Source organism: Saccostrea cucullata, unplaced genomic scaffold (genome assembly GCF_032062105.1).
Source record: "Saccostrea cucullata isolate Sc308-1 unplaced genomic scaffold, CSIRO_AGI_Scuc_v1 ctg2853, whole genome shotgun sequence".
Classification (NCBI taxonomy): domain Eukaryota; kingdom Metazoa; phylum Mollusca; class Bivalvia; order Ostreida; family Ostreidae; genus Saccostrea; species Saccostrea cuccullata.
The window spans coordinates 1-141,998 of record NW_026918408.1 but is presented as its reverse complement, the minus strand read 5'-3'; the positions used below and the strand labels follow the sequence as shown (position 1 = coordinate 141,998).

The 141,998-nt window shown below is 33.7% G+C and overlaps 9 protein-coding genes and 4 long non-coding RNA genes across 13 annotated transcripts; 10 read left to right on the top strand and 3 right to left on the bottom strand.

Annotated features, from left to right (window-relative positions):
• Positions 1-6,569: 6,569 nt before the first annotated feature.
• LOC134264693 (heat shock 70 kDa protein 12A-like) lies at positions 6,570-12,284 on the top strand. Its single transcript, XM_062746960.1, has 7 exons — positions 6,570-6,660; positions 6,927-6,931; positions 8,014-8,103; positions 9,738-10,040; positions 10,351-10,578; positions 10,692-10,860; positions 11,036-12,284. The coding sequence occupies exons 1-7, from the start codon at positions 6,570-6,572 to the stop codon at positions 12,091-12,093; spliced, it is 1,944 nt and encodes a 647-aa protein (XP_062602944.1). The 3' UTR covers positions 12,094-12,284.
• A 31,392-nt stretch (positions 12,285-43,676) lies between these two features.
• Positions 43,677-50,441, top strand: LOC134264719 (heat shock 70 kDa protein 12A-like). The gene is made up of 5 exons (XM_062746984.1): positions 43,677-46,250; positions 46,791-47,114; positions 47,427-47,654; positions 47,769-47,937; positions 48,114-50,441. The coding sequence occupies exons 2-5, from the start codon at positions 46,863-46,865 to the stop codon at positions 49,172-49,174; spliced, it is 1,710 nt and encodes a 569-aa protein (XP_062602968.1). The 5' UTR covers positions 43,677-46,250; positions 46,791-46,862; the 3' UTR covers positions 49,175-50,441.
• A 6,854-nt stretch (positions 50,442-57,295) lies between these two features.
• On the bottom strand, positions 57,296-58,387 carry LOC134264683 (uncharacterized). The gene has a single exon (XM_062746951.1). It carries the CDS (start codon positions 58,385-58,387, stop codon positions 57,296-57,298), a length of 1,092 nt encoding a protein of 363 aa, XP_062602935.1.
• A 13,778-nt stretch (positions 58,388-72,165) lies between these two features.
• Positions 72,166-74,200, top strand: LOC134264675 (uncharacterized). The gene is made up of 2 exons (XM_062746939.1): positions 72,166-73,015; positions 73,938-74,200. The coding sequence occupies exons 1-2, from the start codon at positions 72,166-72,168 to the stop codon at positions 74,198-74,200; spliced, it is 1,113 nt and encodes a 370-aa protein (XP_062602923.1).
• A 3,638-nt stretch (positions 74,201-77,838) lies between these two features.
• LOC134264666 (uncharacterized) lies at positions 77,839-79,849 on the top strand. The gene is made up of 2 exons (XM_062746931.1): positions 77,839-78,688; positions 79,608-79,849. Exons 1-2 carry the CDS (start codon positions 77,839-77,841, stop codon positions 79,847-79,849), a joined length of 1,092 nt encoding a protein of 363 aa, XP_062602915.1.
• A 3,806-nt stretch (positions 79,850-83,655) lies between these two features.
• Positions 83,656-84,016, top strand: LOC134264639 (uncharacterized). Its single transcript, XR_009991580.1, has 2 exons — positions 83,656-83,704; positions 83,942-84,016. It is a non-coding gene; the product is annotated as an uncharacterized LOC134264639 (long non-coding RNA).
• An 859-nt stretch (positions 84,017-84,875) lies between these two features.
• Positions 84,876-87,235, top strand: LOC134264655 (E3 ubiquitin-protein ligase BRE1A-like). The gene is made up of 2 exons (XM_062746921.1): positions 84,876-85,126; positions 85,597-87,235. Exon 2 carries the CDS (start codon positions 86,459-86,461, stop codon positions 87,233-87,235), a length of 777 nt encoding a protein of 258 aa, XP_062602905.1. The 5' UTR covers positions 84,876-85,126; positions 85,597-86,458.
• Positions 87,236-87,544: 309 nt separating this feature from the next.
• LOC134264647 (uncharacterized) lies at positions 87,545-91,627 on the top strand. Its single transcript, XM_062746917.1, has one exon. The coding sequence runs from the start codon at positions 87,545-87,547 to the stop codon at positions 91,625-91,627; it is 4,083 nt and encodes a 1,360-aa protein (XP_062602901.1).
• A 7,008-nt stretch (positions 91,628-98,635) lies between these two features.
• LOC134264632 (uncharacterized) lies at positions 98,636-98,992 on the top strand. The gene is made up of 2 exons (XR_009991575.1): positions 98,636-98,684; positions 98,918-98,992. It is a non-coding gene; the product is annotated as an uncharacterized LOC134264632 (long non-coding RNA).
• Positions 98,993-103,679: 4,687 nt separating this feature from the next.
• Positions 103,680-104,036, top strand: LOC134264623 (uncharacterized). Its single transcript, XR_009991572.1, has 2 exons — positions 103,680-103,728; positions 103,962-104,036. It is a non-coding gene; the product is annotated as an uncharacterized LOC134264623 (long non-coding RNA).
• A 4,053-nt stretch (positions 104,037-108,089) lies between these two features.
• LOC134264701 (colorectal mutant cancer protein-like) lies at positions 108,090-133,169 on the bottom strand. Its single transcript, XM_062746969.1, has 17 exons — positions 132,884-133,169; positions 130,414-130,540; positions 129,868-129,994; positions 129,214-129,380; positions 120,969-121,082; positions 119,880-120,022; positions 117,536-117,630; positions 116,797-116,972; positions 116,144-116,439; positions 115,269-115,328; positions 114,909-115,023; positions 114,000-114,556; positions 113,393-113,621; positions 112,102-112,251; positions 110,541-110,764; positions 110,057-110,159; positions 108,090-109,420 (listed from the first exon to the last, which is right to left on the bottom strand). Exons 1-17 carry the CDS (start codon positions 133,033-133,035, stop codon positions 109,349-109,351), a joined length of 2,907 nt encoding a protein of 968 aa, XP_062602953.1. The 5' UTR covers positions 133,036-133,169; the 3' UTR covers positions 108,090-109,348.
• Positions 129,846-130,662, top strand: LOC134264711 (uncharacterized). The gene is made up of 2 exons (XR_009991597.1): positions 129,846-129,899; positions 130,318-130,662. It is a non-coding gene; the product is annotated as an uncharacterized LOC134264711 (long non-coding RNA).
• A 1,631-nt stretch (positions 133,170-134,800) lies between the features above and the next one.
• LOC134264613 (neurofilament medium polypeptide-like) lies at positions 134,801-137,746 on the bottom strand. The gene is made up of 3 exons (XM_062746896.1): positions 137,000-137,746; positions 135,789-136,028; positions 134,801-134,980 (listed from the first exon to the last, which is right to left on the bottom strand). Exons 1-3 carry the CDS (start codon positions 137,744-137,746, stop codon positions 134,801-134,803), a joined length of 1,167 nt encoding a protein of 388 aa, XP_062602880.1.
• Between the last annotated feature and the right edge of the window lie 4,252 nt (positions 137,747-141,998).

Sequence of the window (141,998 nt, the reverse complement as noted above, 5' to 3'; positions counted from 1 at the left end):
TTTCTCAGTATACCGTGGGATATATAATTTTTAAAGCGCACATAAAATCAAATTTCCGTGACATTCTTATGTGTATGAAGGAGAAAGGTTTACAGAAAAGTAGAAATTAACACTGCGCACTGAAAAAAAAAATGTTACAAGTAAAGTTCGATTTTCCTCGACAATACATTAAATAGGAAATATACAGTATGCTTGACACAAGAGCCTGTGGAGAAAACAGAGAGAATGCAGATGTATAAAAATTTATTATTTGCATCATTTACAACTAAAATAGACCAAAACATTTATACCGATCCAGGCATCTTTTTTTTCATCATCTGTCCTTAATACATTTAATATATGTTTGTTAATAAGCAAAATACTGATCAATTCCTCATTCTGTCTTCAGAAAAAAAAAGAAATAAAAATTCTATTAGACATCGAGCCGTGGCAGAGTAAAAGAAGGCCTTAAAGATGGGAAACTGTTGGTTTAGAAATAGACAGGAGTTGGTATGTAAATGTTTCAGCTATATCATGTTGTAAGCTTTAGATTTACTATGGAAAGTTAAATGCAAAATTTATCATGCTTACCACTAGTAAATTCAAAATTTAAATGATAGCTATTTCGTCTTATCAAATCTTAGCGAAATGATTATTATAATTTTTTGACATTCAAAAACACATCAATATCTCTGGATATTTTAAGATGGAACATGATGCTTTCACTAGTGTCATAAAGAAATCATAAAACTTATAATTATGGATATAGTTTAATTTGTTATGGTTTTTCCACCCTCACAATCTTAATGGTTCAAAGTACAAAAACTGCATTTATTTTCAACTAAGATAGTTTAAAGGCCGGTGGCACCCGCTGAACCCATCTCCCCTTTCTGGCCATTAGCCCCCAGTTCTCCTTTGGCGCCCTGTGGTCCCACATCACCAACAACCCCTTTAATCCCTTTATCCCCGTCCACTCCTTTGACACCGGTGTCTCCGGGAATACCCTTTGTGCCAGCTACAAATACCATGAACAAGTTTATATTTTTTTCTTCACTTTTTGGGCAGCAAATTCACATTTCTACGGAGTTAAGAATCTCGTAAAGATATTTATTATGTAGACTGATACTGAGCGAAGTAGTTACCTTAATCGTACGATTTTTAATCGTACGGTTTTCTCAGGTAAGGGGAGGAATTTGATTTTGCATGCTTGGAATCCCAAGGTGTTGACTGTCGTGAAGACCGTGGGAACGCTAATCCCTATACACAAACAGTATACACAGGAAGTCCATGAGTATTACCTGTACAGCTTGCTGACCTACTGTTCATCAAAAAATTAGTAGATCTCTACATCGTAAATAAAAATTTCATTAGTAATAATAAATGATAATTGCAAAATTCCTTAATTTCATATTTATATCTTAATATCAAACAAGCAGAAATCTTACCGGTCGACTTTTGTGAAAAAACTACAGTATGTACCTTACATTGTACGTCAGAGCGACTTGAGTTCGTTGTTAAAAAAATAGTAACAATAATAATGAAAACAGGTAAAATACTCATCCTTGCCTTCCCTTTCAAAATCTAAAAAACTATTCATACTTATCGTAATAATAGTAGCAATTAGAGCTTATTATTTTCCTTTATTTTCATCGTAATTTTTTTACGAGTGAAAACAAGATTTCAGTCACCTATGCACTTTTCATGAGAAAAAATATACACATATTGATTTAGTTTATTGAAACACTATGAGATCATTTTGATTTTTCACATGACTTGTTTGTAATACAGATAATTATAATCAATTATAATCAATCTAAATTTAATTGCATCGAAATGGTTTCCTCACTAGCGCGACGGTTAAGTAATAGTTAGATCATATTAAGTAAAATTTTAGTGATTAAGAAGGGGCGGAGGGAGCGAAGCGACCGAGCCCCCTTCTTTATCACTAAAATTTTCTTAATATGATCTAACTTAGAACCTATCGCGCTTTTTCATTGGCTAATAAGTCAGCCCGCGGAGTTACTGCATAGACATAAAATCTTAACAATTAAGTGATCAACTTAATAGGAAATTTAGCAGCTGCTGATTGGAGGAAAAAGCGGGTAAGGTTCTAATTAGCAGTAAGCATCAGAAGACCGAAAGTTAATCTGATCTTGGCCAGACCTTTCAAACAAAGTGAAAGAGATATACACAGGGACTATTAGCCAAATGTCAATCAATTTCAAGTACCCAATGATGGACATTAATTTATTTGATTGACATGGGAATACAGATCAGGTAAATTTGAGGGCGGTGCTTATTAATTCGGGTTTTAAACTTACTAATTAATGTAAAAAAAAGTGTAGGTCGACATATTTCTTAGGATAAGAGACATAAATAAACAGAAGTGTATGTCAACAAAAAATGTACATGTTTGTAAACATTATAAAAATTATGTAAAAACTAGTTCAAATCCATAATTCTGATGCTGAAAGTTCCGAAATACTTGCTACTTCTAAGATACTTTTGAATTGTGAATACCAGGGAAACTATTTTACATAGGAATTAGTATAAAGAAATGCTTGAATGAAGATATCTGAGAAGGAGTTATTGCCCTCTTCAACATTTTAAAAGATTGAATAATTGATTAAAATATTGAAAATAAACATTTTTAATATTCTTTATCTAAACAATCCTTATCATTAACCTATTGAAAAGCATTATGATAAAATAAAAATGTTCTTCTACTTGGCATAAATCTAAATTAATTTTTTTTGTTGCAAAAACCTATGACATCATTGGAGAATGGAAATATCATAAATAAGGTTAAATTTATCGAAAAACGAGTATTTAATTAAATGCTATGTAAATATTTTTTGTCTTAGAGTTCAACTGCAAATCAAACCGGAAATAACTACGATGGTATCAATGTGAGTATGAAAAACCCTACAGAGCTCTTACACACCTACTGATAATGATACCACTGTTCATAGCAATACGAAACACTTGAACATCAGTTTGAACCAATTTCTTCTCAAATGCACCAGAAAAACATGATGTGTTTGTAAAACACTGATGCCCCTGTATGGCAACATAGCGAATGATTCATAAATTCTCAAATGCAATCAAACATGTTGATACCCAAAGTAAGGCCTTCTCACAAGCAATAAACATATGTGAAAAAGTATAAAACACTAGCACCACCTATTAAAAGTTGTGGCCAAAGTAAACATTTTTAAAGGTTGGTCAAACTCCGGAGTCATGGTTGTTGGTATCCAATGAAAGGTCTTGTCACAAGAATAACATATGTAAAGTATGAAAGTGCTAGTTGTGAAGTTCGAAAGTTATTGTCAAGGTTAAAGTTTTAAAAAGGTGGACCATCCTCAAGGTCAAGATCAAAAGATCAAAGTTGTTGGTATCAAATGATTGGTCTTGTCACAAGGATTACATATGTAAAGTAAGAAAAACCGTTCAAAACTTAGTTTGGCCACGGTTAAAGTTTTTCAAAAGTAGGTCAAACTCCAAGGTCAAAAGGTCAAAGTTGTTGGTATTCAATGAAAGGTCTTGTCACATGAATTACATATGTAAAGTATGAAAGTCTTAGCACCAAGCGATAAAACTTGGCCAAAGTGAAATTCGGCATTTTTTTGTGTCAAACTCCAAGTACAAGGTCCAAAGGTCAAATTTAGTGATACCCAAAGAAATGTCTTGTCACAAGAAATATACATGTAAAATATGAGAGCCATAGTCCCAGCCACTCAAAAGTTATTGGCAAGGTTATAGTTTAAAAGAGGACCAACAGACAAACAGTTAGACTAACAGATAAACAGTTTGACAGATAGATGGACGGACAGGGCAAAACTATATACCCGTGAAACTTCGTTTGCGAGGGCATAAAAAGCATTCTCTTAAATCAATAATCACTGAAAAACTTCGTTTACGGGGGCATAATAACGTTAACTTTTTCAAATAATGTGTATTCAATTAAATGCAATGTAAATATTCAATTAAATGCTATGTAAATATTTTTCTGTTTAAGGATTCAACTGCAAAGACTTAAGAAGGACACTTTTTTTCGCAAGTTTTTCTTACAAAGGCGTATCTCATTTCTTCAAATTATACGTGTAATAATGAATAGTTCCTTCAAATATTATTAATTTATCTAGCCTTATTGATGGTAAACCTTAGCAGCAGTAGTACATGAGGCATGTAACCATATATAAATTAGAATTTCAATTAAAGATCATCTTAAAATTAAATGTGACTTTTCTTCATTCATTTGCAATCATTTTCTATTCTTGATTAGAAATAGAATATAGCACGTACCATAATTTGTTTAAATTATCTGGTTTCTCACATTTATTATCACAGTACATAATGATCTACATATACATATAATATCATTACATTGTAAATACAAAATTGCATAAGTTTCTATTTGGCAAACTATTCAAAATATATAGATACATTTTTTTTAGTCATAAATAACATTTTACCATTTATTAAGTTGTTATGATACTTAGAATTAAATGTCAATATCCACCGTATACAACGGGTAACACGGGGGAGTCGCTAAAAAGTATGGGGGGAGTCGTTTTCAACGTATGGGGGAGTAGATTTTCACCGCTTCGAAGTCAGAAGAGATGTGCGTCACGTCTTTTTTCGGTATATGTAAGATGTATTTACAAAAAAAAAAAAAACAAACAAACAAATATGCCACGGAAGATGGCAATAGTTAAGCTTTATTTTGGACATTTGTCCGGCTGTCATATACGTCTAGTTTTCTGAAACACTTCAAAACTATTTGACAGTTTGGATATTTACGTTGATCGGATGGTAAAAACATGCATGATTTGTAAATATACGGCTTGCGTAAGGATTCTCTTAGTTAAAACAGCGAGAGAAAACGTTTATCTTTTAAATGCAACAACTTAAACTTGATTAGACTTTATAAGACATTTTCTCCTCACACAGTAACGGTTACGTAAGGGGGAGTCGTTTATGGGAAAGCACATCACAGGGGGAGTCGCAAAATAAAGTCAAATGCATACTTGATGTTGTTTTCATCTCTTTTATACTGCCAATACCTTTCTATTTTCTCGTAAATATCTATAAATCTGTTTGGTTATTTACTATAAATTTGAGTTACGAAAAGAGATTTTTTCTGTGGCTTTATCAGTTCTAGAAAAAAATCAGCAATATAGATTACATGAACAATTGGATTATATATCATCGAAGCACATGTGCTTGGGGACAGGACCACCTTCCTCAATATGTCATTTTCGTACATGTATATCACAAAAATTCAATCCACGAATTCAGGAACCCAAACTTCCGAAAATGAAAGCCTTTCCATAAAAAAAGAACAATCCGATTTATAATTTGGAAAATTTCTTAATAATATCAAACAATTTTTTTGCAGAATACTTAAATCATAGTAACTGTTATTTGCTAATTTGTGTTGATAAGATTTGGTTGTCAAACTGTTGTTTCCTCCTTTCAACAACCCATGTTTTTTTTGCTTGTCAAAATTCAATTTTTTTAGGTGAGTTGCATGTAATTTTTGTTTGTTATACTTAAAAAAAAATTTTATATAAATTTATCGAAAAAGAATAACCTTTCTACTGCTTTCTTAAGTCAAATAGTCAAATAAATAGCTGTTTGACCGTGGAGCGAGATGTTGGACCTTTCGATGAGATATTGTACCATTTACTGTAGACGTCTTTAATTTCACGTGTCTAAAATTTCACGGGGAATGGTTTGTAAATATTCAGGTACTATGACTGTGTATAGGTAGAATTGCCGTGAAATAATAATCACGATGGTTTAAATTTTGCGGAAAATTCTTAAATCGTGAACATAGTGAAATTAAAAACACCGTTATGTTTTCCACTTCTACAGTATGTCAAAGTGTGGGCTGGGTCAGCTGTCAGAACTTTACGGAATTGACAGTCTTTAAATGCAGTGAGGATTAACAAAAATTTCATCATGATAATATCATAATAAACAGTAAAATGTATAACAAAACATTGATCGAATGTGTTCTCTAGATCTGGCAAAATGTGTTTCGTCGACCCCTCGAACAAAACTATTTGCCTTCAGCCTAACAGTCTCCTGCAAACTGTTTGGTTCTTGGGTCCGACAAAATGCATGTTGTCCTCGAACCCTGTCTATGAATGTATAATACTGGTTGCCTCAAACTGATTCTGGTACAACAACCCGTCATGCTATATGTTCACAAAACTGCGAAAGGGGGAGGGGCAAAGGGGGTATCATATTCTGCGGAATAGCTGGGGCAAGGAAAGGGAGGGTATAATGATAATGAAATGTATACAGAGAACAAATATTTTCGTATTTCCTCTTTTCAAAGTTTGTGATTAATTATTTTTACATTGACACTTTTCATTTTATTTATCATAGACATACATTTCCAGCGTATTAGGTAATATGCAATTCAGTCCCTTCTTCGGTATTCATCCTGTATATTTACCTATGTGTATTAATATCAGATTATCCAAAATATTCTCAATTTGATATACTAATTCGTTTGTGTCTGAAGATTATTTTATCTGAAGTTATTTTATATGATAACTAAATAAAAAAAAATGATTATGAATGTTATCTGTGAACCTAACCGAGAGAATATACCAGTTAAATTTAAGCCCCTTCCCAAAGAAAAAGTCAAGTGGCGCGTGCAGACGCGTCAGAGATTTGCCTTTTTCTAATTAAAAAAATGATTCATATTATCAAGAAATTTTCCAAATTATAAATCGGGTAGTTCTTTTTTATGTAAAGGCTTTCATTGTCGGAAGTTAGGGTTCCTGAATACGTGGATTGAATTTTTGTGATATAGTACGAAAATTACATATTGAGAGGGACGGTCCTCTCCCCAAGGCCCAACCACATGTGCTCCGATGATATATACTCCAATTGTTCATGTAATCTATATTGCTGATTTTTTTTTCTAGAACTGGTAAAGCTACAGAAAAATCTCTTTTCGTAACTTCAAATTATAAAGTAAATAACCAAACATAGATTTATAGATATCTACGAGTAAATAAACATAAGAAATCAGACATTACAGAGCTCACCTCAACGAATGTTGTCTTTAAGTAAGGTAAAGTCACACAATTAACCAACAAAATATGTACATTCCAAAAATGAAAATATTTAAGCAAATTTTGATCTGATACTTTGAAATAGACCTACAAAAAAAATTAAAACTAGTTCTTCTTCATGAAAATGTAATTAAAATCCAGCATCTGTCATTTTGTACTTTTAGAGTTCACAATTCATTTGAATTGCTGTAGCCTGGTCGGTGAGAATCTCTTAGACATCTGCTTTTCTAATCAATAATGCGTATCAAACTTGCAAACTTTAAAAACAAAATTTATCCAATGTTTACCCCTTTATCCCTTTGATATGACTCACTGGATAATTTTTATATCCAACACTTAAGTGCAGTTTCGACGTCACAATGGTTTTCTTGCGTTAGCGTGTTGAAGTAAAATAAGTGGAGTCCTATATGAAAACAGTGTAAAACCTTAGTTGTGAAGTATTAAACATTGGCTAAAAAGAATCTACCATTATTTGTAGTTGGATTTGACTTTTATACAACTCGGTGTGTGTTTTTCTCCCCTTGCCAAGGCTCGGGGATAAAAAACACACAACTCCTTGGATAAAAATCATATCCAACTACAAACCATGGGAGATCCTATATTTATATCATCAAACTATGATCGAAATATGAAGTGTTTTATTTTCTGAAGTTTCATTCCTTCTTTTGGTATAGTATGTACACATGTAAAAGTTACGGATTTCCAATATCTGATTTCGAGACTTCTTTTGAATTCTTTCTTTTTTATATTCAAATGTTGCTTTCTATTAAATTCATAAACATGAACCTATCTTCATTGATAAGTGTTAAGTAAGCATAAAAATAATAAGAATGTCTCAATTATTTCCAAGCAGCCTTCATACAACTATACAGACAAACAAAGACTGACAGTCGGACAGAGGTGGAGATTGACTAATGTTACTTTTCTTCTGCTACAGCGTGAAAATCCCGAAGACAGCCCTCATGTTTATGACGAAATCCAAGATGTACATGACGAAATCCAAGATGTACATGACGAAATCCAAGATGTACATGACGAAATCTAAGATGTACGTGACGAAATCCAAGATGTACATGTAGATGTAAGTTAAGCATGTATAATGAAAAATAATCAACACTTAATCACCGGTTTAAAAATTAAACTTTTTTATACGAATATAAGTACCTTCTACAATAACAAACCTTTGTTCACATAATGTGGCTATCATTATTATTATGTACACAGAGGATCTTACTACATTCACGGAAAAATGAGCAGTCGTTGATGACGAATGAAATAGCATTCAAGGACTAAAACAGGTGTGGAACATCGCAAATAGATGAATCGACTCCATCTTTTTAAAAAATTTCGTTCATTTTGTTCATTCTGTTCCATTATTTTGGATAACGTAATAATATGTCTCTATTTTTTTTTTTTTTTTTGGGGGGGGGGGGGGGGGGTTAACTCCTTCTCGGCTATGTTAAGGAACGATATGGAAAATGTGACCTTTGCACCATTTAAATATGATTGTATTACTTCTTTTTTAAAAAAAATTAACAAAGCAACTGAATACTTGTAGAAAATGTAATATAGCTATCAATGATGGATAGGACTTGGCCGTAGTTATTACCAGTTATATCGCACGCATCAGCTGTTGGTCACGTGAATTGTATAAAAATAGAATTGTTAAGCTGAATCTAGTAAATGGGGATAGTGCAAGGGCATACGCTTGTTTTTCAAGAAAAAAATTAATACACATTAAAAGAAGTTTATTTCCTCTACCCAAAAAGTACTGGGTGCTAGTCAGTGCTGTTTGCGAAGTACTTTAAATTTTTCCGAAAATGCTTAAAATAGCTTAATATTTCCACCTCGCTTAAATTCTGTTGTAAATAAAAATAATGTTATGCAGACCAGGATCAGCTCCCGGCACTTTTCAAATTATACCCTATAAATAAGCAATAAATATTCCAAATTTCAGATCAAACAAAATAGTCTATGCACTTTTGATGTAAATCACGAATACGCTCATCGTTTTTTAAAAAAGCGATATTCTCTACATTCCCTATCCCTGTGCAGCTTCAATGCTACTAAATAAATTCATATTCTATTCACATTGTATTTAATAAATTATTTTCTTGTAGTTTTGATAATTAGGTTTGAAAATTAGCAATTGTATTATATTTATTTAAGCATTCTTGTAATTATTAAACCAGTGAATCTTGTCCTCTGGATCACCTGTGCTGCGTCATTTCAAGGCTGATGACGCCATATTTGAAGAAAGGCTTTCTTCTATTACTCGACTGTATTGCTATCAAGTATTTTACAAGATTTTATAAGATTTTTTAAATAATCGATACAATAAATAAATTCAAGTTGTTATTTACGCATGATCATGTCATCAATTAATTTTTGTGGCTTGTCAAATTTCAATGACGTCACTATTAATCTTCCAATGCGATATACAAGGAATGTGAACTCTGACCTTAACAAAGCTGAGTTAGGAGTTCTGTAACACGGGCACTTGTTACGGGGATAAATATTAAACCCATAGCACAGTGTAACATGCAAGTGTAAGGGTAAAGTTTTTCCACGGATAGATATATTGATATTATAACAATACATAATATAAAAGTTTAACAGGAAGATGATAAAAATATAGACCTTTCTTCTTTTATTTTTCAGACATCACGTGAGAACAGTTTTCTTTTAGTGGCTGCAATAGACTTTGGTACAACATACAGCGGGTATGCGTATGCAATGAAATCGAACAGTTCGAACAATTCAGAACCCTTTAATATCCCAAGGTGGCCTGGCAATGGAACAATATCAAATAGAGTACCTACAGCAGTTTTGTTTGGACCTGATGGATCATTCCTCAGGTTTGGATACGAAGCTAATACATATATGCAAGATAATCCAAATGATGAGGATCTCGAGAAGTTTTATTTTTTCCAAGATTTCAAAATGCTTCTTTATCAAACAAAGGTATGCGTTTAATATTAATCATTGTTTTTATTACAGAGAAGAGTGTAAATGATATTTGTGTGAATTGATTTTTTTAATGTGAATAGAACAAATGATTTAAATTCCAAACAGGCGTAGCTAGCAAAATTTTGCATGGAATAGTTGTCTAATCCTTTTTAATGTAATGTTCACATTTTGAAAAAGCATTTATTAAGATGCTGTCTTTTTAGAAGCATTCACTATGAATTGTATACAATTAATATTTAATTACAAAATCCAGATGTGCAGTCCTTATGTTATTTTTAAATGGAAACTCGGTTTTCTTTTCTAGGACTTATCGCTGAATACTCAAATTCCAGATATAACGGGTCGGAAAACTTTACCAGCTATCGTCGTTTTCTCAAGTGTAATTCAGTTTTTCTCGAATCATCTTATGTCAAACGTGACCCATCATTTTGGATCACCTTTTTTTGAAAAAGAAGAAATATTTTGGGTATTAACTGTGCCAGCCATTTGGAGTCTGAGAGCTAAATGCTTCATGCGAGAGGCGGCTGAAAAGGTATGTTCTGAGTTTTCATGTCACATATTTTTGTTTAATTTTAAATGTGATTTCCTCATGTTGTGAGATGACTTTTGTTTTGTGTGAAGAATGATTCAAAATAAATTCAATAGGCCGGTATACCCACCAATCAACTATCTATTGCACTAGAACCAGAAGCAGCCAGTGTGTTATGTCGCCAAGAAGGAGCCTGTGTTTTATCAAATGACATAACTGGAGAAGGACAGAAAACTCCCCAACCTCTCCCAGACAATTCAACGTATCTCGTTGTAGATATGGGAGGTAATAAAAACTATATTTTATCTAGAAAAAATAGACAAATACTTTAAAATTATGTTCAATAGCGCAGAGAAATAATGATTTTTACAATTTTTCTTCTTTATTTGTTAAAGTTGAAATTAATTTTGTTTATTGTTGGCATTACTGCTCACATTTCATTTTAAAAATTTCTTTATAGGTGGTACAGTTGACATAACTCTTCATCATTTGCTTGAAGGAGGAATTCGGGAATTATACAAAGCCAGCGGCGGAGACTTTGGAGGAAACCAGATCAATAAAAGATATTTGGAATTTCTTGAGAAGTTATTTGGAAAAGATATTTTGGAAGCGGTAAAACAAAAACATCCATCTTGTTGGTTTGATATAATTACTAATTTTGAACGCAAAAAGAGAACCTTTGGAGAACATAATGATCAAGATAGGGTCGTCATCGGTTTTCCCTTTTTATTTGTGGAGGAATACAAGAAATTAAAAGATCATGACTATCAGGAAAGAATAAACCCTCTCTGCTATGGAGAAGACGTTGAAATCAAGAACGATAAATTGTACATAAAAGAGAAAATCTTTAAGTCTTTTTTCGAAGGCTGTCTAGGGAAAATCAAAAAATGTATTGAAACAATTTTAGAACATGGGGACAACACAGATACTATACTGTTTGTTGGTGGTCTTGCAGAATCACCCTATCTTATTAGAATGCTCAGGGAGCATTTTAGTAATTCAAAGGTCCTTGTACCGAAGGACCCATCTCTCGCAGTCTTGAAGGGGGCTGTGTGGTTTGGACGTTACCCAGCAATAATTAAATCACGAATTTGTCAATACACTTATGGCTTCGCCAAACAAAGGCCCTTCATTGATGGTAAAGATGACAAAACAAGGAGAAAAACGTGCTTCGGTAATCGATATTACATAGATGATGTATTTGATAAACATGTTGAAATAGGAGAAATGCTAGAAGTTGGAAAATTTCAACAACCTAAAGATTATCATCCACTTGACAATGACCAAGTGGTAATAATTCTAGAGCTTTATGCATCCACAGAGAAATATCCAAAATATGTCAACGACCCATCTTGCCACTTAGTTGGTGTCATGAAGCTTGACGTGAAGCAGAGAAATCCTGGAGAAGACGGTACAGTATCAGTGCGCCTCAATTTTAGTGGAACAGAACTAGAGATAGAAGCACGTGAAAAGAGAACTGGAAATGTTGCCCGCGAAAAGGTCAATTTCTTAGGATAGTTATCTAAATAATGAAAAACACACATGTATATATTGAAACTAAATAAAAAATAAATAAATAAAGTTCAGGTTTATTTCATACACTAAGCGCTTTCGCCGTTTGGAAATCAGTTTGTCCAAAACATACTCTTTAAGTGGAAGCGATATTTGAGCGATAATTACATTTTCTGCAACAGAGCAAAGGAAAATTTGCAAGAATTTCATACTATTGTCCGTCTACAGAAACGTTTTTACTTAGACAAAACTGTCTCAATCTTTACTAGACGTCGTTATTGAAAGGGCCAAGTCAATACCAACTGCAAATCTCCGGAGATATACTAGACTAGAGACCCAGGCAAACAATAAGGATATCAAACTCTGTAGAACAGTGTTTTCCTATTTTACAACAATCCCAAATTAAAAGGAATTAATTGATCCGAAGAACATAATCTAAAGCCGGCGCCAACCCCCAAATGGGAAGAAACTACTGACAGAGCCAGGTTTTAGTCAAATACAGACAAACATACAATAGCCAAATGTATGGACTCCCTATGTGGAAACTGAGGAGAAGTTTACATTTAAATGCTGTAAATCATATATACCGTTAAATCCATTATACCTGGTATCACGCAAATCTAAAACTTTTTACGCTATACATTGTATGACCTGTACTTCATGCGGGGAAAACTACATTGGACAGACCGGTAACAATCTAGCTGATGGCATTAGAGTCCTTAAACAACAAATACGGGATTCCTCTTTCATGAATATGCCTTGTAATAAACATTGTATTCATGTGCTAATGAAAACTTTTCAATATTTCCATTTATAAAATTTAAGAAGATAACGAGGAATTATACAGGGCGAAGGAAGATTATTTTCTTAAATTATTTAAACTTTAGCTGTAAATTTAAAATGGTGGCTTTAAGAAAACAGTTTCTTTTTTCATTACTACATGTATATACATGTGGTCTATTCTATATCTCTGGCGTCCTATTGACATTAACCTCCAATATATACTCCTGCGGCACTGTTGCGTCACAATAAAGACGTCATGACTATGAAGTTTTATTGTTTTTATAAATTTGATAACATTCAAAAGAGCCAAAACAGCAAAAGCACTATCAAAAGTACTTTTAGTATTGTTCCCTTATACATACCATATATATTCGGAAACTTTTAATTTAGAAAGTAAAAGTAGTCTATTCTTCATTTTATTCATAAAGTGTACTTAGTTTTTTTCTTATCTTTTTTTTTAGTATGGGGCGCTTTGGATAACAGTAGAAAAAAGTCTCTATTTTTTTTATTTCGAAACTTTTAACCTTAACACATATTTTCGAGGGGTCGAATTTTGATGATTTGAGGAAAATATACTGGTTCATTCGGACTTGATCTCGTGGTTTAGGAATTGTTCAGTAGTAAAATTCGTGAAAAATTGCATATCATGATTGACACAAATTCATGGGTCTCTTTATACATCGAAAACCACGAAAATTTAACCCTCACGGTTGTAAGAATTTGTGATTTCACAGTTTAACAAAAATATAGATTATTTATTTACTAACTGCCTGTAAGAACTAACCTGACTGGCTCATTGTAGATGTTCATGTTATACAAAGAGATGTAAAAGAAAACAATAAAGTCACCAGTTACACATAATTTTTTCTCTTGTGTCTTTTTTTACAATGTCTACTATGGCAGCAAATTTCAACCCAAAATCCAGTTTGTTCAGCATCTTATGAGCCCATGCACTAGTTTCTCAAATCTATCATATTGAAGGATGATTTGTTTTATATATGTAAGAAGAATTAACAGCCAGGTCTCCAGGCTTTCTTTTCAGTGTAACTACTTAAGGTGATGGCAGTTGATAACGACAGCTCTTTATTTACTCTATTGTGGATACAAGCACTTCTTGAATTATGCCAACGTAACAATTAAGTCTGTGTAAGTCACACACCAAAAACTCACACAAAACTTAAAACATTCCTTAAATAAACAAGTCACACTCAATGTTTGGCGATAAATTTCTGAAGCAGGTTTTTTCGATTAACATTTTATAGTGTGTGGTAGCAGAGGTTCTCTCTATATAGATAATTCTATTATGTTTAAGTTTTCGTGCGATGTTCCAATTTAATTCCTGTGTCGGAAAATGCAAATTTGAAGCGTTTTTATCATGCTTACGTCTAATCGAACGATGTTCTGTGCAATATTGTGGTAAGCTTCACCCTGCGATATTTATGCTGTTAATAATTACGATGAAAAACTGACATTCAACCGTAAATTAAGCAATATTCGTTGAAAGAATTTGTTTCCCAATTGAGGATTTTATCTTTGAAGCTGCCTTGGAAAATGTAGAAATTATCCCACTCAAATACTATTTCGAAATATAAGAAATGCTTTCAGATCATTTAAACAGTATGAATATTCTGAAATATTTTAGTATATAGTAGGGATGGCAATCGATTACAGAATTGCTAATCGGTTAACCGCAAGACGTTCCGACCGATTAACCGGTTAACCGTATCAAAATACGCATTTTCGTAAAGTACATAACTAATTTTTTCCTATGTAGATCTATTCATATATAAAAGAAGTCTGATAAAGTCTGGATGTTAAATTATTGTATTTATCTTGAAGTTCATTCTTGTTTAAAAAAAACATGTGTTTATATATTTTATTTTAATACAATATAGACTGGGAAAAATTTAATGAAAGCACGCACGAATCATGTCTGAGAAATCACTGATATTTTTCCAACTCAGATTTTACATACGTTTATTCTGCGTTGCCACCATAATTAAAAAGTTTTAAGTCTAAAAAACATCACTTAACTTACAAAGTTTGTTTAGTAATTTATTCTATAGATAACTGCAAAAACAAACATACTAATTTGAAGTTCTCAACGGTGATTTAATCATCATTGAAGAAATACAGGACAGTCAGGGTAACGACATTGTGTTTAAACAGTAATTAATACTTCAAACACAATATAACCAATTACCCTACAATCTCAATCAGGAGGACGATAATTACATCAAGTCAGATTGAATATGTGAAAACGCCGACTTATCAACGTTTATCCAAATTTTTCTTTTTATTTTTCAAAAATGGATTAATTCTGACAAAATTATGTTCAAAAGTATATACATTTTTATTTTTTTCCGACTAACCGATTACAGATTTTCTAACCGATTGCCATCGTTCCGACCGAGTAATCTGTTAATCGGTTATGCCTAGGTCACATTTCCCGGCCGGTAGCCGTAGACCGGTGGTAATCGGTAGTAATCTGTGGTGTTAACGATGCCCCAACATCGGTCCACATCGGCCTATTATTCCTAAAAGTATCAGTCACATTATCCAGCGATGTGCATACGATGGGCAACCAATGAGTTTTATGAGAAAAATGGTGTGGTTGCCGGCCGGACTTACAAAGCTTCAGCGATGCATTGCTAATCATAGAACAATGTTCCAGGATAATCGGCCGATGTATATTACATCGCTCATACATTGGTTAACATCGTTCGTACATCGGTCGACTACGGGCCAATGTTTGGTCGAACATCGACCAATGATCGGTCGTTATCTGTTGAACACCACTCAACCCCCCGATAACCTCAGATTCAATGGATATTGGACGATGCTCGGCCATACATCGGCCGATCCTAGAAAGATGTGTTAATGATGGGTTGCCGATGAGGAGCGATGTGAGGCATCGTTCGAGACATGGCTGAATTTTAACTACGAATTATTTCCTATCGATGACCCCACCGATTCGCAAAAAAGACTCAGTCACCGTCCGATCACTAGTGGTGCCCGGCCGGCAACCACGCCATTTTCATCAAAAAATGCATCGGTTTCTCATCGTATACCCCATCGTTGGATAATGTGACTTATACTTTACAAATTGCCATCCCTAGTATATAGCGTTATCTAAAACATTTTATATTTGTTCGTAAAAATTCGCATTATGGACTCCGTAATGGACCTGTTATCGTGAAGTATCGAAACTCTATACAGACACCCTACATTGCGATACTTGTAAGGCAAATCTTTTGAATACGTCAAGAAATCTAGTGATCAACGGGACCGTTTTAAAATGTTAAGTATATGGTTAATTGGTAAATGTAATATAAAAAACACGAAAAAAAATCATTGACAGGGTTATTTCAGCTCAAGTCCCTGTTTCACCTTCAAATGTCGCTTTTATTTCAAAACTCTACTCATTCATCAGTTTTAGTCATATTTGATTAAAACGTTTCATAAAAGAGGTCACGCTGTTTATCACTTTTTGTATGATGTACCTATGATTATTGCATATTTTGAATGAAATTTCTTCAAAATGATCCTACAGTTTGTGGAAAAGTTATAACTTTTGTTATATTTGTATTGTCAGGTATATAATCCTTTTTTGTTATTTAAAAAGTATTTTAAGTATATATATCGTTGGCTATTTCAACTTGTTCTGTTTCAGTAGTTAAGTTTTGTGTATTAAATCATTGATTAATAAAGATTAGAAAGTTTAATGCATATTCGTGTTTTCGGTCACATTTGGCCTTCGTGCAGCTTCGATTCCTCCATGGTTAAATTTCCAAATGAAGAGAAGCCTGCTTCACAAATCCATTAAATTGAATTTCATTAGAAGCGTCGACTTCGAAGCAAATAGTATTACCTGTAGTATTACAGATGAAAAATCTCTGACCTTTGAGTCAGAAATCAGAATGACACCGTCACATGAGATAGAAGTGAATGATTCTCTGTACAGTCCAGACATGTTCACCTGCTTGAAATATTTAACAAAATCTAGAACAATTGTCGCTTAAACCATTAACACAGTATCAAGTTTCCATGTTACAGAAATTGGTAACAACCATGCTTCAGAGAACAGCTTTTATATTGCACAATGAATATCTAAGTAAAGGCAAAAACAGATCAAGGTATATAACTGATAAAATATCCATCCATATGGTGAAATTAGTCGCACAATTCGGATCCGTTTCTGAAATACTCTATATATCCATGTATTTCTACAGAACTTCTACATATATGAAAGCTATTTCTACTTTGAAAATTGCAAAGGACAAGTTATACAAAATTTGTTTGAGTTACTTCTATAAAAAAGTTGGAGAAACAGTAATGAATTTAACTTCTCTTATAGAAAACGCAGAGATAAATAGATATATCAGAAGGATAGCACTAATACGCGCAGGTGAAATAAGACTTGAAAACGAAATCTGTTATATTAAAGAATTATGGCCAGAACAAATGTATGGAATAAAAAATGCAGAACTCAACCATACATTCCTTTTGGCAATTCCAAACTTTGTTTTGTTACACATGCTCGAGTTCTTGTGCTATACAAACATTGATCCAGTGAACGCACAAACAGCACTACAAGAACTTCAGTCACTAGTTCACCAAGACCACGAAGAACCTCCCTCTGCGATGAGAGGAGACATATCGTGGCAGGTTTTGGGGATCTGTCAACAAATTGCAGGAAACAATCAGGCTGCTTTATACTCGTTCTTGAAATCAATTGCACAAGATTCAGAAAGCAAAATACAAACGGTTACCCTGATGAGGATAAACAGCATCTTGCAAATAATCAATACAGAACGTTTTTGATGATTATAGCATGGTTGTATACATTTGATAACACAAAAAGGTTTATGTAAAAATCCGTTTAGTTACACCAATTAATATACTAAATTGATACACAACAGTCATGACATTTATTAGGAAATATACCATTCAAACTCACTATCAAATTTACTTGTATCAATGTCACACAAATTATAGAGAATTCTTTTTTATAAACATGATAAGTCTGTTGTAAATTGTATAAATTGTGGTGTGAAAGGGAAATCAGAGCCTATATGAATATGACTGTACATATGTTATGTACATTGTATAATGTAGCATGATAACATGTATGCAATTATTGAAGAATTCAATTTTAAATTGTAACATTTCAAATTTAGTTTGCTTCAACTTTTTTACCTCAGTCATATATATTAGTCTTTGCAAGATTAATGTCAATGGAAAGGCAGACTATTCTTGATACATTAAGTAAATTAAATTAAAGCTGACTTTAAAAATAGTTTTCCATAATAAACTAAGATACTTATTTAAAGTAGTCCTTTACAAAAAAAAAAGATCCAGAAGAATTTATTACACTTCATTTTGTTCTGCTGAACTATTCCTTCATATGTAAAAAAAGAACTTTTGCAAGAAGCATTGACATTTAAAATGTATTGTTTACATTGATATTAAAACCTCTGTCATCTACAGAGGTACAGAATTGACATGGAAACATTTCTAGTGGTCATAGGTATGGTGTTGTGGCGGTATTTGTGTAGGGCGGTATTTGAAGATAAGGTGGTTGTTGGATTCTTTATTGCAACCCATTATTTTCGTTTAATTTCGTAAAAGAGGTCCAGTCTTTGTCCTGTTTACAATTTCTTATGTTTACTGGCTTTATGAGATTGATCGATGTTGGCTATCTTACCCTTTAAATAAATAATGGACTCCCCTCTCCTCTTTTAAATTCATTTAAAACTTTAAAAACAAACTGAAAAATATCATTCAATGCATTAATTGCATTAAATTTTAGAATAAAGTCATGATAACTTGTTTTGTTGTATTAATTTGAATTCAGTGCATTAGACTTACTCTTAGTTTCAAACGGTGTCCTTGAAACTAATCACTATGAAGTGAAATTATTTTAAAAAAAAACTGTAAATACACATTTGCCGATCTACATAAAATGAGACTTTAAAAACAAAAACGATGATTTTTCAATGTTTCATATGTTATTCATTTTTCTTAATGCAGATATCTTAAAAAATTAAATAGCTGCTTCATTTTTGTCATGTCGATAAGGTGCCAAACAAAATTTCCAGTCACCAGGAGCATGACATGATTAGCGTAAGTCATTGAGAAGGATTCAGACTTTAAGGATCTGATATGACGTAATCATCTGGTTGAAAAACCACAAAGTAATCTGGGAAGTGGATCAAGCTAAATATTACAAGGGCAATACACAGACATTGATTCTCTCTGAAAGTTTTAAAAGTCATACAAGATACACATTACTAGAGTTACCTACAGTGCAGTTAACCTGTATCAGAGTGAATGACATCCATTATATATCCTGTTGCTGTTGGTCAGACAAATCGCTCTTTTATATCAAAATAAAAACAATCACAGAGCATGGCCCTTGTAGTATTTTCTCTAGTGTGGAACTAGAAATTGAAATGTCCAGACACAGGGCTTTTCCTGCGACTTTTGGTCTCCGTCAGCCTTCTCATTTATAGAAAGATGCCACATGCCTTGGCCCCTGTTTCGTGTTATTGATGATTTACTCAAAGGTGGATGGCATTTTGTTGCAAAAGGGCACATGATAGGACATCATGAATATAAAGAATCTTTCTCAACAGGGGAGCGAAAACTTGCATTGTCCATGAACCACTGTCAGTTTTAACGTATGGCCTGTTTAAATTGTGTTTAAAAGAGGTCCTCAACAATGGTGAATAATTGTGAAAAATTTTCATTCCTAAATGTTTATAGCATAGACATGTTTCAAGTCAGTTTATATCAACCGGAAGTTGGGTCTTAAAAGCCGGAAATTGGGTCTTGTAAACCGGAAGATGTTAAAAAATGCGTACTTTGAGGAAAATCACGAATACACACATTATGAAATTTTAGGTACGATTTGAGCACTTCCTATCAAACCGAAAGTGATTTAAAAAAAAAAAAAACAGAAATAACGAAATATTAAAAATTGCACTTTTAAGTATTTCTTAACTAGAATATTTTGAATATTTTAATTTACAAATATTTCATATATCTTAACATTTTCTTCCATCTCTTTTTAATTGGAACTACATGTCTTCATGTCAAGGTCAGGAATCTGACTCGATCAAGGGCTGATACGGAAAATTAAATCAGTGTATCATGTTTTTTGTTGGGGGGGGGGGGTTAAATACATTTTTGTTTATAACTAAATAAATGTTTCGTTTAAATATTATAAATTCAGATGATATACCAAATCATGTAAACACTGAATATTTTTTTTCTGATTCATAATTCAAATAATCTCACCAAAACATACCTGGTATTGTGTAAATAAATGTACGTGTGAACAGTATTGAAAATATTATTAGTTACATAGTCTTTTAGTGACAGGGTATGGGATGATACCTGGTTAGTAAATTTCATACCTGGCGAACCGGAGCCGAGTCAGGTATGAAATTTTTTAACCAGGTGTCATATCCCATACCCTGTCACTAAATGACTATGTAACAAATTTACCCCACCGATGAAACATTTACGTTTTATCTGTAGTTTATGAAATGGTTTTCTCTGCTAAATGCTTCAACGCGCTTATACTTTGCCTATTAACACGTTTGTGTTTGTGTCGTAATACATCGACCGGGTAAAGATTTACTGACTGGGTATGGATTTACAACTGACCTGGTATAAGTAATCCACCACCTTCACGTGACAGACTTCAACCAATCGTAAGCCAGGATTTCACGGAAAAATCAACAGAGGTGGGGTAAAAGTATTTCCTAACTGAAATCAATAAACACGTGTACTTCCCAAGAAGAATAGAAATTTCACGAAAATTTATTTCCTCAAATTCAGGTATTCCGTGAAATTCCTCATTTCACCTATTCATTTTAAATGTAACCAACCAACATAATCATCCTGCAGACTTGAATATATTGCTATCCTATATCGTTATCATTTCATATCTATCCCGTTTTAGCCTCATTGTGGCGGGGTATTTTTTCACTTTTTCCACAGGTGCTCGTTTCACTTGGTTAGATACAACTACAAACCGCTTTTTAAAAAGAACCGACACCGGGGTTATGTGAACACAGAGGATGAAACTTTATATTTACTCAGCTTTCAGATTGGAAAAGGAAGTAAAATTATTTGGTATGTAAATGTAAAACATCGTTAATGTTTTGAAATATTTATTCTTTTTTAAAGGCCTTATAGCATTGTCGTTTGATTATTTATAAAAATGATTATTAATAAAAATGATTATGGAAGTTCTATATAATTATACAATATAAGCACTAACTAACATTAATGGAAGTTTACTTAGGGTTCCTAAAAAATATATAACTTTTCTCAAGAATTTGTCATTGAAGTCTAGGTACTTAAAAAACGTTCTTCACCAAAAATTAAGGTACCTACCAGGCATACACCACAGGGTCATATTTCATGTTATTTCTTTGAAATCACATGAAAAGAAGTCTGGATACATATATCAAATTTGACATTATTTCAAAGCAGATACCAAGAACATAAAGGATAATTATATAACGATAACGAACAGTATTCAATATCAAAGTCCATAAAACAATACAAAATAGGAGTATAGCAAACATGGATCTCCAAAACATCAGAGGTGGGATCAGGTGCCATGGAGGAGTGAGCATCCCCTGCTGACCGGTCACACCCTCCGTGTGCTCCTTGTCATACAAATTACCGTTTTCTGAAAGACTGCAGGCAATCTAGATACATTTTCTTTGTAACATTTGGACAATTTGAAATCACAAGAATTTACAAAAAAACAAAAAAAACAAAAAAAAAAACAAACAAACAACAGCTTAAAAACTTACAACTTTTCAACTTTATACAATACCATTCCTCACGATAAATTTAAGTCCAGGCTTTTTTTATATCATTGACAGCTGCTTTTTCAATCAAATAGAACTTGTAAAACGTACCTGGTTATTGGTCATTTGCAAATTTATTTTGTTAAAATTCATTCTGATAGTACAAACAAGTACTCTGAAGTTGACATCAAAGATATGCTTGAGTTTCTGATTGACAATATCTATGTGGTTTTGGAGACCAGGTATTCCAACAATCTATTGGAATTTCCATGGGTACCAATTGCGCTCTGTTATTAGCATACCTATCTTTATATTCATATGGAGCAAGATTTGTGCAAAATCTTATGCATGAAAAGAAGAAATAACTTGCTGTGGCCTTCAACTCGACGTTTAGATACATTGACGACGTTTTGTCAATTAACCATGGTAATTTCCATTCCTACGTCGATACGATATATTCTGACACATCTGTATCATACTTAGGTAATTTACTTGAAAAAGACGTTAATGGTAATCTATCAACCAAGCTTTATGATAAACATGATGGCTTTAACTTAAGTTTTCTATCGTCAACTTCCCTTACATGTACTTATGCAGCAATATACCTTCATCACCTGCATACGGAGTGTATATATCGCAGTTGATTCAATACGCAAGAGCATGCTCTACGTATGAACAATCTTTAAAACGAGGTAAATTATTGACAAACAAGTTGATGAAACAAAAATATCAACAGTCTCGTTTAAAGTCGTCATTTCATAGATTCTACGGTCGATACAATGACCTTGTCAGCAAATTCAATTCATCATTGAGACAAATGCTGATTGACGTTTTTCATACTTATTGTCAGTACATTATTTATACTCTGAGTTGACGATATTTCGGTTATTTCCCGATTCTGACAAGGCGCAGACGGCGGGTATGACCGGTCAGCAGGGGATATCACTCCTCCATGGCACCTGGTCCAACCTTTGATGTTTTGGAGGTCCATGTTTGTTCTGCTCCTATTTTGTATTGTTTTATGGACTTTGATATTGAATACTGTTTGTTATATCCTTTATGGAAATAACTCCCATGTTCATGACTGACTTCCTAAATTTTTCATTGTAAATGACAGTTCAAGATATAATTTTTCATCTTATTTACCTATAAATTATGCCCCGAAACAACTTATAAGACCTGGCTAAAGTTATAAAGGATCATTAAAGGAGTTTTTCTGTAGACATCTTTCGTTTACTAGATCTTGCCCTTAAGAACAACAACCTTTCATGTTTCTTCTTTTATACACCCGATATCACGCTGGAATTTCCAGAGGTTCGTATTTTTTTTATTCAAAGATATGCATTACGTATGTCTTTTGAAATAGATCACAGTAAGTTGTTGTTGCCTGTTTAATTTTTTAATGTTTTATTCACTATGCATTCATCCGTAAAATGTTCAACATGAATTCAAATGCTACTGTTTGGGAAAATCATGTGTTTCTTTAAATCTAGCATATGAAAATCATTATATCAACACATATATAAATTATATAATTATGATATCCATCTTTGGGGAATTTTTTTCCCCTTTTTCATTCTTTTCATAATTCCCTTTTCCCCTATCAAATGTTTAAACAATATTAACCCCAGCAATCATGTTTATACAATCGAAAACGTTTGATTTTCATGTGGTCCTCACATGAGTTTATTTTTTCATTGTCGTTTGTTATCTTAAAAAGACATAAATGAAAAAATTATGCATGAAAAGAAGGGTTTTATATTCAATTGTCAAGCACTCAAGTGAAACAAATGTCTTTACCAACGCATCAAAGGGTTTTGCTACAGCACATATAGAATTACAAAATTTAATACTAAAATATAGCTAAGTCATATATATTTTTAGAATTCTACATTGTATGTCGTCTCATAGTAAGTGTTCTTTTACTTAAAAACTGTAATGTGATTCTGAAGCTCTGAAATGCATGTCTTTTGTATCTCTATACTTTGTTCTGATATCAATGTCTCTTGTCGGTGTTTTATCTTCATTTCTAGAACTACGAGAAAAAAAAAATAAGCATCCAAGAGGAATATAATATAAGAGTTGTTCGAAAAGTTCGTGAACTTCTCTCATATCTTTATTTAACGTCTTATGTTATCCAAATATGGGTATGAATATTCAAAAGATAAATTCAAATGATTTAAATTAAAAAAATAAAATATCACGAATTATTTTAAACTTATCTAGATTTTAAAAATGCAAATATCAGATCGCAGAGCATGTGAAAATTCAGTAATTTACAAACAATTCACTAAATATTTTGAAAGTAGCTGCCAAGAAAAGATTTTAAATTGTTCGATACCCTCTGGCGTATTTATAGCCTCTGCGTCATTCGGAAGTCTCGAATAATCTGGAACACCCGTTTTTTGTTTCGTTTGTTTGCAACTTCCGTGATTAAGGAATTAAACGAGCAAAATTGGAGAGAAAATAATTATTTGAAAATATAACATGAATGAAAAGTTTATATAAGAAGGATTTTTATCAGTGCATAAGAAATATCTGGGGAGATAAGGACTCGCTCGGTGTATATAACTTTTAAAAGTAAAAAAAAATCGTATCTGAGGCACTGAAAGGGGTGGCTGTGGTTGCAAGTCTTGATTATTTTTAGTATACTGTGGGATATATCATTTTTAAAGCGTACATAAAATCTTGACGTTCTAATGTGTATGAAGCAGATATCTAGTTTCAAAAAACTAGAAATTAACACTGCGCACTGAAAAAAGAATGTTACGAGCATATTTTGATTTTTCTCGACAATACATTAAATAGAAAATATACAGTATCCTTGACACAAGAGCCTATGGAGAAAACAGAGAGAATGCAGATGTAATTTTTCTATGATATAGAAATTTATTGTTTGCATCATTTACAAATAAAATAGACCCAAAAATATATACCAATCCAGACATCCTTTATTGTATCATCTCTCCCTAATACATTTAGTATATGTTTGTTAATAAGCAAAAAACTGATCAATTATTCATTCTGTTTACAGAAAAAAAGAAATGAAAATTCTGTAATACATCGAGCCGTGACAGAGTAAAGGAAGGCCTTAAAGATGGGAAACTGTTGGTTTAGAAATAGACAGGAGTTGGTATGTATGTTTTAACTAATTCATGTTGTAAACTTTGAATTTACCATGGAAAGTTAAATGCAAAAGAACTATATATGGTATTAGCCATCTGAGGCCCCCATTCAGAAAATGTTTATCTTTGCTATGGGGAGGGATAAGGCAAGGATGTTACTAAAAATATATAATTTAATTTGATCAGGCGTTCCGTTGCCATGGACACCGTCGTCAAAAACATACACCTTCAGACCTCTAAATCTGGCATCTAATGCCATCTATTGTTATTTAACCATTCTTTAATTTTTATACCAACTATATTGTCTTAAGTTAATGATAGTATATATACTTTGGGATATGTCAAAGTGACTGCTTTACTAAGAAAATATATTTTAGATTTAATAGGTATTCCGTTACTATGGAAACTGTATTCAAACTTATTCCTTCATATCTGAAATAATGGCTTTATTGACAATTAAGAAATCTGTAATTTTGGTAGCATCTATAAAATCTTCCATAAATGTTTATATTTTGGATACCCTAAGATTCTTTTTACTAAGAAAATATATATTAAACTAATAGGCTATTCCGTTGCCATGACAACCATTTTGTACGAACTTATTCCTTTAGACCAGTTTTTGTTTTAGTTACCAAACAAAACCAATCGTTAATTTTTTATACAATTTTTTTGATTTCGTTTTTTTTTTTAGGGGTGGGGGGGGTGGGGGGGTGGTGGTTAAACTATTTATTTTTAGGACAAGAAAGAGAAAAATATTCAACATTTTAACAAAACCTTGGTATTGAGGGACGTGGTTGTTGACATGAATCAACTTGTCTCTCTTACAATAAGTCTATCCGCTCATGCGGTTCTTTCCGATAATAACTGTAACTAAGAAAACTTAGAAGTTTGTATGCATATGATTTATGATTTGATTAAATCTCTAATTCAAAGTTATGTCAAAATTTTTTATACCATAATCATTTATGAAATTCATGTCACTGGCAGATTAAAATATGAAAAATGCTATTAATTGGATTTGATCAGTTATCATTTACGGAGGAATTTATATAAAAATACATCTGTATCATTCAGCATTATTTTGTAATATGAACATTAAAATTTTGCATAGCATGATCACATTTGAAGAGCAGAAATAGGTAGTCAAACAACATATAGACTTGTATTAAACTTGTATTTTTTATATTTATGAATTTTTAATTTATGATTCTATAGCCAGAGTGTCGCCCGCGTGGTAGTTAGAGCGTCATTCTATAGAGTGGCGAAGTAAGGAGTCAGTCCTTACGTCGCGGGTTCGAATCCCACCATAGGACGTGGAGACCGGTCTTTCGTGTGAGTTCGTATATACCGAGGTCCCGTGTGTAGTAGGAGATGGCACGAAAAAGATCTCTCGCTGCTCAATAACCCTAAGTGCCGAGTATATGTTAGAATCTGTTGCTCTCCACCGGCATGTGGTGGTATCTCAATACAAAGAAATATTCTTAACAGAGACATTAAACAACAATCAATCATTATTAATTTTTTCACCATTGAAATCGATGGCCTTTTTTCTTGAACATGTACTTTCTAGTATCAGAATCGGATGATCGTGTAAATATTGTCTACAATACGTTGTTAAAATATTCAAAAGGCATAATGATATAAGGTTTTTAAAATTAAATATAAAATGTTAAAGAAAACAATACGATTTAATGTAACTGGCCATTCAGGAGATACACAAATTCAATGAACAGATTTGTTTGTTTGATTTTTTTAATATTCGAAATATTATGTCTCGCTTCCAAAGTGAGATTTGAACCCTGTACTTAAGGATCGCTATACTCTGCGACTCATGGGCAAATGATCAAACCACTGCGCCACATAGGTGCCCCAATAAATAGACCTGGTGAAATATGGGATTTGATATCATAGATTGGGAGGGTGCAATCAGTAAAATATACTGAGTAATCAATAACTTTCTACTCTTATGGCTCTTCGATAAAAAAAAATAATCTCAACTAGCTAGTATAGTGTACTTTTTTTTAGATTTTCCCGACAAGAAGTACATGTACAAGTAACAACCTTGACTGGGTTACGAACTAAGAAGGTATCAACAACACACGCCACTTTTTCAACACTCAAAAACATGTATTTTGAGACTTCCTAATCTGTAGAGTCAGGAAAAAAAATCACAATGTTTTAACTAATTAATTAAAATAAAAAGGAAATAATAATAATTCTTATATTTGAAAAAAAAAATTAAAATGGTTGAGGTAAAAAAAAATCAATGTTATGTTGATTGCTACTGCAGTAATCAGTAAAAAAAATGTTTAGAGAAGGGGTATATGACTACATGTACATGTATAATGGTCCTTCGTAATACAACTAAGTAGGCCTATTTGATTTAATAATTCACACTATGATAATTCACACGATGAAAGTTTTTATAAAAACAAATTAACCCTTAAAATTAAGAAATTAAATTGATGAATTATTAGAATTATAAATGTGATGCATTTTCATTGTTTTGTAGCACCGTGACTATATCAAAGTTTCATTGCTATTATATTTATTTATTTATTCTTATTTAGGCCTATCTATTAATTTTTTTTTTTTTTTTAATTTTTTTTTTTTACATATAAATAAGTTAATTATGCAATAAAATTAAATTATAGAAGTTTTTATATTATTTTGTTGTCTATTTGTATTCAACATTCATAGAAAAAATTATTTTAGTTGGTTTTATTGTAATTTGAAATGCCCCGAACTTCCTAGAAAAACATTGAATTTTTCTGAAAAAAGAACATTTTTACACGTCTGGTTGGCCGTACATTTGTTGCCTTGTAAACAATGATTTGAATGAACGATATGGGAAGAAGTGACAACCTACCTGTAAATATGCACACACAACGAACGTATTTTTATATGATCAAATAATTTTATAAGATGTATACTGTATACATTTCTTCTGTGAACTAATTTAATGTACAGTAGACATGGTAGACGAAGTTCAAGCGATTCGAAGATCAAACTCGATCATCGCGTTCCTTGTGATCCACACACGTACATTCACACATCAATGTCCATCCCAATAAGATATATTCTTTAATCACAAATATGTTTCAAAAACAGATATGTCTAGAGCTTTATGTTGGAAAACATACATGAAGCATTCGATAGGCGACGCTACTTCGGAAAGAAAAATCAACACATGTCAATAACGTCGTCGTCTCTCTCATTCTCCGTACATGCTTGTGACGTCACGCGAGTCAGAAAGTGCCATTTTTATCAAGGTTTGTGCGACTTTATGAACAAGGTTTATTTTTTGAATGAAGACTTTCTTTGAAAATATCTTTTACTTGTGTAAATATCTTTTTTGTTCAAGGCGTCGCACATACCTAAAATCGCCGATAACGATGCTGAAAATGAAACTTTTAGGCGTTTTCTTGTAAACTTAGTCACTTTAAGCCTTTAATTCTCTACATATTATTTAAATCAACATATCAATTTAACCATAAAAGAAAAGTATAAATTCTAATCTTTCAAAAAATATCAATTTCATTGAGGTTTATTGGCGTTTAAATTGTAACAAAAACGGGGGCCAAACTATAATAGAAACCATATATAGTTGTTTATCATGCTTGCCCCTTGTAAATTCAAAATTGGAATGATAGTTATTTCGTCTCGTCAAATCTTTGCGAAATAGCGAAATGATTATTATAATTTTTTGACATTCAAAAAGACATCAATATCTCTTTTTGATATTTTAAGATCGAACATGATGAATTTACTTGTGTCATATTGAAATAATAAAACTTATAATTATGGATATAGTTTAATATGTTAGGTTTTTCCACTCTCACAATTTTAATGGTTCAAAGTACAAAAACTGCATTTATTTTCAATTAGTGTAGATTAAAGGCCGAGATTTTTATCCGTACGGTTTTCTCAGGTAAGGGGAGGGACTTAATTTTACATGCTTGGCATCCCAAGGCGTTGACTGTCGCGAAGACCGAGGGAACGCTAATCCCTATTGTTGTGAGGTGTGTTGTATTTGTATTGTTTCATCATGTATATTATTAGTAACATTAAGTTTCTTGAACATTCCAGAGTGGTCAACATGTTCGGTTATTTTTTCTAGAACATTCTTGAACTTTGTATATGTCCATAACTTTCCAGTAATATCATAGACTCACAATTTCTAGAATATTCTAGATTTATATTACTGTATAAATACCCTGTCGATTCGATGCAAAGATATACTTTGTCGTATAAGCACTATTGAGATATAACTGGGATATATTTTCACTGGGACATTGTGTGCAGCAACGGACACTCTGATGTATGTATTCTTAGATTCTTGCTAAGTTTGTACATTATGTTTCATATACTTATTATATATTACTGTAAATAAATTATTGTTAAGTTTAAATTGTGTTATTGATCTTTGCTGGCATTTCGGGTAATTCTGACCCATAACACTATATATAAACGGTATACACAGGAAGTCCATGGGTATTACCTGTTTAGCTTGCTAGTCTACTGTTTACCACGGTCCCCGAAACGTTCTACTTTCCCATTTCTCCGTTCGTTCACCGTCGTTCACCGTTCGTTCTCCGTTCACATGCAGTTTTGCGTTCACCGTTCACGGTGCGCTCGCGTCCATCGTTTACAAAACATTCACCGTTCGCTCTTTGTTCCGTTTACTTTGCGATCACCATGTGTTCACCGTTCACTTATCGTTCAGTCTTCATTGTCATTCGGAACTCCGAAAAGAATTTTTTTTTTATTTTAATTAAATAACTAAGATATCGTGTTTGAAGAATAATTATTTCATTATTATTAACTTATTATTATTATTATAATTTCATTATTAATTAATTAATTTATTAATTATTAATTAATTAATTTAATTATTAATTTCATAAGTTCATTATTATGAACTTGCCAAGTCTCTACTATATTTATATTTCTATTATTATAACTTAGCTGTTACTTTATCTATGAAATTTCTCTGGAAAATAATACAATAAGTACTTCATGTATGTAGAACGATGCTAAAATATCAAATGAAAATAAGAGCAATGTACAAATGCTTCAAGCACGGCAACATTTTGTTGTAATGTAAAAGACAACAAATCGTTAATTGATGGATTATCCAAGTCTTTTACAAGACAGAATGCACACAACAAAATTGTTATTCCCTTATAAATATCATTCTATATATTTATTACTTATAAAAAGTCCAACAACGAACTGTTTATTACATCGGTCAAACAATTTCACTATTGACCGGTCTTACATAAGAATTGTTAGACCGCAACGTCGCTCGTCTGTTACGTCACAAGGAATTAATCGTCGTTCAATATCGGCGACGCGAAAATAGCCGAAGTTAAGAGCTACAAGAGTTGTTGCTAACAGCAAGGTAAGGAAGAAGGGAACAGTATGTTTTGTGATAAATAATTTTTGCGATACAATAGATATATAATTGATTTTGTTCTTTCTCAGCTTGATGTTTTATATTTACTGAAGAACTTGAAGCCATAATTTTCCATATAAAATAATTGATTACATAGCGTGTATTGATTAAACTGATCAATCTTAAGTGAGCAGTGAAGGGTATAACAAAACAGTTATTGACTGGGATTCGGGCAACATATGATTTGGTGGACCTGACGTGAAAATGTTGCCCTTGGCCTGCGGCCTCGGGCAATATTTTCACCTTCAGTCCAACAAATCATATAATGCCCTCATACCCAGTCGATAGCTGTATATTATTTCTATCACGTATTTAAAACAAATGCACGAAAACATATTAGAACTACATGTAGGTCTGAGAATTATGAACAGTACTGCAGATATTCAGCTAATCAAATATCTTTAGAGCTTAGTAAATTGATAGTGTGATTTTAAATTTTTAAAAAGACCAACTGTTTAAAATGTAATAAATGGAATACATTTGATTTTTTTCTACTTAACGTTTAGTCTATTATTAGAGAGGGAAAATTCCTTCCTTCATAGTACCTACATAAATGTTTAAATGTTTGCCATTAAATATGATTAGGAGCCCCTCCACCCCCCACCCCCACCCCCCGGCGCCCTTTCTTTTTTAATACATTTTTAATATTCTTTTACTTAACAATATTTATCATTACACCTATTGAAAAGCAATAAAAATATTGTTCTACTTGGAATAAATTTAAATACAAATATATAAATATGTTTTGCAATAACCTATGACATCATATGAGGATAAAAATACAATAAATAAGGTAAAATTTATCGAAAAACGAGTACTGAGTATTTTATAAATGTAAATATTTTTTTTGTTGTTTTAGGGTTCAACTGCAAATCAAACCGAAAACAACTACGATGTGAGTATAAAAAACCTTACAGAGCTCTTACACACCTACTGATAATGATACAACTGCTTATAGTAATACAAAACACTCGAAAATCAGTTTGAACCAATTTTTGTCAAATGCAACAGAAAAACAAGATGTGTTTGTGAAATACTGGTGCCCCTGTATGGCAAAATAGCGAACAAAGCGAATGATTTAAATGTTCTCAAATGCAATCAAACATGTTGTTGATACCCAAAGATTCCCAAAGTAAGGCCTACTCACAAGGAATACAAATGTGAAAAAATATAAAACTCTAGCACCACCTGTTTAAAAGTTTAAGGTTGGGCAAACTCTGGGATCATGGTTGTTCGTATCCAGTGAAAGGTCTCGTCACAAGAATAACATATGTGAAGTATGAAAGACGTAGTTCTTATCGTTTGAAAGTTATTGCCAAATTAAAGTTTTTAAAAGGTGGGCCAATCCCCAAGGTCAAGGTCAAAAGGTCAAAGTTGTTGGTATCAAATGATTTGTCTTGTCACAAGGATTACATATGTCAAGTAAGAAAAACCTAGCCCTTACTGTTCAAAAGTTAAAGTTTGGCCACGGTTAAATAAATCAATAATCAATGAAAAACTTCTTTTACGGGAGCATAATAACGTTAACTTTTTTTCGAAAACCGTGCATTTAATTAAATGCTTTGAAAATATTTTTTTTGTTTAAGGGTTCATGATCAACTGCAAAAACTAGAGAAGGGCACTCTTTCACGACATACCATTTTCGCGAGTTTTTATTATATAGGCGTATCTCATTTCTTCACCCTTATACATGTAATAATGAGCAATTCCTTCAAATATTATTAATTCCTCTAACGTTTTTGATAGTTAACCAGCAGTAGTACATGTAGCATGTAACCCTATATAAATTATAATCTTAATTAAAGATCATCTTAGAATTAAATGTTACTTTTCTTCCATCATTTGCAATCCTTTTTTATTCTTGAGTAGAAAAAGAATATAACACGTACCATAATTCATGTAAACTATCTGGTTTCTCACATTTATTGTCACAGTACATGAAGATCTACATATACATATAATATTACTAAATGCAAAATTGCTTAAGTTTGCATAGGCGTCGGAACCGGGGGGGGCTAGGGGGGGGCTTAGCCCCCCCCACTTTTTTTCCAGATATATACTTAGTATAGAAATTGATCATTGCTTCGTAGGTTTAGCCCCCCCCCCACTTTCCACAGACACGTCGCAGTATAGGTTAAATTGGGGGAAAGGGGGAAAGCAGAGATGTTCGGGAAAAAAATTTGGCATTGAAGGTCGAACCTACCCCCCCCCCCCCCCCCCCCCCCCCCCCCCACGAAATAGGATTTTCGTGTTTTGGAAATGGTAAGTTTCTTTTTTTTTTTTTTTTTTTTGCTTGTCAGGTTATTTTTGAAAGTATAAATTTTTTTTTACACTTAGCCCCCCCCACTTTCAATTTGCTTCCGACGCCAGTGGTTTGTATTTGGCAAACTATTCAAAATATATAGATACATTTTATTTAGTCATAAATAACACTTTGTTATATTATTGATAATAATATGTTTTATGCATACATATGTAATTTCCCATTTCTGTGGTTAGAATGTAGAGATTGTAGTATATTTCATGTATATATATCAGGTTTCAGAGCTAGGACGTTATGTAATGCATAGTCTCAGGTTTGGGGCTTTGCGTTGATTAGTCGTGAGCTAACGTCGGAGATATCACGTGACCGTTATTGCTGGTGGATGCTGCAAATGTTTGTACACACCATTTTTTGTAGAAAAACATAACGATTTCGGATTATTCATCTTGATCAATGCTTAATAATCAGTGGATTAGCAGTGCATACGACTTTATGCACAGTATGTAAGTGGTGATATTTCGGATTCGCTTTGTGACTGTTTTCGACTCCATCGGAGCCTGGGTACATGCGGGGTGTTTCAAAATGGCGGACATGACGAGGGTTGTGCTAATCGGCCATTCGTACATTAGAAGGATGGACAAGTATGTGAAAGACAATATGTGAAAAAAAATCTTTGTTTTGACCTAATTTATAAATAGATTCTCATTGTTGATCCGTGGCAAATAGATTCTCAGTGTTGATCCGTGGCCAAGGTGGGTTAAACGTTAAGGGATTGGCGACATCGTGAACACTATGTACTTTCTCCACAGCCCCTGACATTAGCCTTTTTCAAATCGGAGGTAACGAACTTTCCTTCGACCCTCCACAAAGATTGTAAGATATACTTCTTTTACGAACTTCCTGATTCATGGTACGAGTGTGAAACATGTAATTTTATGCAACTTCTCCGACGGGATCCTCACAACTTACCACCGGGATGCAACAATGTTGTTATTGAGATTAATCGGTTCAAGCCTAGTATTCCGACGGTCCGATAGTCCGACAACCCAGTAGTCCGACGGTCCGATAGTCCGACAGCCAAGTAGTCCGACGGTCCGATAATCCGACAGCCCAGTAGTCCGACGGTCCGATAGTCCGACGGTCCAGTAGTCCGAAATTTTGACCATCACCAATATTGTAAAGAGTTTAAATTAGTCCTATCGTACATCATTTCAAGGAAATTACGAAAAACCGCCAAAACCGACAGAGTCTGATCATGTAAATAAATCAGACAGCTTCTTAGAGAAGCTTTTAAAGCGTGAACTGAAAATCAGTAAAACCGAGCGTATAATAATAAAAATGCACATTGCATGCACATGAAATACAAGCAAATAATTGAATGACCTTTATCAAAGCAGGGAAGCGTGGGGCACCGTTTTTTAATTATAAGGTTTTTTTATATGAAAAAACCATTTTGTGATATCAGATATTTGAGTGATTTTTTTTATATCAAAAAATTCATTTTCTGATATCAAAAAATCATTTTCTGATATCAAAAAATCATTTTCTGATATCAAAAAAATCCTCGGGATTCACGATATCAAAAAACGTAATTTTTGAATCAAAAACTCGAATTCTTGATATCAAAGAATTGATTTCAAAGATGCGCCGGGTTTTTTTAATATATATTTGAGGTTTTTCTGATATAAAAAAGAAATTCTTGATATTAATTAATTTGAATTCTTGATATCAAAAAATATTTTTTGATATCAAAAAATCATTTTCTGAATTCAAAAATTTGAATTCTTAATAACAAAAAAAAAAAAAAAAATTATATCAGAAATTCGAATTTGTGATATCAGAGAATGAATGACATATTTTTTTAATATCAAGAATTTGATTATTTGATATAAAGAACTCTCGATTTTTTTTTAATATCAAAAATTACTTTTTCTGATATCATAAAATCCCGAAGATTTATGATGTCACAAAATCATTTTTTTACATCAAGAATTCGAATTCCTGATATCAAAAAATCTTCGGAATTTATGATACCAAAAAATCTTTGGGATTTTATGATGTAAAAACCCAATACTTCAATTACGGGGACATAAAAAAAGATGTGTTTGTGAAACACGGATGCTCCCCGTATAACATGCCAAATGCAAATTTTATATATTGGTACCAAAAGTAGGGTATTCTCATTGGAAATACAATTGTGAAATGGTAAAGTAAGCCAAGGTTTATTTTTTTCATAAGTACAGAAATCTTCTAGGTCAAGGTAATTGGTATCCTATAAAAGGCCTTGCCACAATAAATACACATGTAAAGTATGGAAGCTCTAGCCTCTACCGTTCAGAAGTTATTGCGAAGGTTAAAATTTTTAAAAAGTAGGTCAAACTTCAAGGTCAAGGTTGAAGGGTGGCAATCAAATGAAAGGTCTTGTCACAGGGATTAAATGTGAAAAGTATGAAAGCACTAGCCCTAACCCTTTAAAAGGAATAGTCAAGGTTTTGGTTTTAATAGTAGGTCAAACTCGAAGTTCAAGGACAAAAGTTCAATTTTTTTAGTATCCAATGAAGGGTCATCTCAGAAGGATTACATAAGTGAAGTATAAGGTCACTTGCCCTTAGCGTTAAAAAGTTATGGCAAAGGTTATAGATTTTTCATAAGTACAAAATCTCCATGGTCAAAGTCAAAAGGTCACATAGAATACATATGTAAAGTATGGAAGCCCTAGCCCCAACCGTTCAGAAATTATAGCCAAGGTTAATTTTTTTAAAAGTAGATCAAACTCCAAGATCAAAGTCAAAGGGTCAAAAGTCTTGCCATAACATGAAAGACTTTGTCACAAGAATTAAATATGTAAAATGTGAAAGTATTAGCTATAACCCTTTGAAAGTTACGGTCAAGGTTTGCTTTTTGAAAGAAAATCAAACTCAAAGGTCAAGGTCAAAAGGTCAAGGTTGTTGGTATCCAACGAAAGGTCTTGCCACAAGAAGTACATATATGAGGTATAAATGTCCTGGTTACTACTATTCCAGAGACAGGCCAAAGTAAAAGTTAGAAAATTTTGTGTTTAAGTGGGTCAAACTCCAAGGTCAAGGTCAAAAGGTCAAATTTAGTGGTACCTAAATAAAGGTCTTGTCACAAGGAATACATGTGAAATATTAAAATCATAGCTCTACTAAATCTAAAGTTATGGGCAAGGTTAAATTTTAAGCGGCTTAACAGACAGACAGAGAGACAGACGGACGGACACGACAAAAACTATATACCCCAGAAACTTCGTTTACGGGGGCAACAAAAAGAAAAGCCTTTTTATGGGGGTGAGGTGGGGTGATAATGCTTCATACTTTACTCTACATTCCAACTTAACACAGATCCGCGTTTTCGAGGGTGTGTGTTTTTTAGATGAGGGCAAGGTTACGGGCATTCTGGGAAAACTTCATGGTCTAGCTCTCTGGGAAAACGACCATAGATAGACTGTACGATAACAATATCGTTGTGTCATTAATATCTGCTTGATTATGAAGTTTAACGTAAACTACATAAGAAAAACTTGCCAAGATTCTAGACATCTAGCTTGCGAGTAACTGCATGTAACTCAACTATTATTCGCGATCGAGTGTCACGACTTACTTTAAGTCACGAATATTAATCGCCGCGAACAATTTAATTTGCTTTGTTTTATGTACAGTGTTTCCTTATTTGTAGAAATTTTAAACTGCATGACCAATCGCGAAAAATAGTTGGTATACAGTATACTATCTTCCTGGATATATTGCCGTAAACCTCATAAAAAAAAACTTTTATTTCCTTTCTTCGCCAAGACAAAAAAAGCGTTTGTTAAAATGCAGCTCCACATTGATATATTTTAATTCTCTATATTACACTTCACAAAAAATTATAACTCTATTCACTATCACACTCCAGACTCATTAAACATTTAAGAATTCAACAAAATTAATTAGTTGACCACGAGTCTTTCTTTGAGTGTTTAAAAATTGTTATGGCGCTAGATCACCAATTTTCTTTTTATGCGCCCGAATCGAAAGATCCGAGGCGTATATTGTTTTTGTCCTGTCTGGCTGTTTGTCTGCAAACTTTATCCATAACCTTTGAACAATGAATAGTAAAGACTTCATATTTGGTATGCATACTTCCATCGTCGGAAGCCCTCGGGTGATCTCGTCTTTACTTATCACCCGTGGGCAAACTCGCCGAAAAATCGTCGTATGTAATTAAATATGCATGGGTCATTTGATTGGCCGCATCACAGAGTCGCGATGCAAAACAACGAATCACCGTTCACGTTACGTTTGCATATTCGGCAATGCCAAAAACATGAAAAACACATTCCGTAGTTAACACAGCTGATAAATCCACGCACCAGTGCATTTTGCAGTTAGAAAGAGGTACTCCATAATAATATCTGACAGATATTAATGTAAGTGACCTGTACGAATTGACTTTTATTGTTTTAAATCAAACTTCGCACATTTTAACGAGCGTCAAAATATTTACCATAAATAGCAAAATAATAAACGTATTTTTCAAAATTGAAGAGTTCCAACCTTCTGATTGGTTGACTTAAAACAACAAATTAGCATATTTTACGGCGATATTTCAGCTAGTTTGCCCACGGGTGCAATAAGTAAAGACGAGATCACCCGTGGGTTTCCGACGATAGCATACTCCAATAATCAACTTCTTTCTAATAATACCAAGGTCAATGACCTTGTGACCTTGACAGTGACCTATCCCTAACAAAAAAATACTATAGTTAATTATAGTTTACTATAAATAACTATAGTAAATCAAAGTGTCAAAGTTTTCGCCAGTTTTTCAAAGTGTAAAAGTTTTTGCCAAAGTTTTCAAAATGTCAAAGTTTTGAATAAAGTTTTTCAAAGTATCAAAGTTTTCGATAAATTTTTTCAAAGTGTCAAAGTTTTTCAATTTTTGATAAAGTTTTTCAAGGTATCAAAGTTTTCGAAAACGTTTTTCAAAGTGTCCAAGTTATTGATCAAGTTTTTCAAAGTGTCAAAGTTTACGCCAAAGTTTTTCAAAGTGTCAGTTTTCGTCAAAGTTTTTCAAAGTATCTATGTTTTCGAAAACGTTTTTCAAAGTGTCAGATTTTTAATAACGTGTTTTAAAAGTATCAAAGTTTTCGTCAAAGTTTTTCAAAGTGTCAAAGTTTTCGTCAAACTTTTTCAAAGTGTCAAAGTTATCATTATAGTTAACTATAGTAAACTATAGTTAACTATAGTGCTTTTTTGTTATGGATATGCTTTAAATAGCTTTTTCGAACTTTGTTGCCACCGGGCGCATATTGTTTCACAAATTTATCTTCATTTAAAGATAAACTTGTTTTAAATTATGTTATGATATTCAATTCACATTTTCGTAGAGGTAGGCTGAACCCGATCATAAACTTTTCTGTGTGACAGTTATGATAAAAAAAAATGCACAGACAGGCGGTCTTTATTCCTGTTTACTGCATTAGGAATTAGTTATATGTGACTGCAAATTACCGGGCAGTCGGACTAATGGGCTCTCGGACTATCGGACCGTCGGACTACTGGGCCGTCGGACTATCGGACCGTCGGACTACTGGGCTGTCGGACTATCGGACCGTCGGACTGTTGGGCTGTCGGACTATCGGACCGTCGGAATACTGGGCGGTCACCGATTAATCAGCTTAGAAACCCTGTGTCTGAATCCTTACCATATGTGTCATTTTGGAAACACCGGGGTTTTGGGACTAACCTACAGTACCTGAGGGAGTTCACCTACCTACAAAATCATGCAGTACCGATCCAGTACCTATGGTCAATGGTCAATCAAAGATGCGGTGGTCAACACTTGCAGGAGGCTAAGGCTAGTATAAATTAATTTGAAGTTTGGTATAATGATATACAAGATATATGAGCATAAATCATGGAAATGAATAGATGCATATGTATAGGACAAGAGTCAAATATCTAGTAAGATATTTAGAAATATGTCTGTTCTAAACATTCAAGTAGATCTATTAAAAAAAAATATATATATATATATATCTTTCTTTAAGATATATATAACTTCATGAAAACCTGCAGAACATAATGTCAAAATTTTCCATGCTAATGTCTCAAAGTTATTGTTTGCAGGGTAAACTTACAGTATACATATGTCAAAATTTTCCATGTTAATTTATGCTGTATTAAAGTTATTGGTTTGCAATGTGAACTAGCAGTATACATGGTGTCAAAGTTTTCCATGTTACAGTCTCAAAGTTATTGGTTTGCAATGTGAACTAGCAGTATACATGATGTCAAAGTTTTCCATGTTACTGTCTCAAAGTTATTGGTTCGCAATGTAAACTAGCAGCATACATGATGTCAAAGTTTTCCATGTTGCTGTATCAAAGTTAATTATTGGTTTGCAATGTGAACTAGCAGTACGCATGATGTCAAAGTTTTCCATGTTACTGTCTCAAAGTTATTGGTTTGCAATGTGAACTAGCAGTATACATGATGTCAAAGTTTTCCATGTTGCTGTATCAAAGTTATTGGTTCGCAATTTGAACTAACAGTATACATGATGTCAAAGTTTTCCATGTTACTGTCTCAAAGTTATTGGTTTGCAATGTGAACTAACAGTATACATGATGTCAAAGTTTTCCATGTTACTGTCTCAAAGTTATTGGTTCGCAATGTAAACTAGCAGCATACATGATGTCAAAGTTTTCCATGTTGCTGTATTAAAGTTATTAGTTCGCTATGTGAACTTGCAGTATACATGATGTCAAAGTTTTCCATGTTGCTGTATCAAAGTTGGTTCTCAGTGAGTACTGGGTAATTCATGAGGCTGTCTCAAGGTATAACTAAACTGATATCTATTCAATACAAGATCAAAAGCAAGGCATGGTTTTTTTTTCTTTTATAAAGACTTGATTTATCAGTAAAATGTAACAGTTATGAAGCCACTGTTGTTGAAATCTTCATCATTTTATTATCAAAGTATGCAGTTATGAAAGGTCATTACCTAAAATGTTGGTGATACCTTTCATCATAACAGCAGAAAATACATGAAGTAGATCGCTTAAAATATAAAGTCATAAATTATATTCTAGATAGAATTCTTTCAGCTTCAATCATGCCAAAGAGACGGCCAGCCACAGACGAAACCTGGAGAAGATGAAAGAGTCTAAAAAAATCAGAGTGAAGTGTCAAAACTGGTGGAGTATCCATCCGTGCAGATTGATAATGAAAACAAGCAGACAAAATTCTAAAGTAACAAGGTAGTGGCGGAACCCCCTTAAGATGCTACAAGCAACATATCAGAAATACTCAATCAGTTATTAAGTTCAGGCGAGCCAGCAACCCCAAAAATAGCATATCGACATTGATGGGATTCCGCTCGGTGCAACAGTAGCACAACGCATAAAACAAAAAATCTGGGAAGATCAGTATTTAGATTTGCGTGTGCTGCTGCAGCAACGAGAGGATCCAGTATCTTGGGGGGTCTTCGACTTCCAACACCAGTCAACCCAAATGAATTAAGTGAATTTATAGTTCATTATGATAGATCTCTTTCAACTTAATTAGTGCAGGGTTTTAAATAGGATTTTCGCTTGGGTTGTGTTGCAGACCCCATCATATCCAATATGCTGAGTAATCATAAATCAGCAAGGGAGCACCCAAATATTATCAATGATCACATAGAAACAGGTCTGCAAAAGGGAATTGATGGACCATTACCTGCACCCCCATTAGATCACTTTGTTGTATCACCCCTACTGCGGCCCTTAACTTAGTGTCAAAAGGTAATTCAAATAATTTCGGAATAATTCATGACCTGTTTTTTCCAAAAGACCAGTCTGTGAATGCCAACATCCAAAAGAGTTCTCTGCTGTACACTGTGATTGGATTGTTAATGTTGGAAGTTTGGTTAAAAAATTTGGTCAATATATTTTAAGAGCAAAGTCTGACATCAAAAAGGCCTATAGAATAGTTCCAATTCACCCTCTAGATCACCGTCTATTAGGTTTTCATTGGGAAAATTCATTTTTTAATATTATGATATATGGTAACCAATGGAAGCAAGTAGCAGTTGTCATATTTTGAAGCATTAAGTTATGCACTACAGTGGACAATGGAAATATTTTTAAAGCAGCAGGGGTCTCTCATATCCTCGACGATTTTTTTTTTGTGGGCCCACCAAATTCATCAAAGTGTAGGTATGTTCTAGCCAGTATTTATTCTCATGTAGGCAAATTGGGGCTCCTTTTAAGATGCAATAAACACAGACACCTACACCTAAAATAATTATCTATTGTTTAGAAGTAGATATTGGAATAATGAAATACAGACATCCATATGAAAAAATTTTAAAAAGTGCAAAAAGGTCTCATTGAAAGAATTACAGTCAGAACATGAGTCTTCTTTACTTCGCATGTGGGGTAGCTAGTAGTACCTGGTAGAGCCTTTTTAAGGCGTTTAATCAATCTCACTTGTTGTTTTGATGATTTTAAACGATATGCTAAGATAGAGGGGAAGCGAGAGCTGACTTAGCTACCTGGTCATATTTCCTGGTCATATACCATAAATCATTTTCATGGAAAATCTGTCTTCCTGAATAAAGAATTGATGTCCTCAGAATATCTAAATTTGCAAACTGATGCCGCAGGGTCACACAGTTTTGCTGTAGTTTTGGGTTCAAAATGGTTTGCGGATAGATGACCTGATGCCCTTATACAATGTCAAATATGCATCAAAGAACTTTTTCCAATTGTTATTGCATTTAGAGTTATGTGGGCACAAGCTTCAAAACAAAAAACAAAGAAAAAAAGACTTTTCTTATTTGACAATAAGGCAGTAGTAGAGGTCATAAATAAAAAAATCATCTGGTGAACATAACCTCATGAAATTATTATGTCGGCTGGAACTAGTGGCAATACAGCGCAATATTCACTTTAGAGCTAACCATACTCGAACATTATTCACCAAGCACATTGGCATCACATGTTTCGGCCTTTTAATTTTTCAAAAAATTTTGAATTTGCCAGACCCATCCATCTAAGAATATTTTTTTGGTTCAGAAATTGTTAAAAAGGTGTCCAAAATCATGCCAAATAACAGCCTCAAGACTCCAAATAACGAGGGAAATTCCAAGGAAATTCCTACAAAAGTTATGGAAGCTATACGTCTTGCAAGCTCTACTTGGAATAACCGAATTCTTTTAAGAGCATAGATTGGGAGAATTATTTGTCAGGACACTGCAATCTATGAATCAAGTGTTTTTAAGGTCAAACATACATTTTGAAATTGGGAAAGGAAAATTGAAAATGTCACACACAAAAACTAGCAATCTGGTCAGTCAGTTACCATCTACCTAGAGGCCCAGTCCGAAAAAGATCTCTGTCCTGTGTTTCCCCTTTTTGAGAAAATGTGCCAATTTAAACATTCAAAGGGGACCCCTTTTTTAATTTATTGATGGCACTCCAGTTTCACAGTCATTTGTTTCAAAACATTTAGGTGCAAGTATTACATTCATGGGTTTGAATAAAAAATTTACAAAGGTTATGCTTTTTGTATTGGGGCAGCAACTCATGCAGCTAGGTTGGGTTCCTCGAAAAATGCAATTCAACGTATGGGTAGATGGAAATCTGATGCAGTCAAGAGATATTTAAGTGCAGGATCCTTTACTCTTTCTCTCCAGTAGTTTGGTTTTTTTTTTGTTTTTTTTTTGTCCACAATTCATTGAATTGATAAGGTATAGTCTACCACCCTCTCCTAATGATAACAGTACAGCACAAAACATCTGCTTATAAAGGTCGTCCTGCAATCAATTTTGTATGAGTTAAATTAATCTTGTCATCTTCATGTAGGCTGTCCCTTAATTAACTATAAATGGGTCAGATTATGCCTGTCAGGTTCATGTAGGTATACCTGTTGTCCTAAGATAAGCTTTCAATGGGTCAGATTATGCTGGTTGTGGTCTTGTAGGTTTCCCCAGATAAGCTGTAAATGGGTCAGATTATGTCTGACATGTTCATGTAGGTTGTCCCCAGATAAGCTGTAAATGGGTCAGATTATGTCTGACATGTTCATGTAGGTTGTCCCCAGATAAGCTGTAAATGGGTCAGATTATGTCTGACATGTTCATGTAGGTTGTCCCTAGATAAGCTGTAAATGGGTCAGTTTATGTCTTACATGTTCGTGTAAGTTGTCCCAAGATAAGCTGTAAATGGGTCAGATTATGTCTGACATGTTCATGAAGGTTGTCCTTAGGTCAGATTAAGATGGTTCAGATGGGGTCTGTCATCCCCTTCCCCCTACAATTTATTACCATTGAGTTACTTTCAGTCATCTGCAATGGATGATTAGAGAGTAAATAACAAATTGGAGCATGAAATAAAGGACTCGGGCATTTGGAATGTTTACTGCAAATCATTTGTATAGACTAATTTACTGTTTGCAATGTTATTAATTAATTGTAATTAACCATTGCTGATATGTTGTTTTATTACATAAATACAAATATTTTAAACCTTTGTACTAGAAATATTGTTTATCATTTATCATGATTTATATAAATGCAATCAAAATGTGGTAAGTTACAGGGGTTGCTGGCCATCATTTATTATTCAGAGCGAGAATCTTTTCTTTAACATATATATTAAGATTATTAAGGTTTTTCTCCTATGTTGTCCATGTACGTGGGTTGTTTCCCTTGGGTGGCGGAAAATCCAATGTAGTTGGATTTTTGGTGGCCTATTGTTTGTTGCCACCTTATTTTTCAGCTTAAATGTTTGATATATTTGCGTTTTTTGAGTATTGTCATGATGTTATTTTAAGCTTTGGGAGATCCATAACAAGGTGTAGATACAAATTGTAGAAAGTCATAGGATCTCCCAAATTTCATGTGTTTCATTTGTGTCATTAATAAATGACATATTTACAACAATACTCATTCTTGGTTTTCATTCAATCTGAAAAATAACAGAGCTGCGGGAAACTTGGTTTTAAATTTGCACTATTATTATATGGAAGGCATAATAGTATTTATTCAGTTGTTATCAAAATAACAATTAAATGTCAATATCTCTTGTTTGATTTATCTTTGAATAATGTAAGTGACAGATAATTAAGATTTGAAACGTCTGTAATGAAATGAAAACAACTACATTTATTATATCTGTGAAATATCTTCAAGAGTGTAAAAAATTATTTTTACATGTTCCTTTGCTATTAAGATGTTAAATTCAATCATTTTCAGAAAAGAAATCAACAATTTATATTTGAATATTGAAGGTCATTTTTCATGCTTCTGTCACTTTCTGATTTATTTTTGGAACTCTATAGGACAAAACTCTTGTTTTAGATTACAAGAGTTAACTTCGACATTCTTTACCAGGTAAGAGTATTTCAGCTTTTAACCCTAATTCAGACTGTCAATTGATCAAAGCAATTACCAAATCACCTGTAATTGATAGTGGACACATGTACTGTATATACAGGTATCGTAATGCGAGTTCATTACGTAATAATCGTCTATGAAAGGAGGTGTGAACTATTAATTAGCCTTAAGTACTCTGCCTTGGAACACACTAATTATTCTAATGAGTTAAAAGGACAGTTAAAATGATATTGGTCAATCACAAGGGACACAGGGGTGCTTGTCAGAGGCAAAGGGGCGCGCTGATTAGAGGGCGGGGCGCAGCACCCCTCCTTTTCTCCCTAGCTGAAACACTTGAAAACAGTTTGAACTAATTTCTTCTCAAATGCACCAGAAAAAATCATTCTGCTTAATTAATAATCAATTATTTAAAAAAAAAAAATTAAGAAAATTGTTACTTTGACAAATATTACCCTTTTCTCAAACAATAGACATCCAAAATTATGGCTAAAAAGAAATCCGACGTTTTTCAGGCTTTTTTAGTATTTTGATATTTTACGTTCGCGGAAAACGTCAGAACCGGCGACATTAGTATTGCCATTACAAAAACTAGAAATTTGGCCGTCTCCAAGCAGAGTTGATTTTTCAATGCATGCGAACCGATCGAGATGAATCAATAGCACATTGTTTTAAGTACTCATTAATATTGATGAAAAGAAAACGACACTCTACATTTCGATACAGAACTTGCAAGATTTTAAAAAGCACGAAATCAAGACAAATCTCGTTTTTTCATCTGATTGTACATTTTATCAATGAACCATTAAAACGATATTTGTGATTAATAAAAGTATTTGCTATTGATAACTTGTTAGTTTTACATTCAATTCGGTTCGCAAATATCTAGAATCAATCTGAGAAGCCGTCTTCGGTTGGAGGCGGCGAATTCCCAGTTTTCGAAGTGTCATTTTTTTCTGTAATGCATGTAATTGATGTATTTTCAGCTTCTTTGTTTTCAATGATCTTTCATCACAATGTTTAAAAAGGAACGACATGCTAGGGTTTTATACATGTTTCCCTTTCATTATGTACTTTTCACATTTCATTTTGCGGTACAAATCGAATTTCTGTAGCCTGGTCGGTGAGAAATCTCTAAGACATCTGCTTTTCTAATCAAAAATGCATATCAAACTTGCAAACTTTAAAAAACATAATTTATCCCATGTTTACCCCCTTTGTCCCTTTGATATGACTCACTGGATATTTTTTATATTTTTACATTCGCTGTGTTCTTCTACTAAGCCAACTGTGAAATTGTTTTTAAAGTCATTTTTGTGTAGACTCACGCGTAGAAATATACACGGAGAAACGTGCCTTAACGTGACGTCACAATGAGGCTACAGCGACGTTAGTAAAAATGCAGCGAAATAGGACAGCGAGAAATTAAAATATTGAGTATATTTTAGTTGCTTCCAAACATGTAAAATGTTAATATAAGGAATGTTTTTCAGTTTAGTGTGAATTATTAGTGTGTGAATTACATAGACTTGCACGTAGGCATATTTTTCATGAAACGCTAGCGCTTCATGAAATATGCCTACGTGACAAGTCTGTGTGATTCACACACCAATAACTCACACAAAACTTAAAAACATCCCTTAAATATCCCACATTTCAGTGCAGTTATGACGTCACAATGTCTTTTGTGTTAGCGTGTTGAAGTAAAATAAAGAAGAGTCCTATTAGAAATCAGTGTAAAATATTAGTTGTGAAGTATTACATGTAAACATGGGATAAACAGAATCTCCAATTATTTGTGGGTGGATTTTACTTTTATCCAACTCGTTGTGTGTTTTTATCCCCTATCCAAGGCTCGGGGATAAAAAACACACAACTCCTTGGATAAAACTCATATCCAGCTACAAACCATGGGTGATCCTATATTTATATCATTAAACTATGATCAAAATATGAAGTGTTTTATTTTCTGAAGTTTCATACTTTCTTTTGGTAAAGTATGTACACATATAATAGTTACAGATTTCCAACATCTGATTTACAGACTTTTTTCCAAATTCTTTGTTTTTTATATTCAAATGTAGGTTTCTATTAAATTTATAAACGTGAACCAATCTTCATTGATAAGTGTTGATTAAGCATAAAATAATCGAATTATTTCAATTATATCAAAGCTGCCTTTATACAACTAAACAGACAGAGACATACAGTCGGACAGAGGTGGAGATCTGACTAATGTTACTTTTCTTCTGCTACAGCGTGAAAATCCAGGTGGCAGCTCTCATGTTTATGACGAAATCAAACATGTTCATGTAGATGTAAGTTATGCATGTATAATTAAAAATAATCAACACTTAATCATCGGTTTAAAAATTAAACTCTTTCACTACGAATATAAGTACCTTCTACAATTAAAAACCTTTGTTCACATAATGCAGCTATCATTATAAATGTACATAGAGGATCTTACTAAATTCACGGAAAAATGAGCAATCGTTGATGACGATTGAATAGCATTCAAGGACTAAAACATGTATGGAACATCGCGAAATAGAGGAGACTACTCCACCTTTTTTTTTAAATTATTAGCACATTTAGTTCATTCTGTTCCATTATTTTGGATGACATAATTTGTCTCTATTTTTTTCGGGGGGAGGGGCTTTAACTCCTTAGGAGCTCTGTAACACAATCAATTGTTACGGTTATAAATATTATACCCATAGCACAGTGTAACATGCAAGTGTAAGAGTGAATTTTTCCACGGCTAGATATATGATATTATACATGTAGCAATATATAATATCAAAATTTGACAGGAAAATGATAAATATATGAAACGATCTTCTTATATTTTTCAGACATCACGGGGAGACAGTTATTCTGTAGTGGCTGCCATAGACTTTGGTACTACATACAGCGGATATGCGTACATGTTTACAAAGGATTCGAACAGTTCGAGCTATTCAGAACCCCCAATTTATTCACCAATTCATTCACCAAGGTGGCCTGGCAATGGAACAATGTCAAACAGAGTACCTACAGCAGTTTTGTTTGGACCAGATGGATCATTCCTCAAGTTTGGATACGAAGCCAATACATACATGCAAGATAATCCAAATGATGAGGATCTCGAGAAGTTTTATTTTTTTCAGGATTTCAAAATGCTGCTTTATCAAAGAAAGGTATTTGTTTAATATTAATTATTGTTTTAATTACAGAGTAGAGTGTAAATGATATTTGTGTGAATTAAGTTATTTTTTTATGTGAAAAGAACAAAAGATCTAAATTTCAAAACAGGTGTAGCTAGCAAAATTTTCCATGAAATAGTTGTCTAATCCCTTTTTTGTAATTTTCACATTTTGAAACAGTATTAAAATGCTGTCTTTTTAGAAACATTCGCTGCAAATTGTATACAACAATTAATATTGAATTATAAAATCCAGATGTGCAGTCCTTATGTTATTGTTAAATGCAAATATGCTTTTCTTTTCTAGGACTTATCACTGAATACGCAAATTCCAGATATTACGGGTCGGAAAACTTTACCAGCTATCATCGTTTTCTCAAGTGTAATTGAGTTCTTCTCAAATCATCTAATGTCAAACTTGACCCATCATTTTGGATCATCATTTATTGAGAAAAAAGAAATATTTTGGGTATTAACTGTGCCAGCCATTTGGAGTCTGAGAGCTAAATGCTTCATGCGAGAGGCGGCTGAAAAGGTATGTTATGAGTTTCCATTTCACATATTATTGTTAAACTTTAAATGTGTTATCCTCATGTTGTTGAGATAATTTTTGTTTTTTGTGAAGAATGATTCATAGTAAATTCAATAGGCCGGTATACCCGCCAATCAACTATCTATTGCACTAGAACCAGAAGCAGCCAGTGTGTTATGTCGCGAAAAAGGAGCGTATGTTTTATCAAATGACAGAATTGGAGCCGGACAGAAAACTCTCCAACCTCTCGAAGACAATTCAACATATCTCGTTGTAGATATGGGAGGTAATAAAAACTATATTTTATCTAGAAAAAATAGACAAATACTCTAAAATTATTTTCAATAGTTCATAGAAATAATGATTTTTACAATTTTTCTTCTTTATTTGTTAAAGTTGAAAATAATTTTGTTTATTGTTAGCATTACTGCTCGCATTTCATTTTAAATATTTTCTTTATAGGTGGTACAGTTGACATAACTCTTCACCATTTGCTTGAAGGAGGAGGACTTCGGGAACTATACAAAGCCAGCGGTGGAGATTTCGGAGGAAACCAGGTCAATAAAAAATATTTGGTATTTCTCGAAAAGTTATTTGGAAAAGATATTCTGGAAGCGGTAAAACAAAAACATCCATCTTGTTGGTTTGAAATGCTTACAAATTTTGAACGCAAAAAGAGAACCATTGGAGAACATAATGATCACGATAGAGTTGTCATCGGTTTTCCCTTTTTATTTGTGGAAGAATACACGAAATCAAAAGATCATGACTTTCAGGAAAGAATAAACCCTCTCTGCTATGGAGAAGACGTAGAAATCAAGAACGATAAATTGTACATAAAAGAGAAAATCTTTAAGTCTTTTTTCGAAGGCTCTCTAGGGAAAATCAAAAATTGTATTGAAACAATTTTAGAACATGGGGGCAATACAGATACTATACTGTTTGTTGGTGGTCTTGCAGAATCACCCTATCTTATTAAAATGCTCAGAGAGCATTTTAGTTATTCAAAGGTTCTTGTACCAGAGGACCCATCTCTCGCAGTCTTGAAGGGAGCTGTGAAGTTTGGACTCAACCCAACAATAATTCGATCAAGAATTTGTCAATACACTTATGGCTTCGCCAAACAAAAACCCTTTATTGATGGCAAAGATGACGAAACAAGGAGAAAAACGTGCTTCGGTAATCGATATTACATAGATGATGTCTTTGATAAACATGTTGAAATAGGGGAAATGCTAGAAGTCGGAAAATTTCAACAACCTAAAGATTATCATCCACTTGACAATGACCAAGTGGTAATAATTCTAGAGCTTTATGCATCCACAGAGAAATATCCAAAATATGTCAACGACCCATCTTGCCACTTAGTTGGTGTCATGAAGCTTGATGTGAAGCCGAGAAATCCTGGAGAAGACGGTACAATTTCAGTTTGCCTCAACTTTAGTGGAACAGAACTAGAGATAGAAGCATGGGAAAAAAGAACTAGAAATATTACCCGCAAAAAGGTCAATTTCTTAGGATAGTTATCTAAAAAAAAGAAAAACACACACGTATATTTTTAACATAAATAAAAAAAAATGAAGTTCAGGTTTAATTTATTCACTTAGCGCTTTCGCCGTTTGGAAATCAGTTTGGCCAATACATACTCTTTAACTGGAAGCGATATTTAGACGATTATTTCATTTTTCTGTAACACAGTAAAGGAAAATTTGCAAGAATTTCATACTATTCTCAAAAATCTGCACCCATCTTTTCAATTTACGTTGTAAAAAAGAGCGGATAAGAACTACCCTTTTTCGATATCCTTATATATAAGAAGAGTCGTAAAATCATAACAGATTTTTACTCCAAGAAAACGCATTCCCACCATAACCTTGCATTTATTTTCTACCATCCGTTAGTTGTTATACGTTACATACCCTTCAATATGGCAAGACGTGTTTAGTATCGTCATAGATGAAACCAGAATGTCTGTCTATAGGAATTGAAAACGTTTTTACTTAGACAAAACATCAATCTTTATTAGACGTCTTTCTTGCAAGGGCCAAGTAAATACAAACTGCAGATATCCGGAGTTATACTAGACTAGGGACCCAGGCAAACGATAAGGAAATCATACTTGTCGTTAAACATAAAACTCTATAGAACAGTGTTTTCCCCTTTTACAAATTAAAAGGAATTATAAATGACCCGAAGAACACTATCCAAGGCCGGCTCCAACCCTCAAAGGGAAGAAACTCCTTACAGAGCCAGGTTTTAGTCAAATGCAGACAAACATACAATAGCCAAATGTATGGACACCCTATATGATGTCCTTATTTAAAACAGGGGAGAGGTTTACATTTAAATGTTGTAAAACATACCGTTAAAGCCAATATACCTGGTATCATGCAAATCTAAAGCTTTTTATGCTGTACAGTGTATGACTTGTACTTCATGTTGGGAAAACTACATTTGACAGACCGGTAACAATCTAGCTGACCGCATCAGAGTCAAAAAGCAACAAATACGGAATTCCTCTGTCATGACTATGCCTTGTAGTGAACATTTGGAGTCATGACCGAATGAAAACTTTTCGATATTTCCATTTAATTTAGGAAGATAATGAAGAATTACTCAGGGCCAAGGAGTATTATTTTGTAAAATCATTCAAACATCAGCTTAATGTAAATTTAAAATGTTGACGTTAAAATAACAGTCTTATTCATTACTATATGTATAAACATGTGTTCTATTCTATATTTATAGCACCCTATTGGCATTTACCTTCAATATATATACTTCTAATACAATTTCCTTATATGTACAATATATATGTATATTAGGAAATTTTGCTTTTAGAATGTACTTTATTTTCATTTTATTCATAACGTAAACCTAGTTTTTTTCCTATCTTTCCTAATTTTAAGTATAGTGCGCTATTCATAACAGTGCAAAAACATCTTTAATTCTTTTTATTTCGAAAATTTTAACCTTCATACTGTTAAATCACATATTTTCAAGGGGTCAAATTTTCGTGGTTTTAGGAAAAAAATATTGGTTCATCTGGAATTGATTTCAGGGTTAAGGAATAGTTCAGTAGTAATATTTGTGAAGCGATGCAATTCGTGGCTGACAGAAATTCTCTTCATTTATCAAAAAAATGAAAATTTAACCCCCATGAATATTTATGATTTCACAGTTTAATAACAAATATAGATTATTGATTTACTAACTGGTTGTAAGAACTAATATGACTGGCTCATTGCAGATGTTAATGTTTTACAAAGAGATGTAAAAGAAAGCAATAAAGTCACCAGTCACAATTGAATACTAGTATTTCTCTTGAGTCTTTTTTATTACAATGTGTGCTATGGCAGAACACTTGAACCCAACTCCGGTTCGTTCAGCATCTTACGAGCCCATGCACTAGTTTCTCAACTCTATCACCTTGAAGGATGAAATTTTTATATATATGTAAGAAGAATAAATAGTCGGATCTTCAGTCTTTCTTTTTATTATAACTAGGTACGGTGATGGTGGTTGATAACGACAGCTCTTTATTTGCTCTATCGATTGTGAATACAAATAGCGATTATGTCAAACGTAAGCTTTTAAAATTATTCCTTTTATTTTTTTTAGGTGTGAACACTGTTTTACGTCATATAGAATACCTCATTGTCTACAAATAGAGATCTTTGATCTTGACATTCTCATACCCCCGTAATATGATTCGGGGGGTAAACAGCTTTTTTCGAGTCCGTCCGACTGTCTAGCTAAATGTCTGTTTGTCTGACTGTCTGTCTATTTGTCCCCAAAAAACCTTTAACCTTGCCCATAACTTTTGATTTAGTGGAGCTATGACTTTCATATTTCACATCTGTATTCCTTGTGACAAGAACTTTCATGGGAATCACCAAATTTGTCCTTTTGACCTTGGAGTTTAATCAACTTTTACACAAAAAGTTCAAACTTTTACTTTGGTCATAACTTTTGAACGGTAGATTCCAGGACTTGCATGCTTCATATATGTATTCTTTGTGGTAAGACCTTTAATTGGATATCATCAACTTTGACCTTTTGAATGATAAGGGATAATGTTCTCAAACTTCATATATGTAATCCTTGTGAGAAGACCCTTCATTAGATACCAAGAATTTTGACCCTTTTACCGTGACCTTGGAGCTTAACCTACTTTTAAAAAGCAAACTTTGACCCTAACTTTTATAGGGTTAGGGCTAATGCTTTCATACTTTACATTTATAATCCTTCTGAAAAGGCATTTCGTTTGATATCAAGACTTTTAGCCCTTTGACCTTCACATTTGACCTTCTTTTTGAAATTTTTAACCTTGGCCATAACTTTTGAAAGGCTAGTGCTTCCATACCTTATATAGGCATTCTTTGTGCATACTAATTACCTTGACCTTAACCTTAGAGACTTCTGTAATTATGGACAAAACTTTAACCTTGGCCTACTTTCATATTTTGCAATTTTATTTCCAGTAATGATACCCTACTTTTGGTACCTATATATTAAATTTGCATTAACGAAAAGTTTAATCTTCGCTATGTTGCCATACGGCAATCACTATTCACTAATCTTGTTTAGTATTATCTTTTGTGATAAAATGCATATAGCTCCAATCGCCGTTTAAGGTTTAGAGTTACTTCCCGTTTTTATGAAATGTAGCATGGCGAAATTTTTAGCTCACCTGAGCCGAATAATCAAGTGAGCTTTTCTGATCACATTTTGTCCATCGACCGTCCGTCTGTCTAGCTGTCTAGTTGTCTGTATGTCCGTCCGTCTGTTAACTTTTCACCTTTTTGACTTCTTTTGAAGAACCACTGTGTCAATTTTAATCAATCTTGATGCATAGCATTCTTAGGTGAAGTTTAAATTGTTAAAATATAGGTCTAAGACCCCCCGAAAGGGAATATAATCAAGAAAAGACGTTGGTCATTAAATTATTTTCAAGAATCACTGGACCAGAAAAGTTGAAACTTAAGTAAAAGCATGGTGGGGTATTATTAATTCTTATTTATTAAAATTGCGACCCCCGGGTTAGGGCGGGGCCACAATAAGGAATCAATGTTTTACAAAGAAAAATATGGAAAAAATCTCTTCAAGAACCACTGAGTCAGAAAAGCTTAATCCTGTGGTATTTTGGATTCTAAATTGTTAAAATTGTGATCCGGGGGGAGGGGGGGGAAGGACAGGGCAACAAAAGGGATTACAAGGGAGAAAATCTGGTAAGGTGAGTTATGTGGTGAGTTATATGGCCCATGGGCCTCTTGTTTCATGTAGCACTGGGATACTTGGAGAGGTAAACAAAGGAAAAAACTTGGCAAGAAATGCAATATGTAGAAAAAGAATTTTATGGAAAAAAGAGAATGTAGACAACGCAAAATAATAGTTAAGGACAGATGATACAAACAAATTTTTTCTTTGAAAAAGATTTAATATCATGTCACAAGTTTAGGAAAGTGGATGGTTCTTAGAATTTTTACTTCGAAGACCTGGAAAATGAAAGAGACTTGGAAAATATTAGTAATATTTCAATAAAAAACAAATATAGACAAATCAGTAAAGGTTTACAGGTAAGAATAAATTTCAGAATATGTTATCTTGGCGCTAAAAGTGTAATATAAACCTTAGAAAAATATACCAAGCCAGGTGAATTTTAAGAGGAAGATCAAAATGACAAAAAATTAGCAATATCACATAGGTTGATTTTTACCATTTAGCTTTTCTTAATAAAATTCACCTGGCTTGGTATATTTTTATTCAGTTTATATTACACTTTATTCACCATGTTAACATATTCTGAAAATTGTTTTCACCTGTAAACCTTTACTGAATGTGATTTGTCTATTTTTGTTTTTCATTGAAATATTACTAATATTTTCCAAATCTTTTTCATATTCCAGTTCTTGTGTAAAAAAAATTCCAAGAACAATCCACATTTTTAAACTTGTGACATGATATTAAATCTTTTTCAAAAAAAAAATTTGTTTGTATCATAATATGAATATGTATATAATGTGTTATATTAATTTATGATACATTACTATGTCTAGCATCGATAAGTTTTCATAGACCATTGCAGTTGAAAAGGCTTATAGGCATTGAACTAAGATCAAGATTTAGTAAAGAAAAGGTGACTACAGATTTTTCAAATTTGAGAAACGAGTTCTTTTAATGACACTTTAAAATATAGCTTAGTGTAATACGGTGTTTCCGGACATATTTTTTTTTTTGATAAACTAGATAAAAAAACCATTTTAAACAGTAATTTTTAAGAAAGTCAAGTAAGAATTTAGGTTTATTTTCAGTTAAAAGAAAGTAGCAATATTGCCAAAAGACGGTGTTGATTTTTTTTCTAATCCTCTACTTCAAAATGATAATAAATTGATTATAGATATTGGGTTACTTTTGACACAATTTCAAATCGAATACAATGAAAATGCTTAATGTTCTACATTATTTCTACACAACTGTAACGTACGGGGAAAATTAAGCGTTTATCAACTATAACTTCGTAATGGATCTAGCACAAAAAGCCAGTCTAAAGTCATTAACTAGATCTTGACCTAAAGAGGGGCCAGGGCACACGTCACGTGACTCAAAAGACAGATGTTGATGCTAATGTTCATGCTAAACGTTGTTAAAATCAACAGTTCTTGTGTAATTTTATTCTAAAATTGTTTTTTTAACATTTATTTTTAAAAATAGATAAGATTTTTCAAGATTTTGCCAACATTTATAAGATATTGTGAAAGCTGCTCGTTTTCTCACTCTTTAAGTGCTGGTGTTCTGAACTTGACACTAACTACGTACGTACGAGGGGTGATCAAAAGTTTGCGAACTATCTCTATATCTACAAAACCACAATTCACATTAGAATAAAATTTGGTACACACATAGCCATACACAAGTTCTACAAATAACATACTGAATAAAGTTTTGATCCTTGTTTGTGACGCCACAATGTAAAAATGATGTCACTATGTAGGTCACTTGTGACGAAAAATGGTTTTCTCAGTCGTGCTAGTTAGACATATGACTGTACAATTTATTGTATATCTTTAGAATCCCTCTGCAGTAGCATATAATAACTTTTTCACAGTTTATTCAGACAAATGACTTTCTATAATTTCAATCAATGATTAAACAAGTCGCTTTATTGAAGGAAGGCAGATGGTTAAAAATGACACTTTTTATGTTGCTCAGTCAAAGCAAGTTTGAAAAGATATGTGTTTTTAATTAAGCAATTTGCTATCAAAGACCTCCAATTAACACTTTGAAAAATAGTTGAATATTTGAACAATGATATTGGTCGCTAATGAGCTATGATTTTTGCAGTGAACTATGATAAGATATACCACTTGTTATTTACCTACCACCCCCACCCCTTCTAGCCACCCATTTCTGTTGAAAATCAGAAAGTATTTCAGAAAGGTCTGGAAACACATTTTACATAGGACAAGTTTCAAAATAAACAGACTATAGCAAATTCCTGCCAATTTTATATATAAAACAGGTTCTACCCCCATTATAAACTTTGAATAGGTAAACCTAAACCACGTGTCTTGAATTTAAATCACAATAACATTAGTAGGGGTGTTATTTACATGTATCCACCTCTGCAGTGTTATCGGTGTCATCAGGTTATGATGTTTCATATAGTGGGAACCTCACAGCAAGTGGCCTTGAGAAGAGATGTGGTAGATCTTTCAAGTTTGGTGCAAAAGCAATTTGAAACAGATTTTCAGATGTGTGAAAAGATTAGTGGGAGTCATAGAGAAGGGTTCAGACTCGGCGACTCAGATATGGACTTTATGTTATTGTAACGTGCGGATGCTAACTGGACTGTCTTCAACAAGTCAAGAACTCCATTGAAAGTTTATAAATTTATTTTACAGGATACAGAAACAAAACAATACTGTTCAACATTTCACAAAATCTCCGGTGTTTCACAAACTTATAAAAACCTCTATAACTGGAATCTTATCCAGTAAATAAATAATTCATATGCAAGTCTAACTCTCTTAGACCTATTAAAATCCTAAGTTTAATTAGTTTAATCCTAAACCGGTAAATGAACCAGTAATTTAAGAAAACCTACACCAGTAATATACTGGTAAATAAATATTATTCAATCTCTGAATAAAGTTTCCCCCACACCACTTAATACTATCAAATTATTTAACCCAATAAAAACGAAATTAAACACACACCTTTAATAGAGTGGTGTAATCTGCTGTCTGTACGCTGCAACTCTCGTTCTTACTATATATACGTCATGAAATACTACGAAATGACGTAAAATACTATAACCAATCAGAAACATCGCGCACCTGATCATCAACCAATCACAGGCGATACGCGATAACCTTATTCCCACGACAACAAAAAGTTGTGTACATGTTTCACCATAAAATAGAAACAAGTAAAATATAATAACTACATTATAAACAAAATAACTTTTGTAATAATTAAAGAATATTGACATACAATTAATTAAATAAATCGCCGCTGACAACTTTTAACATTTTAAGAAAAATGCATTATGGGAAACCGCACTTCCGGAATAACAAACCATGCGGCGAAAGAGAAAACATACCAGGTAACAATTTACCGAATAATCGCTAAACAAACACCGTTTTAATTATGTGATCATGTATACAATATAGGAAACTATAGGTAACAGTTAATTTAACATCATAACAACATTAAAATCTTGAAAAGCAAAGAAAATAACGTATGCGGCAATACACATCGTCTGACAGAAATAGGGGGTCGTATCAAAACACAATGCACTAAAAAAAAAAGAATGTATTCAAGTACATGTAATACGGTTAAAACTTCGTAATATCGCTGTCACTATATTTGTCACAATTTGCCCCCTGTTAAAATTGTCCAAGTCCCTTTGGACTTATTTTACAACAATAAAAAAATGTCAACAATGCAAGAATGAAAAGATGATCTCAAATCAAGATGAAAGTGTGATGTAACATTATATGGAAGGATGATTCTATAACAACAATGCAAATATGAAATATGACAACAATGCATGAAAACATGACAAGGTAAGTATGGAAATATAACATCATATAAATATGTGCATCTGTACCTGCACATAAATGCTAATGATTTAGAAACAAATGTACATAAGCATAACTATAAGTGATAACTCAAGTAACATTTCTTAATCTTCCTTGTTTGCATTCGCAGAGTTAATCAGAAGTTCAGAACAGAGGATACCGATGGACACAATTCATGTTACTAATCTGAAGCTCTCATGAAAAATAATAATGGTAAGTACACAGATCAATTTCTCAGTTACTGTCTCAAGAGATAATTAGATTCATGAATAAATTAATAATTCCAACGAAACTGATTCCACAAAGACACCAAGTAAAATATGAATTCTCGATCAAAATGATGTTACAGTCATTGCTCAAAATACATTCAAGTACTTCAACTTATTACTATAGACACTCTCAAGTATATACAATGTACATACATCAAACTATCATTATAATTATTACATATGGTAACATGATAAAATACAAATTCAAGCAATATAAACCACAGATGCTCGAAGTTACTGTTACAATGAAAAATACACAAAGTCCACCGGTCCCATCCCAATAATAATCTTATTTCCCAATTAACAATGAAATAATATTATAACAAGTTATCTTATTCTTCTTTTTTACTAGGACTAAAGGAGAAGCCCAAGGAGACAAAGACGGTCTAATGATTCCTTTGTCTTGAAGTTGCTGAATTGCATTTTTCTCTTCATCTGCCAAAGCCAAGGGCACTCGACGTGGAGGCTGTTTTATTGGACGATGATTTTCAGTTATTATTTCATGCTCTGTGAGGTGAGTTCTGCCTAAATCCCATTCATTTTTGGAGAAGACATCTGAATAACTTTTTAGCAGGGTTTTCAAGGTTTTTGCCTCTTCTTTGGACAAGTTACTTATAGACCTCTCATACAGATCTGTCAAGTGTGCTAAAGATTCCTCTTCAGTTTGACCTTCCAACCCCTCTCCATTTTCAGCTACTCTTCTGACATTGTTTTCCTCAGCTACCTGTAAACCCAATCTTGATACCTCCAAACAGACCTCAGCAGTTCCCAGAACTGTATCTTGGTACAATGTTTTGGTTTCTTCCAGAGGATTCATGATTCTCAAGGGTACTGTAACTTTTCTAACAATATCAATCGCTGCTGGCGCCACAAGCAATGAAGATTTAGCTGTAAATTCTGGTGAAGATTCAAAAAGGTACATTTTCTCTTTATCTTCTTCACTATTACGTTCAACAAATGCCTGAATCAGCATTTCACTCATAGGGGGTATAGTGTATTGGTCAGCTGATCTAAGAGTCAATTTCGATTCATCATCATTTGAAATGCATGGAATTTCATGTCCATAAAATTTTATAATTTTTCTGTCCAGATGAATTTCGGCTTTACTTTCTTTGTCCATTAAAATGTCCATTCCCAGAAGAGCATCATCTTCTATTTCTGCTATCAAGAGTTGTTTCTCTATTCTTACTTCTCCAATTTGAATTTCAAAGGATCCATACCCATAAACAGGTATATTTGCCCCACCTGCACCTCGGAGTTGAGAATTTCCTATCAACAAAGGTTTTTTATCATCCTTTAATTTCTTGTATACTCTGTGAGACAGAATACTGGTGGAAGCTCCAGTATCTGTAGTAAAATGAACAAAATACCCATTCACCATTCCCTCTAGATAAATTCCTGTTGTATTTGGTAATCTGTTTAATTTTGTAGTTGAATCTAGTTTTTCTTCTTTTGTAGAGTCTCTACTGTCCGTCTGTCGGTCCTCAGTAGTAATCTTTGTAGCCATCCCTCGACCCTCAGAAATGGCAAATGGCCATTTAAAGGATGGGGTCCAACAAAGGGCTGTTGAGTCTGGTTGTGCGGTATTTTCAGGGGACATTCCCTTGCATAGTGTCCATTTTGTTTACAGTAGTAACAGACAATAGTAGGTATTCTTTTGTCACCATTTTCAATTTTCATGTGGTTTGTCACTTGCTGTAGTTCGTTGGTCCTGTTATCGGCTAAAATTTCAGTCTCCTTTTTTGTGCCATATTTCTGCTTGTAAAACTCTAACTCCTTGCTTAACTTTTGCAACTGTACTTCTAAGTCATTGTTTCTTTGTTGTTCTTCTGTCTGTTTTGCTGTACTTTTGGTCTGACTTCCCTTTGGAAACTTCTTAAAGGCCTCACTTCTGGCTTCAGTTTTCTGTACTTTGATTTGTCTCACAGCTTTGTGCTTGTTTTTCTGTGCTCGACCAGTCTCTTCAAAATTTACTACTTGTAGGACGGCCTCGTCTATATTCTCAGGTTCTTTGACATATTCGACATGAAACTGGGCATCGCTGTCTGCTAAACCATCTAAGAATCTTCGTAACAGATCTTCTTCTCGCGTCTCGGAGTTTCTCTTGGGGTGAGCTTTGTCATACAACCGTTTTAATTCAGCAGCGTAATCCTCCACTCTTTCTCCAGGTTTTTGTTGCCGGTTACTAAACTTGGATATAAAGGTCTTTCTCGTTTCAACAACCCGAAATCTGTTGTTTAATTCCTCTGTCAGTCTCCTATAGTTTCTACGAGTAGATTTGGTTAGTTGGCCATAAACAAATTCTGCTGCTACCCCATGGAAACGTGGCAATAACTCGTCAAGTTTTCGTTTTTCACTCCATCTCTTCCTTTCTGCGATCTCCTCAAATCTTGCGTACCAAATTTTCCAATCTTCTTTGCCATTAAAGGGAGGTAACTTTACTCTGGAATCTCTGGATTTGGTTTCATGAAAGACGACTGAAGATCTAGCATCACTAGACTCTGTATCTTCCAGGTCTGAGTCAGAATTGTCTTCATACTGAAGTTTGTTGGTCGCTGGCCTAGCATGCTGCATTTTGGCTGACAGTGTCTGTACTGCTTTTTCCACCTCGGCCTGAATTAGCTGGGCAATGTTTGAGGTTAGCGACACATTGTCATTATGGATCTGCAATGGAGCATCATTAGGTGGCGCCTGATAGTTTTGAAAATGATGACTGGTGTTGTTGTTTCGAGCACCACTTTGACTTCTTCCAAAGGCACAGCTTGTGGTAGAGGTGTTTTGAACCTTGTAAGACGATGGGTAATTAGATGGGAAACCCATACTTGAAACAATAGGTATATTACCTAAAGAAGTAGGAACAGGAATATGACCTGTACAAGCAGCAGGTAAAGTATTTGCTGATGAGGAAACTGGTAAAAACTGACCAGTATGAGATATGACAGGTACATAACCTGTATTGTGTGTACTGGACATTGTATTGACTGGTCTTAATGTGCCAACATAAAAATAAGGTTTTGAAATAGTTGGTGCATGCCCTGACTCAACTGTGTGCAGTGGCTCTTGACAATGCATGAAAGTACTGCTGGTCATTGAAGGACTATGATTGCGAGGTACAGAGTGTGCAGTTGAGAGTGTTGTCAAGTAACCCGTGTTGCAATTTTGCAAATACTCTGGCAGTGGGTTACTTAAGCTTACAAAAGGTGAAGCTACGTGACCTTGAGTACCCGACAAAAATAATGGTGGCCTAGCACTTACTTCATGTGAAAATAGAGAGTGCACTGAGTTGTTACCCTTATATACATTTGTCAAAGAGCTAGGAGTAGGAGCTCTACTATGTGTGCTGGGTACCTGGATTACATCAGTAAAACTTACGGGTGTAAACGAGCTTCTGGATGTTACAGGTACATCACCTGAATTGTGTTGCAAAAGGGTATTGTTTGTAACATGTACTAAACATGTATGATCTGCAACAGGTAATTTACCTGCATTAGTTGCAAATATTTCAGACTCTACATTTGTGTGTGGAGTAGAACTTGTCTTTCTTGTGCTAATGTTTGTGTTATTAGCAGGTGTTTCACTCAGTTTTCTTTCCTCTTTTTCAGACTGGACAGATTGAGATGCGTCAGAGTTGTAGTCTCTACCCACCAGAACATCCTCTTCTACGTGTCTGCTTACAGGAGAATCCATATCTCGACTTCTTCTTGCCGCGCGACTACGAGCTTTTCTCTTAGAACCCATGACATAGAGTTACTTTGTAAACAAGTAAAATAACTTGTACATAAAACACCAAGATAATGCAAGTAAACAGTATTGTATACCAAATGTTTTTTTTTTTTCAAATAACCTGTAAATTACAGGTACATTAAAAACTTTTTTTTTTAGAGGTACAGAATTCAATCACTGGATCTGTAAATTTTACAGATCCCGCCGTGGATGCCAAAATTGTAACGTGCGGATGCTAACTGGACTGTCTTCAACAAGTCAAGAACTCCATTGAAAGTTTATAAATTTATTTTACAGGATACAGAAACAAAACAATACTGTTCAACATTTCACAAAATCTCCGGTGTTTCACAAACTTATAAAAACCTCTATAACTGGAATCTTATCCAGTAAATAAATAATTCATATGCAAGTCTAACTCTCTTAGACCTATTAAAATCCTAAGTTTAATTAGTTTAATCCTAAACCGGTAAATGAACCAGTAATTTAAGAAAACCTACACCAGTAATATACTGGTAAATAAATATTATTCAATCTCTGAATAAAGTTTCCCCCACACCACTTAATACTATCAAATTATTTAACCCAATAAAAACGAAATTAAACACACACCTTTAATAGAGTGGTGTAATCTGCTGTCTGTACGCTGCAACTCTCGTTCTTACTATATATACGTCATGAAATACTACGAAATGACGTAAAATACGATAACCAATCAGAAACATCGCGCACCTGATCATCAACCAATCACAGGCGATACGCGATAACCTTATTCCCACGACAACAAAAAGTTGTGTACATGTTTCACCATAAAATAGAAACAAGTAAAATATAATAACTACATTATAAACAAAATAACTTTTGTAATAATTAAAGAATATTGACATACAATTAATTAAATAAATCGCCGCTTACAACTTTTAACATTTTAAGAAAAATGCATTATGGGAAACCGCACTTCCGCAATAACAAACCATGCGGTGAAAGAGAAAACATACCAGGTAACAATTTACCGAATAATCGCTAAACAAACACCGTTTTAATTATGTGATCATGTATACAATATAGGAAACTATAGGTAACAGTTAATTTAACATCATAACAACATTAAAATCTTGAAAAGCAAAGAAAATAACGTATGCGGCAATACACATCGTCTGACAGAAATAGGGGGTCGTATCAAAACACAATGCACTAAAAAAAAAAAGAATGTATTCAAGTACATGTAATACGGTTAAAACTTCGTAATATCGCTGTCACTATATTTGTCACAGTTATGGTTGCCTAACCGAAAAAAAGTTATCTGGGACTTGTATCAAGCTCTAAATTACAACTTTAATACACAAACATTGATTTTCTCCGACTCTTCTGAAAGTCCACCAGGTATTCACTACTTGTGTTACTAACACGAACCAACAGGATAAGTGTACAATCAGCGTGTTTCAGCATGAAGGACAGACCCTATATATCTAGCTCTGCATACAGACGACTCACGCTTTCAGATATATTTCCGAATTCTGTTGAGCACCGGCCCTGTGGTAGCGGGTATATACACGATATAGAATATGACACTGCACATGGTTTTATCTGTGACTTTTGGCCTCCATCAGCCTCGTCGTGGATGGACCGATGTCAAACGTGTCCCCCAACTCATATTATAAATGACATAGTCAGAGGTGGATGCCACGTTGTTGCCATAGGACACCAACTTGGTAATTATGAAGATAAAGAATGGAGAATCTCTTTTTCTCTTGCAGAACAGAAACTCGTGTTCTCCATGAATCACTGTCAGTTTTTAAAGCAATATGAGCTGCATTTTTGAGAATTTTATTTTGCTAGTAAAATGTGTTATTATGACTAATCTGTATGTAATCTAAACCATTATGCTCAATGAGACCAAAATAAAGTTTGAAAATGTTTAAGAAGAAATATTACTGTACAACCGAATATACAGTATCATATAAGAAATCATTACTGTACAGGACGACAATAATTCAGTTTTGCTTCTATTAAAGCTTATAAAAAGTTCATCCATAGCAAATATCAACAAAAGAAGTTTTTAAATGTTCTATATTCCTGTCATTGAAATAGTAAATAACAAATTTGAAATATTTTTTTCCGATGTCAAACATGCAGCTCATATTGCTTTAAGTATGGCCTACTTAAAATATTTCTAAAAGAAGTAATTAACAATGGATTGAGCGAAGAAGAAAAATTACTGTCTTCCTATCACTTGAAGACAGCGGTTTTCTGGGTGCTTCAGGAAAACACAGTTCGTAACTGGTGTCCTAAAAATTTAATATTGGAAGAATTTTGGATTTGTTTCAAATTTATAATGAAATGTGTTTATGAAGGAATTTGTCCTAATCTTTTCATTCCAGAAAATAACATGTTCCTGAGTAAAATCTACGGAGAATCGCAAAATAACTTATTCATCAGACTGCATGGGTTTTATGAAAGGGGTTTAGCATGCCTTTTACACAGTCCTTCTATTCGCCCCTATATAATCCAATTTCTGCACAATCCTAGACAGCAAATATATACAGATGAACAATCTCTGGCCTTTAAAAATAAATTTGATGTCATACCAATGGGAGAATTGGAAGGATATGACTTTCTTAACATACCTGATCAGTACTACTGCATCAAACACCTTGAAATACTTGAACAATTATTATGCACTCATTTGTCACCGTATCAAGTCATTATGCTACAAAAATTAACAACCACTATCCTTCAGCAAACCGCATTCATATTGCACAACCAGTTTGTAAACATTCCTGGAAATAAATTTAAGTATAAGACAGACAAAATGTTTAAGTACATGTTGAAATTAGTAGCAAAGTTTGGATATGTTTCTGAACTGCTGTATGCATCCATGTATTACTACAAAACCAAAAGATATTTAGAAGCAATATCTGTTTTAGAGAAGGTGAACCTTAAATTAAATGAGTTTTGTCAAAATCATGAGTGTATGATAGAACCACAAATGCTAATAGAGGATGCAGAAAGCCAAGTCATGAATGCTAAAACAAGACTTGCTGTGACGGGAGATATTAAGCTTGATAGAAGGATTTGCTACATCACAGAGCTTTTTCCAGAACAACAATGTGAGTCACGTAATACAGATGGTTCAAACAAATTTTCAATACATATTCAAACCCTAATTCTCTTACACATGCTTGAGTTCCTATGCTTCACACAAGTTGATCTAGTGAGAGCACAGGAAGCACTGAATGACCTGCAGATACTAATCCACCAAGATCAACAAATGCCCCCGTCTTTGTTGGACGGAGATATAACATGGCAAATTTTAGGGATCTGTCAACAGATTTATGGGGACAAAGAGGCCGCCTTGTATTCATACTTACAATCAATGGAACAAGAACCAGAAAATAATATCCAAGCTGCTTCCTGAATGAGAATTAGAGATCTCTTTTAAGATTCATTGATACTCTGATAAGAGAGATTACTGTAAAGTTGAAGTGTCTTTTTGTCCAATTTTGCCTCGCAAGCTATGCTATATTTGTTTATAATTTACTTTTGAAATACAGCTCCTTTGGAAAATCATTTAGATTCAAGCAACATTTTATTTGAGTGAGCAGAGGATTTACATGTATAAGCCTTAAATGGTAAATCTTGAAACATTTCAGATCAATGTGATACGATGGTTCATGAACAAATACAGTAAACAAAACATTAGAATTGATTTTTAATATTAAGCTATATTGGTGCTAATAAAGAAACGTATTTACTTACAAATTATCACATAGTTTCTTGTACATGTATCTTTGTGCCTTCAAAGAGGAAAAAAAACCTTATCCAAATATGAAACAATTATACGTGGCTGGGATTTGAACCCATGACCTAAACGGGGCCAAGTTAATAAACAGTGTCTTATAAAAGTTAATTAATTATAAAGTAATGGTGTTAAACGATGTGTCTCGAACAATCAATAGATTCAGGTTGATAATGTGAACAAATCACATAAAGCTATTTTTATTCTCATTCCGCTCTGTTAAGTTCAGTTGTTGATACCGTAAATTTTGAAAACAATTCTCTCCAGCAATAAATTACATTCCATATGAGCGTCTGTAATTTTGAAACCTATCACAATTACTTTGGAATGATGTTAAGAAAGACAATTCAAAACTATAAATCGTGTTTCATACATTGTTTAATATCTCAATGCAGATGTCTAAAAATATATATTAGATAACTGCTTTATTTTAAGCAGATGGTGTCATTAAACTCATAAATTAAGCATGAATACATGAATAATGACGAATTATTACACAAGTTTCACTATCAAGTACACATAAATAACACCTAGCACCATGAGTTGAACACATAGGTTTTTTTTAAAATTAATACACTAATAAAAACTGTTGGTCATGTGATACTCAAACTACACACAACAAATACGTGAAATTCACAGACATGTTAAAACCTATATTTTTCCCTACTTCAAATATATTATTTTATCAGTTCAAATGTACGGTGGGACAGATTTTAATACATGTACCTACAAATGTAGTTTATCAGTGAATTTAAAACAATGCAAGAAAACATCTTTAACAAAGATGTGGAGATAAGAATGTACTTTTTTACATTAAAAATGTATCTAAATAGTTTTATAAATTCATAATTTCAAAATATTATCATTAAAAGTGGAAAAGTAAATTGTTTAATAAAAAGGGTGTCCAGAATCTAAATAGAAATACTGATGCCTAAAATACAGAATCAAACATTTATGCAGTAGATACTTCATGTGTATACTAATATGTACTTATAATTTCGAAATGTACTTATCTGATCAATGTGGTTAAGACAAAATATATGAACAGTATATAATGCACAACATTACAAATAGATATGTGTATATCATTCTATATATTATATTAAAATATCATCAAATGTTTTTCTTCAAAAAATGTACTAAATTTTAAGGAATTTTGTTAAGAAATCAATTTCATGATATCGCCTGATAATTCCTTCATGTCCTTGGTAGATTTTTGATTGGTTCAAACGATTCAAGTACAATTAACCATTAAAGAGCATTTATTGATTGATCATTAAATAATTTTTAAAGCTCAAAGTATAGATTCCCAAATAGCTGTTCAAACTAAAACTAAGCATACACAGGAATTTCGAATTTGTTTTTTAGTACTTGGAAATTCTGACTGAACACAAAATGCTACAGACGTAAGTATATCTTACTTCTTTTATGTTCAGCAAATTCATTTTATTATACAGGTATAAAAAGATACACATTCGTGTAAAATATATGAATAATAAAGTATTTATTATCCCTTGAATGTTTGGTGAATGTACATATGTACAATAATTCTTTAAAAGTTTTTTGCCTTTAACCTTAATATTTTGACATAAGAAACACGTGGGAGAAAATTTACAGTAGTTAGAAAACGATGTATGTGATTTAATTAAATTTTTTTAAAAATACTGTTTCATATATTGAATTGAATTCAATATCAATGTCTGAGTTCTAAAGGGAGAAATGCTGAAATTTTATACTGTAGTTGCATTTTCTATTAACAGAGTTGATAGTTAATATTATAGAAGACCCTGAAAATCTTTCAAGTATTGTCACATGTATGCTGTCTGTAATAGCGACTTTACATCAAGATTAAAAAAACTGCAATAGGTAGTCATTCAGTTTGACTTCAGTTTAGGGGGATTGCCAAAAAAGACAATTTTTTAAAATCTATTGTTATCTGATTTATTGCTTGCTATTTTAAAGGGACATTGATATGCAACACGTCTCCGAGTCAGTATTTAAGGGACTATGTGGTATTATTGGGACTTCACAACAGGTAGCCATGAGAAGAGAAGTTGTGGATCTTATGGAGATTGTGCGAGAAGATAAAAATCAAGCCTTTGAAATGATGAGTGGGAGTCGCAGAGAAGGTTTTAGATTACCTGGATCAGATATTGACAATATGTACTGCTTATATAAACACAGAGTTATCTGGAGCCTGGGTCAGGTTCAAAATTACAATGTTAACAAAGTCGCATTGATTCTCGCTGACTGTTCTAAAAGCTTACCAGGATTCACTTTACTAGAGTTGCTGACACCGACAGACAGAAAAAGCGTGGATTCAGCATGTATCTGTATCAATGATAGACGTTATATATCTAGTTCTTTATACAGAAAAATCACATGTTCACATATATTCCCAAATTCTACTGAGCACGGACCGTGTAGTACTGGGAGTTATACAGAAAACATGGAGTATGACAATGCACATTGCTTTGGCAGTGACTTTTGGCCTCCATCAGCCTCGTCGTGGATAAAGAGGTGTAATATTTGGCCGGAGGGGCGGGTCCTTAAAGACATAGTCAGAAGTGGATGCCATTTTGTAGCAATAGGACACAAATTAGGAATTTATGAAGATAAAGAATGGAGAATCTCTTTTTCTCTTGCAGAACAGAAACTCGTTTACTCCATGAATCACTGCCAGTTTTTAATGTATGGCCTACTTAAATTATTTCTAAAAGAAGTCATTAACAATGAATTGAGTGAAGATGACAAATTACTTTGTTCTTACCACATGAAGACGGCAGTTTTCTGGGTTCTTCAGAAAAATACAATGCGTAATTGGTGTCCTCAAAATCTTTTGCAGGGTTTTTGGTTTTGCTTTAAATTTATTCTTAAATGCGTATATGAAGGGAGTTGTCCAAATTTTTTCATTCCAGAAAACAACATGTTTCTAAGTAAAATCCACGGGGAAGCAGGAAATACATTATTTCTGAGATTGTATGGGTTGTATGAGAAGGGTATAGCATGCCTTTTACACTGTCACTCCATTAGCCCCTTTATTAGAATGTGTAATCCAAGGCAACACGTATGTACCGATACAAATGAAGATTCTTTGATCTTTGAGAAGGAATTCAAAGCAGAACTAGACAAATGCGAATCATTAGGCACACCAGATCTGAGTCACTGCATCAGCTCCATAAAGAAACTAGAAACGTTGGTATTTTCAAATTTGACTAGGAATCAAAATGTCATGTTGCAAAAATATATAACCGTCGCACTTCAGAGAACAGCTTTTACATTACAAAACGAGCCTTCTTACATATTAAATAGAAACAAAGTTCAGTATAAGACTGACAAAATATCCAGCAACATGCTTAAGCTAGTAGCAAAGTTTGGGTATGTGTCGGATATGTTGTATATGTCCATGTATTACTACGGGAAATTTAGATATATGGATGCTTTAAATGTTTTAGAGAAGACAAAGAGCAAATCAAATATGTGTTCACAGATGTGTATAAACATGTTATTAACCGAAAATTCAGATGATACGGATGAAACAGAAAAGCAGTTATGGAATATCAAGTTAAAAGTGGCTTTTTTAGGGGATATAGTTCTTGATAATAACGTCTTTTATGTCGACGAATTATTTTTAGAACAGCTCTCTGGTTTTTTTGATACATATGATCGGAATAAAATATTCGTACCAACGTTCATTATGTTACACATGCTCGAGTTCTTGTGCTTCACACAAGTTGATCCAACTAGGGCACAAACAGCTTTAAATGATCTTCAGTTCATTGTCCATCTAGATCAGATAGTGCCTCCGTCAGCCGGCAACGGGGACATATCGTGGCAGATTTTAGGGATCTGTCAACAACTTTCAGGAAACCACTATGGTGCCATAAGCTCGTTCTTGCAATCCATTGGACAAGAACCTTTAAGCAAAATCCAAATTGCAACACTGATGAGAATTCGAGATTCACTCCGAGTTTTAAGGCCTGATCTTTTCAGATGAATAAAGCAAGAGAATATTATAATCCTCTTTGGTACACCTAAAGCTCAAAGAATTTAACCTCGACATACAAACGTTTTAAACATGGGACACGGTAGTCATTTTAATTTGAAAAGGTTGATTATATACGAACTGTATTCAATTGCATGAGTTTTATTATTTGTACAGAAGACAATGCTAGACTATAAGATACATGTATTATATTCTGCCCATCAACATGTACCTTATATATTCTAGTGGTATGTTTCAGAATTGTTTGATTGTTGTTTAATGTCCCTCTTGAGAGTTTAAAATCAATATTAATGTTGTTTGTAATAATAACATATAAAATTATACCAATTTTAAAATGATTTTTTTTTCAATTTAATCAAAACCTTAATTTTATATTAACTTATAGAAAACCAACGGTTGATTTCAATTTTGCCATTTCAATAAACCGTATAAAGGAATATCCTTTGGCAAGAAATAAAACTACATTGTATTCAATCCAAACTCTCCAATTTCCAGGATTCTTTATTTTGTTTCATTCCCAGTAGACAGACTTGTATTGTCTGTTGGTTTTCTTTATTTCATGTTCATTAAGCAATAAATCATTATTTTTTGAAAAATAAAGTCTCATAACTGCAATGGTATGTGCAAAGAAATTGAATGACACTCATTAGCATCCTAAGAAAATTTGCTCAAACTATTGCTGTTAGGAGACTATATTTTCTATTTTTTTCTTTTTCAAAAAAATAATGATTCATTGCCTATATTTACATTTTAACTCATATTGCGTTTTTGTGATTTTTATTTCAACAAAATTCCTGTATTATCGTTTGAGTTAATGGAAAAGCTGTTCAAAGTGGTCATGATATTTAATTTTTGCTTATAATGTTACACTTTCCTCAGCGTTCAACATTTTTGACGTCAAACTAAAACATCCCCTTTCACCTTAAATTGACCCCGTGTATGTGTTAGGGTGGTTTGTATGCAGTAAATTTCCACATACTTTCTATGTAAAAAAACATAGGTATGTAATGTAAACATTTATAATTGATTTACAGATTTTATCATTGATAATGTGTTTGATTCAATTTATTTCTTATCAAATAAATAAGTCTGATTATATGATTATTAAATTACAATTGTTTAAGGATTGTACATTTAATTATTGCATGTTCCTTCATGACAGTTTCATTTTGAAGGTCGAAAATTAAAATTGAAAAACACCTGCTAGTATTTTTTATAAAAACATTTCTTAGAAAAATCTACATCTAGATAGATTTTTCGAACACATCTTTTGTGCAATAAATGACACATAAATATCCACTAATTTTCTTTCATGTGTTGTTTATTAGTTTAATGCAGATGTCACAGACATTTAAAATAACTGCTTTATTTCAAGCAGATGATGTCATTTAACTGTCTCATAAAGTAAAGCTGCATGAATACATGAAGTAACAAATGAATGCAATATTACACAAGTCTCAGTGATAAATGCAGTAATGTTTCACTATAAAGTACACATAAATAACGCCTAGAACCATGGGTTGAACACATATAATATTCTCATTATAATATTTACATTTATACACTAATGAATACTGTTGGTCATGTGATACTCAATTTATACATTACAAATACATGAAATTCATCGCCTTTTGAAAAACTGCATTTTTCTTACTTTAACTAAATATTTTTTAATTAGTTCATATTTAGTACGGTGGGACCAATTTTAATACTTACAAATGTAGGTCATGAGTGAATTTAAAACAATGCATTAAAACATCGTGAACAAAGTTGTGGAGATGACAGTGTACTCTTTGACATTAAAATATATTTAAATATTTTTTTAAAAATTGCAATGTCAAAATATTAACATAAAAAAGTGCAAAATTAAAAAAATATAATAATAAGGGTGTCCAAAATCTACATAAAAATACTGGTACCTCAAACACAGAATAAAAAAAGTCATGTGGTAGAAATCCGAGATTCTTTCTTAATTACTTGACTTGTATACATGTAAATGCCTCAATACAGGAAAAGGTTCTTGTGACATAAATCAAAATTTTAAGTATGTGCAATACTTACGCAATGCATTATAGTATCAAGAAAAATATCTTGAAATTGACATCATACAAATGTATTATTCTTATTTATGATAATACACGATTAAAAAAATTATTTCTCACAGTAAATAAAATCATTAGAGGGCAATACTGTTATGAAATAATTTATTTATCTTATTTTGAGAATGGCTTTTTTGGAAAATATGAGTAACATATATATACATTGTACATATTGATAGATTTTAAACTTGCCTCAATTTTTTCCATCTCAAAATAATTAACTTACTGTACAATCAAATACAACCTATGCACAAACTATAAAGAATTTCTAAAATAAATAACTATAATAATAATACAGTAAATATCATGAAATCATGACCAGCTTAATTCAAACTAAACTCACTACTATGGCATCAATGTGTTTAACTTGTTTTTTTATAACTAAAAAAATGTGATCTTCACATCAAAAAAAATTTAAAGCAAATATTGAAACAAAAAAATATCACAGAATAAAAAATATCCATTCATTTCCAGCTTCACAAAACACCTGTTGCTATAATGAAGTTTCATTCGGTGGGATTCCATTGTTTTCTAGGGCCAGTAACCTCTGCTTAAGCATATGAATCTGTAAAATTTGAAACAAAAATTCATTTAATAATGCAAATATTTCAAATAAATCTAATGTACCATATAAAAGTTCTAAATCCCCCTTTTTTAAATCTTACATTTTTTCATAAATAGATACATGTATATATATAAATATAAACACAATAATTCTTTTATTTCCCATGGACTTTTTCAGCCCTATATGTATTCAATAAGTGAAGGTGAATAAAAAAAGTATATGCATCGAGATTTAAAGCTCAATGTAGTTGCTGTGCTGGAAATAAAGTTTGGTGGATGATTATAGAGCTGAATTGCCAGCAAACATCAAAACACTTATCAATGCATTGTTAGTCTTTCCATCTATCCCCCTTTAGTACCTGGGCCTCATAACTCCCAGAAGTGGATTTAATATTTTCAATGAATTCAGTCCTGAACCCTTACCTGTGCCTCATATCTTTATATTGCCATTTATTCATATAGGGGGATTGCCAAAAAAGACGAAAGATATGGAGATGACGAAAAGTATTAACAATATCAAAGTCTATACAACAATACAAAATAAGAACAGAGCAAAAACGGAATGTAAACCATCAGAGGTTGGATCAGATGCATATACATCATCTGATTTCTTATTTTCAAGCATATACATGTATTATTCTGATATTTAAAAAAAAACAGAGGGCCGTACTGTGTTAAAATTAAGTCGACTTTGCAATTTACCATCATATACTGAACAGATAAGAAAAAAAATATGTTCAGCATGTTCAGGATCGATGCATTATAACAACTTTTGAATATCGAAAACAGTTTATGCTTACAAAACTCGTATAAGCAAAAATAAAAATCAAAAATAGACGATTGCAAAACTACAAAATAAAGAAAAAAAAACTTTAATTGTGTTTATGGAGTATATGCTTCTTTCAATATGTTTTTTTAAAATCTATTGTTATCTGATTTATTGCTTGCTATTTTAAAGGGACATTGATATGCAACACGTCTCCGAGTCAGTATTTAAGGGACTATGTGGTATTATTGGGACTTCACAACAGGTAGCCATGAGAAGAGAAGTTGTGGATCTTATGGAGATTGTGCGAGAAGATAAAAATCAAGCCTTTGAAATGATGAGTGGGAGTCGCAGAGAAGGTTTTAGATTACCTGGATCAGATATTGACAATATGTACTGCTTATATAAACACAGAGTTATCTGGAGCCTGGGTCAGGTTCAAAATTACAATGTTAACAAAATCGCATTGATTCTCGCTGACTGTTCTAAAAGCTTACCAGGATTCAATTTACTAGAGTTGCTGACACCGACAGACAGAAAAAGCGTGGATTCAGCATGTATCTGTATCAATGATAGACGTTATATATCTAGTTCTTTATACAGACAAATCACATGTTCACATATATTCCCAAATTCTACTGAGCACGGGCCGTGTAGCACTGGGAATTATACATGTACAGAAAACATGGAGTATGACAATGCTCATTGCATTAGCAGTAACTTTTGGCCTCCATCAGCCTCGCCGTGGATAAAGAGATGTAATATTTGGCCGGAGGGGCGGGTCCTTAAAGACATAGTCAGAAGTGGATGCCATTTTGTAGCAATAGGACACAAATTAGGAAACTATGAAGATAAAGAATGGAGAATCTCTTTTTCTCTTGCAGAACAGAAACTCGTTTACTCCATGAATCACTGCCAGTTTTTAACGTATGGCCTACTTAAATTATTTCTAAAAGAAGTCATTAACAACGAATTGAGTGAAGATGACAAATTACTCTGTTCTTACCACATGAAGACGGCAGTTTTCTGGGTTCTTCAGAAAAATACAATGCGTAATTGGTGTCCTCAAAATATTTTGCAGGGTTTTTGGTTTTGCTTTAAATTTATTATTCAAAACGTATATGAAGGGAATTGTCCTAATTTTTTCATTCCAGAAAACAAATGTTTCTAAGTAAAATCCACGGGGGAAGCAGGAAATACATTATTTCTGAGATTGTATGGGTTGTATGAGAAGGGTATAGCATGCCTTTTACACTGTCACTCTATTAGCCCCTTTATTAGAATGTGTAATCCAAGGCAACACATATATATGTACCGATACAAATGAAGATTCTTTGATCTTTGAGGAGGAATTCAAAGCAGAACTAGACAAATGCGAATCATTAAGCACACCAGATCTGAGTCACTGCATCAGCTCCATAAAGAAACTAGAAACGTTGGTATTTTCAAATTTGACTAGGAATCAAAATGTCATGTTGCAAAAATATATAACCGTCGCACTTCAGAGAACAGCTTTTACATTACAAAACGAGCCTTCTTACATATTAAATAGAAACAAAGTTCAGTATAAGACTGACAAAATATCCAGCAACATGCTTAAGCTAGTAGCAAAGTTTGGGTATGTGTCGGATATGTTGTATATGTCCATGTATTACTACGGGAAATTTAGATATATGGATGCTTTAAATGTTTTAGAGAAGACAAAGAGCAAATCAAATATGTGTTCACAGATGTGTATAAACATGTTATTAACCGAAAATTCAGATGATACGGATGAAACAGAAAAGCAGTTATGGAATATCAAGTTAAAAGTGGCTTTTTTAGGGGATATAGTTCTTGATAATAACGTCTTTTATGTCGACGAATTATTTTTAGAACAGCTCTCTGGTTTTTTTGATACATATGATCGGAATAAAATATTCGTACCAACGTTCATTATGTTACACATGCTCGAGTTCTTGTGCTTCACACAAGTTGATCCAACTAGGGCACAAACAGCTTTAAATGATCTTCAGTTCATTGTCCATCTAGATCAGATAGTGCCTCCGTCAGCCGGCAACGGGGACATATCGTGGCAGATTTTAGGGATCTGTCAACAACTTTCAGGAAACCACTATGGTGCCATAAGCTCGTTCTTGCAATCCATTGGACAAGAACCTTTAAGCAAAATCCAAATTGCAACACTGATGAGAATTCGAGATTCACTCCGAGTTTTAAGGCCTGATCTTTTCAGATGAATAAAGCAAGAGAATATTATAATCCTCTTTGGTACACCTAAAGCTCAAAGAATTTAACCTCGACATACAAACGTTTTAAACATGGGACACGGTAGTCATTTTAATTTGAAAAGGTTGATTATATACGAACTGTATTCAATTGCATGAGTTTTATTATTTGTACAGAAGACAATGCTAGACTATAAGATACATGTATTATATTCTGCCCATCAACATGTACCTTATATATTCTAGTGGTATGTTTCAGAATTGTTTGATTGTTGTTTAATGTCCCTCTTGAGAGTTTAAAATCAATATTAATGTTGTTTGTAATAATAACATATAAAATTATACCAATTTTAAAATGATTTTTTTTTCAATTTAATCAAAACCTTAATTTTATATTAACTTATAGAAAACCAACGGTTGATTTCAATTTTGCCATTTCAATAAACCGTATAAAGGAATATCCTTTGGCAAGAAATAAAACTACATTGTATTCAATCCAAACTCTCCAATTTCCAGGATTCTTTATTTTGTTTCATTCCCAGTAGACAGACTTGTATTGTCTGTTGGTTTTCTTTATTTCATGTTCATTAAGCAATAAATCATTATTTTTTGAAAAATAAAGTCTCATAACTGCAATGGTATGTGCAAAGAAATTGAATGACACTCATTAGCATCCTAAGAAAATTTGCTCAAACTATTGCTGTTAGGAGACTATATTTTCTATTTTTTTCTTTTTCAAAAAAATAATGATTCATTGCCTATATTTACATTTTAACTCATATTGCGTTTTTGTGATTTTTATTTCAACAAAATTCCTGTATTATCGTTTGAGTTAATGGAAAAGCTGTTCAAAGTGGTCATGATATTTAATTTTTGCTTATAATGTTACACTTTCCTCAGCGTTCAACATTTTTGACGTCAAACTAAAACATCCCCTTTCACCTTAAATTGACCCCGTGTATGTGTTAGGGTGGTTTGTATGCAGTAAATTTCCACATACTTTCTATGTAAAAAAACATAGGTATGTAATGTAAACATTTATAATTGATTTACAGATTTTATCATTGATAATGTGTTTGATTCAATTTATTTCTTATCAAATAAATAAGTCTGATTATATGATTATTAAATTACAATTGTTTAAGGATTGTACATTTAATTATTGCATGTTCCTTCATGACAGTTTCATTTTGAAGGTCGAAAATTAAAATTGAAAAACACCTGCTAGTATTTTTTATAAAAACATTTCTTAGAAAAATCTACATCTAGATAGATTTTTCGAACACATCTTTTGTGCAATAAATGACACATAAATATCCACTAATTTTCTTTCATGTGTTGTTTATTAGTTTAATGCAGATGTCACAGACATTTAAAATAACTGCTTTATTTCAAGCAGATGATGTCATTTAACTGTCTCATAAAGTAAAGCTGCATGAATACATGAAGTAACAAATGAATGCAATATTACACAAGTCTCAGTGATAAATGCAGTAATGTTTCACTATAAAGTACACATAAATAACGCCTAGAACCATGGGTTGAACACATATAATATTCTCATTATAATATTTACATTTATACACTAATGAATACTGTTGGTCATGTGATACTCAATTTATACATTACAAATACATGAAATTCATCGCCTTTTGAAAAACTGCATTTTTCTTACTTTAACTAAATATTTTTTAATTAGTTCATATTTAGTACGGTGGGACCAATTTTAATACTTACAAATGTAGGTCATGAGTGAATTTAAAACAATGCATTAAAACATCGTGAACAAAGTTGTGGAGATGACAGTGTACTCTTTGACATTAAAATATATTTAAATATTTTTTTAAAAATTGCAATGTCAAAATATTAACATAAAAAAGTGCAAAATTAAAAAAATATAATAATAAGGGTGTCCAAAATCTACATAAAAATACTGGTACCTCAAACACAGAATAAAAAAAGTCATGTGGTAGAAATCCGAGATTCTTTCTTAATTACTTGACTTGTATACATGTAAATGCCTCAATACAGGAAAAGGTTCTTGTGACATAAATCAAAATTTTAAGTATGTGCAATACTTACGCAATGCATTATAGTATCAAGAAAAATATCTTGAAATTGACATCATACAAATGTATTATTCTTATTTATGATAATACACGATTAAAAAAATTATTTCTCACAGTAAATAAAATCATTAGAGGGCAATACTGTTATGAAATAATTTATTTATCTTATTTTGAGAATGGCTTTTTTGGAAAATATGAGTAACATATATATACATTGTACATATTGATAGATTTTAAACTTGCCTCAATTTTTTCCATCTCAAAATAATTAACTTACTGTACAATCAAATACAACCTATGCACAAACTATAAAGAATTTCTAAAATAAATAACTATAATAATAATACAGTAAATATCATGAAATCATGACCAGCTTAATTCAAACTAAACTCACTACTATGGCATCAATGTGTTTAACTTGTTTTTTTATAACTAAAAAAATGTGATCTTCACATCAAAAAAAATTTAAAGCAAATATTGAAACAAAAAAATATCACAGAATAAAAAATATCCATTCATTTCCAGCTTCACAAAACACCTGTTGCTATAATGAAGTTTCATTCGGTGGGATTCCATTGTTTTCTAGGGCCAGTAACCTCTGCTTAAGCATATGAATCTGTAAAATTTGAAACAAAAATTCATTTAATAATGCAAATATTTCAAATAAATCTAATGTACCATATAAAAGTTCTAAATCCCCCTTTTTTAAATCTTACATTTTTTCATAAATAGATACATGTATATATATAAATATAAACACAATAATTCTTTTATTTCCCATGGACTTTTTCAGCCCTATATGTATTCAATAAGTGAAGGTGAATAAAAAAAGTATATGCATCGAGATTTAAAGCTCAATGTAGTTGCTGTGCTGGAAATAAAGTTTGGTGGATGATTATAGAGCTGAATTGCCAGCAAACATCAAAACACTTATCAATGCATTGTTAGTCTTTCCATCTATCCCCCTTTAGTACCTGGGCCTCATAACTCCCAGAAGTGGATTTAATATTTTCAATGAATTCAGTCCTGAACCCTTACCTGTGCCTCATATCTTTATATTGCCATTTATTCATATAGGGGGATTGCCAAAAAAGACGAAAGATATGGAGATGACGAAAAGTATTCAATATCAAAGTCTATACAACAATACAAAATAAGAACAGAGCAAAAACGGAATGTAAACCATCAGAGGTTGGATCAGATGCATATACATCATCTGATTTCTTATTTTCAAGCATATACATGTATTATTCTGATATTTAAAAAAAAACAGAGGGCCGTACTGTGTTAAAATTAAGTCGACTTTGCAATTTACCATCATATACTGAACAGATAAGAAAAAAAATATGTTCAGCATGTTCAGGATCGATGCATTATAACAACTTTTGAATATCGAAAACAGTTTATGCTTACAAAACTCGTATAAGCAAAAATAAAAATCAAAAATAGACGATTGCAAAACTACAAAATAAAGAAAAAAAAACTTTAATTGTGTTTATGGAGTATATGCTTCTTTCAATATGTTTTTTTAAAATCTATTGTTATCTGATTTATTGCTTGCTATTTTAAAGGGACATTGATATGCAACACGTCTCCGAGTCAGTATTTAAGGGACTATGTGGTATTATTGGGACTTCACAACAGGTAGCCATGAGAAGAGAAGTTGTGGATCTTATGGAGATTGTGCGAGAAGATAAAAATCAAGCCTTTGAAATGATGAGTGGGAGTCGCAGAGAAGGTTTTAGATTACCTGGATCAGATATTGACAATATGTACTGCTTATATAAACACAGAGTTATCTGGAGCCTGGGTCAGGTTCAAAATTACAATGTTAACAAAATCGCATTGATTCTCGCTGACTGTTCTAAAAGCTTACCAGGATTCAATTTACTAGAGTTGCTGACACCGACAGACAGAAAAAGCGTGGATTCAGCATGTATCTGTATCAATGATAGACGTTATATATCTAGTTCTTTATACAGACAAATCACATGTTCACATATATTCCCAAATTCTACTGAGCACGGGCCGTGTAGCACTGGGAATTATACATGTACAGAAAACATGGAGTATGACAATGCTCATTGCATTAGCAGTAACTTTTGGCCTCCATCAGCCTCGCCGTGGATAAAGAGATGTAATATTTGGCCGGAGGGGCGGGTCCTTAAAGACATAGTCAGAAGTGGATGCCATTTTGTAGCAATAGGACACAAATTAGGAAACTATGAAGATAAAGAATGGAGAATCTCTTTTTCTCTTGCAGAACAGAAACTCGTTTACTCCATGAATCACTGCCAGTTTTTAACGTATGGCCTACTTAAATTATTTCTAAAAGAAGTCATTAACAACGAATTGAGTGAAGATGACAAATTACTCTGTTCTTACCACATGAAGACGGCAGTTTTCTGGGTTCTTCAGAAAAATACAATGCGTAATTGGTGTCCTCAAAATATTTTGCAGGGTTTTTGGTTTTGCTTTAAATTTATTATTCAAAACGTATATGAAGGGAATTGTCCTAATTTTTTCATTCCAGAAAACAAATGTTTCTAAGTAAAATCCACGGGGGAAGCAGGAAATACATTATTTCTGAGATTGTATGGGTTGTATGAGAAGGGTATAGCATGCCTTTTACACTGTCACTCTATTAGCCCCTTTATTAGAATGTGTAATCCAAGGCAACACATATATATGTACCGATACAAATGAAGATTCTTTGATCTTTGAGGAGGAATTCAAAGCAGAACTAGACAAATGCGAATCTTTAAGCACACCAGATCTGAGTCACTGCATCAGCTCCATAAAGAAACTAGAAACGTTGCTATTTTCAAATCTGACTAGGAATCAAGTTGTCATGATGCGAAAATATATAACCGTCGCACTTCAGAGAACAGCTTTTACATTACAAAACGAGCCTTCTTACATATTTTAGAAACAAAGTTCTGTATAAGACTGACAAAATATCCAGCTACATGCTTAAGCTAGTAGCAAAGTTTGGGTATGTGTCGGATATGTTGTATATGTCCATGTATTACTACGGGAAATTTAGATATATGGATGCTTTAAATGTTTTAGAGAAGACAAAGAGCAAATCAAATATGTATTCACAGATGTGTATAAACATGTTATTAACCGAAAATTCAGATGATACGGATGAAACAGAAAAGCAGTTATGGAATATCAAGTTAAAAGTGGCTTTTTAGGGGATATAATTCTTGATAATAACGTCTTTTATGTCGACGAATTATTTTTAGAACAGCTCTCTGGTTTTTGTGATACATATGATCGGAATAAAATATTCGTACCAACGTTCATTATGTTACACATGCTCGAGTTCTTGTGCTTCACACCAGTTGATCCAACAAGGGCACAAACAGCTTTAAATGATCTTCAGTTAGTTGTCCATCTAGATCAGATAGTGCCTCCGTCAGCCGGCAACGGGGACATATCGTGGCAGATTTTAGGAAACCACTATGGTGCCATAAGCTCGTTCTTGCAATCCATTGGACAAGAACCTTTAAGCAAAATCCAAATTGCAACACTGATGAGAATTCGAGATTCACTCCGAGTTTTAAAGCCTGATCTTTTCAGATGAATAAAGAAAGATAATATCGTGTAAGAGGGCGAAGTATATTTTGCATCGGGTTCAAGATTCAGATTGAAATTTTTATAAAGTTTACAAACAAGAAACATATTGACGCAAGCGTCAAAAATCGGCCGCAAACCAATTAATTCTTCCTTTGATAAGGTAATTATAGAAACTGAAATTTGCGTGATCTGTTTTTAAAATTTCTTACATTTATCTGTTAAAATGAAGTCTGGATGTTTCGGGACCGCGACGTTTCGGGACCCCGACGTTTCGGGACCTGATAACACGTTTCGGGACTTGGGTTAACACGTTTCGGGACTTCTATATATTTTGTTAAGGAAATGAAATAAAACTTGTTTACTTTTGTTTTTATGTTTATATATGTATAATTTCTCAGTTTTATACACAATTTATCATTTAATTAAGAAGCACAGATTGGAATATTAGTTTGCATGCGGCATGGAGCACGCCTGCCGAGAAAATCAACCGCCCGCAATGTTGTCTCTACATTTCTTATTACAGCATTTGATATACGTAATATATTACCTTTATAAAGTATTTGGTTCGCCAAATTTAATTCAAAAAATATATTTTAGAATTAGGCTATGTATTGATTTATTTATAGTGTTTGATACGAGAGTTTGCAGAATTAAAACCGGGAGACAGTCGTAACTGCTGTGCGAAGACCACGGACGTGTTTTTACTTCCAAGACTTTCTTTCTCTCCATTTTAATAACAATTTTAAGTGTTTGATTTCATATTTGTTTACAGAATTAACAAAGGCTTAAGCTAGCACATGTGCAGTAAAAACTTTACGTTTTACGGGTAGTTGTTATGTTTACTGTGTATACACAGACTACAAATCTCAATGAAACTTAATTATCGATCTTCGTATATACCCGACCAGTGCGTAATATTATGTGATGTTACATAATTAGGTACAAGACACACTGTTTAAATGATACAGTAAATAAATACTAAATATTATTTAATTTGCAAATATTAAATTTTTCATTTTACATGTACGTTGTAAAAGTGTTTAAAAGACATTCCAGATTTAAAAAAAAAATGACTACGTTAACAGGTCAACTTAAATTTTATTTTTTATTAAATTTCCACCTAGCCACATTAAATAGATAAAGCTATGATAAAATTTAGAATATTTTTAAAGACATTATTTCAAACGATATCAAATGAAATCATGTTGTTTATGCCATTTAATATTCTTTTTTTAAAAGTATGGTATTTTTTAAAAATCTACATGTAGGGAAAATATTCTCGCAACATTTGTAAAATATGTTTATTTACAATGTTTTGGAAACTTTAAAAATGTTTTCGTAACATTTCCAGGGAGGAATCTTACAATAGATACTATGCTAAAACTTTTTGAAAAGAAAATATTTGAAAGCCTTTGTGGAAAAATTGACAAAATCGAGATCAAAACATTTTGAAAACCTTTATATTTTGTTGAAATTTTGAAGAATGGAAAATTATTACTATTATATAAATATAAATATTATATATATATATATAAATATTGTTTGATTTGTAATTATTTCATTTACCAATAAACAAACGATATTTTTTTGCATATTTTTAGATTTTTATTTTCTTAAAATAATTTCAATAGAAACCACACAATCTTTTCAGTCCCCATTACCGGCGGCGTCTTTATACATGTACGTAACACTTCCCTATGGGATATGTGTACCTGGTCCTAGTTGTTGTTTTAACAATTCACTGACATATTTTTAAAGATATATTCGACGGTAGCTGGAGATCACTTGAATATTTTAAAATATATATCATCAACCTGAGAAGTTTAAATTTTGGACCCCCCCCCCCCTACTACACACACAAGAAAAAATAACTAATTAAGAAAAAATTGATAAGAAATAAAAAGAAATCAATACAAATATTGTAAAGATTTATATATTCATATTCTTATTCGTCTATTATGAAAAAAAAAACCATCAAAGTATATCTTTATGAAAATTTTTATTTTATATATACATAAAAATTAAATATTACATACTCTGTGTACTTAGAATAATATGCTATATCACCATAATAAAATAATTTGTTGAGATCCCGAAAAAATTTCTTTTTATTAAAGAGAAAAGGTATCTATGGCGATTAAATTATAAAAAAAATATTTTATAAAGTTTAATGTCTGTCCATATATTTATCTAATGATACATTAATAAAATAAATAAATAATTTTAGCTAAATATGTTATTTATTTCAGTATTTATCGAAATCCCGAAAAATTTAACCCAAGTCCCGAAACGTCTTGCCGCAAGTCCCGAACCGTCTTATCGCTAGTCCCGAATCGTCGTGTACCTAGGTCCCGAAACGTCGGGGTCCCGAAACATCTTGCACCCGTTAAAATAACCTCGTGACATGAAATACTTGCATGCGACATTGCCGATTTTCTTCATGCATAATGCATGTACAATATTATATGTATAAGCAAACTGCCCATAGACCTCTGCGTCTCTGCACGCAGTTTCATACAAATGAACTCTGGTGGAAGTTTGATGTTTAAGTAATTATTACAAAAAAATACAAAACCAAATTTGAAACTTAGCTATAGTTTTACTTTAATTTAAACGGAACAAATATGAAATATGTGGGACTCTCTTAGAGGATGTTAACAACCCCCCAAATCGATCTAGATCCACCACTATATTTCTTCTCTTCAGTGTTGAGATGTGGCGGGAAAATGCTTGGCACATTGTAATAAAAACGCGCTTCATCCTAGCCTAATGGACAAAATTGTCGTACGATTCCGTGCTTTTAACAAATCAATATTTCATCAAATTTTTGAAAAACTTCCATAGGAAATGTATAAATATACACGGCATTTTAAAATAAGTACAACATATCCTGTCTAAGCTGTTTAAAAAGAGAAAGTAAAATTGTTGATATACAACATGGTCTTTGTTTTAGACTATGCCTACATAAGACGCTTCGTGCTAATTTTCTCCGCACTTTAGAAATGTCACTGTTTGTCAATCAGGATTGGATGAAATATTCACCAAATTATTTATAAAAATTTTATTTTATGATTATTGTGCTTTTTGTTAAACATTTAGAATATCTTTGTTTAATATTCTATAATATGAATGTTATTAAATATTTTTATTCAAATTATTCTAACTCCGCAGAAACGCATGGCAACTTAAAACTTTCATATCAACTAACCGACCGCCTCCTGGCGGCCGGTAATTATGAAAAGGAAAATTATTTTTATGCTTAAATCCTTTTTGAATAACTGAAATAACGATAGTATTTGGCTGTAAGTAATTTTTATAATTCATTTTTTACACTTGTGAATCTGTCCATTAATTGGTCAATTTATCGAATGTACAGTAGGCCATCTTTTGGCGGTATTTTCACAGTAGATGTTGACCAGTGAAGACGTGTGTCAGCCGTGTTACTAAACGCCTTTTTGTCTGATATATGTGAGTAATGATATTTTTGTCTTGCATTCATATTAGACTAGGTACTTTTGTCACAAGTGAATGATTATTTTATATTTTGTGAAATATGCAACGGTGTAATTTCCCGATTGAAAGTTGTTTATTACTAGTCAGAAATGATGTCGTGATGTTACCATCTAGTCATTTGTTTATAAGTATGTTTATAGGTTAAAAATAATAGATGCCCTAATGATATATGATTTTAAAAGATTATTCAATGCAAAACCTTTTTATTATAAAAGTGGTTCCTTGTCAAGTACATGTAAGTATAGTTTGTATGAATTGAGTAGTAAGACCTGACTGTATTTATAGTGGACAGTCCTTGAGTGATGACGTCACAGTGACCGGAAGCGGCCATACTGTATTCCTTACTTAGGTTTGTGAACTGTGTACATTTTTTATTACTTATTATATATACTGCATATTTATTTCTTGCTTAGATTATATGCTGCATGTATGATAAAGTGTAATAGAAGTCTGACTGTCATAAATATTTCTTAATGAAGTGAACATTACTTTTTTCCTAATATTGAAATGTCAAGAGGTGATATTGTACTTGTTTACATTTATTTTTTCAACCTTTTCATTTTCAATTGTGTATTGTTTATTTTAGGACCACTGTCATCATAATCATCATAATTTTTGAATACTCATTCAAATCAAGAATAAAAGAACTACGAGAACATTATTCTCTTGTGTTACAAATGGCGTCGTGGACAGCATACTTGCCAACCTCCAGCATGTAAAAATCTGGTCATGACCAGATTTGGAAAGTAAAAAATCTGGTCATAACGGGTAACGACATTCACGACATAATTACCATGATTAAATTTTATAATATATATACAAAGTATTTGTGTATTGAGAATTCTTTTATTGAAAAAGGATTTAATTTACTATGACAAAAAAATTCATATATAATTTGATTTAAATTACATGTTAAAAATGAGAATTGAAGGTTTCATATTTCAATATTGACCTGATTCAGAAGTATATAAGTGTGCATTTTTTTTTTTTAAAGCCTTTTCACATGTTTCAGTTTCTGCTAAATTTGAAATATACCAATTTCAGTTTTGAAGTTATTTTTTTCCTCTCTCTTAACTAATTAACTACTGTAATATGTTTTCAATGTGAAGTTAGGCCTACACTGTCTTCGATCTCTTTATTTTATCTAGAATGAAAGTTTTTTCCCCCAAGATTCCTAGATATGTACATAAATATCGTTTCTCTTTTTCTTGGTTCAATCAGAGACATGTGTTTGGTTCAATTTGTTCCTGTTGGCCCTGATAACGATCTAGTTCTATCGGAAGCCATTTTAATTGACTTCAAACATTGAATTGTCAAAACAACACCCAGTTAATTGTTTACACCTGCACTGATAATTAATCCATCGGCATTGTTTACGCGTAGATCTAAGCTTGGGTTTTAACTGGAAGTTAAAAGTGCAACCTAATTCACGAACCAAATCCGGAAATCGGGAGATTTTCGGGTTGTTTGGCAAAAATCGGGTGATAAGCATTGTAACAATCACTAATATAACCTATAGGGTACCCCTTGTTTTGTATAAAGTTTCGCCCTTCGAGCACCTCTTTGGTCAAGCACCCAGAATTCCTTGCAGAATTCTGGCCGACAGGACAGGTAACAATAGCTAGGTATTCCCGGCAGAACTGTCCACCGTGTAAGACACGATGTAAAGGGTCAGGACAGATTGGTTAAGTTTTGCACCAGCTTGTGCCTATGACTTACAGCAAGTCTACTGCAACATTTTAGTATATTTCTGCACGGAAAACAGACCGTGGTAAGTATATTTTGCAAGTACTTTTTAGTTATGTTAAATGTACTTTTAAAATTCGTTACATTAATTCACCTTGGCAGGCAGTCATCAATGACTTACCTGTGTGCGCGTTCAGGTGTGACGTTAGCGAGAGTGTTTGAATAGGTTTTCTCGTCAATAGTTTTATCGCTGTTAGTGTAATTCTATACATTTAAAGAACAGCCTGTTTCTGTATTTTATTGTATTTTTGTTCGCTGTATTACTTTTTCATTTAAATGTCTGAGCGGAAGTAAGCTACCGGAAGTGTTGTCAGCCATTTTGTATCTATGTCAACTGTAAACAAACTGAAGATATTGAAAGCATTTAAGTGTTATGTTATATTGAACTCAAGATAATTATATGGTTATTAATTGAAGCCAGTATAATTATATTATAGTATTGCCATATGTAGAGTACATAATTATTTTACTGATAAAGGAAAGTTAATATTTTAGCACCATGCTGAGGTGTTCGTGGTAACTGATGTCATGATGACGACGATGATGTCGGTGATGTTGATGATGGTGTCGATGACGATGATGACAATGATCTTGATGAAGACGATGTCGATGATGATGTCTACGACTTAGTCGCGGGAATCTCCAGTACTTGTGAACATTGATCCCAACCACAGTCTGGGACTACAGCCCCGGAGGCTTGGGAGGTTTAAGGACAGTGTTGGACTTGATTGAGACTGTCGTATGGATGGACAATACTAGTAATGATTGAAATTGAGTTCTAAATTGGTTTGAGTTTTTGAGAACACGTGTTGATAGTTGATACAGCTGTTTAAACATCTTTTGATCATTTTTTTTTATCATTGTAAATAACATTTTTTTTTTGGTTACGATCATTTGAGTGAGTGTGTGTGTGTGTGTGTGTGATTGCGTGATTTATTTGTTAATTGTCTTTTCTTTATTTCTTTTTTTTTGTGTAAATAAATTCTTGTTTTCTTTGAAGAAATTCTTGTTTTGATTTGAAAAGGAAAGCCTGGCTCATTCCACGTTACAAATTTGGTGGCAGCGGTGGGATGACAGACTCTCTTTTTAAATCAAACTAGAATTCTTCTATGGTGAAGGTTTGCCAGGATTAATTTTTTGATTTATATTTTTCGTTATAGTTAGCGTTGGTTAAGAGTTGAGTAGTTAATCCAAGGGCAACATGCAGATCAGCTTTGGTGAGTGAAGTTATGGCTCTCCCTTATGATACTTAAGTTAAGGTAAGCTAGCTGAGTAAGATCTTTGATAAATATATATAGTGAGACTATTATTCCTTTGGACTTAAAATTGGTAAGGTGGTTCAGTTTAGTCATCCATCATGTCTACTGTGAAGGAAATGCAGGAGTTGCTGGAGCTTGGTACTCAAATGGGATTCAAGGATGAGGCTCTACAAAATTTTGTGAAGGAGGAACAATCTAGACTTCGTGATGAACGAGAAAGACAAAGAGAAGAAAGAAAGTCGAAGGAGGAACGTGAACATCAGTTGCAGCTGGAAAAAGAACGTACAGAAAGAGAGCGTGAGGAACGTGAACACATTCTTCAGATGGAAGCGAGCAAAGAACATTTTGCTTATTCCGAACACAAACGCAAGATGGAAGAAATGGAAATTGATCATAAATTCCAACTACTAGCAGCTGAAAGGTCTCACAAAGTGTTGGATTCATCTTCACACGGCACGGAAATGCAACAACCAATAAAAGGACCAAAACTTCCTGCGTTCGACGATTCGAAGGATAATATTGACGCTTACATCCAACGTTTTGAGATTTATGCGACATCACAGAAATGGCGTAGGGATAACTGGGGAGCTCATCTTAGTGCCTTACTCAAAGGAAAAGCTCTGGATGTGTTTTCAAGACTTCCTCCAGAATCTGCTTTAGATTTCGATGAACTGAAAAAGGCTCTTCTTAAACGTTTTGATATGACGGAAGATGGATTTCGCAAGAAGTTTAGATCATCCTGCGTTCGATCAAGGATAATATTGACGCTTACATCCAACGTTTTGAGATTTATGCGACATCACAGAAATGGCGTAGGGATAACTGGGGACATCTTAGTGCCTTACTCAAAGGAAAAGCTCTGGATGTGTTTTTAAGACTTCCTCCAGAATCTGCTTTAGATTTCGGACTGAAAAAGGCTCTTCCGTTTTGATATGACGGAAGATGGATTTCGAAGAAGTTTAGATCACCAACTTCACGATTCGAGGATAATATTGACGCTTACATCCAACGTTTTGAGATTTATGCGACATCACAGAAATGGCGTAGGGATAACTGGGGAGCTCATCTTAGTGCCTTACTCAAAGGAAAAGCTCTGGATGTGTTTTCAAGACTTCCTCCAGAATCTGCTTTAGATTTCGATGAACTGAAAAAGGCTCTTCTTAAACGTTTTGATATGACGGAAGATGGATTTCGCAAGAAGTTTAGATCACCAACTTCCTGCGTTCGACGATTCGAAGGATAATATTGACGCTTACATCCAACGTTTTGAGATTTATGCGACATCACAGAAATGGCGTAGGGATAACTGGGGAGCTCATCTTAGTGCCTTACTCAAAGGAAAAGCTCTGGATGTGTTTTCAAGACTTCCTCCAGAATCTGCTTTAGATTTCGATGAACTGAAAAAGGCTCTTCTTAAACGTTTTGATATGACGGAAGATGGATTTCGCAAGAAGTTTAGATCATCAAAGCCGGACGGAAGTGAAACTTTTATGCAATTCTCTGTGAGATTGGACAGTTACCTTGAACGATGGATTGAACTTTCAAAGACAACAAAAACATATGAAGGACTTAAGGATTTATTCTTAAGGGAACAATTTACATTGTGTTGTTCGAAGGAGCTGGCTTTATTCTTGAAAGAGAGAATTCCTCCAAGCATTCAGGAGATGGCGCATTACGCGGATCAGTTTGCAGAGGCCAGAAACATTACATCTTCGTCCATTACACAAAGACCCTCATTCGACAGGAAACTTCAACCTGATAAACAATTTCATTCTATGGACAGAGTGGCTCAAACGAAATCCAATTCAGGAGCAAAGTGTTACATATGTGGGAAAGTCGGACATAAATCCTTTGACTGTGTTCATCGGAAGTTTTCATCTAACAAGGTATCTAGTGCTACTGAGAAACAAGAGACTGTTCCAAAACAATATCAGTTCAATGATCCGAAGAGTGGTACTTTCAACAGCTTTCGTGGACGCAATTTTGGATACTCTGGACGTGGTAGAGGACGCCAAGATACATCTGCTGTGCACAGAGAGGAAACATTACCTTGTGTTGGTGACTCAGTAGCAATTAGTGAAATGGTGATGCCAGTTGTGAAAGGTTGTGTGGGTGACAAATTGGTAACTGTACTACGAGATACTGGATGTAGTGGTGTTGTGATAAGGAAGGACTTGGTAGAAAAGGACCAACTTACAGGCAAAACACAAAAGTGCAAGTTAGCTGATGGAAGTGTGATAGAAGCCGAGGTCGCAGCAGTTCAAGTGGATACGCCGTACTTTACAGGAAATGTTGACGCTTGGTGTTTTGACTGTCCATCATATGATCTTATTCTTGGAAATATTCAAGGAGTTAGGAAACCCCATGAACCAAATATGGCATGGATACATTCACCAGGAGGCACATCAGCAGTTGAAACTCGTGGTCAGCTAAAAAAGAAACAGTCGACATACAAACCTTTGAAAGTACCAAGTGCCATACAGGATGTATCACCCGAGGACTTACAAAAGGAACAAAGGGACGATAAGACACTGAAAAAACTGAGGGACACGGCGGAAAAGGGAATAGTGAAGCAATTCAGTGATGGAGGTTCTTCAAAAATTTACTTCAGAAAACAACTGTTATACAGAGAGTTCAGCAGTCCAAGAGTTTCTAATGGAAAAGTTTTTCGACAACTCATCATACCAAAACAGTATCGAGACATGGTAATGAAGCTGGCACATGAATCGATAATGGCAGGACATCTGGGAGTGAGGAAAACAACAGACAGAATCATGGCAGAATTTTACTGGCCAGGGATCCAAGCAGATATCAGGAGATTCTGTAAATCGTGTGATGTGTGTCAAAGAACTATATCCAAAGGCAAAGTTCCTGCAGTGCCGCTAGGACACATGCCACTTATCACAGTTCCGTTTCAACGAGTGGCAGTTGATATCGTAGGACCCCTCCAACCGATTACTGATAAGGGTAATCGATACATTCTTACAGTGGTTGATTATGCAACTCGATATCCGGAGGCGATCGCACTTCCCGGAATAGAAACTGAGCGTGTAGCAGAAGCACTGGTTGACATCTTTAGTAGAGTGGGCGTTCCTACTGAGATGCTATCGGATCAAGGGACTCAGTTTACATCCGATGTGATGAAGGAAGTGAGTCGACTTTTGTCTTTCAAGCGAATAACGACTACCCCATACCATCCAATGTGCAATGGGCTCGTGGAGAAGTTTAATGGAACACTAAAACAGATGCTCAAGAGGATGTGCGCAGAAAGACCCAGGGACTGGGATAAATATCTGAATCCATTACTGTTCGCATATCGTGAAGTACCGCAAGAGAGTCTTGGGTTTTCTCCATTTGATCTTTTGTATGCACATTCTGTTCGAGGACCAATGATGATTCTGAAGGAGTTATTGACCAAAGAGATCCCAGATGAAGAAGTCAAAACAACATATCAGTATGTTCTTGATTTAAGACAAAGACTTGAAGAAACGTGCAAGATCGCCCATGAACATCTTGAAAATGCAAGGAAACGTCAGAGAAAATATTATAACAAGAAGACAAGTAATCGGCAGATGAAAGAAGGAGATAGAGTGTTAGTCCTGCTCCCGACTAAATCGAATAAACTTCTCATGCAGTGGAAGGGACCTTACAGTATCACAAGAAAGATAGGACCTATGGACTACACGGTTGACTTGGGAGGCAAGACGAAAACGTACCATGCAAATTTGCTGAAAAAGTATGTCGAGAGAGATGAACCGAAAGTGGAAGCTTTATCAGCATGCGCAGTTTCTCTGATAGACTTCAGTGATGAAGACAGCAATGAAACACAGGATTCAATTTTGTTACCTTCAAGTGTTCAGACTGAATCAGTGAAAGACATTCATTTTGCCGAACGTTTTACGCCAGAACAGAAACAAACTGTTAAATCTTTGTGTGAACAATTTAGTGAAGTTTTCACAGACATTCCTGGAACTACAAACTTGGTGAAGCATAAGATAGAATTGACGTCGAAGGAGCCAGTGAGGGTAAAACCGTATTCTATCCCATTCAACACAGAAAATGTAATCCGAGAAGAAGTAGAGAAGATGCTACAGATGAAAGTCATTGAACATTCTACTTCCCCCTATTCTGCACCAGTCGTGATTGCAAGGAAAAAAGACGGGACAAATCGATTTTGCATTGACTTCAGAAAGCTTAACAGCGTCACAGTTTTCGATGCTGAGCCAATGCCTAATCCAGACAGCATATTTTCCAAACTAACAGGAAAGAAGTTTATCTCTAAAATTGACCTGAGCAAAGGATATTGGCAGGTACAAATGGAAGAGGATAGCAAACCATTGACTGCATTTTCTACACCCGCTGGATTGTACCAATTCAGAAAGATGCCATTTGGGTTAGTAAACGCCCCAGCGACTTTCAGTAGATTGATGCGCAATCTTCTTCATGGCATGGAAAATGTAGAAAACTTCATAGATGACATCATGGTGTTTACTGATACATTTGCGGAACATCTAAGCACGCTGAAAATATTGTTCACTCGACTGAGGGATGCAGGCCTTACAGCAAGACCTACCAAATGTTTCATTGGATTTGAGCAGATTGATTGTTTGGGCTATCTCGTAAATGATCAACGTTTGAAGCCAGAAGACGACAAGATTGAAGCAATCAAGAATGCTCCAATACCAGAGACGAAAAAACAAGTTCGTTCTTTTCTAGGCTTAGTCGGATTTTACAGGAAGTTTATTCCTAACTTTTCAGCAATAGCCATACCATTGTCTGACCTTACAAAGAAAGGTAATCCAAATAGAGTTCAATGGACAGAATGCCATCAAGGAGCGTTCGATTCTTTGAAACAGTTGTTATGTTCCAGACCTATTCTGAAGCTACCTGACATGCAGAAACCGTTTATTCTACGTACTGATGCTGCAGACGAGGGAATAGGCGCAGTCTTACTTCAGATGGAAGGTGATGAAAAATTCCCCGTGGCATACGCTAGCAGAAAACTACAGAAGAGGGAGAAGTCGTACGCCGTTATTGAAAAAGAGTGTTTGGCAGTGGTCTGGGGAATCCAGAAATTTCATCAGTATTTGTATGGAAAAGACTTTGTGCTAGAAACCGACCATCAACCTTTGATGTACATGAACAAGGCAAAGACAGAAAATTCAAGATTGATGCGTTGGGCATTACAGCTACAGCCATACCATTTCAGAATCGTAGCAATAAAGGGAAGTGAGAACGTGGGAGCAGACTATCTAAGTCGGCAGTAGATGACAAGTAGTAGACAATTCAAGGTATGTATATAGATTACTGTAAATACGTTCAGAATTTTCAAATGTTTGTCTTATAGTGATTGTTCTAGAAAAATTGTACGACAATTTTCTTATAGGAGGGAGGTGTGTAACAATCACTAATATAACCTATAGGGTACCCCTTGTTTTGTATAAAGTTTCGCCCTTCGAGCACCTCTTTGGTCAAGCACCCAGAATTCCTTGCAGAATTCTGGCCGACAGGACAGGTAACAATAGCTAGGTATTCCCGGCAGAACTGTCCACCGTGTAAGACACGATGTAAAGGGTCAGGACAGATTGGTTAAGTTTTGCACCAGCTTGTGCCTATGACTTACAGCAAGTCTACTGCAACATTTTAGTATATTTCTGCACGGAAAACAGACCGTGGTAAGTATATTTTGCAAGTACTTTTTAGTTATGTTAAATGTACTTTTAAAATTCGTTACATTAATTCACCTTGGCAGGCAGTCATCAATGACTTACCTGTGTGTGCGTTCAGGTGTGACGTTAGCGAGAGTGTTTGAATAGGTTTTCTCGTCAGAAGTTTTATCGCTGTTAGTGTAATTCTATACATTTAAAGAACAGCCTGTTTCTGTATTTTATTGTATTTTTGTTCGCTGTATTACTTTTTCATTTAAATGTCTGAGCGGAAGTAAGCTACCGGAAGTGTTGTCAGCCATTTTGTATCTATGTCAACTGTAAACAAACTGAAGATATTGAAAGCATTTAAGTGTTATGTTATATTGAACTCAAGATAATTATATGGTTATTAATTAAAGCCAGTATAATTATATTATAGTATTGCCATAAGTAGAGTACATAATTATTTTACTGATAAAGGAAAGTTAATATTTTAGCACCATGCTGAGGTGTTCGTGGTAACTGATGTCATGATGACGACGATGATGTCGATGATCTGATGATGACGACGATGATGTCGGTGATGTTGATGATGGTGTCGATGACGATGATGACAATGATCTTGATGAAGACGATGTCGATGATGATGTCTACGACTTAGTCGCGGGAATTGTTGTCAAAGTATCCAGTACTTGTGAACATTGATCCCAACCACAGTCTGGGACTACAGCCCCGGAGGCTTGGGAGGTTTAAGGACAGTGTTGGACTTGATTGAGACTGTCGTATGGATGGACAATACTAGTAATGATTGAAATTGAGTTCTAAATTGGTTTGAGTTTTTGAGAACACGTGTTGATAGTTGATACAGTTGTTTAAACATCTTTTGATCATTTTTTTTTATCATTGTAAATAACATTTTTTTTTTTGGTTACGATCATTTGAGTGAGTGTGTGTGTGTGTGTGTGTGTGTGTGATTGCGTGATTTATTTGTTAATTGTCTTTTCTTTATTTCTATTTTTTTGTGTAAATAAATTCTTGTTTTCTTTGAAGAAATTCTTGTTTTGATTTGAAAAGGAAAGCCTGGCTCATTCCACGTTACACAAGTATGGTGGACAGGACTCTTGTGATTGTGATTCTTGTGATTGACGACAGTGTGCATCAGCATGGAACAGCTCGTCCAAGGATTGTTGGACAAAATTAAGATTTTGGAGACGAGAGAAAATCAAGACAGGCAGGAAAATGCGGCCATGCAACAAGAAATTAAAAATTTACAAGGAAAAGTTTCTTCACTGAAAGCTACCGAGTCGAAAGAAAAACCAACACCTTTAGTGTATGTCAAGTCCGAACGAAAATTTCCTAAGTTTGGAGGTCGACCAGTTACATGTGTAAGGATGGAGACCCAGATGTTTACGAGTGGATTTCCGACATGAGGGAACATATACAGTCTACACAGTCCAAAGACGATTTCGTAGATTTCATCATGGACCATTTAACTGGATCCGCAAAATCAGAAGTGAAACTTCGACCTCACACAGAGAGAAAAACAGGAAAACAAATTCTCGATATCTTGGAGGCTGTGTTTGAAATCAAAGAAACCACTACTCAACTTCTCCAGAAATTTTATCAACGAGACCAAAAACAGGATGAAACATTAGAAAAATATTCTCTTGTATTAATGGAGATGGCACAGAAAATCAACAAGAAAGGAATGAAAGAGCAAGTGACTGATGTTAAGCTTACTGAGAGATTTGTTGATGGAATCAGAGATCAGAACACCCGACAAGAACTGAGAAAAGTTGTGTTAGACTCTGGCAACGTACCATTTTTTGAATTCAGACTTAAAATGTTATGATGGATAGAAGACAACCCTGGTGTGAATCTCAGTGTGAAGAAAACATCATGTGTACCTACTCCAAATACAGAACTGAGTGAATTAATGACTTTAGTTAAGAAACAACAAGAGATGTTAGAGAAACAACAACAACAGATTGATACGCTTACACAAACAGTACAAAAGTCTCGACAGTCTGATTCACCTCGGAGGGGTTATAGACCCGTACCGTTCAGAGGACGTGGCCGAGGAATCGGAAGACAAGATCAGATTGTTTGTGATTCCTGTAACGGACTTGAATATTTTCCCTCAGAATGCCCAAATCGTAAAAATGGGTTCTCACAGTTTTGAAGGACTCGGAGCAGTTTTATCTCAAGAGAGACCTAATGGAAAGATTGTGATAGCCTGCGCATCAAGATCACTGCGGAAATCAGAGAAGAATATGGAAAGATACAGTTCTATGAAGCTTGAACTTCTGGCACTCAAGTGGTCAGTTAGTGAAAAATTTCGTGATTACCTCCTTGGATCGAAGTTTATCATTTACACTGACAATAACCCGCTTAGTTACATCAACAAACCAAAGCAACGAGTAGACGCAACAACGATGAGATGGATAGGAGAGCTAACTCAGTTTGATTTTACAGTGAAATACCGCTCTGGTAAGGTGAATCGCAACGCGGATGCGTTAAGCCGTAGACCTACTTCACTGGAAGAAAAAGAAGTGAAAGTTTCCTTAGATAGGATCACTCAGAGTACATCATTAGAGATGTTAAATAGCCGTCTACCGACTCAGTTGAATTCAGAGATTACAGACTTTCAGATGCGGACAGTGAGCGCCATGACAACGTTTCCTGAGTATATTCCTGCGGAAGAAGAGACGGTAGAAGTGACACAACCTTGACGAAGTAAGAGAACGACGGCAGGGAAACATTCCAACCCATTCAACTTACCTAAAAGTACCCTACCGTGCAATCAAATTTCCGCCGAACCGACAAATTTTAAAGAACTAAGTGATGCGATTGTGAATCTTGGTGCTACATTAAGTGCTACTTTAAGTGATTCGTGGGCAAGACAAAATCAGATGTAATTATGTTATTTCATTTGATTGTATTTAATTGTGTATATGCCTAAATGTTGTGATAGAATTTTTTTTTTTTTAAACCTTTTCATTGCTGTGGAAAGCAATGACAAAGGGGGGAAATGTGTAAGAGGGCGAAGTATATTTTGCATCGGGTTCAAGATTCAGATTGAAATTTTTATAAAGTTTACAATTATGAAAAGGAAAATTATTTTTATGTTTAAATCCTTTTTGAATAACTGAAATAACGATAGTATTTGGCTGTAAGTAATTTTTATAATTCATTTTTTACACTTGTGAATCTGTCCATTGATTGGTCAATTTACCGAATGTACAGTAGGCCATCTTTTGGCGGTATTTTCACAGTAGATGTTGACCAGTGAAGACGTGTGTCAGCCGTGTTACTAAACGCCTTTTTGTCTGATATATGTGAGTAATGATATTTTTGTCTTGCATTCATATTAGACTAGGTACTTTTGTCACAAGTGAATAATTATTTTATATTTTGTGAAATATGCAACGGTGTAATTTCCCGATTGAAAGTTGTTTATTACTAGTCAGAAATTATGTCGTGATGTTACCATCTAGTCATTTGTTTATAAGTATGTTTATAGGTTAAAAATAATAGATGCCCTGATGATATATGATTTTAAAAGATTATTCAATGCAAAACCTTTTTATTATAAAAGTGGTTCCTTGTCAAGTACATGTAAGTATAGTTTGTATGAATTGAGTAGTAAGACCTGATTGTATTTATAGTGGACAGTCCTTGTGTGATGACGTCACAGTGACCGGAAGCGGCCATACTGTATTCCTTACTTAGGTTTGTGAACTGTGTACATTTTGTATTACTTATTATATATACTGCATATTTATTTCTTGCTTAGATTATATGCTGTATGATAAAGTGTAATAGAAGTCTGACTGTCATAAATATTTCTTATTGAAATGAACATTACTTTTTCTAATATTGAAATGTCAAGAGTTTATATTGTACTTGTTTACATTTATTTTTTTGACTATTATTTTCAATTGTGTATTGTTTATTTTAGTACCACTGTCATCATAAGCATAACCATAACTATAACCAAGAATAAAAGAACTACATACAAGAATATTTCTCTTGTGTTACAAATGGCGTCGTGGACAGGATTCTTGTGATTGTGATTCTTGTGATTGACGACAGTGTGCATCAGCATGGAACAGCTCGTCTAAGGATTGTTGGACAAAATTAAGATTTTGGAGACGAGAGAAAATCAAGACAGGCAGGAAAATGCGGCCATGCAACAAGAAATTAAAAATTTACAAGGAAAAGTTTCTTCACTGAAAGCTACCGAGTCGAAAGAAAAACCAACACCTTTAGTGTATGTCAAGTCCGAACGAAAATTTCCTAAGTTTGAAGGTCGACCAGTTACATGTGTAAGGATGGAGACCCAGATGTTTACGAGTGGATTTCCGACATGAGGGAACATATACAGTCTACACAGTCCAAAGACAATTTCGTAGATTTCATCATGGACCATTTAACTGGATCCGCAAAATCAGAAGTGAAACTTCGACCTCACACAGAGAGAAAAACAGGAAAACAAATTCTCGATATCTTGGAGGCTGTGTTCGAAATCAAAGAAACCACTACTCAACTTCTCCAGAAATTTTATCAACGAGACCAAAAACAGGATGAAACACTAGAAAAATATTCTCTTGTATTGACTGAGATGGCACAGAAAATCAACAAGAAAGATAAGAAAGAGCAAGTGACCGATGTTAAGCTTACCGAGAGATTTGTTGATGGAATCAGAGATCAGAACACCCGACAAGAACTGAGAAAAGTTGTGTTAGACTCTGGCAACGTACCATTTTTTGAATTCAGACTTAAAGTGTTATGATGGATAGAAGACAACCCTGGTGTGAATCTCAGTGTGAAGAAAACATCATGTGTACCTACTCCAAATACAGAACAGAGTGAACTAATGACTCTAGTTAAGAAACAACAAGAGATGTTAGAGAAACAACAACAACAGATTGATACGCTTACACAAACAGTACAAAAGTCTCGACAGTCTGATTCACCTCGGAGGGGTTATAGACCCGTACCGTTCAGAGGACGTGGCCGAGGAATCGGAAGACAAGATCAGATTGTTTGTGATTCCTGTAACGGACTTGAATATTTTCCCTCAGAATGCCCAAATCGTAAAAATGGATTCTCACAGTTTTGAAGGACTCGGAGCAGTTTTATCTCAAGAGAGAACTAATGGAAAGATTGTGATAGCCTGCGCATCAAGATCACTGCGGAAATCAGAGAAGAATATGGAAAGATACAGTTCTATGAAGCTTGAACTTCTGGCACTCAAGTGGTCAGTTAGTGAAAAATTTCGTGATTACCTCCTTGGATCGAAGTTTATCATTTACACTGACAATAACCCGCTTAGTTACATCAACAAACCAAAGCAACGAGTAGACGCAACAACGATGAGATGGATAGGAGAGCTAACTCAGTTTGATTTTACAGTGAAATACCGTTCTGGTAAGGTGAATTGCAACGCGGATGCTTTAAGCCGTAGACCTACTTCACTGGAAGAAAAAGAAGTGAAAGTTTCCTTAGATAGGATCACTCAGAGTACATCATTTGAGATGTTAAATAGCCGTCTACCGACTCAGTTGAATTCAGAGATTACAGACTTTCAGATGCGGACAGTGAGCGCCATGACAACGTTTCCTGAGTATATTCCTGCGGAAGAAGAGACGGTAGAAGTGACACAACCTCGACGAAGTAAGAGAACAACGGCAGGGAAACATTCCAACCCGTTCAACTTACCTAAGAGTACCGTACCGTACAATCAAATTTCCGCCGAACCGACAAATTTTAAAGAACTAAGTGATGCGATTGTGAATCTTGGTGCTACATTAAGTGCTACTTTAAGTGATTCGTGGGCAAGACAAAATCAGATGTAATTATGTTATTTCATTTGATTGTATTTAATTGTGTATATGCCTGAATGTTGTGATAGAATTTTTTTTTTAAACCTTTTCATTGCTGTGGAAAGCAATGACAAAGGGGGGAAATGTGTAAGAGGGCGAAGTATATTTTGCATCGGGTTCAAGATTCAGATTGAAATTTTTATAAAGTTTACAAATTATGAAAAGGAAAATTATTTTTATGTTTAAATCCTTTTTGAATAACTGAAATAACGATAGTATTTGGCTGTAAGTAATTTTTATAATTCATTTTTTACACTTGTGAATCTGTCCATTGATTGGTCAATTTACCGAATGTACAGTAGGCCATCTTTTGGCGGTATTTTCACAGTAGATGTTGACCAGTGAAGACGTGTGTCAGCCGTGTTACTAAACGCCTTTTTGTCTGATATATGTGAGTAATGATATTTTTGTCTTGCATTCATATTAGACTAGGTACTTTTGTCACAAGTGAATGATTATTTTATATTTTGTGAAATATGCAACGGTGTAATTTCCCGATTGAAAGTTGTTTATTACTAGTCAGAAATGATGTCGTGATGTTACCATCTAGTCATTTGTTTATAAGTATGTTTATAGGTTAAAAATAATAGATGCCCTAATGATATATGATTTTAAAAGATTATTCAATGCAAAACCTTTTTATTATTAAAAAAATGGTTCCTTGTCAAGTACATGTAAGTATAGTTTGTATGAATTGAGTAGTAAGACCTGATTGTATTTATAGTGGACAGTCCTTGAGTGATGACGTCACAGTGACCGGAAGCGGCCATACTGTATTCCTTACTTAGGTTTATGAACTGTGTACATTTTTTATTACTTATTATATATACTGCATATTTATTTCTTGCCTAGATTATATGCTGTATGATAAAGTGTAATAGAAGTCTGACTGTCATAAATATTTCTTAATGAAGTGAACATTACTTTTTTCCTAATATTGAAATGTCAAGAGGTGATATTGTACTTGTTTACATTTATTTTTTTAACCTTTTCATTTTCAATTGTGTATTGTTTATTTTAGGACCACTGTCATCATAATCATCATAATTTTTGAATACTCATTCAAATCAAGAATAAAAGAACTACGAGAACATTATTCTCTTGTGTTACAAATGGCGTCGTGGACAGGATTCTTGTGATTGTGATTCTTGTGATTGACGACAGTGTGCATCAGCATGGAACAGCTCGTCCAAGGATTGTTGGACAAAATTAAGATTTTGGAGACGAGAGAAAATCAAGACAGGCAGGAAAATGCGGCCATGCAACAAGAAATTAAAAATTTACAAGGAAAAGTTTCTTCACTGAAAGCTACCGAGTCGAAAGAAAAACCAACACCTTTAGTGTATGTCAAGTCCGAACGAAAATTTCCTAAGTTTGGAGGTCGACCAGTTAAGGATGGAGACCCAGATGTTTACGAGTGGATTTCCGACATGAGGGAACATATACAGTCTACACAGTCCAAAGACGATTTCGTAGATTTCATCATGGACCATTTAACTGGATCCGCAAAATCAGAAGTGAAACTTCGACCTCACACAGAGAGAAAAACAGGAAAACAAATTCTCGATATCTTGGAGGCTGTGTTTGAAATCAAAGAAACCACTACTCAACTTCTCCAGAAATTTTATCAACGAGACCAAAAACAGGATGAAACATTAGAAAAATATTCTCTTGTATTAATGGAGATGGCACAGAAAATCAACAAGAAAGGAATGAAAGAGCAAGTGACTGATGTTAAGCTTACTGAGAGATTTGTTGATGGAATCAGAGATCAGAACACCCGACAAGAACTGAGAAAAGTTGTGTTAGACTCTGGCAACGTACCATTTTTTGAATTCAGACTTAAAATGTTACGATGGATAGAAGACAACCCTGGTGTGAATCTCAGTGTGAAGAAAACATCATGTGTACCTACTCCAAATACAGAACAGAGTGAACTAATGACTCCAAGGTTTTTGAAAATGCAATTAACACTCAAATATCGAACTATTTTGAGAAAATTTTTAACCCTTATTTAGCGGCATTTAGATCAGGGTATGGTTGCCAATCGACCTTATTAAGAATCACCGAGGATTGGAAGAGAGCTCTTGATGAAAATAAATATGTTGCTGCTATTTTAATGGACTTATCCAAGGCATTTGATTGCCTCCCTCATGATCTTGTTCTGCTCAAACTAAAATCTTATGGTCTCTCTCCACCTGCGGTAGATCTGATAAAGAACTATTTATCTTGCAGAAAACAGTGTGTCAAAATTAGTCAAAATGTAAGCACCTTGTTGGATATCTTTAAAGGTGTACCTCAAGGATCAATTCTTGGGCCAGTCATTTTTAATATTTTCATTAATGATATTTTTTATTTTGTAAAAAATTCAGATTTGTACAATTATGCTGATGATAATACCTTATCCAAATCTGATCCTATCTTACAAAATGTTATTACTACTCTTGAAAAGGAAAGTGGCACTCTCATCGATTGGTTTTCAGCTAATAAAATGCAGGCAAACCCAGAAAAATTTCAAGCAATAGCACTGGGGAAAAAGACGCATGATAAAAACATTACTTTAAACTTGAAAGGTACAACTCTTGCCTGTGAGGATGAAGTGAAACTGCTTGGTGTTACTTTTGATTTTAACTTAAACTTCAATTCTCATATATCAAATATTTGTAAAAAAGCAGCTCGACAATTAAATGTGTTAAAACGTGTCGGGAAACATCTCTGTAAACTGGGTAAACTTACCATCTATCACTCCTTTATAATGTCCAACTTTAGTTATTGTCCTCTGGTATGGCATTTTAGCAGTGAACAAAATTGCCAAAAAATAGAAAAAATTCAAGAGCGAGCACTAAGATTCATATATAATGACTACACAAGCAGTTATGACCAGCTCTTAGAAAAATCAAACCTCCCCTCACTGAAAATCAGGCGTATGAGAGCCATGGCCCTTGAAGTTTTCAAAATTATAAACAATCAATGCCCACTGTTCCTGCAAGATTTAGTTCAACAGCGAAATTCAACATACAATTTTAGATATCAAAAGACCCTGGAATTACCTAGGCCAAGAACCACTAGGTATGGAAAACAGTCATTCAGCTATGCAGCTGCTACGCTGTGGAATTCTCTACCAAATCATGCTAGGGAACTTTCCACCCTCGGCCAATTTAAAACTTTCATAGAGACATGGACGGGGGAAAAATGCAAATGCAGTTCCTGCAGAAACCACAGCGTAGGGCTGCATAGCTGATGAGACAATGTTTAGAAATAGTTGAATTTTCATTTATTTTTTAAATCTTTCATTTTCTCTAATGATATCACCTATCTCATTTTATTTCATTGTTTTCTAGTTTTTTTTTTTTTTTTTTTTTTTTTTTTTTTTTTTTTTCCCTTTAACCTCACAATATGCATATCTTGCCTATGTAGGTAGGGACTGACCCAATCACTAGGCAGGATGTGTATTGATGAGGAACATAAATTACTTAAAAGTTATTATTATTATTATTTATTTTTATTTTTATTCTTTCCTTCGTTCTCAATTTGGTTTAGCTATGTCTGTGTGAATTTAAATTTCCTAAACTTTCAAATTTATTCATTTATCGGGTTTTTTTTATTTATTTATTTTTAATATTATTAATAATACAATTAGTTATTTTTATCTGAATTTATGAATTAAACTTAGTGCTTAATTTTATTACATGTACTATCATATGACTTTTATTTATTTATTTATAATACTCACGTTATATTTATTTTTGTTTCTCTTAATGCAATCATGTTGCTTTTCAAGTTGACTATTTTTCTTTAACTTATTCTAAAGAAACTATAAATTCTTAAATTTGTTAAATTCTTAAAATTCATTTTATCTGTCATAATTTTTGTATTGTGTATATATGTACATGTGTTTTTGCATGATAATTTATGTGTAAACGTCTTTCTGTGATATTTTAACTGTGATAGTCGGTTTAAGAGCTCTACAGAGCTCATGTTTTATTGTTATGTATGTATACAATGCCGACTTTAAATAAAAAAAATAAAATTTACTTACTCTAGTTAAGAAACAACAAGAGATGTTAGAGAAACAACAACAACAGATTGATACGCTTACACAAACAGTACAAAAGTCTCGACAGTCTGATTCACCTCGGAGGGGTAATACACCCGTACCGTTCAGAGGACGTGGCCGAGGAATCGGAAGACAAGATCAGATTGTTTGTTATTCCTGTAACGGACTTGGACATTTTCCCTCAGAATGCCCAAATCGTAAAAATGGGTTCTCACAGTTTTGAAGGACTCGGAGCAGTTTTATCTCAAGAGAGACCTAATGGAAAGATTGTGATAGCCTACGCATCAAGATCACTGCGGAAATCAGTGAAGAATATGGAAAGATACAGTTCTATGAAGCTTGAACTTCTGGCACTCAAGTGGTCAGTTAGTGAAAAATTTCGTGATTACCTCCTTGGATCGAAGTTTATCATTTACACTGACAATAACCCGCTTAGTTACATCAACAAACCAAAGCAACGAGTAGACGCAACAACGATGAGATGGATAGGAGAGCTAACTCAGTTTGATTTTACAGTGAAATACCGCTCTGGTAAGGTGAATCGCAACGCGGATGCGTTAAGCCGTAGACCTACTTCACTGGAAGAAAAAGAAGTGAAAGTTTCCTTAGATAGGATCACTCAGAGTACATCATTAGAGATGTTAAATAGCCGTCTACCGACTCAGTTGAATTCAGAGATTACAGACTTTCAGATGCGGACAGTGAGCGCCATGACAACGCTTCCTGAGTATATTCCTGCGGAAGAAGAGACGGTAGAAGTGACACAACCTCGACGAAGTAAGAGAACAACGGCAGGGAAACATTCCAACCCGTTCAACTTACCTAAGAGTACCGTACCGTACAATCAAATTTCCGCCGAACCGACAAATTTTAAAGAACTAAGTGATGCGATTGTGAATCTTGGTGCTACATTAAGTGCTACTTTAAGTGATTCGTGGGCAAGACAAAATCCAAATAGATGTAATTATGTTATTTCATTTGATTGTGTTCAATTGTGTACATACCTGAATGTTGTGATAGAAATTTTTTTACAACCTTTTCATTGCTATGGAAAGCAATGACAAAGGGGGGAAATGTGTAAGAGGGCGAAGTATATTTTGCATCGGGTTCAAGATTCAGATTGAAATTTTTATAAAGTTTACAAATTATGAAAAGGAAAATTATTTTTATGTTTAAATCCTTTTTGAATAACTGAAATAACGATAGTATTTGGCTGTAAGTAATTTTTATAATTCATTTTTTACACTTGTGAATCTGTCCATTGATTGGTCAATTTACCGAATGTACAGTAGGCCATCTTTTGGCGGTATTTTCACAGTAGATGTTGACCAGTGAAGACGTGTGTCAGCCGTGTTACTAAACGCCTTTTTGTCTGATATATGTGAGTAATGATATTTTTGTCTTGCATTCATATTAGACTAGGTACTTTTGTCACAAGTGAATGATTATTTTATATTTTGTGAAATATGCAACGGTGTAATTTCCCGATTGAAAGTTGTTTATTACTAGTCAGAAATGATGTCGTGATGTTACCATCTAGTCATTTGTTTATAAGTATGTTTATAGGTTAAAAATAATAGATGCCCTAATGATATATGGTTTTAAAAGATTATTCAATGCAAAACCTTTTTATTATAAAAGTGGTTCCTTGTCAAGTACATGTAAGTATAGTTTGTATGAATTGAGTAGTAAGACCTGATTGTATTTATAGTGGACAGTCCTTGAGTGATGACGTCACAGTGACCGGAAGCGGCCATACTGTATTCCTTACTTAGGTTTGTGAACTGTGTACATTTTTTATTACTTATTATATATACTGCATATTTATTTCTTGCTTAGATTATATGCTGTATGATAAAGTGTAATAGAAGTCTGACTGTCATAAATATTTCTTAATGAAGTGAACATTACTTTTTTCCTAATATTGAAATGTCAAGAGGTGATATTGTACTTGTTTACATTTATTTTTTTAACCTTTTCATTTTCAATTGTGTATTGTTTATTTTAGGACCACTGTCATCATAATCATCATAATTTTTGAATACTCATTCAAATCAAGAATAAAAGAACTACGAGAACATTATTCTCTTGTGTTACAAATGGCGTCGTGGACAGGATTCTTGTGATTGTGATTCTTGTGATTGACGACAGTGTGCATCAGCATGGAACAGCTCGTCCAAGGATTGTTGGACAAAATTAAGATTTTGGAGACGAGAGAAAATCAAGACAGGCAGGAAAATGCGGCCATGCAACAAGAAATTAAAAATTTACAAGGAAAAGTTTCTTCACTGAAAGCTACCGAGTCGAAAGAAAAACCAACACCTTTAGTGTATGTCAAGTCCGAACGAAAATTTCCTAAGTTTGGAGGTCGACCAGTTAAGGATGGAGACCCAGATGTTTACGAGTGGATTTCCGACATGAGGGAACATATACAGTCTACACAGTCCAAAGACGATTTCGTAGATTTCATCATGGACCATTTAACTGGATCCGCAAAATCAGAAGTGAAACTTCGACCTCACACAGAGAGAAAAACAGGAAAACAAATTCTCGATATCTTGGAGGCTGTGTTTGAAATCAAAGAAACCACTACTCAACTTCTCCAGAAATTTTATCAACGAGACCAAAAACAGGATGAAACATTAGAAAAATATTCTCTTGTATTAATGGAGATAGCACAGGAAATCAACAAGAAAGGAATGAAAGAGCAAGTGACTGATGTTAAGCTTACTGAGAGATTTGTTGATGGAATCAGAGATCAGAACACCCGACAAGAACTGAGAAAAGTTGTGTTAGACTCTGGCAACGTACCATTTTTTGAATTCAGACTTAAAATGTTACGATGGATAGAAGACAACCCTGGTGTGAATCTCAGTGTGAAGAAAACATCATGTGTACCTACTCCAAATACAGAACAGAGTGAACTAATGACTCCAAGGTTTTTGAAAATGCAATTAACACTCAAATATCGAACTATTTTGAGAAAATTTTTAACCCTTATTTAGCGGCATTTAGATCAGGGTATGGTTGCCAATCGACCTTATTAAGAATCACCGAGGATTGGAAGAGAGCTCTTGATGAAAATAAATATGTTGCTGCTATTTTAATGGACTTATCCAAGGCATTTGACTGCCTCCCTCATGATCTTGTTCTGCTCAAACTAAAATCTTATGGTCTCTCTCCACCTGCGGTAGATCTGATAAAGAACTATTTATCTTGCAGAAAACAGTGTGTCAAAATTAGTCAAAATGTAAGCACCTTGTTGGATATCTTTAAAGGTGTACCTCAAGGATCAATTCTTGGGCCAGTCATTTTTAATATTTTCATTAATGATATTTTTTATTTTGTAAAAAATTCAGATTTGTACAATCATGCTGATGATAATACCTTATCCAAATCTGATCCTATCTTACAAAATGTTATTACTACTCTTGAAAAGGAAAGTGGCACTCTCATCGATTGGTTTTCAGCTAATAAAATGCAGGCAAACCCAGAAAAATTTCAAGCAATAGCACTGGGGAAAAAGACGCATGATAAAAACATTACTTTAAACTTGAAAGGTACAACTCTTGCCTGTGAGGATGAAGTGAAACTGCTTGGTGTTACTTTTGATTTTAACTTAAACTTCAATTCTCATATATCAAATATTTGTAAAAAAGCAGCTCGACAATTAAATGTGTTAAAACGTGTCGGGAAACATCTCTGTAAACTGGGTAAACTTACCATCTATCACTCCTTTATAATGTCCAACTTTAGTTATTGTCCTCTGGTATGGCATTTTAGCAGTGAACAAAATTGCCAAAAAATAGAAAAAATTCAAGAGCGAGCACTAAGATTCATATATAATGACTACACAAGCAGTTATGACCAGCTCTTAGAAAAATCAAACCTCCCCTCACTGAAAATCAGGCGTATGAGAGCCATGGCCCTTGAAGTTTTCAAAATTATAAACAATCAATGCCCACTGTTCCTGCAAGATTTAGTTCAACAGCGAAATTCAACATACAATTTTAGATATCAAAAGACCCTGGAATTACCTAGGCCAAGAACCACTAGGTATGGAAAACAGTCATTCAGCTATGCAGCTGCTACGCTGTGGAATTCTCTACCAAATCATGCTAGGGAACTTTCCACCCTCGGCCAATTTAAAACTTTCATAGAGACATGGACGGGGGAAAAATGCAAATGCAGTTCCTGCAGAAACCACAGCGTAGGGCTGCATAGCTGATGAGACAATGTTTAGAAATAGTTGAATTTTCATTTATTTTTTAAATCTTTCATTTTCTCTAATGATATCACCTATCTCATTTTATTTCATGGTTGTCTAGGTTTTTGTGTTTTGTTTTTTTTTTTTTTTTTTCCCCTTTAACCTCACAATATGCATATCTTGCCTATGTAGGTAGGGACTGACCCAATCACTAGGCAGGATGTGTATTGATGAGGAACATAAATTACTTAAAAGTTATTATTATTATTATTTAATTTTATTTTTATTCTTTCCTTCGTTCTCAATTTGGTTTAGCTATGTCTGTGTGAATTTAAATTTCCTAAACTTTCAAATTTATTCATTTATCGGGTTTTTTTTATTTATTTATTTTTAATATTATTAATAATACAATTAGTTATTTTTATCTGAATTTATGAATTAAACTTAGTGCTTAATTTTATTACATGTACTATCATATGACTTTTATTTATTTATTTATAATACTCACGTTATATTTATTTTTGTTTCTCTTAATGCAATCATGTTGCTTTTCAAGTTGTCTATTTTTCTTTAACTTATTCTAAAGAAACTATAAATTCTTAAATTTGTTAAATTCTTAAAATTCATTTTATCTGTCATAATTTTTGTATTGTGTATATATGTACATGTGTTTTTGCATGATAATTTATGTGTAAACGTCTTTCTGTGATATTTTAACTGTGATAGTCGGTTTAAGAGCTCTACAGAGCTCATGTTTTATTGTTATGTCTGTATACAATGCCGACTTTAAATAAAAAAAATAAAATTTACTTACTCTAGTTAAGAAACAACAAGAGATGTTAGAGAAACAACAACAACAGATTGATACGCTTACACAAACAGTACAAAAGTCTCGACAGTCTGATTCACCTCGGAGGGGTTATAGACCCGTACCGTTCAGAGGACGTGGCCGAGGAATCGGAAGACAAGATCAGATTGTTTGTTATTCCTGTAACGGACTTGAACATTTTCCCTCAGAATGCCCAAATCGTAAAAATGGGTTCTCACAGTTTTGAAGGACTCGGAGCAGTTTTATCTCAAGAGAGACCTAATGGAAAGATTGTGATAGCCTACGCATCAAGATCACTGCGGAAATCAGTGAAGAATATGGAAAGATACAGTTCTATGAAGCTTGAACTTCTGGCACTCAAGTGGTCAGTTAGTGAAAAATTTCGTGATTACCTCCTTGGATCGAAGTTTATCATTTACACTGACAATAACCCGCTTAGTTACATCAACAAACCAAAGCAACGAGTAGACGCAACAACGATGAGATGGATAGGAGAGCTAGCTTTTTCTTTTTAAAAAAATAATGATTCATTGCCTATATTTACATTTTTAACTCATATTGCGTTTTTGTGATTTTTATTTCAAAATTCCTGTATTATCGTTTGAGTTAATGGAAAAGCTGTTCAAAGTGGTCATGATATTTAATTTTTGCTTATAATGTTACACTTTCCTCAGCGTTCAACATTTTTGACGTCAAACTAAAACATCCCCTTTCACCTTAAATTGACCCCGTGTATGTGTTATGGTGGTTTGTATGCAGTAAATTTCCACACACTTTCTATGTAAAAAAAACTAGGTATGTAATGTAAACATTTATAATTGACTTACAGATTTTATCATTGACAATGTGTTTGATTCAATTTATTTCTTATCTAATAAATAAGTCTGATGATATGGTTATTAAATTACAATTGTTTAAGGATTGTACATTTAATTATTGCATGTTCCTTCATGACAGTTTGATTTTGAAGGTCAAAAATTAAAATTGAAAAGCACCTGCTAGTATTTTTTTTATAAAAACATTTCTCAGAAAAATCTACATCTAGATAGATTTTTTGAACACATCTTTTGTGCAATAAATGACACATAAATATCCACTAATTTTCTTTCATGTGTTGTTTATTAGTTTTATGCAGATGTCGCAGACATTTAAAATAACTGCTTTATTTTAAGCAGATGATGTCATTCAACTGTCTCATAAATTAAAGCTGCATGAATACATGAAGTAACAATGCAATATTACACAAGTTTCAGTAATGTTTCACTATCAAGTACACATAAATAACACCTAGCACCATGGGTTGAACACATAGTTACGTATAATATTTACATTTATACACTAATGAATACTGTTGGTCATGTGATACTCAATTTATACATTACAAATACGTGAAATTCATTGCCTTTTGAAAAACTGCATTTTTCTTACTTCAACTAATTATTTTTTAATTAGTTCATATTTAGTATGGTGGGACCAATTTTAATACCTACAAATGTAGGTTAGGAGTGAATTTAAAACAATGCATTGAAACATCGTGATCAAAGATGTGGAGATGAAAGTGTACTCTTTTACATTAAAAATATATCTAAATATTTTTTTAAAAATCGCAATGTCAAAATATTAACATAAAAAGTGCAAAATTAAAAAAAATTAATAAAAAGGGTGTCCAAAATCTACATAAAAATACTGGTACCTCAAACACAGAATAAAAAAATCATGTGGTAGAAATCCGAGATTCTTTCTTAATTACTTGACTTGTATACATGTAAATGCCTCAATGCAGGAAAAGGTTCTTGTGACATAAATCAAATTTTAAGTATGTGCAATACTTATACAATGCATTATAATACCAAGAAAAATATCTCGAAATTGACATCATACAAATGTATGATTCTTATTTATGATAATACATGATTAAAAAAACTTATTTCTCGCAGTAAATAAAATCATTGGAGGGCAATACTGTTATGAAATAATTTATTTATCTTTTTTTGAGAATGGTTTTTTGGAAAATATGAGTAACATATACATTGTACATATTGATAGATTTTAAACTTGCCTCAATTTTTTTCCATCTCAAAATAATTAACTTACTGTACAATCACAAACAACCTATGCACAAACTATAAAGAATTTCTAAAATAAATAACTATAATAATAATACAGTAAATATCATGAAATCATGATCAGCTGAATTCAAACAAAACTCACTACTATGGCATCAATGTGATTAACTTATTTTTTTTATAACTCAAAAAAAAAATGTGGTCTTCACATCAAAAAAAAATTTAAAGCAGATTTTGAAACAAAAAATATCACAGAATAAAAATATCCATTCAGCTTCACAAAACATCTGTTGTTATAATGAAGTTTCATTTGGTGGGATTCCATTGTTTTCTAGGGCCAGCAACCTCTGCTTCAGCATATGAATCTGTAAGATTTCAAACACAATTTCATTTAATTATGCAAATATTTCAAATTAAATTAATTTACCACATGAAAGTTCTAAATACACCCCCCAGCCCCTTCTTCAAATCTTACATTTTTTTCACAAATAGATACATGTACAGTGGACCCTCAGATATCCGTTCTAGATATCCGGATGCTTTTTATCCGGACGATTTTTCATCGGAACGAAATTTTTAAATGTTATTTTGTCTTGTTTAACTTGTGATTCAGATATCCGGATGCTTCATATACCCGGACAAATTCACTGGGAACCAAAGCGTCCGGATAAATGAGGGTCCCCTGTACACATATAGAAATAAACAAAATAATTCGTTTATTTCCCATGGATTTTTCAGCCCTATACGTATTCAATAAGTAAAGGTGAATAAAAAAGTACCGGTATATGTACATGTATTGATATTTAAAGCTAGCTGTAGTTGCTGTGCTGGAAATAAAGTTTGGTGGATAATAATAAAGGTGCAGTTCCAGCAAACAACAAAAGACTTTAGTTATCAATAAGGCATAGTTAGTCTTCCCATTTATCCTCCCTTTAATACATGGACCTCATAACTTAGAAGTGGATTTAATATTTTATTTATTTTCAGTCCCGAACCCTTACCTGTGCCTCATATCTCTCTGTCAGTGCCTGGATCTGAAATTCCAGTTTCTTTAATTTTCCTTGATATTTCTTCTTGGTCTTCTCAAAAGCAGCAATCAAAGCACTACAATAAGATATCTTACAATTAATTTCTGTCTCTCTGATATGGTAAACTTGTAAATATGGGAAAAGTTTTGTAACTTCTGGGATAAGAATAGTTTTTTTTCAAATTTATTTTGATTTCATTTTGATTTCAAATAAGGTATTGACCAAAGCGGTTATCAAAATAACAACACATTACATAATTTTTTAATTCTGCCAAAAATAACTCCATGCAAATGCTACATGTCTGTTCTATATAGGAATGGCAAAATTTATTCATGTTTACAGTATTTTTTAATCCCAATTCCAAAGTTTACCATGGCCATTGATCATGAAGAATATAAAATATAAAAGCTGACCTGTTGAAATATTCAAACTGACCTGGTTAAATATTCACACTGACCTGTTAGCTCTCTTCAGGTCATTAACAAACTCTGCAGACTGCTGATGTCGTATCTCAGAATTCCGGGACAATTTCTCCAAAGCCACCACTAGTTCCTGTACCCTAGATTTCAGCTTCCTCTCTCTCTGTAAAGCCTCAGACAAGTCTTGAGATGACCCCTCAGGTAGGTCATGTGATGCCTTATCAGCCAATGGGGATGAGTCAGAGTGCTGCTGTTCTGCATCCTATAAATCATAAATGAGACTAAATCCTCTTGCTTGTATTTCAGACTTGAGATGCTCCCACTGGCCCCAGTGCCATGAAACTAAGATGAGCTCAATTTAGATCTCAGTCTTACTTCTCTATCTTTAATACCATTGGTTGACATTTTAAGTGAGCTTCTCCTAGTTTATGGCCCCAGAGCCTTGATTTCAAATCTAAGAAAAATGCAAGTTAAAATTATCTCATCTGTGAGTTCTCTCCTCCATCTCAAACCTGAGATGCTCTATCGTAATTACCTATCTGAGATAATTCTTTATGAGATCCAGGGCTCGACATTAACTTTTTTTGCTACTTGTCCATTCGGACAAGTGACCAAGAAATTTACTTGTCCGAATTTCAACTTCACTTGTCCGAAAATTTTCAATAAAGTTCAATAGTTTTAACTTGTAAATTAAAATTAAGTCCATTTATTTACACATGTCATGTGCTTGATTGATTCTTGATGTTATTGATAAATACAACAGACACATAAAACGAAATTTAATTTAGGCTTTCTGTCCTGACAATAACATAAATGTGCACAAGTAAACCTGTCAACATCAAACAATATTCGCACTCGATTCGTATCTTCCATGGCTTTTCAGTAGTATGCAATTAGTGAACTTCGATCCCGATCGAATGTGAACTCAATTTTAATATAGCGATATATATCGGGATCGAAGTTTGCATTTTATGTACAGCTTCCGTCTTGAGACTACCGATTTAGCTTTCAACAGTTGTTCTTTTTATTTTTTAGAGACCCCTTTACATTAAAATGCACTTGTCCAATCGGACAAGTGCCCAGCACTATTCACTTGTCCGAATTTATTTTTCATTGGTACCGGACAAGCGGACAAGCGTTAATGTCGAGCCCTGAGATCTATACCTGAGATTTATTCTTTTCCTCCACCTCAGACTTGAGATGCTCTATCTAAATAAAGTATCTGAGATAGTTTTTATACCTTATTCCTCTCCTCCACCTCTGACTTGAGATGCTCTATCTGGATTTTGTATTTAAGATATTTATCTGTTACCTTACGCCTTTCCTCCATCTCTATCTGGATGACGTATTTGAGATAGTTTTCTGTTACCTTATTCCTCTCCTCCACCTCTGACTAGTCAATGAGATGCTCTATCTGGATTATGTATCTAAGATAGTTTTCCTTTACCTTATTCCTTTCCTCCACCTCAGACTTGAGATGCTCTATCTGGATTATGTATCTAAGATAGTTTTCCTTTACCTTATTCCTTTTCCTCCACCTCTGACTTGAGATGCTCTCTCTGGATTATATATCTGAGATATTTATCAGTTATGAATTACCTTATTCCTTTCCTCCACCTCTGACTTGAGATGCTCTATCTGGATTACGTAGGCCTGTTCCCTGGACTCCTTTCCACTCAGTCTCAGTTCCAGGGCATTCTTCTCCTTCTCCAGCAGGTAGTTCTGGGCCCTCAGCTCTGCCTTCTCCTCCTATCAAAGACAAAAGCGATCTTACTATTCTATAGAAAATTCAAATTTTTTTAGGAGTTTGGCAAATTGTGATCTGTTTATGTCCAAGATACTATCAACACAAAAAAAGGAGGCTGTGAAAATCAGATTTGTGGGAAATTTTAATAATTTAGTTTTGAAATTTAACAACTTATATAAGAGTTTAGGTATAAGTGCACCACTACAATGACTATTTCATATACATGTACAAAGAAAAATTAATGAAATAAAAGACCTATGATCTGCCCTATATAAACAAGAGCATTGTTTCCGGTACAACCTTGCCAAAATAAAGAAATATAGAAAAAATAGTCATTAATTTTTTTGTTTATATGGTGCTCTTTGAACATATGATAATCAGATCTCCTAGTAAAATACAGTCAATTCTCGTAAAACCGCCACCTTTTGTAATTCAGAAATCATGGCGGTATAACGAATTTGGCGATGAATTGAATTTTCCATCATTTAGGAAACAAGAAGTAGAGTTACCGTTCTTAACAATACCATTCGCGTTTCTATTCGAATTATTACATGTATATGTATATAAAATTATACATTATAGTCATACTCCTAAATTTGATAATACTTCAAGTATTTTTTATGTAAGTTTAGCTAAAACAAAATGTGCAGTTGTGAAATAAAGACAAGTATATGTGTATGCATGTAAATCTGCAGTCTGATATTGAAAAAATAACATGTAAGATATTGCCGATAGTACGTAAAACGAATTCTTGAATAAATTCATTGTTAGTGGTATCATTGTTAATGAAACGTCCAGAATTTATTCTGTATATTTATTTTTAAAACAAATTTTGTATTGTTTAAAGCAGAGATCATTAAAAAATATTGTTATCCGCGTGCTTTAACAACAACAGCTTTCAATTTGGCGTTATAAAGAGAATTTTATATAGCAAGAAAAACGTTCTTGGGAAATCATGGCGGTATTGCGAAAATGGCGATGAATCGAATGGCGATAATTTGAGAATTGACTGTGCATGTATTCGGAGGTTTTGGCAACAAGATCAAGAATCAAACTTATACTACAGGGGTTTGACTGTATGCATTAAAGTACAAAAGCATTAAACTCTTTACCCTCTACCCCAATATAACTTGTCAAACAAACCTTCATGGCCATCAGTTCCTGCATCAGTACTGCGTTCTCCAGATCCAGCCTGCAGGCCTCAGTCTGTCGCGTCGGCTCAGTGATCGGGGCATCCATGTTCAGACTCTCCAGCTCCATCACGGTGGATTTGATCGAGGCTCGCTCCGTCTTCAGCTGGTGGATGTACTCTCTTAACTTCTGTTCCTCTGCTTTAGAGAAATCCTCCGAGTAACAACCACTACTGCTGGTGCTAAAAATTCACAAAATAACAAATGAAATTTTTTAAGTTAAATTTTGTTTCACTCTAGTTTTCCCCCCTTTTTATCAGTAGTCCCTTTTTAATTACAACATTAATCTTAGTCCACTGATTCTTGAAAAAAAAAAGAAAACGTGGAAAATAAAACTGATGACAATCAGACCCTGTACATTTTGTTCACCAAAGTTTACCTCAACTCTTGACTCAGGTAAGCTTTTAAATTTCCTTTTCCAGTTGTTTTGACAATAAAATCATTTCTAAGTACTTGAGGGAAGATTACTCAATAACTAAAACAAATCAAATTTACTAGGTTGTAGGAGAGAAGAAAGTTAACATTTTTTTATCTCCAGTTTACTCTGAAATGCATAATACCTTGCAGTGTGTGTAGAACTATCATCCCAGGGATTAACCCCAAAATTCCTATCCAGCTTCTGAATCAGGTGCCTGGCCACGTTCTCCGCTGTCTTACGAGTATTCCGAGATTTCTGAGCCAGCTGGTTAATTTCCTCCTGCGTCTGAGCCGAGCTCCTCAGCCCCTGAGTAACCCCGGCTGACCGACAGTTTGACAATGTCAACCCCAACTCACTTTCCGTCAACGACAACACAACATCATAAGCCTCAATAGTCTGATCCGAATAATTCAATGCCAACTGCAGGGCAGTATTGTTGGACTCGTATTTTCCTATGAGTATGCACAACCTATCCGATAACGACTTAGATTCCATCAATGTCAAATTAAGGAGATCGTTCTGAGATTTCAAACTGTCAATTTTGCTTTGTAGTCTCTCAAACTCGATCTCAAATTCCTGGACTTTGCTCTCTCCTAGCTCTCCTCGCTCGGTGTAGAGATTCTGAACAATCTCCTGCATGTTGGATCCTTCTTTGATGTTCTGTACCAAGTGTTCGGCTACTTTGGTGTTTGGAAGTCGCTAGAAGTTGAAAAGAACTTTTAAATAGAACATGGAAATGACTAAAGTCTGCCTTTCAAACACAATATGACCACTATTTCTGGTAAAGTTGATTAAAAATATGTAAACAATTTCTTTCTTTTTTTTTTACATCATTTTAACTTAACTGTGTTTTTAACATGAATATCGAAACTAATTAACACATAATTAAACAGGAACTAGCTTTTCATAAAAGCTTGATAATGAATATGATTTGTGGATCGATAAAGATTTTTGGTCTTAGATTTATAGGCTCTTTTGGAAAACAGAACCATGATTAGAAGGAAAGGATGAAAATTTCACTGTCACTTTTCAAAAGTTAATGATGTTTTACCCCTCCAGATTCCAGTTCACAGCCCAGCACGGGGCGCTCGTTTGAGCACGTCTTGAGCTTTTTAAGCTCGGCCACTTTGGCTACAGGGAATGTTTCATTGTTTGGCATCTGAGATCTGGAAAGAATAGAATGATATGGTTTTGAATAAAGACAAACCTTCTATGCATATATTATTGAGGCATGATTATGAAAGTTACAAGAAATTACTAGACAAAAAAAGGAACCAAATACACTGTACAGTTAAGCTTTATCTAACAAACTATTTCACACTCAGAGTTTACCTGACTGTACCTATAAACATGTATTTCTATAGATTGTTGCACTATTCTTTGAATGGCCAAAGATACCAAATAATTTTACCTATCAGTGGGTGTGTGGGGTGGTTGATTTTTGGTGGGGGTTGATGTCCGTTTAGCGATTCTATTCTCATTATCACATGTACATGTATATATAAACATATTTCTAAATTTGAAAATACTTAAAGTAATTTTTTTTAATATGTACAATTTCGCTAAAACAAAATATTAAGTCATGGAATTAAGACAAGTACATGTGTATGCATGTAAATCTGAATTCGTGATATATTGCCTATAGTAAATTTAATAAATTCGTTGTTTATGAAATCATTGTAAATGAAACGTTCACAATTTCTGACTTATAATTATTTTTAAAGCAAACTTTGCATTGTTTTTAAAAGCAGAGATCATCAAAATAATATGGTTATCGGCGTACACAACGACCGCTGTGGCTCCTCAAATGATTTTATTCAATTTTTTTAAAATTATTGTTTACTTAATTGCATTACCTTCTGGCTTTGCATGCTTTAATTACAACAAGGATAGCGTCAACCAATTAGCCGCGCTTCACTGATCACATGCACCTGTGGCGGTATTATCGAGATAATTGACACTTAAAAATGGACGTTTGTTGTGAAAACAGGGTGGCGGATGGCTATTTTTTTAAAGAGAATTTTATATGGCTTTTAAATCATGGCGGTATCTGGCGTTGAATCGATTGACCAAAGTGTACTACATTCATTTTTTGTGAAAAAGTACTTTACTGAAAAGGATTGGAAGATGTTATTTGTAGTGTTAAAATGATTTTCTTTTAGCATACCATATATTTTCTAGGGAAAAAGTTTCTTTTTTCCATTTTGACCGCAAATTATTAGTACATTCAGTTAGAAATAAAAACACATTATGCAGACGATTATATTGAGTTAAAAATAAAAACACATCATGCAGATTATCTCCCTTTGTTGCCTCACCCTCTGCCTTAATTTGTCTCTCTCCTCCCTCAGGCTGCCAATCGCAGCTCTATGCATATTAAGCTCCGCCTCCTGCCTCTGTACAGTTTCCTGCAGCACCATGGCATCCTGCCTGAGGGTATAAATCACTTCCTGTAGGTAGGCAGGGTCAGGGTATTCATTGGGAGGGGGTGGTGGAGGAGGGTGGAAGGTGGCCGGTCTGAGGCCCCTGGGTGGGGGTGAAGGGGGAGATTCAAGGTCAAGGGCATCCATTTGTTTACATGCCTAGAAAAAAGAATGGAGTTCTAAACAATAATAAAAGAATGTTAGAAATTTTAAATCGAAACTTTTGTACATGCAATTTGGTTTCTTTAAAGAAAATTATATAAAAGGGGTAATCATGTTAAAATTGTGTCAGTTATTGTTTCCTAGGTAACAATTTTTGCAAATCTAAGACATTTATAGGAATTTTTTTCATAAATCTTCCTGAAAAGCAGCAACTGAGCTAGACACTGATTTAATAGTAACTGTAACACTCATCTAAAACCTTACCCAAATTTACAAATCCACTACAAATTTGTCCCCATTGCCTGTAAAGCGATAAGGACAACTTTTTTACATAAATTTTTTTGCCCTCATTACCTGTAGTGCTAGCTCCTCTACACTATCGTTGTCCTCGATATCACAAATCACCTCCTCTGTATTACAGCCCTCCTCTACCGTGTCCTGCCCTGTTTTCATTGGCTGATTCTCTATCACATTATCCAGGGCCTTCACCACCCGAGATATCTCAGTGTTCAAGTCATTACCAAGGATATCTGTAATGAAGAAGAGCATGACAATCGTACAACCATTTATGCTCACCTTAGTTAAATTGATTTTTTAAAACTTGTCTGTCAATGAAATGAATTATGAAGGAATATTAAAGATATTTGTATCATCAAGAGTTATCTCTCTTATCAGTGTATCCATGATTTTTTTTTTCATTATAATTGTTATTAAAATTCAAAATACTGTAAAATCACATATTTTTCGCTGGGTCAAATGTTCGTGGTTTGAGGAAAAAATGTTGGATCATGGGGATTTGATTTCAGGGAAAAAGAACATTTTAGAAGTTGTGCATATGAAATTTTACAATTTGTGGTGGGCATGATTTCATGGGTCTCTTCATACCTTGAAAACAATGAAATTGAACCCCCATGAAAATTAATGATTTCACAGAATCAGTGGTTGGAAATGTTGGTCTCGGACTCATTAGTATGATAATAAACATTTATCATAAAATAAGGCAGCAGTAGTATGTGATATTTTATTTAAGAAACTCATTCGCAAATTATGGAAATCAATATTTGTATACGCTGAAAACATATCTGTTCCGTACCTAACCCGCTGGCCTGAGATTCGTTAGCTGCCCGACTTCCTCCATCGTTACTTTTGTTACTCTGGACAGCTGCGTCTTCATATTCATCTTCTTCTCTGAAAAAAGTTACAACAGTGACTGTTTAACTTTATATTAATTGGATGTAAGCTCAAATATGAAGTATAGTTTGATGATTTTTTTTCTATGAACTTTGTACCAGTAATTGTCGGTTGAACAATTGATATATTTTTAATGTGTACTCAACAATCTACCGACTTAAAATGAAAATATGGGCTTTTTAAAAAAAATTGTATACCTATAGATATAAAGACTTGCACAAAACAATTAACTTCATCCAAGGCATATTTAATTGCATCTCTTTTTTTCTATAAAATAACAAGGAAGGATAAATTTAAAAATATAATTATGATTATTTAAAATATTTTTATATAACTTAAATATATAAATGGAAACTGTTTTCTTTATGAATGTCACCTTCCAGATTATTTCTGGTCAAAGAAAGGAGGGAAGAGAGCCCAAGCCAACTAAGATCAATAAGTACTGACATAATGACATTTACACCCCCTCATTTAAGTAATTGCAGCTGTGACTGCTGAAAAGGTTGAAAATAATTGAATATATTTTCAGTAAAACATGCTTATAAATAGCAAAGTACAAGGGATGACCAGTTTTGGTTTGTTTTAAAAGTTACTCAGTGTGTCTCTGACTTATATGTATTCACAATATAAAGGTGTGGATCCACGATTCTTTTTCAGGGGATGGGGTAATCCATCTCAGTCCAAAAAATTTATGATGATGATATCTCATCAAAAGAATATAAAACATGAATAATTTCAAATCATGCTAAGTCAAAAAGTGTTTGAATTTAAAAAATAAGAGAGAAAGAGGGTGAGGGGGGAAATTAAAATTCCTCATTAATAAATGAAACTTTTATAAGCTCTCGGCTGCCTCCCAAAGTTATGCACATCATCAGCTCAGATTCCAAAACATTTTTGGAAGAGTGTCAACATCCTTGCTTACAAACCATAACACAAGTCCATTAAGTGCATGTTAAAGCCCTCAAACATACACCACATAATTGCTAATCAATAGATGATCATGGATCCCATAGTCAAAGACACTTAAATGTTATACATCCCCCCTTTCTCTCTATATAGCTGGCCTCAATGGTATGCCACGGTATTGATTTTGTGGGGTTTTGTTCTTGTTTTGTTTATTCAAGGGAATTGCATCCAACAGTTAACCTTTTGCAGCTAATGTTTCCCCGTTTCATTCTTGGGGAGAAATTCTTAGCATGATTCTCTTTCTCAATTCTCTTTTCCAGATAGTATTTTGATTCTTGTGTAACTCAACTGCATATAAAACATAAACACAGTCTACTATTGAAATCTCAATTCTACAATACACTTGTTGAATGAACACTCCCCCCCCAAAAAAACATGATTTTTTTTTCAAAATGATTCCCTTGCTTTATTTAAAAATGTTCTTAAAACCTATGGTACTGAGAAACAGTATATTGGAACGTAATTTAAATTCCTAAAGGCACTCCATATGCATTTATATCCTCCAAGATTTTCTCTATAAATTTCTGGTGAATATCACAGTTTTATTCTACATGACTATGAAAACAACAAAATTTGTGTGTTTCTTACTGTTTTTTTTAAAAGTGCATTGACATGAAATATTATGTAATTTATTTCTTGCTTACATGAAAAAAAGCTCTAAAATTTATTTTGTTTCCTTTTCCATTAATGAACCTTGATTTCATTCCAAAAGTCTATTTCTGAACTCTTCTTCCTTCAAAATATTAATCTTTAGCTTTCTGTCACTTCCCGGTTTACAAATCATGACCCTAACCATTTTTCCTTGAAAATATATTGCATCTGTTTGTGCCAAATAAGATATTTTGTAACTCACATGTACAGTTCATTTACATCAATTTATCACCCCTCAAATTAACCCTATCAAATATTTTAATTTTGTTTAAACTACTTGTCTATTGAATACATAAAATTGCTATCTCTTTGCATTTTTCGAACTAAAAGACATTAATTTAATCTCTTTTCCACATATTTTCCACTTAAAAACATTAACTTTATGGCTTTCCACTATTTTCCTGCAGTGGCGGATCCAGAAATTTTGAAAAAGGGGTGGGGTGTCCAAACCAGTTTGAGGTCAGAGTAGGGTCCCACAGTCACACCTAAAAACATTGATTTATCAAATATAATTGAAATGTGTATTTTTCTGGACACAAAAAGGGGGGGGAGGGGCTCCTAGGCCCCCACTCTAAATCCGCCAGTGTTATAATGTGATTAATTTGGTGTCTCTCTGACTTTTTCCATACCTGATAACATTAATGTGGTGCCTCTCTATCTTTTTCCTGAGCTCTGCTATGACACTGTGAAGTTCTGTGATCCTCTCCTCATATCTCCCTGTGGTGATCTCAATCCTTGTGTCACACTCATGCTGCAGTCTCACTTTATCTGCCTGTAATATGGTTACAATACAAACATCTACATGAAAGACCCTCCTAATTTTTTTTCTTGGGTGGAAGGGGGAAGTTAAGGAAAAAACGACTGCAAACTGATATCTCTCAAACATTATAATAATGTTTTTCATTTATGCCATACTATATTTACCGTATAATCCCTATTAACCGCCCGGGGCACTTAGAAAATTGCAAAAAGGGGGCGGTCAATTTGGTATTTTTAAAAATAATATTTATTTTCTTTTTTTACCCCAAAAAATTCAAAGAACCACTAAAATAATGTTTAACTTTACTTTAAGTGAAGATAATCTAATCAAATTATGCTATATGATTAATTTTCCACCGAGAAATTGGATAATAGACAAGTTACATTTTCACTTTCTTTAAATTTTGGCAAACTTTTGATACGATTCTAGATGATTTTAATCACAGTACAGGGGGCCCTTATTTACTGATATATGAAAAAAGACCCTTGGGGGCGATTATAGGGGCAGGGGCGGTTAATAGGGATTATACGGTATACTATATAGACTATACAGATTTTAACATCTCCCTCTCTGACAGCCCACTTCTTTCTGGGGGTGGGGTGGTGGAATTATGCAGGATTGTTCCTTAAACCTGGCCTGGGGGCCATAAAACTTAGACAAGCTCACTTTTTATCTCAGTCTCACTTTTCCACTATTAATTCCTTTGGTAAAAGTGAGGTGGTGAGATCACACATGGTTTTTATAGCCCCCAGGCCTGGGGATAGAGGAATTTTCCCACCTATAATGATATAATCCCCCAATATTATAGCATTTCTCCTCAATCAGCTGTTGGGGTAAGGAATCTGGTCCACCTTCTTCTTTTCTTATGTCCAATGCTTTTTTTTTTTTAATTCTTAGGGACAGCCCCCCCCCCCCTCCTTCTGAGGGGCTAAATATCTCATACAGATGTAAACATTACCTGTATCCTGTTGATCTGTTTCTCTAGAACATCCCGCTCACTGGTCACATGATGAAGCCTGTTGTTTAGTTCTATTATCTCCCCTTTCAAAGATGTCAAAGCTGCTAGGTGGAGCTGAAAATATAAGAACCCACAATGAAAATCTTTTTATTAATAAGCAGATCATTGTAAAAATTCCCATATGTACCTTAGAATTGAAAAGATGTCATCAAACAAAACAGCTGAACATTAATGTTTTGGACACCAATGTTCAAGTGAGCAAATTTTTAACAATCCACTCTTACTCCTGAGTGTTCATTCTCCCTTTTTCTGTTAATTTTGACCATTGTACATGTATATTATCAATGATTTTGACAATCCCATGATGTTAAAGATGCAGGTACAATTCAATTAATATTTTCATAAAAATTCATTTATAGTATATTGAGCTTAAAAGTTTTTAATGGAACTCTTACATATTTTGGTTCTCTTTCCACCTTACAATTAAAACCTGATTCCGATTTAATTTCATGTAAAGTGTCAAGAGTTGTTTTCCTTGAATTGAGTTCTTTTTCATCGTAAGACCAAGAACGTTTATATGAGTGAAATCGAGTAGATAGACTTAATAATTTTATTTCCTGTAAAGTGTCAAGGTTTGTTTTTCTGGAGTCCAGTTCTTTTTCGTCATAAGACCACGAACGTTTATACATGTGACAGGGGGGTCTTGGTTTAGACTGTGTGGAAAGATTAACCAAAGATTCATATTTTTCTAATCGTTGTTGAACAAGACTCCCAAATTTTCTATCCTTTTTGAGATTCATATTTGCAAGTTAAGTTCTTAAATTCAAAACACTCCTTCAATCATATATGGAATAAGAGCCATGAATTGCTGAACGAAATTTAAACTCCTGTTCTTCAAATCACAATTACATTAATTCAGAAAATACAGCAGAAAATGAAGAATAATTCCATAACAAGAAACTCCATAGTCAAGCTACTAATGTCCGAGATTATGATGAAATCAATACAACTGGTCACAATCTTAAATTCAGATCAAAATTGAAGGAAGAAGAATTTTTGCTGAATTTTGGCACTTAGTGTTCCCTGATGTAATTCAATTTGTTAATTAGCATCAATCCCTTCTCACTCCACTTTTTATTACAATTAAATATTTCAAACTTTTCCTTGATCAATATCACTTCCAATTGAAAACAAACTCCATTTTTGTCATAAATAATGAAACAAATCCAGAGTTTATATAAGAGCTTTTGGAATATTTTTGCAAAAAAAGTTTAAAATAAATTATCTTCACATTTTGTTTGAGTGTGACCTCTTATGACATGAGGCACACAACAGGGAATTCAAAAATTGAATATTTTAAATATTTATTTAATAAATATTGAATGATTTTTTTAAAATTTTAACTTTATAAAAGCAAAAGAAAAGCCTCTTTTTTAAATCAAATTCAAATTTTCCTTATATATGTATAACTATATCAAATATTAAAAACATGACTAAAATATTTTTGAAATAAAACTTCGAACCTTTGGGAAACCCCATAAAACACTTGTTGATATATATATACTTTCAAGCTTATATAACTATCTACAAGCAGACCTACATACTAGAGAATCAGGAAACTTGAGTTCCTTCCTCAATAAACTCTTGTCCAATGACAAGGAAAATATCTGACCCCCTTAAAAAACCTCAAAAGATTTTAACTATTTTATATAAGCCTGGACATCCTTCCCTTGCTCAATGTTGATTCTATTATGTGGGTATTTTAGCAGCTGTTGGGTTTATGTCATTTTTAAATGCAGGTAAAGTATTTCTGAATTCTTTTCTCAGTTTTATCTACGCACACCAAGATTGTATTGTAAAATTTTAAACTGGTCATTTATTCTATAATAAGTCAGGGACCTAATTATTCAAATACTGTAAGTAAAGGTCCCTGGTGAAGTGTTTAATTTAGGCCAGCCATTAATGAGTTTTTTTTTACTTCAAAGAATCAAATAAATAAGGGGGGGCCCTACCTCTTTCCCTACATGTCAATTGAATTAAAATCTCAATATTTTTATAAATTTGATGCTTTAAGAGTAAAAGATCTATCCTAAGGCTTATGACAAATAATAAATAAAGAACCATTGTAACTAAAATACTGCAAGTGTTGGCCTATTTTAGTTAATGTGTTATGGCAGATTTCTTTTTGGAAAAAACCTGCATCAATTAATCAACAAAATCAACATACTGCATCCTAATTTAGTAAACTAATTTACATTTCTGATAACTATATTAAGATCAGTCATTAACTTTCATTTTTTGCTGAGAGAGAGATGGGAGAGAGATCGAGAGAGAGAGGGTTGGTTTTTATACATATTGCAATCAGTCAGAGAGAGGGAGAAACTGAACATGCTTAAAATAGCTTAAAGTTTCCATTGATAAATCTGTGAATGGTTAAACACATGACTGACTCGGAATGTGTAACAAGGAAATAGACAAGATCACCTGGCAGTTTGGATTATCCTCCATACAGCTGTGGTGTTGTTTGGGCTGGTTACCGTGGTAACCGTTCACATAAATCCTCTCGTATGTAGGAGATTCTACAATTCCTGCTCCTTCCATAAGTGAATTCTTAATTTCTCCAAAATAATTCCTGATGAAACTTTATTCAGATTCTTAATTATCAAAGCATTTTGATAATTATTTCAAGGTTTTAAAACAAAATTAATATGAAAAGATGATTATCTTTGAAAATTCTCTATCCTCCACACATGGTATGAGAGCATTCCATTCAGAAAATAAACCATAATGGTTACACATTTCTATCCCATTCAACTTCTGTTTCGATAAAAGTTAATTTTCTATCAATATTATCAGTGCTGTGTAAATATGATCTCTTTTTGTTTCTTGGTTATATCATAACTATAGGCAATATGAGCCTACACAGCATTTCTCAAATTCCATTGATTTTACACAATTGGCTTTTTACCAATATTCAATTTTCCACTGGAAGAAGCAACATCACTTTATTAAAATTCCCCATGTTATAAAGGATATTTCATCTAGTTCAAGTTCCGTGTTATATTAATTTCATTCCAAAAATTTTTATATTTTCAAAAATGATAAACAATGCAGGTCAAATGATTAATTAATAAATTTGTCTGTGAAAAAAAATCTCAAATATCCATCTCACAGTGAATTTGTTTATATTCTCAGCATGTTGCATCTCAAACAAAAACATTTCCCTAAATTCCACAATTTCAGTCCATCACTGACTTGACTTGTGTCTGAATACTTCCAAACATCACTATAAATTCCATAATTTCTTATAAATATCTTGTTGGCTGAATTTTCACAGAACAATAAATAAAAAAAATCCCATGTATAAATCCTACATGGCCAATCACCACAACGAATGTTTATGGTATTTGGACAAAAGTTATCATTGGGAAAATAATCTCCAGATTCAAGCACTCCAAAACAATTTTTGCTAGATAAAAGATTTCAATATGCAATGTCTCCTTCATGTAGTATCATGAAATTGTTAGTTTGTTACTCCTATTCCTTAAAATAAACCTAGCTCACCAACATCAATAAAACTTGTTATCTAATCCTGCAGTCAAAACACTTTAACTTTATGTCAAAACACTCCAAACTTACATCCTAACTCCTCAGAAAAATTATAACTACAGACACATTTCACAATCATAAGAAAAACTCAATGTTGCTGCACTATTGAATATTTCTCTCTCTCTCTCTCTGGCCGTCTGCTTGCACTTATATCACGTAAGTTTCAGCATCTAACTGCCGTCTGCTAAAAATACTGCAGACACACGTATTCAACTCAACTCATATACAATAATTTCTATATCAATGTCAGTTGCTCTTAAATCTGATAAAAATGTCTTGCCATCACACTGAAATTCTTCAAAATGAATCATTCACCTAGAAAAAACATTTCTCAGTCTAGTACAAAGTTGAACAACGTGCCACTGGGCAACATGCTGTGTTTATATATAAAGGGATTATTCATAGTTCTGTCCTCTATCATGCCCTATTGATAGCTGGAAGTTCAATATCATATTGTACAATTAGTTTGTATGTCACTGGATTAAATGGTTTCCATTACTTCTAACATTTCTCTCAAATAAGATGAACACTGAACTATTAATTCCATCTACACTAGCTTCATGTACATTTTGATTAGATTAATGCTGCCATGTAACACTAAAAAATTAAATATTATTAAATTCAAAATTTTTTAGATCCACTCTGTTTACACTCTGCATAGAGTGTAATACAACTCAGATCTAAAAAGTCTGAATTTGATTTAGGTCTTCAATCCCTAATAGGAAGAAATTCAATGAAATTGAAAACATAAAAGATATGTAGGCATTCAATACTCAGATTATTTAGACATAGTTCCCATTTATTACTATAAGTATGTTTAGTGGGATGTGTCCTAATTCATGACCTTGAATTTTGGTAAGAGTTATCTCCCCTTTTTTTATTTAATTAAAAAAAATCAATTAAAAAAAATTTAGCTGGTAAAAAAATTGTTTTCAATTATCATTCTATTTTTGATATTTCAATGCATCTTTCCACCACAGGATTTATTGATATTCAAATTATTTGAATTTTTATTTAAAAAAAAAAACCGCTTTTCCCCATAGACTTCAATGCATTCTTTGTTAATTAACTACTCCTTAATTAATGAACTTTTTGAAGATTTCTCCTGGGCAATCCTTTTCCACTATAAAATGCTTTAATATAATATCAGAATATTGTGTACTTGACGGACATTTAAAGGTAGAGAATTTGGTCCCATTAGGGATTGAAATCCTTAAAATGAAAATGGCTACTAAATTTTTAAAAAACGATCGATACTGCTTTGCTGATTTAAAAAATAACTTGTCATAATGCAGTCTGCTTGATTATTGAATCTCATTTTTATTTTTTTTTTTGGGGAGGGTGTGTGTGTGGGGGGTGTTCTAAGTAGTAGAGTTTGAAGTACATTTATTTTAAAACATGCACTATTTAATTTCTTATGCATCTACTTCACACAGACAAGTCACCACTCAGACAAGCAAAGTACAAGTACTTTCAATTGACCTTTTTTCTCTGAAAATTGTCAAGAAGATTTTAAATCATGTGTTAGCAAAACAAAAAGAAAATTTTAAGTTACAAAAAAAATGTGTAAATCAACTCTAACAGTGTCTAATTTACACTGACTTATATATATTTCATCCCTTGTAAACTCTATTTTTTCTTTACAAAAAATGGTAATATCATATTAAACTGCAATTTTTCAACCCCTATCTGTTGCACTCAAATTCTAGTACAACTGTTCCATGCATCCATAAAATTTTTCAGAAGCAACAAGTCAGACAATCAATACTAGAAATCCTGTCCTCTGACATTTTGCTCAGTTAATGATGTCTTATGCAAATGCACAATTCAGGAATACACTTTATAGATTTTTTCTTCTCTTCAAATACTGATGAAGGAAATTAAAGTTTTAGTGATGTGGATTTTTCCTAAAGGGAATAATAAATGTTTCATCTTTGTCAAAAGCACTATTAAAGTTTTCAGCATTGATTCCACATGTATTAAAACTTTCTTCAATATCCAAACCAATTTTTATTTTTACTAATATTAATTTTTAATATATTTTAATGCATCATTTTTTTAGACACATGAATTTACATCAATTTTTATTATCAGTTATTTTTTTTAAAAAAACATGTTTAAAATATATAATTGTGTTGTTAAAAATCTTCATCATATTTTTTTTAACCTAGCTGTTATACAGAATTTTCACCCTAAAAAGAGAATTCCTGAAACATCCAAAAATTTTCTTCAATGTTAGCCATGAAAAATCCCTTGTGACAATTTGATGATTTCTGCCAAAATTCTGACAACACTAATAAAACACAACAGAGGCAAAAAAATTCTACTAATCTATATTGGCTTGGAATTCAACAGATGGTAATTGATCGACCATAATCAAAAAGTCAACAAACTCTAACATGTCTAAACACTCCTAATCAACTGGAAGCTTTGTATTATTTCATTATCATCATTTAGTTCTGTTTACTCTAATTCATAAATCCCATTGTCTTCATCAGCCCACCAAAAAATGCTATCAGATTTATATTGACTTCATCTTTTGTGCAAACAGTGACTTGTGTGACTGTATGGATTTTAAATATCTGTAATTTTTGGTTCTTTTATTTTTTAAAGTTGACTGTTTGCAATTTATGATAGATGAATGCACTGACAGTTAAATTATTAATAAATTACAAGCAGTAGATAAAATGATTAAATGAAATCAATCGATTTCATGCTTATAATTTTTTTTTCGAAAGTTCTAGAAGAATATAAGAAATATCCCTTCAAGCCTAGATTTTTTTTCTTAATAAGAAAACTTTAATTCTACATAGCAAAGGGATTTTTTTTAAGAAAAAGGCATGGATACCACGGTAAACTAAAATATTTAACATAGTAATCATGGAATGTTTACGCAGACCTGGTAAAAATGGGAAAAAAAATATCCAGCTTCAAAAAGAACAACAAATATGAAAATCATGCACGTTCAACCTACGATGCTAAAAATAAAATATAAATGAAACAAAAACAACTTTCATGAGCATTTCCTTCAGCATTCAAAGCGACTCTGAGGTCCCTAATTTCCGATCGATGTTTGTAATGGCTTGAGAAAAAAGAAACCTTTCAAGTGACAAAAAAAATCAAATTTGCATGATTTACTGCAAAATCAACAATTTTGTCTCTTACTTAGCTGGCAAATTAGCACACCAAAAAAAAATCAATTCTGAAATAAAAATCTGCGAAATCAATGATTGAAAACATGGGATTGGGACAAGAATCTGAAATCTTAGAAACCAAGATAATGGGGAATAGTATCAATAATGCAGGAATATTGTTTAAAGTTAGGTGTTTTCCCCAGAATTGATTTCTCAGCATATCGCAGACTGTTATTGAGTCTGGAAACCTTTAACCAAATGCTGTAGACATTCTCCAAGTTCAACACTGTTTATGTAATTAGACTTCTTTACTTTCCTTTGATCAGAGAAAAAAAAATTGCAACATCAGTAAATATTGTATGAACATATTCTTTCTTTATCCATTAAAATTTTCAGTTGGAACAAATAAAACTTGAGGCATTAAGGTTGAGTTTTGAAACAGAATCTAATAGTAATCACATGGTAACTTATTTGATATATATCAATACAAATGTTTTAGCCTTTGATCAATCTTGCATCCTTGATGAGTTGAATATCTTGGCTTAATTAACAAATTCCATTTCTACTGCCAACAATTTTCTAATAATATATACAAATATTATTTAAACTAAACCCATTTCACCTTATAGGGAACAGCTAGATTTTCTCCATTTTACTAATAAATGTAATATGCAACAAAGTTGAGATTTAATCTGATTAATTCAACTATCACAATTAACATGTCAAAGATAAACATGATAAAGGGCATTAAACACATTTTTTCTTGTTTCAATCCTTTTTTATTAAACTTAAATATATCAGCAACATGAAAATTTTATACTACAGATTGTGTGTAAAGTTATTTTCCTGTACTTACACAATTGATCTTCCAAAAACTATACATGAGCAATCATATACCTTTTGGGGGTGGGGTTGGGGATTAAGTAGGGGTGTTGTTGATGGTTCTTGCAATGGGAATAGGGTCAAAATTCAGTCAAACGTGGCCTTGTGTATTATCCCTGTATCGAAATTGTAAAACACATCCATTTACAAATGCTAAACAATAACAAGCTGTTCTCACCCTGTTTATATCACATTTGGGAAGAAGGAAAGGTTTCTGTAATGGAAATAGGGCTAAAATTTCACCCTACACCAAAGAGTGGAAATTCTCTGAATGGATGAGTAAATAACTTCTCTTCATGTGTGCCTAGATACTAACAACTAACAATACATGTACTCACCTTGTTAACCTGCTTAACTAATTCAAGATTCCATTGATTAACATTCACCCCCCCCCCTTCTTCTATGCCTGTTTGAAATGTAATATGATCCTGTTATAAAGTTTGTTTAGGAATTAAGCATTTGAGAATATGGAACAATTTGAAGGAGTAAGTGAGGGTTTTTGCAAAGGAGATAGCATCAAAATTCAGTCTAAACCTGTGACAATGGAATACTAGTACCCCCTTGGGATTTTTCCATCACATCTCATCACATGTGTGAAAATATTAACAAGCTTTACTCACCCTGTTGGCCACATCCAGGATTTCCGTTCCGAGCCTGTCGTCCTGAGCTAAGCTGAGGAGCCGGGGATTATGGGATTCTACGAGCTGATGTAAGCTGGCGGGCTCAGGACTCATGTCTCTAGCCCCACTGTCATAATCTAGGCTATCCGGCTTACCCGAGTACGCCCCTAATTAAAGATAAAATAATAAAGACAACTCAAAAACAAGAGTATATGTTGCCCTATAAAAATCATAGTCTAGATTATCTGAATTACAGGATTGAGTATGTCCCCAAAAATAATGTCATAATGCAGACTTAACAAAAGTATGTTCTGAAAAGCAATGAACATGATGAAAGTTAAAGTTAATATATTATTCTGTACAATGTACATCAATGGGTGTATTTTTATTACTGGGTGCTTCAAGAATATATTTGTGTCAACATATGCTTCCCTTCTCTAATAATCTACCTTCACTTAATCCCCTTCAGCAAAACCCTAATTCTACTAGTTTAAGATCAATTTGTACACCAGGGGCTGCGGGCCACCGCTGACCTGTCCATAATTTTCTTTAGCAGTTTAAAAATACAATTTTGTGGATTACATAACAATAAAATATACACCTATAGGAAAGAAATAAATGAAATACTTTAAGAATGTACAAAAGCAGAATTACCAAAGCTGTCACTGGACATAGTGGGCCATGAGGTAACATTATCTGGATTGCGTAAAGCCCCACTCAAATCAGAATCAATTCCTTGATCCTCCACTCCAAGACTTACATCTAACTCCTCATTTTGTACCTAAAAAAAAAAGAATTGTAAATTATTAATAAATACATATAAAATCAGAATAAACTTTTTCACTGATGAGTTGCTATAATTTTAATCATTTATGGCTCCGACAAATTAATGTAACAATATCTCCTTAAGTTCTATCGAAATATGGCTGAAATATTGCTGACTCTGTGTTTTGAAATATTGCTGACTTTCTGTTAAACAGTTACCAAACACCTAAAATCACCTTGTATTAGGCATGCAAACATTGCTTATGTAGTACAATTGATAGGTTACTTTAGAGCTAATGAAAATGTACAAGTGTTGTGTCATTACATTTTTTTTTTCAGCAGAGTCTATCACCAGAATCTGACAAGTTCATCAGAACATGACATTATGGAGTAAATTAAAGTGGTTTCGTTCAACGACAGAGAGTACAACAATACCTGGCCTCTGAACCTCAGAAAGTCCTGCAAGGTGATCTTGCTTTGTGACTGTAGACCAAGCTGTTCCATGATTTCTTGGGCCATATCCTCCATATTCAGTTGGCGACACATGTAGATGAAATCATCACTGAAAATTTAAAATCAAAGTCTCATTTCTTGTAATCAGTAATACATGTATTACAATTACATTCCTGCATGTATAATGTTGGCTTTATCTAAAAAAAAAAAATAAAGAAAGAAAATATTGCATTTGATAGTTTTATTCTTACTTAATCAATAATTGGTAAGTTAAAAATTGTTCTCATTATCTGAGGTTTCAAAACATTGATGTAAATAATCATGATAATGAATCATTGATAATTAATCAACACGCAAATATTATGTTTGGTACAAACATGACAAAGATTCCTATACTATGTATCAACCATTCTGGACATGTGCACCAGGGCTCTCACACCACTTTTTGGGACTGGGGCCGGGGCCGGGGCCGTTCAAATTGGGAAAATTATCGTCATTTTGGGAAAAGTTGGATAACAAAAATTCATTAAAAAAAATCCTCAAATTTTGCTTTTCTAGCATTTTATCATCAATGCTAACTCTGGTTTGAATAAACAGTTAAACAGAACAAACATGGGTACGTAGGCTATTTATAAAAGTACATTAGCTTTGTCATTACTATCTTTGAGTGTTGATATTGCGGTTATATGTCTTACTGCGTGACAGTTGCTAGTCACATATTCCTGAATTTCCTCGATCACATGGGCAACTTTGCTTACCAATACAGCGCGAAACTGAACATGCCGAAGCGCGGGTATGTTTCTAGGTGCAGCTTACTAATGTTTAAATGAAATGTCTGGTTTTTGTTGAAACTACTATTAACAAGATACTCTGCACTCAGAGTTGTATACATTTTTGTAAAAACAATAACCTGGTTCCCCGAACCAGTTTACGAATGCATTTGGCGCGAACTAATAAAATAGTGGTACAGTTTCACTTTCATTTGCAAGTGTGTTTTGTTTGGGTTTTTTTTTGCGATTAGGTTTGATGGACTTTTATTTTTTAATTAATATTTTACTCTGGATGGAAATTGGGAAATTTACACCTTTATTTTGGGAAAAAAAGGTACCTTTTTTGCATTGGGAACGGAACCGTTGAACGGCCCTAATTTTAGAGAATCGAGAGCCCTGCTGCACACTCAAATAACGGCCGGAAATTTTTTAAAGAGTGACTTTTTTTTAAGCTTTTAAAGTCCCAAAGTTGATAGATACTTAAAAAAATATCTTCATATCATTTTTTCCTTGCAAAAAAAAAAACCACTTAAATCTGAAAAAAATCTTTTGTGAAGACTTAAGCAGTCAAGGGCATCATGGAAATAAGTTATTTTTGAAATGATTTGTTTAAGTTATTAAATGTCAACATTTTGGGTTATCTTTCCCTGATTATGCATTTCTTCAGTAACTTATTCCAGTTATTGATACTTTACTATTCATTATTGTAAACCTACTGGTATCTGAAAGGCTTTAGTCATGCTGTGCTTGGGTTATTAAGTAGAGGGAAAAGGTTCATGACAGTAAAAGTAATCTATCTTTACAATCTAGCACATTGAAATTCCACAAATCATAACTTATTTCTGTTCTTTCATCCTTAACCCACCTCACTTTAGAACTCTTGCACAAAAATATACAGCTTTGCACAAAAAATGTAAGACTTAGAGATTGTGCAGTAATGTCCAAAGATTATAAGAAAATTAGTCTCAGCGGAAGATGTGTAATTAACCTCTGAAATGTTCATGAAATGAAATTATTTTTCCTTAAAAAAATTCATGATATTTTTTTAATATCATCCTAACTGCCTTGGCAAACCTGATAGGTATTTTACTTTTTAAGAGTTAACTCAAATGAGTTACTTCTTTGTACAGTCATAAATAAGCGCAGTAACCTATACAAGTTATTTTATAAAATAACTTGATTCCATGATGCCCCTGACTGTTAAGCAGATCCATTGGCATTGTAAAAAACTTCGATTTACGTCACCAAATTTTTTTCGCTCACTTCAGGTATTGTTTCTTGTAGTTTATGCATTCTCCTGCTTTTAGAACGGTATCCGATTAGATAATTAATCATATTTCTAACTCTTACTCTTCATACTTAAATTATTTACCTTTTAACGGTCCAAAACAGTACTGATTTTAGTTTTGTAATGTTGATTAAAAAGAGTCCCATTTCTAGGTCCATCACCACAAATGGCCTTTTATTAGTGTTGAAAGGTGAATAAAATATCAGAAATTGGTGTAAAATGTATGGCTAATTATCATAATAACATACCATTTTTAAAGCTACAAAAATACAAGAACTACCGGCAGCTGTCTACTGCAGAACATATGTAACAATCGCAGATTGTGTTTCAGAAATCAGCTGGAAGCACTGTTTTAAATAGTTAGATCCGCCTTTTAAAATTTTACACATTTTACCTGCACAGGAATCCGTCGCCATCTCCATCACAACTGTTGAAAAGTCGACGCAAACGTTCCTCCTCTCCCGTGCTGCTGGAATTGCTTCCCGAGGAGGATCCAAAGTCTTGGGAGGTGGGGGAAACATCGCGGCAGAGAAGTCTATCATCCATTCTTCTTGTGTAGCACCATAACTGGGGAATTTTGCCGCTAAAATACGGCTAACATCTTTTTAAAAAGTTAGAGAAAATTCGTTGACGTTGTTTATCTTCTCGCAGAAACCGGAAATGATGAATTTGGCGACACCTGCAGAGGGAGAATTACGATCCCGATGCAAATACGAAAAGGGGGAGGGGTCCCAGAGGTCGTTGTCATGAAGAATCCCCGAATTCCCAGTTACAGAGTTTCTTCATAATATCAATTATTTGCAATAATTTGTCAGTAATTTTTTTTTATTACTACCAGTGAAAATAGGATGAACTATAATTAATTACTCCATGAAAATTATATATGCTTCCTCTGGATACAATATTCCAGTAGCAATTTAAGAGGCAGAGGAGCGTACATGTATTTTTTCAAGATTTCCCATCAGATAAGCATTCTAATATTTAATCAAATCAAAAAAATAAAAATTCTTACCTGTAGATCTTCAAAGCCATGTCATCCAAACAACCAAAGCAATCTTCTTTGTATTTTTTTCGGAACAAGGCTATGCATGCACAATTCTTGATGCTTTCTTTAATTTGCTGTTTCCTCTCATGGGCCTCCTCCCATCGCCCTTCTTGATGCCTTCTTTAATTTGCTGTTCCCTCTATAGCTAATGGGCCTCCTCCTAACGCCCTTCTTCATGCCTTCTTTAATTTGCTGTTCCCTCTCATGGGCCTCCTCCTAACGCCCTTCTTGGTGCCTTCTTTAATTTGCAACTCCCTCTCATCAGCCTCCTCCTAACACCCTTCTTGATGCCTTCTTTAATTTCCTGTTCCCTCTATAGCTAATGGGCCTCCTCCTAACGCCCTTCTTCATGCCTTCTTTAATATGCTGTTCCCCCTCATCAGCCTCCTCCTAACACCCTTTTTGATGCCTTCTTTAATTTGCTCTTCCCTCTCATGAGCTTCCTTCTTATGCCTTTCTTGATGCCTTCTTTTATTTGTGGTTCTCTCTTATGGGCCTCCTCCTTACGCCCTTCTTGATGCCTTCTTTTATTTGCTGTTTCCTCTCATGGGCTTCTTCCTCACTCCCTTCTTGATTCCTTCTTTAAATTGCAGTTCCCTCTCATCTGCCTCCTCCTAACACCCTTCTCGATGCCTTCTTTTATTTGCTGTTCCCTCTCATGGGCCTCCTCCTAACACCCTTCTTGATGCCTTCTTTAATTTGCTCTTCCCTCTCATGGGCTTCCTTCCTATGCCTTTCTTGATCCTTCTATAATATGCTGTTCCCTCTCATGGACCTCCTCCTAACGCCCTTCTTGATGCCTTCTTTTATTTGCCATTCTCTCTCATCTGCCTCCTCCTAACACCCTTCTTGATGTCTTTTTTAATTTGCAGTTCCCTCTCTTGGGCCTCCTCATAGGGCACTTCTTGATGCCTTCTTTTATTTCCTGTTCCCCCTCATGGGCCTCCTCCTAACACCCTTCTTGATGCCTTCTTTAATTTGCTGTTCCCTCTCATGGGCCTGAGCCTCCTTACGCCCTTCTTGGTGCCTTCTTTAATTTGAAGTTCCTTCTCATGGGCCTTCTCCTAACACCCCTCTTGATGCCTTCTTTTATTTGCAGTTCCCTTCATGGGCCTCCTCATAACGCCCTTCTTGATGCCATGTTTTATTTGCTATTCTCTATTGGCAGCCTGTTCCCGACCTAATTTTTCGCCCTCCTCTAATTAATTGTAACGCCTCGGTGGCCTCATCATGACCCCCTGGCTTCTTACTCTCTCCCCCTTTAGATTACTGCTCCCTTGTTCCCCCTGTGGCACCAGCCTCCTCATTTCCCTCCTCCTCCTCCCCCCTGGGATATGGATCCTCATCCTCATCTTCCTCCTGGATCATCATCATTGTTACGATGTCCTGATCCATATCCCAGGGGCGGATCCTGGATCTTCTGGAGGTTGTATTAGAACAGCTGGCCTGAGGAAAAATATGATCAAAGTAAGAAACATGATTAGCAAGGAATTCATTTTAAAAGTGATTTAATTATTAAGGGTCAAATAAAAATATGATAACGTACAGTAATGATACGGATCATGTTGTAATGAACCATTTTCCCCAACCTAAAACCCCGACCCTCCATCCCCCCACCCCACCCCTACTCTAAAAAAAGAAACAAGAAGCCCATGTGCCACATCGCTCACCTAAGCAATGTGGCTAGGAAAAAAAGCAGAAATCAGTTTATTATTGAAAAGTTTAAACCCATGGCATATAGTAGTCCCCACAAATCCTTAAAGGGGAGAGGGTATGATTTGAATAAACTTGAATCTACACTAAAGATGCTTGCATATTTCTTTGACTACCTGCGGCTTTATTGCCCTTTACATTATTTTGAAGTTACATTGTGGCCCCGCCCTACCCCCAGGGGACTTGAGAAGAAAATTTTTAAAGAATTTCCCTATATATTTCTATGTAAAACTTTGCTCGGCCATTGTAGCCCCGCCCTACCCCTGGGGGTCATGATTTCAACAAACTTGAATATACACTACCTGAGGATGCTTCCTTTTAAATATGATCATTCATGCCTTTGCTATTCTTGAAAAGACGATTTTTAAAGAATTTCACTATATATTTCTGTATAAAATTTTGATCCACCATTGCGGCCCCGCCCTTCCCCAAGGGGTCACGATTTGAACAAATATGAATCTACACTACCAGAGGATGCTTCCCCATAAGTTTAATCTTTCCTGGCACAGTGGTTCTTGAGAACAAGATTTTTAAAACTGACCTCCTGCCCCTCCTGCTGTGACCGGTTGACCGGGGCAGATTTTGCCCGTTGCTGTTTGTTAGGCCTGCTGTCTTCTTTTTCAACAGTGTCAGTGAATCTTTTCATCCATTTTTGAACCCTCTTCCACTTGTAGGCCATCTCTATATTTTTCTTTTTTTCTTTTTCCTTTGAAGTCTTAGCCCTCGATGATTTAGGCCGGATTTGTTTGGTAGAAGAAAGTGGCCTCTCTGCAACGCTAGCCTGTTAGAAATGATGTTTGCTCGTAATATGTAGGTTCAATATCGTTAACCCCTCCCTCTCAATAAATTCTTTAGATTTCAGTTCTAAAAAAACGTTCTTTCCAAAATTTATCAAAAGGGGAGGGGGGCTTCTTTTGATTTATTGATGAAAAGAGAGTCTAATTAAGATGTTGTGCATTCATTTAACTTAAGCGCCCGGCAATAAAAAAGAATGACAATTGAAGACATGATTAAGGTGAAATGATTAAGAAAAAAATGAATATTATTATTTTTTTTTTTTATTGTTCATATTTTTCCTCTCCAATTTATCATGAGAAAAAAGGAGAAATTTTCAAAATGTGTCAATTATAAAACAAACAAATTACGTTTTTTCTTGTGAATTTGATCTTTAAAATGAAGATATTCAATAGTAGAAAATGATATATTTTAATAGTTTAGAATTTTCATAGAGATTTCACAATACAATCTACTTGTATATATACATGTAAATAAATTAGCGTATTCAAAATTTAGCGCTATGCATTAATATAATATTATCGAGTATTCATGAATTACTGTAGTTGTTGTTATAAAAGCCGCTAAAATTTGAAGCCTGCTTTTTTAAGCACACACGTTATTGAAATTTTAACACTTGTCCTCGCTTTCAAAATAATTGACTCAACAAAGATGTAAATACTTTACAGTGTTTAGAAATCTTGTTTTTGTTTTTTTTTTTTCAAAACAAACCCTCGTGTGCCTTTGTCTGTTTTAATTGCATGTACATGATTTAATTAACTGGACTTTAAAAAAGACTGAATAGATTTCTTTAATAAAAAAATCACAACACCGAAATAATTTCTTTATATATATATATATTTATATTCCTTTTACAGGGTAAATTAAATACGCGTATTTTATAATGATTAAAATATCTTATTTGCCGGTAAAAATATTTACCTTTTTGCCTTTTATTTTCTTCTTATCTTTGAGAACCTTGATCTTTGGCTGGGACATAGGGAGGGGAGTCCGCGGCCTGGCCCCAGTGGCAATGGGTGCTTTTTTGCTGGGAGAGGTAGGGAGGGCAGTTCGCGGCCTGGCCCCAGTGGCAGCGGGCGCCTTCTTGCCGGGAGATGTAGCCGGAGTTGGGTTGACCTCCTCCCCCTCCTCTTCTGTTTCACAGCTGGGAAGAATTACGACAATATCCCTTTTCTGCCTTTCCTCTTCTTCTGGGGATTTAGAAAAGGTAACGACCTCTTCTAATTCTCCGGAGAAGGATACTTTTTTTGGATTCCTTGTCGGCTCGGCTGCTGGTTTTTCGTCATCATCTGGGGGCACTGATGAAGGGCGCTCGGCTTGGGTGTTACGGTCACTGCATGCTGGGGAGGGCGACCGTCCATCCATGGCATTCGGTACGAAGTCTTGTAAAGCCGAGTCAGTAACACCATTGGTACATGTGGAAGTACTTGGTTGTCCCGAATTCTCTTCCAGGCAATCGCGATTACTTTGCCCTTCTTCACCTTCTGTCTCCTTGCTTGCAATTGGTTCAGCCCTTTCATTTTCCGGGGGGTCTTGGTTGGAGCTATGGGGGGATCCATCAGATGGTTGAATATTCAAAGGTTGAATTCTTGTTTTTCGGAATAAGTTTGCTATTCGGCGGATGCCACGAGGGGGACCAGTCCTTCTATTTCTAACCCTATTTACTTCCTCTGGATTAGCGCATTTAGAGTTGATACAGCCCATTTATATTGCGAATTTATTTCCGTCAAAATTATGCAAACATAGATCTATACAATGGCTACACTACTATGACATCACAATAACAATTGTGACGTCATAATAGCCAATGAACTTTTACTTATCATGACGTCACATTTTTATATCCTTTTTGTTCTCATCTGAGTTACAGTGATAGGCCCTAGTTACGTCTTCTTTATAGAATTAAATGAATAAAGAGTAGAAACCTATTTTGTATTTTAAAAATTATCGATTTAAAAAAGTAATACATAATTTCATAATCTAATGGACCTGTGTTTGAAATGGTAGTAATTGGAGTAAATTTAAGTAAAATAGCGTTTTTAATAATTTGTGTTTAGTGCGTGTGTATGTAAATTATATTAAGAGATATGTTACAATAAGAAGCATTGACAATTCTTATTTCTTTTTTTTTTAATATATATATAAATTATAAAACCAACAAAATCCCACGCTAGATCCGCACATGTCTTAATTAATTCAGTGTACTTATATGCATGGCCGTAGGAACCGGGAAGGGGAGCCCCCCCCCCCCAATAATTTTGCATATGTACAGCTGTATATAGCAGTTCACTGTAGAAATCATAGCTACTGTACTAAATGATCACGCCCCCTCAATAAAAACGTAAGATAACTTTCTTTTTTTTGGGTGGGGTGAGGTTGTCTATCCGATTTTTTTTCAATCAGAGAGCTACAGATCTGCAGCTGGGGGGGGGGGGGGGTAGCTGCAGATCTGTAGCTCTCTGATTGAAAAAAATTCAGATAGACAAAAGCAGAGAACCCAATTTTTCAACCAGAGAGCTACAGATCTGTAGCTAGGGGGGGGGGGGGGGTGTTTGGTAGTTGAGAGTGCCCCTAAACAATGCTAAATGAAAATAAACGGTTGGCCCCCACCCCTGAAATTTCTTCCTACGGGCCTGAAATGACTGGGAAAAATAATCATAATTAAGACATTGAAATAGGCTACACCTTGACTTCTGTAGTTTGAATGAAATAATTAAATATCTGAATACATGTACTAGGAGTTGAAATGTGAAAATGCGTGTGAATGCATCGAAGTGCATATGTACAGTTGAGCCACTGCTAACAGGATTAGATACATGTAGTAGCTTTTCGTACTGGTAGATGCTTCGAGATGTTCATCATGCACAAAAATTTGTTGTCACAGTGACTATCATTCTCCCTCCTGAGTGGATATACTCTGGAAGACCATCCCGAGACAGGATAATAATACTGAGGGGCGGGAGAACATTTTTTTTTTTATTCTTAAACATGAAGTTAAAACAGTTTTTAATTTGACAAGACTTTGGAATGAATTTTTAAAAAATACAAGTATTATTTATCCATGTCATTTTTTTGCGTTGAACGCGGACCATAGTAAAGAGACAATCAATTTTTTTTTTTAATTTAAAGATGGCCTAATCAATGAAAGAAAAAGTGAGCAAGCTCACATACCCCACGCTCCCCCAAAAGTCAAAGTGCTGAAAATCCCGGAAAAAATGAAAGAATCGGAATTTTCCGGTAATATGCACATCTACACATTGTGTCCTAAATATCTTCAAAGTTTGATGAAATTCTGTGCAGCAGTTTATGAGGAGTTGCGCTGACAAACTGTTCATCACTATATTCAAGATATCCCCAAAAATCTAAGTTGTAAAGTGCCGAAATTCCCAGAAAAATAAAGGATTTGGAATTTCCTGGTAAAATGCACATCTATACATTGTGTCCTAAATATCTGCCAAGTCTGACAAAATTCTGTGCAGCGGTTTATGAGGGGTCGCACTGACAAAATGTTGATCTGTATATTCAAGGTATGGCCAAAAATCTAATTTGAAAAGTGCCAAAATTCCCAGAAAAATAAAGGAATCGGAATTTCTTGGTAATATGCACATTTACACATTGTGTCCTAAATACCTGCAAAGTTTGACGAAATTCTGTTCAGCGGTTTATGAGGAGTTGCGCTGACAAACTGTTCATCTCTATATTCAAGGTATGGCCAAAAATCTAGGTTGAAAAGTGTGGAAATTCCCAGAAAAAGTAATGGAATCGGAATTTCCTGTTAAATGCACATCTACACATTGTGTCCTAAATACCTGCAAAGTTTGACGAAATTCTGTGCAGCGGTTTATGAGTTGCGCTGACAAACTGTTCATCTCTATATAAAAGGTATGGCCAAAAACCTAAGTTTTTAGTGCGGAAATTCCCGGAAAAAATAAGGAATCGGAATTTCCTGGTAATATACACATCTACATATTGTGTCCTAAATACCTGCAAAGTTTGACGAAATTCTGTGCAGCGGTTTATGAGGAGTTGCGCTGACAAACTGTTCATCTCTATATTCAAGGTATAGCCAAATGCCTTAGTTAAAAAGTGCGGAATTTCCCGGAAAAAATAAAGGAATCGGAATTTCCTGGTAATATGCACATCTACACATTGTGTCCTAAATACCTGCAAAGTTTGACGAAATTCTGTGCAGCGGTTTATGAGGAGTTGCGCTGACAAAAAAAAGGACTGACTGACTGACTGACACTCTGACACTCTGACGGACGGGTGAAAAACATTATACCTCACGCAACTAGTTGCGTGGGGTATAACAATTCTTCCTAGTAAGTACATATTATAAATCCACCTAACCCCTTTCCTTGGGTATTCTGATTTATCAAATTTTTAAAATCAATGAAAAAAATTTTGCACCAGTGTATTTTAATTTCATTAGATACAAAACTAATGCATTATACAGTATACTGTTCCATTCAGTGATGCATAACAATGTACAAACAAAAAGGCAGAAAAAATGTTACACAAAGCAAAATTAATGAATTTCTCACAGAGATATATAATAAAGAATGGATGGATACAAGCTTCTAAAATGGCCCTTAATCTACATGTACCTATCCATCTATGTATGCATGATGAATTTCTAGTGCCATTTTACACCACACTGAACAGCTTGAATCAGGAACTACAAATATTATGATTAATATAATGGTCAACAATAAAATACATAACACCTATTTACATAAAAAAGCAGAAATGAATTTGCTACATAATTATTATAATCAATAGAAAAAAAAAAACTTTCATTATATGGCACTTGATTTGGAAAATAATCATAAAAGAAAAAATCATGTTAAATATGGAATGTACCCAATTCTTACATTTGGATACTGTACAAATCACTTTTTACTCACAAGCACTTTATTTTTGTACAATGTATACATGTACATGTATTTGTTTTGTAATGGATTCAATATAACAATCACAAATAAAATGTTGTGAAATTTTTTTCTCATTTATGAATCCAAATGATTACATCAAATATATGTACATACCTTGTCATGAAAATTAGGTAAACCTACCAGCTTTAAAAAAATTAATGTGGGTTAAAGTTCATCCAAAAAAAAAAAAAAATTGATGATGGCCTCACCTATACACAACTCATAAAAACTACATTTCCATTTTAAAAGTCTGGAAAAAAAACTTATATAGTGTATTTAAATTAATTAAATTAATTTTTGAAAATATTCTAAAATAATTTTGCATAAAGTAAGTTTCCTATGCGTTAATTTACAGATTTAAAAAGAAAAATGACGAATACATGTACTTTCAAATCATCATCCTCCATTTACAATTACATGTACCCCTGTTAAGTTTCATCACAGAAATACTGTATACAGGGAAATTTTCGCCCCCGTTTTTTTTTTTCACCCCTTTCGCCCTATCCTCATTTAGGTGAATTATTTGCAAGCGTGAAAAAGCGAAATTAACACTGGGCGAAAAATTACCCTGTATACAGTATTTTTTAAAACAGTTTTTTTAAAAAAGCTCTTTCACACTTAAAAAAAGTTATCTTTGGTTTTTTCCCATTATATAAAGTGTACACTGTTCTAATACAATTTGTTTCGCAGACTATCATAATATTAAAGCAATCATTCATTGAATGATATGGTTTTTCAAGGCCACAAGAAATTTGCTTCTTTGAGCAAGCTTTAATTGTCGCATATCTGCGGTGATTTTCTTTGATCTTTCTGTGGTGATATATCCCATATCACATATGCGATAATACTTTCCACGCCCCGTCATATATCACTACAGGAGGCAAAAACCAGGTCAATATTTATTTATTGAATTTTGACACTCTCAATGAAATTTACGTCATCAGACATGCGACAAGTTGCTTACATCATAGATTGCCTCGTACTATTGGTTATATCGTTTTCATGGGGCGTGGAAATCTCGG

Coding starts and splice junctions, on each gene's coding strand:
- LOC134264613 (XM_062746896.1), bottom strand. CDS start 137,746: ATGGGCTGTATCAACTCTAAATGCGCTAATCCAGAGGAAGTAAATAGG. Junction 136,029..136,999: donor TGTCCCAGCCAAAGATCAAG/GTTCTCAAAGAT, acceptor CATTTCTAACAG/GCTAGCGTTGCAGAGAGGCC. Junction 134,981..135,788: donor CACAGCAGGAGGGGCAGGAG/GTCAGTTTTAAA, acceptor ATTTTTCCTCAG/GCCAGCTGTTCTAATACAAC.
- LOC134264666 (XM_062746931.1), top strand. CDS start 77,839: ATGCAACACGTCTCCGAGTCAGTATTTAAGGGACTATGTGGTATTATT. Junction 78,689..79,607: donor TCTTCAGAAAAATACAATGC/GTAATTGGTGTC, acceptor GCTTCACACCAG/TTGATCCAACAAGGGCACAA.
- LOC134264719 (XM_062746984.1), top strand. CDS start 46,863: ATGTTTACAAAGGATTCGAACAGTTCGAGCTATTCAGAACCCCCAATT. Junction 47,115..47,426: donor TGCTGCTTTATCAAAGAAAG/GTATTTGTTTAA, acceptor TTTCTTTTCTAG/GACTTATCACTGAATACGCA. Junction 47,655..47,768: donor TGCGAGAGGCGGCTGAAAAG/GTATGTTATGAG, acceptor TAAATTCAATAG/GCCGGTATACCCGCCAATCA.
- LOC134264683 (XM_062746951.1), bottom strand. CDS start 58,387: ATGGTGAATGGGTATTTTGTTCATTTTACTACAGATACTGGAGCTTCC.
- LOC134264701 (XM_062746969.1), bottom strand. CDS start 133,035: ATGGATGATAGACTTCTCTGCCGCGATGTTTCCCCCACCTCCCAAGAC. Junction 120,023..120,968: donor AACAGATCAACAGGATACAG/GTAATGTTTACA, acceptor ACCATATTACAG/GCAGATAAAGTGAGACTGCA. Junction 110,160..110,540: donor GACCTGAAGAGAGCTAACAG/GTCAGTGTGAAT, acceptor ATCTTATTGTAG/TGCTTTGATTGCTGCTTTTG.
- LOC134264655 (XM_062746921.1), top strand. CDS start 86,459: ATGTCTACTGTGAAGGAAATGCAGGAGTTGCTGGAGCTTGGTACTCAA.
- LOC134264693 (XM_062746960.1), top strand. CDS start 6,570: ATGAATGTTATCTGTGAACCTAACCGAGAGAATATACCAGTTAAATTT. Junction 8,104..9,737: donor TACATGACGAAATCCAAGAT/GTACATGACGAA, acceptor TTTATTTTTCAG/ACATCACGTGAGAACAGTTT. Junction 10,579..10,691: donor TGCGAGAGGCGGCTGAAAAG/GTATGTTCTGAG, acceptor TAAATTCAATAG/GCCGGTATACCCACCAATCA.
- LOC134264675 (XM_062746939.1), top strand. CDS start 72,166: ATGCAACACGTCTCCGAGTCAGTATTTAAGGGACTATGTGGTATTATT. Junction 73,016..73,937: donor TCTTCAGAAAAATACAATGC/GTAATTGGTGTC, acceptor GCTTCACACAAG/TTGATCCAACTAGGGCACAA.
- LOC134264647 (XM_062746917.1), top strand. CDS start 87,545: ATGGATTTCGCAAGAAGTTTAGATCACCAACTTCCTGCGTTCGACGAT.